The sequence below is a fragment of the Hippoglossus hippoglossus genome, chromosome 15 (genome assembly GCF_009819705.1).
Source record: "Hippoglossus hippoglossus isolate fHipHip1 chromosome 15, fHipHip1.pri, whole genome shotgun sequence".
NCBI lineage: Eukaryota > Metazoa > Chordata > Actinopteri > Pleuronectiformes > Pleuronectidae > Hippoglossus > Hippoglossus hippoglossus.
In genome coordinates this window covers 10983120-11098630 of record NC_047165.1, presented here as the reverse complement: position 1 = coordinate 11098630, position 115511 = coordinate 10983120, and the positions used below count along the sequence as shown (strand labels likewise).

General features: G+C 42.1%; 4 protein-coding genes and 2 long non-coding RNA genes across 10 annotated transcripts; 3 read left to right on the top strand and 3 right to left on the bottom strand.

Moving 5' to 3' along the window:
• Window positions 1-24367: 24367 nt before the first annotated feature.
• On the bottom strand, window positions 24368-28442 carry LOC117775455. 2 transcript variants are annotated; one of them, XR_004616266.1, is made up of 3 exons: window positions 27486-28442; window positions 24775-25545; window positions 24368-24722 (listed from the first exon to the last, which is right to left on the bottom strand). It is a non-coding gene; the product is annotated as an uncharacterized LOC117775455 (long non-coding RNA). The 2 variants fall into 2 exon arrangements; XR_004616265.1 differs by having other exon boundaries at window positions 24371-25545.
• Window positions 28443-28472: 30 nt separating this feature from the next.
• On the bottom strand, window positions 28473-44487 carry sema4ga (sema domain, immunoglobulin domain (Ig), transmembrane domain (TM) and short cytoplasmic domain, (semaphorin) 4Ga). The gene is made up of 14 exons (XM_034608588.1): window positions 44310-44487; window positions 38017-38168; window positions 36277-36339; window positions 36062-36160; window positions 35866-35959; window positions 35670-35783; window positions 34620-34774; window positions 33568-33743; window positions 32863-33007; window positions 31896-32118; window positions 30973-31088; window positions 30728-30882; window positions 30304-30362; window positions 28473-29822 (listed from the first exon to the last, which is right to left on the bottom strand). The coding sequence occupies exons 1-14, from the start codon at window positions 44437-44439 to the stop codon at window positions 28810-28812; spliced, it is 2694 nt and encodes an 897-aa protein (XP_034464479.1). The 5' UTR covers window positions 44440-44487; the 3' UTR covers window positions 28473-28809.
• On the top strand, window positions 44463-50307 carry LOC117775456. The gene is made up of 3 exons (XR_004616267.1): window positions 44463-44595; window positions 47949-47956; window positions 50162-50307. It is a non-coding gene; the product is annotated as an uncharacterized LOC117775456 (long non-coding RNA).
• A 3803-nt stretch (window positions 50308-54110) lies between these two features.
• tp53bp2a (tumor protein p53 binding protein, 2a) lies at window positions 54111-81453 on the bottom strand. Of its 3 annotated transcripts, XM_034608145.1 has the most exons (21): window positions 81295-81453; window positions 80825-80977; window positions 70279-70426; window positions 69108-69221; window positions 67881-67951; window positions 67089-67190; window positions 65771-65945; window positions 65403-65584; window positions 65126-65290; window positions 64876-64914; window positions 63248-63295; window positions 62092-62275; window positions 59233-59316; window positions 59009-59130; window positions 58502-58910; window positions 57186-58021; window positions 56290-56427; window positions 56001-56134; window positions 55716-55882; window positions 55360-55559; window positions 54111-55257 (listed from the first exon to the last, which is right to left on the bottom strand). In XM_034608145.1, the coding sequence occupies exons 2-21, from the start codon at window positions 80849-80851 to the stop codon at window positions 55216-55218; spliced, it is 3387 nt and encodes a 1128-aa protein (XP_034464036.1). In that variant the 5' UTR covers window positions 80852-80977; window positions 81295-81453; the 3' UTR covers window positions 54111-55215. The 3 variants fall into 3 exon arrangements, with proteins under 3 accessions (XP_034464036.1, XP_034464037.1, XP_034464039.1); XM_034608146.1 differs by lacking the exon at window positions 64876-64914; XM_034608148.1 differs by lacking the exons at window positions 63248-63295; window positions 64876-64914.
• Window positions 80631-94863, top strand: LOC117775213 (exportin-5). 2 transcript variants are annotated; one of them, XM_034608143.1, is made up of 34 exons: window positions 80631-80942; window positions 82876-83000; window positions 83545-83666; window positions 83751-83823; window positions 84079-84216; window positions 84463-84645; window positions 84790-84816; window positions 84910-85095; window positions 85560-85636; window positions 85719-85763; window positions 85858-85948; window positions 86124-86207; window positions 86318-86443; window positions 86824-86914; window positions 87004-87132; window positions 87321-87436; window positions 87533-87688; window positions 88429-88470; window positions 88560-88649; window positions 88760-88959; window positions 89052-89154; window positions 89694-89875; window positions 90036-90136; window positions 90235-90331; window positions 90443-90579; window positions 90764-90861; window positions 91230-91276; window positions 91410-91516; window positions 92247-92306; window positions 92408-92499; window positions 92580-92687; window positions 93195-93332; window positions 93703-93867; window positions 94138-94863. In XM_034608143.1, exons 1-34 carry the CDS (start codon window positions 80753-80755, stop codon window positions 94282-94284), a joined length of 3873 nt encoding a protein of 1290 aa, XP_034464034.1. In that variant the 5' UTR covers window positions 80631-80752; the 3' UTR covers window positions 94285-94863. The 2 variants fall into 2 exon arrangements, with proteins under 2 accessions (XP_034464034.1, XP_034464035.1); XM_034608144.1 differs by lacking the exon at window positions 82876-83000 and having other exon boundaries at window positions 80805-80942.
• A 4433-nt stretch (window positions 94864-99296) lies between these two features.
• Window positions 99297-113966, top strand: LOC117775415 (cystatin-F-like). The gene is made up of 5 exons (XM_034608527.1): window positions 99297-99576; window positions 99669-99784; window positions 106486-106554; window positions 112104-112252; window positions 113746-113966. The coding sequence occupies exons 1-4, from the start codon at window positions 99370-99372 to the stop codon at window positions 112111-112113; spliced, it is 402 nt and encodes a 133-aa protein (XP_034464418.1). The 5' UTR covers window positions 99297-99369; the 3' UTR covers window positions 112114-112252; window positions 113746-113966.
• Window positions 113967-115511: the final 1545 nt, after the last annotated feature.

Here is a 115511-nt window from a genome sequence, read left to right as displayed (position 1 = left end):
GACACTTACAGAAACAAGATTTTAAAAAAACACAGCACAAAAACACAACACAGCCTGGGTCCCTGTTGCACTCACCTTAAAACAAGATGTTCTCCACCAGCAGCCCGCACTGCAAACCCCCCCCAAATGATCCCGTCGTCTTCTGTCAGCGGAACTTTCCCCTTGAATAAAACAGCAGCTTCTGGCTTTGTAAGAAATCAACTCCTCTTTTCCTTCTTTGCTGCAGTTTTCGATCCTTTCAATGTTTCCCCCCAAACAAGCAGCTCCTCCGGGTCTCAGCAGCAGCTCCGGTACATCCGCTGCTGCCGCTGCTCAGGCGGAGTGTGCTCGCTCCTCTCACCGCCACAGACCGGTCCGCTGCTCTGCGGGGCGGGCTCTCTGACAGCTCTCCAGCAGGGGCGCCACCGCTGCTCATCCGCAACAGTGACAAGGTTTACGAGCGGGGTGCGATGGGCAGAGGGGCTCCTGGGGGGGGGGAATATTTCTAACAATTACTTTTTTAAATATTACAATTATGATTCAATTTGATTATTTATTCTTATCCATGTTGTTTGTGCCTTTTTATGTGGCTTTTTTTATTTTTGCTCCTGAGTGAAGTTTGTTTTTAACACTTTTTTACAAATAAGAGGAATAGATCAATTATGTGTTTGCACAATGCATAAGCCATATATCGATAAATATTGAACTTTTGTGTTTTGCTATTGATATCAATTATATGGGTATTGTTTTAGCCCTATGTTCTACATCCTGATATACTTTATTTTAAATCAGAGCTGTTTTTTTGTGTAACCATATTGAAAGGTGAGCGTCGCCCTTCACAGTTGCAGTCAGGTAAATTCAAAATAAGTCAGATAGGCCACTTTAAATTGTTGATAAATAAAGTATATTTGAGAATTGTTGTTCAAAGGACAATGGAAATGTTTCAATAACTATTTTGATAGAGACAATATCAAATCGGTTATTTCATGTCTCACATCCTAACTTCTTGTTGTATTCTGTTTATTTAGTTGTGTTGTTTTTCAGAATAATCTTTATGTGAATTGACTGTGCACGCACACACAGTTTGACAACAGCGGAATTTTCCTTTTAATCCAGCATTCCCCTTAAACACACTCTTATCAATATCCATGAATCCATGTCAAAGATAAATAACCTGGACTTGCCCCTTTGTCCGGAACCGCCCTAAAATCTAAGTGTTCTTTCTTGGCACATGTCTTTCCACCAAGTTGTTCAATAGTTTCTGTGTAATCCTCCCTTCTGAAAGCTGTAGCTAAGCCAGGTGGTTACAGGTGAACATCCCGCTTTGAACTCTCAGGTGGACAGATTCCCGCCCACTGCCACCTGTCCACTCACACACGCCCTGGAAACACAATATGGAGTTTTCTCCTCTCTCCACAATAGACCGCCACCTGCCTGATTCACCCGTGAAAGAGGAGCTGTGTGGATGCATGAATGACCTAATTTGTTTGAGAAACGTATGGATTGATCTCCACATGGTCATTAAGAAAAGAAAATCCCTGCCAGTCAGAATGAGCAGCTGCCACATCTGAGCAGATGTTAGACTGGAGAGTCACAATAAACAGATACATAAGATATAGACCAAAATATAGTTTGTTTATAAATAACCACTTACATTAAGTTCTGGCAATGTGTGTTCAGTGAATCAATCAGTTTACTCTAGTCAGGATGTAGCTCATAGCATGAAAAGGTCAAATAAAGCATAAAAGACTCTACTAATCTACATATGCATGTCGTTTATTGGAAGTTTAGTTTTTTCTAGCAATAAGTTATATTGTTATTTAATAAGTTATTTTGCCTGAGAGCAACACATTCGTAGAAGTGAGTATTAAAACTACAAACACAGGTCAGAAAGAAAAGACTTTGGATGCCTACTGTCTGCTGTGGTGTTTTGAAGTTCATTCTCTACAAGGCTATTACATCTTATCAGCAATTATGGGGAAGTATGATTAGTTCCAGCCCAGTATTTCTTATCTGTCGCATTTGACGAAGGTTTTTAAATTCATTCATTATGGGTTGTTTTTTTTAAATCTTAAATTTAACTTTTTGAAACCTGCAGAAGCCTTGATTTGGATGACCTTAAAACTTAATAATATAATACTAAATCACAGCGGTACTGCTTCTTTTAGAGATATTTCATGACTCGGTGTGACATTAAAGAGCTCGTTAAGGTTAATATTTCTGCAGAGCGGCATTACATTTTTATCACGTGTGTGACTTCATCTTTGTCAACAGCTCAGACATGTAGATAGGAAGCTTTATTGCGTTATGATTATGAAGTGCAGCTTTAAACGTGTTTTGTTTTACTGCGGCGTGCACGGCTTCACCTCGTGTCTCTGATGTTCGTCAGGCAGGAGCTTTGTCACTGCTGAACTCCCGCTGACCTCTCCTCCGCTGCGTACGACACACCAATTTATTTCCTGCCCCAATGCCAAGTGTGGAGCCATCACCTCCACTCCTCCTCTCCTCCTGCTCATCTGTCCCCTCAGAGTATAAACCACCACCTCCTCTTCTTCACCTTAATCCCATTCCCTGCGGAAAACATCCTCATCTGTAGTTTCACCCGCAAGCTCCCTTCATCCATCCCCAACACCAACCCCCCCGCCATCCACGTCCCATCCTTTCTCAGACCTTCTCTCCTCTAAATCGTCTCCACGGTTCATTTCAACTTCAGGCTTCGCCAGCCCACAAACGCTAATATGATTTCCAGCTGAAATGAAACGTGCAAATGTGCTGCAGCCTCTCCTCATCCCCAGTGGCGTCCTTTAGAGTTTGCTTCATTAGACTGGGATGGGTGGAGTTTTTTTTGGGGCTGCAGAAGACGACAGTATTAAAGTTGCACATATTCTGGGCCTCATGTTTGTGGATCGAATGTCACTTATTTTTCCAGCATCACCATAGCCAAGTTAGTTTGTTATCTACTTACACAGTATGCAAAGAATGTGTGTGTACGCTGTTGCTGCTGTGTGTTTGTGTGTGTGTGTGTGTGTGTGTGTGTGTGTGTGTGTGTGTGTGTGTGTGTGTGTGTGTGTGTGTGTGTGTGTGTGTGTGTACACTTTGACACTCCTCTGACTTCTAGCACCACCATGAAGTTCATATTTTCATGTTTTTGTATTTTCCTGTCTTTTTGTGAAATAGTACCCACATTCATGTTCCCCAGAGGATGAATTGTAATAATTCCATGATCCCCTGACTTTTGCTGCAGCCCCATCTTCTGGTTACACTTTGTTCTGTGGCCAAACACAAAGTTGGTGTATTTTTTATATCAGCATTATGTAACAACAGGCTTTAGATTGAGTCAGATCTTCGCCTCCCCACTTCAGCTATATGTTTATGCCTCCGTGCCCACTATGCTGCTGTAGTATCCATGTGTGCTGCAGTATGTAGTACACACATGTCTTGACAGTGGAGCACACAAGCCTCCAGCAGTTCTGTGGGAACGGCCATGGGGCTCCCAGAGGGGGGACTTGGAGAAACAGCCCATCTGATCCATCTCACACACTGTTTGGTGTAACGGCCTCGTAAAACAAGATGAAACAGATTAATGGAGAATTCCTCACGCTCATTCGCCGGGCAGAAATAATACACTGCAAGCCTTTGTTTCCAATCCGCTTTGGTCTGTCTGTCTGTGGCTGTCTGCGTTGGACGCCGAGAGCCTGGATCATATGACTCACACATGCCCTGTCCCCCCAGGGTCTTCATCCAGAACAGGACACCTGACCAAAGCCCGACCTGCAACCTCGACATGATTCAGAAACATCAAAGAGCAACCGGCAGCACCTTCCAAATTAAGCAACTCCTCAACATTTTCTTTCACTTCACTACTCTACCTCATTTGCCAAGTGGAAACATTTTAGATGTTCAATAAACAATGAAGCTCAAAGGGCGTCCAGGATGAGTCTTCCAGACAAAACAATAAAGTGGGATATGTTAAATAATCCCATTATCTTAGTTTGGGCCCTTACATTTTTTTCCTCAATTAGATCCCTTCAATCCCGGAGCTGCATGTCCGGTATTCTCTAAAGCTTTATTTCCATATTTCCATAATGGTTGAATCAGGAGAGTGCAGCGTAGCATGAAACACTTTATTCCCTCAGATTCCAGCTCTGGTTTGAGCCTGCGAGCTCATCCAATATTGAATTCTTTGTCTACAAGTAGAATGAGTGTGGCTGGGAAGCAGAGAAATGGGGCAGAAAACAGCTTCATCTCTGTTGTGATACTATTGTCTGTTCACAGCCTCTCAACTCGTCTTCGTCAAGGTTGGTCTTGTAAACCAATGTGACAGCTCAGTTTCTATCAAATTCCATGAGATTCTGTGCCGCTGCTGCACTCAGGGCCGTTGGCGGCTCAAACTCACTCAAACCACACACTGCAGATGATTAGTTTGAGCAGCTATAGTCTACACATTCTCATTAGGAGTGTGTCTGTGCAACAAAAATAGCCACATGGATAATTTATTCAGTTGCCAGCCACCACTTTGATCTTCCTTGTATTCCCGTCCTGATGCACTTTCATACATTTTAATTACTGTCCCATATGTTCATGTGTCCCCTGCTATACACTGGCACAGCAGCTGAACTCTGACCTCGATGAAACCCCTGCATACAGGAAATATATTATTATTACCCATAAAATATAAAGGTGCAATCACATCATTCTTTCAGAACCACTATATGAGCTCATGAAATTGTTCTGAGAACATGAAAAGCAGACTTTCTATGTGCATCAGTGTCTTTTAAGGAATTTTTCACTGTGTCCAGTCTCTGTAAATTCAAAAATGATCTGATGTTAATGTCGAAACAGAAAAACAAACGTTGAGTCATATTTTAGCTGCAGGCTTCAGGCAACAAATGTCTAATTTTGTCATAAAACTAAACTGAATTTTGCTGCAGACTCTTGTGTGTAAGAACATTTCCTGAAAATTACAATGTAACCGTGAAAAGAGGCATAAAATTCAATTTAAAACCAGTGGACGAAAAAAAAAACAATCTCATGAAACAGCCGGTGTTTGTGAAGATTTGTTTATTGAAGTGATGCTCACGTTGAAATTGCAATTCACAAAACAAATATCACAAAAAGTGTGAACAAAAATATATTCAGGGGAAAAGGTACTGTACTTTCCCATTATAAATTCATTCATCTGAAAAAAAAATTTCAAAATAGTTCTAAATCGACATAAATATACAAATAATCCAGGATCTCATGTTAAACCTACCTTCAAATGAAAATGGAAACTAAAAGAAAACATAAATAGAATATGTATAACAATACAAAATCTCACATGATCTGTGCACTATATATCTGTACAGACTCTCACAGCTGATTTTACAGTCTATAGCTATGTGTTAAAATAATTATTTTGTTCTATTATTCAAACTACTGGCAACAAATTTCCAACTTAACAGACATGGCTGCCGAACACGTAGACATGTAGATAGAAAATGTTCTGCAGCTATAGGAATAGAAGAAATAGAATATTCAAAAACAGCCACAGTTAACGTTCACCAATGTAGAATTATTTTATACTCTTCTTCTGCATCACTATTATCAACCCACTGCTCTCTCCCTGTGACATGTTTACTGACTCACCCAAATGAATATACTCACTCCTTGGACAGGAATTCTGGGGAACTAGCTAAAGTCAACGCACCTTTTTATACTAATTCCATATTAAAATCATCCCTCCTCTTATCTCCCTGTGATGCACTAATCCCAGCAGAGCAGAGCTCACTACCTCGACACTACTTCTCCGCCTCAACCTCTGGATTCAGGAGTCTCTTTTTTTTTAAATGGCAGAGCTGAAAACGTGATGCCGAGAGCAATCCGCCCTGGATTATTTAAACAGGCACTTCAAAGCAGAGCAATTATAATCCTTCATCACTGATATGGGGGAAAAACAGCAAGTAAATGTCACCGTAACGGGAAATGAACCGCCACAGACACATGAGCACGGGATAAGTGCTTCTAGATTTGATGTTTACATTTTTTTAATGTGACATAAAAAGGTTAAATCTTACACCCTGGTCACATACGCAAAAGTGCACAAAACCACAAATTGACACTCATATACATAGACGACATGAGCATAAGCATACACACCGAAATCCTCTGGGATGCTACAGTATGTTAAGAAAATGATGAGATACTTAGGCCACATATTCCTTGTGATTCTCTATATTTTATTTTCACAGGATCAACTGCTTTCTTTTCTCTCCGTACATTTTTGCACACACAGTCCTGAAGTTGCTGCAGCGTCTCCCACAACAGCGTCCTAATCTCAGATGCTTATGCAAGATTTATTCTCCTGCCCACTTTTCTGCATGCATTGTGTTTTCATGCACACACACACACACACACACACACACACACACACACACACACACACACACACACACACACACACACACACACACACACACACACACACACACACACACACACACACACACACACACACACATACACACACACACACACACACAGTGCGGCACTATGCAGTATAGACTCTATAGTATTATGCGCTGTCAAGGGAGCTGCAACCTCCTGTAAGTGTTTGTTCACAGATCACATACATGGCACGCTAATAAATGCCCTGACCTTTCCCTATATGGTGCATTCATAAATGCCAAGGGTGTCACAATAACTCACATACAAGTGGACGCACACATGCACACACCCACAAAATCACATGCAAACATGGCACCTGATGAAGCCACTTCATACATGACGGCTGCAGTTTGTATTTTTTATGCAAAACCAAACCACTTACTGATCTTGCTTCACGTAGTAAGTGTGCTGACCAAGATTAGACCATGCATCTGTGTGTCAATGTGTGTCAGTGTTATTAGTCAGTAGTAAGAAGCAGTGAATGAGGCTGCACGTGTCCCACGGAACTCAGTGCAGATGGTTATTTTAGTCAAGCAAACGCTGCAGGCTAGCTCACTGTCATGTGTAGATCTGGCTGCGGGGAAACGCTCCGTCCCCGCAGGTTACCGATGAGATTACTGCACGTTTGAGAAATGATGAATGCAAAAAACTAGTTATGTAACATTCAGCAAAGAGTTGGTTCTTTATTTTCACATTCTGCACCCGCTGTAATGACGCTCTGCTCATCGCCATCAGCGCTGCATGAATAATAACATTTTGTGCCTCAGTGACCTCAGTGGATTCAAAGTTTACTGACCTTTAAAATGTCTGCATCAGAATCAGATGCATTTATCAGACCTTTAACACGTTTGTTTCACTTAATACACATATTTACACTTTAAATTCATGTTCATTTACATTTTTGACCATCTACAAAGTGCGTCTTTTAAATCTGACATGTTTACAAATGTGTAACAAGTGTGTGTGTTGACAATGTTAGACATGTTGAAGGTTGGACTGTGACATGTTAGTGGTGAGTAAGTCATGGCTTCCTGCCACAACAGGCTGTCAGCGTACGTTTAATATCTAAACAAGCCAAGGACATGTCAGCGGGACAGCACGGCTGTTACACCTCTACGCCTTCACACACGGACGCACGCGACAGGATCAACACACAGAGACACCTCAGAAAAGAGCTTGTGTCTCCATGTTCATTAACAGCACACACAGTGAAACCACATCTCCAACGTCTTGCAAATATTTCTTGAATCACACAAACATGCAGACAAAGGTGTGGAAAACAGAGGCGGTTGTTAGTTTAAAACAGCAGCTGTGGAAATGTTTGGATTGGCTGAGGTGATGCAAAACAGCGCGACTGCCTCCAGACACTCAGCACATGTGACACACACACACACACACACACACACACACACACACACACACACACACACACACACACACACACACACACACACACACACACACACACACACACACACACACACACACACACACACATAGACATACATTCATCTTCAGTGTTTGCCCTTATCATACAGTCTGTGGCGGCCGTAAATGTTGCTGTTGCATGTCCCTCGAACTGTGTGAGTCATGCATGTCTTGTTGTCACTGTGTGTGTGTGTGTGTGTGTGTGTGTGTGTGTGTGTGTGTGTGTGTGTGTGTGTGTGTGTGTGTGTGTGTGTGTGTGTGTGTTGCAATGACACGGAACAGCTGTCTTTTAAATTAGGGACTGAGGCTCAATCCCATCTCCTGTTCAAGAAATGCACAACATATTCTAATCTTCCAAACTTGACCCTGACCTTTGACCTGAAATATTACGTTTTCCTCTTTCAGGATCAATAGAACTATGATAAGTCATGTTATTATTATAAACAACATCTGAACAATGAGCATCCAGTCATGATTTCCAGAGATTGTTTCACATAAAAGGGATTTTGAGGTCTATGTACTTAACATCACAGAGATCACTATTTAAATAGACAATGTTTTGATCCTTGTCAGATCTTCTTTCAGTCAAACAGTTTACTATATACAGTCATATACAGTAAACATATAATTATGCTCCTGTTACTATTGTGTTCTATTGTGAGTCTTTGCATGCAAGCAGGAAACACATGTAGACAGACAAGATGTACTGTGTTAGTGGCTCTGTGAGGCTGTTCCCAGTCACAGTTGTGGTTTGAGCTAAACGTTAACGGCAGAATGCTCACACGATCACAAAAGTACAAAGAAAGTCTGTAGGAAATTCCATGAAGACGATTCTGTCAAAAAAACATCAACCTCATGGTGTCACTAGAGGAGCAGTCAGGGGGCTCTACAGCCATCAAGACGTGCTAATATGGATCAAATACTGACCTCAGGGCCTGAGATGTGCAGGAGCAGTGGTGAAGTTAATAACTAAATTATTCATGAGACAATAAAAAAAGAGAATCAAGTGGCTGGAGAAACATCCAGGACGGGGGGGGGGGGGGGGGCAGTCAGGACTGGGACAGGCATTTGAAAATGCAGGAAAACTTAAAAAGATGAGCATAGATTATTTTGTGAGCATGTTTCAAAAACACTGTGTGATACTTTCCTTTTCTTCATAGTCCAGAGCGGGACGGCTCGCTGAGAGCTTCAGGATGGTTTTGAGCAAAGAAATTGGCAGCATCAGAGAGATGAAAGAGATGGAAGATGGAAGAGAAAAGGTCAGAAGAGGGAGGGATGACAGAGGAGGAGAGAGTACACTGCACTAATGTGGGGAGACAGGACCAGTCAAGGGAGCATCTGTTTTTAGAGCCTCTCAACCCTGCTCTCCATCCATCCTCTTCCTCCTGACCCCATCAGTCTCTCTCTCAGTCTTTCTTTTATTTTGTATGTGCCAACTGCCTCTGTTTTACCATCAAAACGCAAAGACCCGAGCTCCTCCTGAGGAGTTGAGTAACGGCGAAGGGGTAGACAGCAGGGCTGCTTATTTTTCCGCAGCCCAGGGTCAGTCATGGGGGCTCCATTTAATAGTAGAAGGCTATAAAAATATTGAAGTGTTATTATAGTGGAGGCCTGAGAAATAATTCAAAGCATGTGTGCTCGGACCATTGTTACATAACATATTAGCATTCATAAAAGGAGTGGGGCGGGGTCTGGAGGCAGGAAACAAGGATTGGAAGAAATTTGTGTGTGTGTGTGGGGGGGGGGAGGTAATCTTCAGGTCTCCTTTAATTCTCATTGGCATTTAAATGAAAGGAATCTGGAGATGATTTTAGGTCAATAAACCTCATACAACAGTCGGTCATTAATTAATCGTAAGATGTAATGTACTTGATAGTGGAATTCAGCCACTTGAACTTTGCTCTCTGTATAAATAAAACAACAATTTCCCATCTTGCCCAGTCATGCATGTCTTCCGGTGTCAGTGGAGAGTGAAAACATGCTTGTCGTGCTCCTCCCACCTCCTCCACCCCTGAACCCCACAGCAATTTTCCTCTGTTTGGCTGCGACTTGAAGGCTTCAAGTGGACGACATCATTTCACCTTTATTGTACGTCATATGCCCCGGGAGGATAAAAAGAATGTACCCAAGTTGTTATTGAGGCCCCTGGGTCGACCCCGAGGCTCAAAACAAGCACTCAAGTGCCACAGCTTCAGCCACGATCAGGAACCGGCACATGCACACATCACTCATGGAAGGACACTTCGTAGAGAAAGGGCCCTTTTTCTGAGGTGCGTCTTTGAAATAAATAAATACATAAATTCCAGTTTAGGTACAGATTCCCTGGTGATGACCTCTCTACCCCCCTCCCCCAGTGTGAGTGTGTGTAGCATGTGTAGTTTAATTTGTTATATGAACTGTATGAAGCTGAACAGAGCAGGGCATTTCTGGTTTTTAAGAATTTTTTTCTCATATCTTTTAGTAAACTTTTGTTTTTTTGTTGTCAATTTCTCTGGTATTTTTCTGAAGTATTTCTTGTATATTTCTGGACTGCCCCTCCAAGCTCAGCGAGGCAGAGAGAGCGAGCTGGAGAGGTGGAGTGAACGAACACACGATCCCTGAAAAGAGAGAAGGAAAAGATGGACTTTTCTCTCGAAATCTCTCACAGTCTCAATCCGGTGCTGCAGAACTCAGAGCTGCATTTCTATGAACCTCGGAGAATCTGACCCTCACTTCCAGGGCGGAAAAACACATGCAGCTGTAACGAGCAGAGCCGTATCTCCGAAAAGTTACTCTGGCAGGACGATTCTGAAGTTTTTTGGCACATGCATCTCAGCTTGTTTGAATATTTCTCTTCTATTCCTCCGCTAATGTTTAATAAGAGTCTTGCTAATGTGAGACCTCCCCACAGATCCTCGTGATTAAAGTTGTTATGGCTTCTTGCTTCCTCATAAAAACAGATGGATCTCTGGCACAGTGTGATGCTTGTCTCCATTAGCCAGTTCATTAGGAGCATCATGGCTTATTCGACCAGGTATTGATGATATTGCAACTGCTGCAGTGCAGATGTTACAGGAGCATGCATCACTGAGCCTGTGGTGTAGGTATCAGATTGATTCACAAACTTTTCATGCACGTGCACACGCACACACACACACACACACACACACACACACACACACACACACACACACACACACACACACACTCACAATCATCAATTGTTCCCTGCTGACTGGACACCTGGTACTTTCGTCTCTATCACCAAAGCAGCGATACACACAGATTTCTTTATTATTTGATGTTGTTGTTTTGGGACATTTGTCTGTGTAATGTTTTTTGCTGGTTTGCATGTGTGTGTGTGTGTGCGCGTGTGTGTATCTAACTGGGTCAAACCCCTCTGTTGCCTCTCAGATAGTCCATTGGGAGATAAACACAGAGAGATGAGCTTTAATCCAGGATTGGAGCTGGATCCTCTAACTCAATTAAACATCTCTATCTTACAGGACACACACCACACACACACCACACACACACACACACATTTGATATCTAACAAACATTGCCCACCCTTCACATTCAGTGACACACACAATCCTGCACCGCCTCACACACTCAGGTCGTCTCGCATACATCAGCAGAACCAATGCATCTGTGTCATCTGTGTCCTGCTCTGGTGCGTGTGTGTGATGTAACAACGCTCTGTCACAGATTGTGTGTTTATTCTGTGTGTGTCATAATCACACACTGTTGAACATGGAGCAAACTGTCTGTGATTATTTCTTATTTCTGACAAAACCATCTCAGCTGAAGGTCCATTCATCTGCTTGTTCTGTAGCTCTTGACTATATTAAATGGTCTTCATTAGCAGAGTGAGTTCCCTCAGTTGTCATGAACCTAAACATGATGGAGCCTCTTATTACTCTAGACTGTTTTTGAGGTAAATTTCCTATTGTGCAAGTTACCGAATAAGAATCAGTAGGGAACTAAATTTAAAAAGAAATATTAAACACATGTGACAGCAAAGATTATTTCGGTAAAGTTTGACAGTGTATCGATGCATAGACACCGGCAACATGTGCTTTCAATAAATGACAGGAGGAAATGATGGAAACAGGTAGGGAGTGGTGTAAATCAGGAGAAATGAGACATGCCTGCGTCCACACATGCATGAGATGAGGACACACACACACACACACACACACACACACACACACACAGACTTGTCCATTCACCCTAAGCAGGAATGACACTGAAACACAGACAAGTGTTCTTGTCATTGAAGCCTGAAATTGCCTTTCCTTCCTGCTGTTGATTGCGTTTCACGAGCTGCGACCCCATGATAGATTCAATGTGTGTGCTATTGGGTGTGTGTGTGTGTGTGTGTGTGTGTGTGTGTGTGTGTGTGTGTGTGTAGTCTTACACATCAATTTGAGAAAGATTTGAATTCTGCTGGCAAGATTGAATTTATGCATGGGGGGTACACACCATTCAATGAGAGAGCTGTCCGGTCAGTTCACAGTTTCACTTCTCCAGTGAGCAAGGTGAGGATGAGGCCTGAGGCTGCGTGATGCTGCAAATAAGGTTAAACATACTACGTCCTCACATTATTTGGTGTGGTAGGATCACTTGCTATTTGGGGGCTAATGTAAGCAAATGATTTCAGACCTAATGGCACTCAGTGTGACATGTGACTCTGCCAAGGCGCAACAGTCCCTTTAGATTTAAATGTAGATTTAAACAATTCAAATGTATGCAATATGAATATTTTTACTTTTGATAAAAAATGTAGATTATTTCTAAGTATTTTTGTTTCAGAGTGATTCATTTTCACTTTTAACAGTGAAAATACTGCAGTATTTCTCTTTTCACTAAAGTTAAAAAAAACAACAACAATACTTTCTCCACCACTGGTGTCACTGTTTTATTGTAAATTGTAAATTTGAGTTTACAATGATCTTATATTGTCTGTTGTGGATTTCACACTACATGAGGAAATTCTGAATGTGTGTGAAATCTTTTCAAACTCCAAACACAAAGCTGAGGAAAAGGTTTTTAGAAATATGAAGTCAGGTTGGCTCCCAGTGACAGTGATAGGTTTGACGTTGATATAGTGTTTAACTTTTACATTCCCTGAGGGTATTTTCTCTTTGCACAGGAAGGTCAGAGGTCATGGTCTGCAATGGAACAGCGCCTGTGGAGCTGGCAGGAGCTCAGCCTCACTCTTGTTCACTGACACATTCATCAGGGTGGACGCTCGCTTGACATGAAGGATGGATGCCAGGGTTTTCAGGTCAAGGTTGGTCTCACACTCATTATGCCAACAGGCAGCCATGTTTTATTTTGCCAGATGGGCTTGTGTTTGTCTTGTAGGATGCTACAGTGAGACAGTCAAAAGACAATCAAGGGAAATCAACAGAGGGTTATTAGCAATAATCTGGATTGTTTTCAAATGTAAATCAAATATAGTCATCAAAATATCTTAGTCAGAAAAAAAGTATATTCTGAAATAAATGATCGCAAAACTTCCTCATCAGTAGGTGTTTTCATCACCATAGCAACCAGATGTTAAGATTTGAAATAGAAGCTGATTTTGATTGACAGGGACACTCCCTCAATACCTCCATTGTTGTTGTGACAACAGGACAAATCTGATTGGACAATTTTGATAGGAGACCTCTGATTGGCTGTTGATTGCCTTAAATACTGTTAAGGTTTAAGACAGTTGCTATTGCACTCTGACCTTGGCTGAGGTAAGTCATGTCTCACGCTCTCTCTGTATTTACCCAGCATTCTAACTGATACAATTCAGGCTCATAATTTAAGTTTGAAATGAAACCACTGTATAATATGAAGTTGCTGCTGTTACCTGCTGCTGTTAAATATTGATAATGTGCTGTTTTCTGTGCTGGTTTCTGTTGCTTTTATAACAAATGTGGGAATATTGTTGCTGGCTTGTTTTGTGAATTCTGCTGCTTATCTTTGATTCCTGTGGTATTCTTGTCATTTTATGTTGCTATTTAAATGAATGAGTGATACGTGATAGCGTGATGCTAAGTAGCGTTAGGTCGCCTAGGCCAGGCAAAGCGAGGCATTGTGGAAAAAACATCTTTAGCACCAGGATATTTTCACATTTCACATCTTATTCTACCAAACGATGTGATTTTTGTAACAGTGGGGAGATTAATCTTGGTATTTAATGATAGTATTTAAGACGAAGTAAAAAAAAAACAACTGCCATCACTGCCAATCAAATTCAGATTCAAATTCATATCAAAGCATCTGGTTGCCATGGTGATTGATGAGGGAAGTTTTCCCAGTCATTTATTTCAAAAAATGCTTTTTTTTCCTAGTGAGTTTTAATTGGTTTATGGGGAGTTTGAATGTGTCTAAGGACAAGTTGACGGGAGCTTAAGCTAATGCTAGGAGCACAATACATGAGGTGTGTAGCTCCTTTAAGGAAAAAACAATTCCTCTCCATTGGGTCTAATGTTATTTCAGAGAAAACCTTTCTGGAAGGAGCATCAACTCGCATAACTCCCTCCCACGGTCCCATTTTTTTACTCTCAAAAATTCCAAATATATCGGTGTGTTCGGCAAAGTCTAGGGATTCTCACGGTGTCTTTATTTCACAGATAGGACTTCTAGTTTTTGAATTATAGTTGTTTGAGTGCTGCACTCAGAGTTTAGATTTGTCTCTTCCCAGTGGGGAGAGAACAGGTGCATTCAGTTAGTGAGCTTTCAAGAGTTTTAAACATATAATTAAATAGCATTAAATAACATTATATAATATTCAGTTATTATTCATAACATTATTATTTCAAATGTAAATCAAATATAGTCATCAAAATATCTTAGTAAGAACAAAAGTATATTCTGAAATAAATGATCGCAAAACTTCCTCATCAGTAGGTGTTTTCATCACCATAGCAACCAGATGTTAAGATTTGAAATAGAAGCTGATTTTGATTGACAGGGACACTCCCTCAATACCTCCATTGTTGTTGTGACAACAGGACGAATCTGATTGGACAATTTTGATAGGAGACCTCTGATTGGCTGTTGATTGCCTTAAATACTGTTAAAGTTTAAGACAGTTTCTATTGCACTCTGACCTTGACTGAGGTAAGTCATGTCTCACGCTCTCTCTGTATTTACCCAGCATTCTAACCGATACAATTCAGGCTCATAATTTAAGTTTGAAATGAAACCACTGTATAATATGAAGTTGCTGCTGTTACCTGCTGCTGTTAAATATTGATAATGTGCTGTTTTCTTTGCTGGTTTCTGTTGCTTTTATAACAAATGTGGGAATATTGTTGCTGGCTTGTTTTGTGTTTTCTGCTGCTTATCTTTGATTCCTGTGGTATTCTTGTCATTTTATGTTGCTATTTAAATGAATGAGTGATACGTGATAGCGTGATGCTAAGTAGCGTTAGGTCGCCTAGGCCAGGCAGAGCGAGGCATTGTGGAAAAAACATCTTTAGCACCAGGATATTTTCACATTTCACATCTTATTCTACCAAACGATGTGATTTTTGTAACAGTGGGGAGATTAATCTTGGTATTTAACAATAGTATTTAAGACAAAGTCAAAAAAAAACAACTGCCATCACTGCCAATCAAATTCAGATTCAAATTCATATCAAAGCATCTGGTTGCCATGGCGATTGATGAGGGAAGTTTTCAGTCATTTATTTCAAAAAATGCTTTTTTTTCCTGGTGAGTTTTAATTGGTTTATGGGGAGTTTGAATGTGTTTAAGGACAAGTTGACGGGAGCTTAATCTAATGCTAGGAGCACAATACATGAGGTGTGTAGCTCCTTTAAGGAAAAAACAATTCCTCTCCATTGGGTCTAATGTTATTTCAGAGAAAACCTTTCTGGAAGGAGCATCAACTCGCATAACTCACTCCCACGGTCCCATTTTTTTACTCTCACAAATCCCAAATATATCTGAACTTCACAGGTAGGACTTATAGTTTTTGAATTATAGTTGTTTGAGTTCTGCACTCAGAGTGAACGGGGAGAGAACAGGTGCATTCAGTTGAGTTTCCATGGCAACCAGATACACACACATAGCAGGAGGGGAGGGGAGTCTCTCTCTCTCTCTCTCTCTCTCTCTCTCTCTCTCTCTCTCTTACTCTCTCTCTCTCTCTCTCTCTCTCTCTCTCTCTCTCTCTCTCTCTCTCTCTCTCTCTCTCTCTCTCTGGGTGTCTCTGTATGTCTCACTCTCGCTTAAACCAGCCAGTCCCTCTCTCTCCTTCTCTCTGCGTGTCTCTCTCTGGGTCTCTCTCTGTGTCTCTCTCTCTCTCTGTGTCAATTGTTTTATATTGAATGTTTGTCAATAGATCAATTTCACCTAAATCTTACACACTATTTCATCCTGTCACCTGCAGACAAACGTCAAGATCCAGACGAGAACGGAAACTTCTTGTGAGAACGATCCTCGACGACCACAAACAAACATAAAGATAACAAACTACTGAGCAGATAAGAGATATAGAGCATCAACTGTTCCAAGAGCTTCATCAACAAATAGATCTGCTCTCTGTTGCTAACCATGCAGCAACCAGACAGTGTGTCGAGCCTCAGAGCCGAACTCCTCCGAGCCAACAGGGAGATTATGGCTCTTAAAAATGGAAACTTGTCTCTGATGGAGCAGGTGGAGCAGCAGGAACACCAGCTAAAAGACAAGGATGGTGTCATAAAGAAGGAGATCAAGAAACGGCGTGCTCGCCTCAGGGCCTACATTGACTGCATGGCCGAGCTCACTGAGTGTCAGGCCAAGGCTAGGAGTATGGAGGCAAGTATGCACCAGGAGCCACCTCAGCCTGAGACAAGCTGGAGCAGAGAGGTGGAGGTGGAGAAGGAGAAGGAGAAGGAGAAGGAGAAGGAGAAGGAGATCCAGGCTCTGAAGGAGCAGGTGGAGCAGCTGCAACATCAGTTGAATGACAAAGATGGTGTCATAAAGAAAGAGACCACGAAACGGCGTGCTTGCTTGAGGGCCTACATTGAATGCATGGCCGAGCTCACTGAGTGTCAGGCCAAGTCCAAGAGTATAGAGGCAAGTCTGCACCAGGAGCCACCTCAGCCTGAGAAAAGCTGGAGCAGAATGGTGGAGGTGGAGAAGGAGAAGGAGCAGGAGATCCAGGCTCTGAAGGAGCAGATGGAGCAGCTGGAACACCAGCTAAAAGACAAAGATGGTCTAATAAAGAAGGAGATCAAGAAACGGCGTGCTCAACTCAGGGCCTACATTGACTGCATGGCCGAGCTCACTGACTGTCAGGCCAAGTCCAAGAGTATGGAGGCAAGTCTGCAGCAGGAGTCATCTCAGCCTGAGACAAGCTGGAGCAGAGAGGTGGAGGTCGACGAGGAAAACCAGGCTCTGAAGGGGCCGGTCAACCTGCTGGAGGTCGGACAGAGGAGGCTGTTGGTTAAGCTCATTAACAAGGACCAGCTCATCACATGCGAAACCAAAAAAAGGAGAACTCCCTACATCGGCTGCCCGGGCTTGCGCACTACAAACGAAAAGGAGCATAGGAAGAGTCGGGGCTGGAGGTGAAGCAGGAGGAGACGACTCCAACTATGGGACTGAGCTGCAGAAAGGTGGAGGCCGAGATGAGCTGGAGCAGAGAGAAGAGGTGGAGAAGGAGAAAAAGGCGAATCAGTGCTCAAAGAAGAGAGCGATGATTAGACGTTTGTACTGAAACGTCTCAGCCTTTTCCCTTCACCCATTCTTACCACACCCACTCCTTCCCTCCTTGCCCCCGCCCCCCTCACCCGTTCCCCCTTTGGACAATATTATAAATATTTTAATGATGTGAATGTTGTAAATATGTAAAATCTTGTGAATAAATCTAACTAGTACAGTAACATCTACCTCTGTCTTTCTGAATATAGATACAGGATTCATGGCCCTGATCAATTAACACAGTGTTGGAGTGAAACAAATCAGTGTGATTCAATTAGTGTCCTACTATTCACAACACAGCAACAGAAACAAACAATGTTTCTTAATTTTTTTTACATTTGGTCTTATTTATATATTAATTATGACAATACTATAATAGTAATAATAATAATAAACTACATTGTCATCAGTTAGTTTTCATATTTAATTTAACTGTTTGCTGATGTTAAATGTAAAAATCACGATATTAGGCAAACATCTGTTCTGTAAATCTTTTGTGTAACAATGTCTATTTGAAGTTGTTCTCTTGTTTAGAAATGATACAAAGATTTGTAGGAACCATTTCCATGTCCTTCACGAAACTAAATACCAAAAGTCCACAGTTCTCCAAAAACACAAAAGAGAAAAACTGAAAAAACAAGGGAACACAATTCACATTCCAGAGTGATAAAGAGTCCAGAGTAAATGAGTTCACCGACATGAAACATGCATCTTTCAGAGAGTTGATGTGGGCACAGAGTCTGAGTGCCGGCCCCAGCTTCAGGTTCATGGCGCTGACCAGGTGATCCTCGGTGAGCGGAACTCTTCAACCACGACTCGACCGCCTGGAGAAAGAAGAAGAAGAAATAGAATCCTGTTCATTTTAATGAGGGCAAATATTTGACTTGATTTATTAAAGCTACAGCTAACAATCATATGCCTCAACTGATGTGATGATTTCTTAGGTAATTTATATTTTTTTCTAGAAAATAAATGAATAAACGCTTAATATTTTTTCCACAGTTCAAGTAGATTCAGATTATTTACACCCTGAGCCTCAGTTTATTGGAAAGTACTTTGTATTTCATTTGGCATGTAAATCTGAATATTAGTAGAAATTTCAATAGATTATTAAACAGCAGGTACTTACTGAAGAAGAACTAAACGTGTTCTTTGTTCCTGCCACTTTTATTTTCTTTTAGCACTGGGGAGTGAAGCCAGACACAATTTGTAAAACATGGGCAGAGCCAATTCTGACTTTTTGTTTATCCTTACACACAGTAAATAACCACCAGCCATTTTACATATCCTCAGTCCCAAAGGAGTAACGAGAGTTGATATAAGAAAACCCTTGTTACCCACCTTCCTCTTCCTCTTCATGGGAATGGGAGGATCATCTTCCTCCTCCTCCTCCTGCCCCTCCTCTTCCTCCTGAGCATTTTCAAGTTGAAACAAAGACTTTCATCACCCACTCAAGCTCTGCACCCTACATCAGACACACAGAGAGGTAATCCTGCTCCTGCAGCCCAGATGTCTTCCAGCAGGCAGACAGTCAAAGCTTTACGGGCCACTCGACTAAAAAGACCCACAGTCAGGAAACCAACGCACACTCATGATGGACAATTAGATGATTTACATCTCAGATTACATCTCATCTCAGATTGATCTTCAGATAATCTCTGCAGATGTTTGATTTCAGACTTTGTCGTGTGCGAACTGCAAACAGGGAAGATACAATAAATGTTCCCATGTATATTGTAAAGCACATTGTAACCTTAGAATTTAAATACTACTATTATCATTATTATTATTATTTTATAAAGTACATTTGTTGGTCATACAACAGTTTATACCAAGAGAGTGGAATATACTGGATAGTGACGTGAGGATTTTTCTATAAACAGACTGGTTGGGACCTCCAGTGGTGAACAGCAGAAATGCATCAGACCTTATTAAACAGAGAGAGTCACTAGGTGGCGCCACTGCTGCGAGAATGAAACGTTTGGGTGTGAGCTCATTGTCCAAAGGGTAAGGAAGTTCAAATCCCTGGAAAACACACAAGCACACACACAAAAACACGCCCACGCACATCCACGCACACACACACAAACACACACACAGTTTTGCGCATCTATCCTTATGAGGACATGTCATTGACTCTCATTCATTGTTAACAGCCTAATCCCAACCTGATCTCTAACCTTAACCATGACCAATTCATACCTAACCTTAACGTTAACCTAACCACAATTCACATCTTACCACTATCATTACCCAGGACCTCACTAGGACCAGGCTTTGGTCCCCATTAGGTCTACTGGTCCTGACAAGGTCAGTGTTTATTCTGGAAAAGGTCCTACAGATGTAACAAATGAGTACACACACACACACACACACACATACACACACATACACACACTAATTATGAAGTTACACATGATGAACTTGTAACTATAATATGCAGCTCCTCCCTGGGGCCTGTTTCACAATGAGTTCTCTCTTCTGTTTGTCTACTTTTAAAACATTAAAAGACAAACCAGACCTGACCGGCGGCCTGGAGGATGTTTACACACTATCAAAGTCCAGGAGTCAAAGATCGAACACTTTGTCTCGGCCTCTCCAGGACATTTGACTCAGTAGCTGCCGCACTGTGTTGATCCTCCTCACAGCCCCCATACACTGTAGCTACACAGCAGCAGTCTGTGTTTGTCTAAATCTGTTTAATTGTTACATAAGGAGAAGGAGAAGCACATGTAGGAGTTTCATTGTTATTGCTCACAAGGTTTCAGGTGAAACCGCAGCAAGCTTCTATCAAAACATCAGTCTGAAGCTCAGAAAACCTTGTGACATGTCAGAAAACCTGGCGTGATTGTGTGTGTCACACTACTGAGAATGTGATCAGGCTGATTTTCCAGGTGACGTGTCACCTAGGCGTGTCCGTGTCCTCGCTGGTGCCCTTGTCTCTAATTTCCTTCTCCAATTACGTCCTCTGCTCCTGCTACGTGAACAGAAAACCACAGGGTTTCATCTTTAATGCTGTGGTTCGGCCTTTGTATTGATTGTGTCGGCTGAAAACTAAATCGGAAAAAATGTGCTGCTGTTTAAGTGCAACAAAATCCAAAAGAATTTCACCAATATGCTTAAATAGCAAGTTTGGATTTAATCTCCTGTATCAAACCCAGGTTTTCTTGTGCTTTTCCAGAAAATAACTTGTAATTCTTTGCATGTTTACCTCCTGATGCCGGCGTGTCTGACTCTGACAGACTGACAGCCATGTGACTTGCCTGGAGAAACTGTGGGTTGACAGACAGTAAGCCGGTCGGCCCACGTGAAGGAATGGGAACTATGGGAGTGTGGTGTTTGTGACAGCACAGGCGCGTGGCTTTGTTGGTGTCAAACCGGTCTGAGGAGGAGGAGGAGGAAGAAGAAGAAGAGCTGCCTGTTTACATGAACCAGCAACAGTATCTGTTTGTTTTGGGGGAAGAAAAGCGCAGTGAGACACAAATTGCTTTGTCCGTGTGATGAACAGGCTTTTCCATAGTAGTGACAAACACAAAGACTTCTCAGACATTATCACAGATATGCTCTGTGCACAGAAATAACAGTGTAGTTTAGTTTTTCATTAAATCGACAGACTGGATGGATCCATGTATTTGGAAGTGAGACCACAGTGAAGTACGCTTTGTGTGTCCCTGCAGCTTTTACTCTTCTGTACTTCACAGAGGCTCCAGATCCTCTTAATCATCCCGACTGTCCAGACTCACGCATCACATCTCTGTCAGTGACATTTCCAACATCACACAGGCGGCAAAGATTCACACATCAAATGAAGAGTCCTGGGATGTTGGACGGAGGGTCGAACGTAAAATATAACATGAAACGTAGGACATCAAACCCAGGATTTTCAATTTCCTTGTTATTTTGTATAGCACCATATTGAAAGAAAAAAAAAAGGTTCTGAGATTTCAAGAAAAGGTCATATTATTTCGAGAATAAAGTTGTAATTTGATGAGAAAAAAGTAGTTATACTATAAAAATATAGAAACATTTATTTTTGTAGCAAATAAGCAACAAGGAGAACTCGTGTACTTGTAAAATTACGACTTTATTCTTGAAATATTACAACTTTATTGTCTTAATTAAGTGGCCCTGATACTCGTCGTAATTCTCGATACGAATTTTATTTAAATTCTTGGATTTAGTTCAACTTTATTCATATTTTTTTATCATGCCAGGCCTCATAATACGGTGTCTCACGTTTCACTCAAGTGCAACTAACAGACAACAGGAATGTAAAAGCAAATGAGACACAACTTAAACACAATCACATCGGAAGTGAGCGACAACAGATGTTGGTAATGGATGTCGTCATTGTGGCGTTTGCAGTTGTGTTTACTGTATAGAGATTGTGTGAGACGTCTCGTCCAATGTACTGTTACACTTCTGAAGTATCCTCGTTACAAAGCAGAGTGTTCTCAGCAGTTTGGTTCTATAATGGAAATGAGCTTTTTGTCCTTTCCCCAGTTTTAATGAGTCTTTTTCATCTGTATGAAATTTGATGCTTAATGTGACTATAATTTAATCTAAAGACACTTTAATAGGTGAGGGTTTTATTTTGGTGTTGTTTAGTAAACCCTAACAAAAGCACCTCTGCTGACATTTAAATCAAAAATTAAGAACAAATAAAAGAAAGAAAGAAGAGCGGAGATAAAACAGGAGTAAAAACAGAAGAATAGCTCCTTCCACCTCCCAACTCTTTCTACTCTGTCTCACTGAAGGTTACCTTGATATATGATTGATGTCGAGAATCTAAAATCTAATTTTTTTTTTATCCTCATGTGTCACTGAGAGTCTTTTCTACTGTCTCTGCTGATGACGTTTATCAGACGTCTGGAGATTGTATTCACAAAGAAGAAGAACTGATCAGATGAAAAGATTTTTGTCTCTGAGGTTTAAATCCAGTCCAGAAATAGAACATGTGTTTCAATCCCAGATTCAGTTATCTGACAGGATATTTCTATCTGTGTGGTGTTTTACAAAGAGAACGATCAGATAACTCACACTGAGAGTGAACAACAAAACGCCAACAGCAAGAGGCAGCTCTAAGTTTGATAATTGAACTGTACTGTATTATTTATATAGCCTATAGCTGAATGATTATTTTTCAGATATTTACATTACTTTGAAAAGACTATTTTCAATGTATGCAAGGATACAATTAACACACTGGATTGTATAAAAGAAAATTGAACCAAATGAGCTCTTTTCCTGACATGTTACCTTCATCTCACCACATCCATCTTATCCAAACCAGAATCTTATCTTCAGTGAGTGGAACATAAATCATTTCTTTGGTGAGGCTTGATGGAAACATGTCTGATATATACCTCAGAATGGGAAGAGAAACATCAATACATGGAAAAAATATACAAAATCTACTGAGAAATTGTCGATCTGTAACAGTGGTTCCCAACTGTTTTGGCTCGTTACCACCACCAATAAGACTATGGTTTTCTACCGGTTTGGTTATTGTAAGGTGCAGATCTAAATAGGTACGGACTTCACCGAGTGCCATTCTAACTTCCTTTGTTTACTTTTCAGAGGCCTGAAGATGTAAAATCATCTATTAGATGAGTTGACAACCATAAATGCTAATATGTGGTAATACGGACTATAAACAAAGTAGAGCTGAGGGGAGTGCCATTTTCTGACCTGATGATTGAGAGACATTAAAGGTTGAGGGATCCTGGTAATAATGGATCATCCTGACATTTGCATGATGTGTGTTTGCCAGATTTTATGTCAATGAATCAACAATTTCAATGTTTTTGATAAATTTCACTTAAAACCACAAATGGGAGAAATGTCTGGGGCAGGTAGAAGGGATTCAGCCTCTGGGAAACATGAATTTCTGAACAAAATGTTGTGCTAAGTTGAGCTATATCATTCTGGACCAGAGTGGTGGACCAACAGAGTAACATCATCAGCCATGACAGTAGCACAACCACAATCTTTTAACCTCACGTGTAAAAGAAGACGGTGCCGTGTCACAAATCTCTTCAGAGCGTTATTGACAATCTGCACGTTATAGGTGAATGAAATGGAAATATTCCAATCTGCTGTTCAGGAGGTAGAGCGAGCTCTTCCTGTTGACCCTGATTCAACCGAGGCAGAGTTACGTAAATAACCCCCCCCCCCCCCCCACACACACACACACACACACACACACCACGACAGTTTGTTAATCACATATCAAGCTGTACACACTGTAGGTACCTGGCACACCTACGAATCACCCTGTGGCTGTTTGTCTTTGTGCGTGTGTGTGTGCCACGTCTGTCCTATTTGTGGGTGTTCAGTTGTGCTGCAGATAATGTATTAGAGCAGAGTGAGTTACTGCCTGAGAGCTGGGTGTTTCCTCCTCGCCCAGGAACATGAGAAAAGGACATAAAGAAGATGGAAAAATCTCTGGGTCTCATGTACTAACTGTGACATTTGTGGGGGATCAGTTCAAAGGGCTCAGATTCAATTGTTCTTTTATAAAAGCTGCATCGACGGAGGTATCGTTTTCTGCCCATGACCTGTATGCTTGCGTTTTGTCTGTGACTTGGTCCTGTTGGGTCTGAACCAGCGCTCAACCTCCCGCCGGCAACATTTTCCATACCAGTCTGCACCGTGCTGCAGGAACTCGGCCGGCTTCCAGCAACAACGCCTCCTTTTTCCTGAGAGTTGGACAATATTTACCACCTGATGCACAGTTTGCTCAGCCTCCTCTTCTAAGATACCAGAGCTCTGACATGAGAGGTTTGTTTCATCGACCCGTCTTTGTGAAATGTGAGAGCAAAACTGTAAATACACACAAGCAATGATGAGAGGAGGAGGAAGAGGTGGAAGTACAAAGTTTAATTTTAAACTGGTGACTGAAGGAACCCAGTGCCATATAGTTCTTTGTGTTAGTTAAGTGAGAAGATGATTTGTTGTGTGCACAAGTGTGGTGTAACATGCAAACAGATTAAAAACTAATATGGTGACGTTACAGTGACAGGAAAACTGGAGGATACCTGTTTGAAGATAGGGTTAGTAATCCTGGAACAGCTACACAGCCATCAACCTCTCGTCAAAGCCACGCCCCCAAAACACAAACGTGCACTGTCTGACCACAGCTAGAAGACGACTTTTCCGTGACTCCCACGCTAACTTCCAACCAATAATTTGATACGGTCATGTTGATCAAAGTCCTGATGTGGCGGCCACACACACCAGAGTTTTCGCTTTTTTCCCCCCCAACACAACGTTATTTATTGTTCGGTACGGGAGGAAGATTTCATCAAATAAGAAAAAAAAGTGTTTCAGAAACAAATGACCAACACTACCTTTAACAGGTCATAGTGAATAGGTAAATGAACAGGTTATAAATAGTAAATTCTGTGTTGCTGGTACAGCCTCTGCATGCTTCGGGCTACCGTACTTCTTCTATTGTGACCCTCGTATTTAACAGATAGGTGGCGCTTAAACAACAACATCGACCATAACTTCAAAAACACACGTACAAAATTAAATTACAAATAAATACGTTAACCCTCTCTTCTGGTTTTGCAATAAAATAGGCTCACAAAGCACTTTTTGAAACATAAACCGTGGCACTTTTCGTTGACATAAGGAAGGAGGATTGTTCTTGTTTCCTCGACTTAAGCAACAAAGCCCGAGTTGAAAGAAAATTCATGCAGCAGGTGTGAGGAAAGGGTCATTATTATACTTCGGGTTTGGTCGGATAATGTTGCAAGGACGCCGTCAGCATACAAAGAAGAGCAAACGCTGCTCGCTGAGACGCCGCAGCCGACAATTATCATTCCAGTTGTGGGGAAGCCGAGCTGCGATCTCGCTGCAGAGACTCTCTCGCTGTCTGTTTTCCAGCCTTTTCTGTCTCTTCTGGTGCTGACGTGTATTTAATCTCGCTTCTCATTAGGAGAACAGCCTGTCCTGCCATCTGACGCCGGTTAGGAGATGGTGTCCCCGGGATTGAAATTAGCAGAGGTTCAAACTGACCCGCGCTCATCAGATCTGCAAACGAGAGGGAAAGAGAGGGAGGAAAAATGATTCAGTCACAGGTGTCAGCAATGTGTCTCCACTACAGAGTATTGACATATTTGGTTTTAAATGATTTGGGAGGAATATGGCGTCAAAACGTGACAAAAGCAACTCCCGCTGCTGTGTTCACTGTGATGTGGTTGGCAATGAGGTCAGAGGGCTTTAATGAAGGCTGCTAATGTGTGAGCAGCTACGTCCGCCTCCCTTCACGTCTTTGATCGGCGCCACAGACGGGAACACTTTGCTCTTCAAGCAGTTTCTTCGTGCTCTCCATGTCAGCACGTCCAGCATCTCCCAGCCTGACTTCACAGGCTTCTTAGATTCGATTAAATATGTGATTACACAGGATCAATGATCAACGATCAGTCACGTCTATTGTGGGGAAATGTTTGAATTCCTGCGCTGCATGAGCCTATAAGTGTGTGTAAATTACAGAGCCCCACCCTGAGTGTGGGGGCATGAGAAAATAATTGGGAGCTTGAGAGTGTTGCGTAGTTTAACTCTCAGGGGAAAGATCTCTTCCGCTCTCTCCTCTTCCTCCTTCAGCAGTAAGGTCAGACTTGTCATCAGACGAGCGATTAATTAATGCTGCCCTCTGAGAGGAGCGCAACAAGAGCAATGCAAATAAAGATGGAGTGTGAGATTGAACGAGATAATGCCGTATGTCTATAAAGACAAACACACGTTCTTTTCCTGTTTTCCCCAGTTAATAGGATTTTTTTGGGGAGTTTTTTTCCTTACTCTAGTTGAGGGTTAAGGACCGAGGATGTCGCACCTTCTTAAACCCCATGAGAGAGAGCTTTATTTTATTACTGCCACCATGGAGGTTATGTTTTCACCCCCTGTCCTTCATCTTGTTTCTTGGTTTGTTTGTTTGTGTGCTAACCAGATTTCCATAATACTTGTAAAATGGGACATGGGCCAAGAGAGATCCAAATACATTTTTATGTGGATTCGTACAAAAGGGGCGGATCCAGGTGGTTCTTCCCCCCCACTTTCTTAAAAATTGGGAGATAGGGCTTTTTCCCCCAATTTGCCAGGGAATATTGCATAGATCTTAATGAAAAACATTATCATTGTTCTGCAACAGAGATTATGATTTCATGACCTGCATTGTTTTGTTGGTTTATCTGTAAGACTTGAATGAATATAAGGGGACTGTTGGGCCAATTCAATCAAGCTGCACCAAACTTTACACATTCCTAGATGTCAGTTCCCTTTATTGGCTGGATTTCTTTTGCCAAAATCCAGGAATTATTCCCTGGAAAATTGCCCAAAATCTCACGATGTTAAATAAAGTGAAAACGTATTCCTTGATCTGCATGAAAATGTTTTTTTCCCTGAACCGTTCCTCATCCTTGTGGAAATCCCTTGAGTTGTTATTGTGTATTCTTACTTTCAAACAAACAAACGAACAGACGAGGGGTGAAAACACAACCTCCTTGGCAACGGTAATCGGATATTCTAAAGTTCTGCGCTGCAGGTCAGACAGTCCAGTGACCGTAGACTATGAGAAACCAGGACGAACATTTCACTATTGATTGAGGAAATAATCTGCATATTATTTCATAAGCATGAATCTCCTCTGTTTACGAGGAATGAAGCCTCACTGCTTTGTTTATCTGTCAGAGATGAAACTGATCAGTTTATGAGTCAGACCTCAGTAGATGTTTTCACTCAGGCGTCCCTGAACCGAAACTTTCCCACAAGCGATCAACAGGCAGATGAAGGATCAGTTAGAACAGCAGAGGATTAAAATCCAGTGAGAGTGAGATAACACCGCTCTCTGTATCTGTATGTATCTAAACACTGATTCAGTCACCCTGCGTTCTCACTCCATGACCCATGTCTTTGAGTGCTTGTTTGGCAAAGAGCCCGTGGAGATGTGTTGGTGAGATATAGGACATATTTACCTTGGATGCTGGTTCCTGTTCTCCAGTCAGCCATTGTGTGTTATGGCCTCATGCAGGGTGTCACTCAGCAGTGGATCCAGACTCAGCTGAGACATAGTCAATGTTTTCCTCCTAATCCACTCGTGTCCAGCCGGCGCAGCTGTGGCCTCCGCTGCTGCAGCTCCTCACACTGAGAAACGACCAATCAAAAAGCTCTGCTGCTTCCTGACGGGTGTCAAATTCCATAATTCCAAAAAGAGTCCAATAACTTTTCCAAAACGCCTTAAAACTGGTCGTTAAAGTGCATTGAAATCAATAATACTGTCATATTTTCATCAGGTTTTTTACTAACACTTGGTGAAATAATCACAATTTAATATTTCCATGGTAATCTAAATTTATGAATGTTCTGTAAATTGTATTTATATATAATAATGACTTTATAATGTTTATGTAAATGTATGTGTAATGGTCTTATTGAGCTGTACTATAATAAAGACCAGTACAAGGTTTTAACACACAATAATTTAAACCATTTATGATGGATTGAGTGAAACTCAACTGTGACTTGAATTAGGGGTCTAAAAATTTTGATGACTAAAGGTTGACCTGCAAATTATGTAATTATCCAAAAATAGTTTTAATAGCACAAATCAGTGATCGTTTGAAATTTCAAAATTATTCATAATTAATAATAAAACCATGTAATAAATTAATACATATTTTATTTGGTTAATTACTCCAAACTTTGGTTAATAGTTATATTAAATATCGATTAGTTCACCATCAGTGATTTCAGTGTTACTGTATATTATTTTAAAGTCAGTTAAAAAGTGAAAACTAAATTCCCTCTTTCACCATGTCTACTCCTCCATTATTTAAAACGTTTCAATGTCCTGTTTTAAAAATGCATAGGCCATCTGTGCACTTGTTAGTGCAAACAAACTTTGTCTAGCTGCCCTCCAGTTTGAATTGAGCCAAATCCGACCACCCCGCAGCACAAGGCTTCACATGTATTTATATTCCCACTGAGACATCAGCTCTGTAACCAGGGTCAGACTACAGGCGGACCACATGTGTCCTTGTGGGCAGTATTGAGGTGAGGTAGATCACACTTTCTGTTCACTTCATGCTCCGTCCTTCGTCTGGAACCTGGGTTGGACAATTTGGGAATTAAGTTTGAAAACAGCCCAGAGGTTTAAAAAGTCTGAATGTGGACTTGTAAGAAAAAGAAAAAAAAAGTAGATTAGACTCTTATTGCTTTAGTCCACAACAATAATGAGTCAGGCACTTCAGCACCAGGTAAAAACGCAGCAGTCCTCCCACCACAGGGGGAGATACATCACTACACAGAGCTCTCATCCGGCCTGGGCAGCAGCTGAGTGTGTTTCCTCTTCTCCAAGATCTTATTGAGCTCATCAGCAAATGAGTAGCAGTGCGGCGACCTGTTCTCAGTATCGCTTTGCCTCAGCAGCACGTAGCTGTTCCCGTTCATTCTCCTCAGCACACTGGGCAGCGTGGCCGACAGTCCGTTGGGGAAGTCGCACTCTGGAGAGGGAAGCTGCGGCGTGGGAGGGAGAGGAGGGGCAGGGGGAGGAGGCTCGTTGTTTGGTGACGAGTGAGCCTCGCCAGGGACAATCTGGAGGAAGCCTCCGTCCTGGAAGCTGCCTTTATGTTGCTTTGAAACGCCATTACAAACGCCATTGCCATTGCAGTGGCTTGAGATGGTCTTCAGCTCCATGTGGGAGGAGCTTCTCATCTGTTTCCTGTTCCTGTTGTGCCTCTTACTGTTCGGGTAGGCAGCAGAAGCGGCGGCACGTAATGAGTACTTCCCTCTGTTGCCCACTCGCAGGCAGAAGCCCACGTAGACGAGGACCACGGTGAGGACCACGCACAGGGCGCCGAGGATGGTGATGAGGGACAGGTACATGGCCTCCATGTTCCTGGGGGAGAGCAGCTTTGAGTGGGGGAGGAGAGGGGCTGGGGGTGGTGGCAAGGGCCTCTCTGAGGTTGGGGAATCAGTGGGTGGTGGCATGGTCGCAAAGAGACTGTAAGGGTCTTCAGTTGGCTCGAGAGGTGGCGGCGGGGGCAGGTTAATTTGGATGGTGACGTTGTAGGCAACTACAGCGACCTTGATATCGTTCTCAACAGCGTAGCAGGTGTACAGCCCGCTCTGGTCCTGCCGCGCCTCGATGATCAGCAGGCCGTCTGTGCCGGTTCTGAAACCCGAGTTGAGGCCGTAACCCTGCAGCTCGCTGCCGTCCAGAGTCCAGAGCGGCGTCGCCTGGTTGGAGCTGAGCTCACACTGCAGCAGCACGTCGTCGCCCACCCGCACAGAGCGGCTCCGCTCGACAACATCTGAAACACACACATTAAGTTTAAAGGAAAACTTACAACAGCCTCTGACTTATTTTATATGTTAATCCCTTTAACACCAACTAAATTAAATTGAAATGCTGTTGAAAGTTCTTGAAGCATCAACTCTAACTACAGTGTTTTTCATTCCTGCCCTTGTGTCACCTTGTACAAAGACAGAAGAACGGATGATGCTATGTTTTAATAGACTGAAACTGTGAAGTGAGAGAAGGCATTTGGCTGTCTTGAATATCAAACAGATTTCTCTCCAGAGATGGTAAAAATGTGATTAAAGAAGGGAGGAGAGGAATTTGCCAACACAGTGTGCATAATCAACTTTCAAAGCCATCGCATGACAACTATGCATCTTTCAAGTCCTTCCTAACATTCTCTATTTTTAATCTTCCTTTCATCGCCCACTGTGCCAAAAGCAAACTTTTTCTAAACGCAGTGGCACCTAATGGTAGATGAGTTTTCTGCGTACCATCTTGTGTGTTCTCACATCCCCTGCTGCCACGCTGAATGTCCTGGATTAAAGTGGATCTGCAGAGAGAGAAAACACAACCATAAGAATATTAGTTTCTTTCTGTATTTTGATCCGTGCACATCCCACATGTCTTTTATTGCTTAGATAACAGCTTTCTCCTGAGTAAGCATTGCTGTCCACGTCAATCAGTAACCTTTAAGTCCACAGCTGCATGCAATGTTTATTATCCCAGCCACTATTCCTGCTGGCGTTGTCATTGCGCAACAGTTCTGGGAGCTGACAGTGTGACAGGGTACCGTGATACTTGAGGTTACTCAAATCAAACACGCCAAAGGGCACCTGCAGCACTTTAATCATCACCTGATTGAATCTCACGCACACACACACACACACACACGCTCGCTCATCCTGCAACACCCACATGTCTGCTTGTGCCATTACGTCCACACACTGGGCTCCGTTCCAGGCACAGTGAGGATCCCTGGCAAAGATGCAGTCGTAGCAGGATGTGTATCTGTGGCAGTTAGAGAGCGGGAGCTGCACCACGCCCGACGGAGAGCCCACGTACACGCTCATCTGAGGGAGGAGGGAAGGTGTAATTATCACAGGATGGAGATTACTCCTCTGATACAGTATGTGTGTGCATGTGATGGTTAAATACACTACCTGTTTTGCAGATATCAGTAGAGCGTTAACAGGCTGTGGCTCCTCAAACAGTTGAAGCTCCTCGATAATGTGGAGTTGACCCTCGATTTCTACAGCTTTGTGTAACCATCCTTCATCTGAGGGACACATTCAAAGAGAGACACAGATGGAATTTGTTTAGGCAGCCACGCTTATTTATTTCAAATTAACTTGCAAACACCAACTGAAGATATTGACGGTAATTTACTTCTTTGTCTTGGTTACAACATTGTTGAGTGGGGACATGTAGCCAAAGTATTCAAGAACATGCAAAGATGTGAGATGTGGACTCTAAAATCTCCTTGTATAGATAATCAACCTGATAACCATGTACCATCCATTCATTATCTCTTCCACTTATCCTTTGAGGGTTGTGGGGTGAGCTGACATTGGCCAATAGGTGAGCTACACCCTGGACTTAACATAGAGACAAACAACCATTCACACTCACATTTACACCTACAGACAATTTAGAGTCTCCAATTAATCTAACCTCAATCAGCATGTCTTTGAAATGTGGGAGGAAGCCGGAGTACCCAGAGAAAACCCACGCAGACACTTAGAGAAAATGCAAACTCCACATAAAGACGACAGCCGAAACCAAGAACCTTCTTGTTGTGAGGCAACAGCGCAAGGATTGTTGGTGTCAAGGTAAATGTAGTCAGTGACACAATTGTGGGCTGCCGTTTTTGACCAGGTCTCTGTTTTTGGTTTTCATATCAGAGTGACAGTAATGAAAGACACGAAATAGGTGTAAAAGTAATCGACAGGCAGCCACAACAGCGACAACAACACTGACAAGACTCCAGAAAAAAAACTGCACTTTGACAGGAAATATACCAACACCCAACCCCTTCTAACACCTCAATGGAACAGATTAACACCTGATATGGATTCTTACACACCTGTGCCCATGTATAACACATGGTTTGTTTGTCCATCCAAGCCTTGGATCTGGTGCACAGCCATGTGCGTGTAGTGTGTGGTCCTCCTGAACAAAAGGGGACGTCTGTCTGAAGGCTGGACCTGCTGTGACATCAGTGGATGCCTCCTGACAAAGTCCAGCACATCATCGGTCAACGAGGTGGAGACGTTAATGCCCCTGGCCCTCAGAGCGTCGGTTATACACTGCAGGGGAAGAGGCCAAGGACAGGCATGATACAGGCTCCAGGAAAAGTAGACATTTTTGGCTCATTTGTAATTAAGGCTGTTAATAAAAACGGGCAGTGGAAGGGAGAGAGGATGTCATGAGGCTTAGCGAGATGGTCTGCACGGAAAATTAGGGGATCAAGAAAACGAGAGCCTGCGGAAGATTGGTCAGGGGGAAACACGATAACAATGAGCCTGTGTGAGCTCAGCGGGCGGCTCACGCTGACATGTGGGCGACTCAGCTCTATGTGCACCTGACGAAGGGAATGACTTCCCTTCCCTCTTTGTGAGATCCCAACGACTTCAGCCAGCTCCTCTAAGAGGCTTTCACACTCTCATGTTAAAACCTTTGACTGTTTCTCCTTTCCCCTTAATAGCAAAGTTAAAATTAAGTCCGACAAAATGATACTACAGTGGATAATGTCTGCTCATGCCAACGGTGCCCCGGCCCTGGCTGCCACACTAAGCCACAGTCGCCAAACACTACGGGCTGGAGTTAATAGTCATGGAAATGGGTTTCAGTGGCATTAAGCTGGCTGTGCTTTGAGCCTCATCCTTGCGGATGCTCTCATCATCTCTCCTCCATCTTTTCCTCTGCATCCTTCCTCTACATCAGTTTAATCTGTTGTGGTTTTCCGGTGTGAATTTGTTCAGCCTGAGGAGCAGTGACACATTTCTTCAGTGCTCTACCTTGTGCAGTGTTCTCTGCGTGTGTGTGTTTACCGTTCCAGGTCGTGGGTCAGGGATCTTTCCAGTGTACTCCCTCCACTTGGAGCCAGAGTCCTGGTTCTCCATGTAGGGTCCTTGGAAGGCCTCTTGGACTTCAGACAGATTGAACCGACACACCGCAGACGCCTTCACGTTTTTCCTTAAGACACACACAGACACACAAAGACAAACCGTGAGAAAGACCAGAGCACAGGCCGCCTACAATAACAGCGGTAAACCCAGTGTTGCCATAGAGACAGTAGTAGAAGTACAGTAGATCAGTGGCTCACGTTAGAAAGAGACAAATGGGAGGAACGAACAGGGGAGGGGTGGAGAGATTGTACGAAGCCGATTTAGAAGTGAGAGTTTTCAATGAGTGTTTGCTGCAGTATAAAACCCAATTTGCTGTTACCATGGTAACCACAGATATTGCTAAATCGACCAGGACTGAATCACTTCAACTTTTGAGTAATCTGCATGTTTAATTAATATTCTGTCCTCAAACTCCTGCAAATCTCCTTCACCCAACTTGTTTTTCTATCGTTTGGATTAAAAAAAGTTCTCGTGGCCTCGTCTCGCCCTTCTCTTTCATCTCGTCCCCTCTCGTCTGCCTCAATGTATCGATCGCTGCCTTTCATCTCTGTCCCGCTCATTTACATTTGCACCCTCAAAGACCCGTCGGCTGGAGAGCTCGACAACACGTATATATTCCCCACTTACCACTCCAGGCCAAAGATGCCGTAGAAGAGCGTGTCCTGCGGCGTTTGCCCAGGCATGACGAACACGCTGCGCAGCATGTTGAAGTGGAAGTCGTACTCGGGCAGAGAACACACGAGCCTGGCCTTGAGGAAGGACGTCCAGCGCTTCTGGAGAGTTAGACGTCCTCCCCGGTCCCCCTGAGGGAAGAGAGGTGGAGGAGAGAGGAGGAACAAAGGAGGAGGAAGGAAGAGAAAGGGTCACATTAAGTCAAATAAAATAAAAACAAACTGAACACTCTGCTCGAGGGGGAACACAGGGGGAAGTGAAGATCCTGAAAAGCAGAAAAACGGCAGGGGTAAGCAATAACTGTACGTTCAATTCAGCTGACTAATCCACAGGCTTATATACGAGCGAGTGTTTGTCCTCGGTGGGTTGAAAGCGCACACTGTGAAGCAAAATTCTTTCATTCTCACAAACACACACAGACACACTTGAACACATCTCAACACCCGCCGACAAACCAGAAAAATGCTCTGACAGGTAAACGATGGAAAAGCTTGACTTGAAGCCACAAATATTTTGGAGACCTTGCATTGTCTTGGCCTTTGAATATTCAGCCAAAGGCAAATTAAAAATACCACACGTGCCGACCCAAGGCATTTCGATAAAGACTTTTCAAAACATTCAGGGAGAGACTTTATATTAAGATGCCACAGGAGAAAACAACAACAGGTTTATTACAGTGTACAGGTGGCTCTCGCTGCTCTTCGCTCCTTCCTGGGCTGCAGAAAATGTAAACCATCCACTTTTTAGGCAGCAGCGGATGCTGAATACTCCGTCTTTCCCACTGCAGTCACCCATCCCTCTCACTCTGAGGCACAGTAGCTCCACTACCCATTCATCAGCTGCACAGTCAGCTCCCAAGGCCTTGTTACCAATGCATTCTCCATCGAGCCTCTCATCTATTATAGTACCCTCTCCTATCATCAACTACTTGCATTTTCCTGAGGATGCATAGCTTCACTCCCTGTTGCAAAATATCTCGCTGCATCTCTTTTTAAAACTGCTCTCACCTTGCAAACCCGAGCCACTCGTGCCACCCTGCTGTGGCTGTAGGTGGTCGTCTGCTCCTGGCTCCTCTCGGTGAAGAAGAAGTAGATCTTGTCATCGTCGCCGGTGCTGCTGATCAAACTCTCCTTCACAAGTGCAGAGCCGACAAAGTCTGCCTCTGTATGAGGGAGAAAATGATGCAATGACTCACACAGCGATACTCTAATTATCCAATTATAGAGTTTACATCCACAGAGACTCGTTAAGGTCATTTACGTAAGCTGCTTGCATGAACTTTTCATGAACCAAAACAGTCAAAAAAGTGAAGATAATGCAAGTGTAGAAACCATCTTTCATTGCAGTTTGCTTCCTATACTATGACTGGAAACGTGTACGAGTTCATAGTTTGCACAGATGGTGAAAAGTTGTTTACATGCTTCAGTAATCTGCAACACATCATGTTTTTCGAGTTTCTGCCACCCAGCATCATATTAATGAGACTGTCAGAAGCTACAGGATGCTAGCATCTCTGTGAGTCTCTACAGTGACAGACTGGGAGAGAGAAACAGGATTATCTATGCATGTAAAACTAAGCTGCTCTGCTTTAAGAGTAAGTGGAGCAATCAGATGCAGGTTTAACGAAAAGTAAAATAACACATTATAGAAAAGGCTCGCAGGAGAAACTCTGGAGAAAGTCCAGAACAACTGACTCGAACATTTGTGTCCGGAGTTCATTGCATGTCTGAAAGCAGCTTCTGTGTCTGCATGGGTTTTCTCCAGGTACTCCTGCTTCCTCACATAATCCAAAGACATGCAAAGTGGTTAATTAACAGGTGAGAGCGTGTCTCCTGCCTAACTCACAGCTGGCTCCAGCCCCCTCTTGGGGGGGTATAGATAATAGATGGATGATCCACTGAAGCTGCTCAGGCTACTTCAGCAGAGAACTGTAGATTCTTGTTGATGTGGAGGCTTAACCTGGTTTAAGCTGATTGATGGACAGATGCTTTACCACTTGGACCACCCTGCCATCAAACATCTCTACGAGCTTTCATCATTCGAGAGGCTTAACTTACCATTCAGCCAGCGTGTGGGGGCGTCCTCCGTCTTCAGCGTGGGAGGCGGAGAGTTGCGGCGAATATCTGGAGAGCTCCTGAACTCGTACTGGGATGCTGTGTACATCTGCTGGTCTGGAGGTAAAATCAATTTATTGGATCATGTATTTGTCGGGTGAAACTCTGGAAATGGTCGCTAACTGTTGAAGGGCTTCACCTATGATGAGGGCGGTGTAGCCTGTTGTCGGGTCATACGGACATTTGTCTCTTCCGTCCTCAGGCTGAGATGACATCACAAACCTCTTCTCATCCTACACAGGACAAAACAAACGGGGAAGGAGGAAGAGATGTAGTGAGCTTCGAGGCTATAAGAAGAAATTCAATATCGATCAATGTGTTGTGCATGCACATACTATATATGCACAGAGTGGTCTGAAGGCGTGAGTCCCACACATGTAGAGGTGAGTCGAGTTGAACCTCTGGAGGAAGCGGATGTGATTGTAACACTCGGTCTGGAAGAGAAATCGAAAACCAGAGAAAAAATGATATTACAATGAGGAGAGTGAATATCAAACCAAACAGAAATAAAGATGAAACGAAAGAGAAAGAGGGAAAAACTAAATGAAACCTTGTTGTCTTTTCCCTTGAGAAGACACTGGCGTTTCTGCTCGGGGGAGGCCTCCCACTCGATCTAGAACATACCACATAGCATAAAGTCACACAGGGGTTTCATACCACTGATTTGCATGAGTTTTAGCAAAACACCACAGATCTGACAGCAGATAAATAGAGAATAATGTCTTTTTTTTGCTTTAATAATTCATCTATCAGGCAAGGAAGTTTAATTTATGAAGCATATTTGATACACTGAGGTAGATTCAAGGTCCTGTACAGGGACACTAAAAACAACACAGACAAATGAAAAGAAATCTATTTAAAACCAGTTTAACACAACTTTCAAACAAAATAAGAGATTAGAAAGAGTAAAGGAGGTAGAAGAGGAAAAAGAAATAAAACTGTTAAAATCTGTATAAAAATAGAAATAAGTGGAAGGAGTACAATAATACAAATAAAATTGACAGAAATGTGTAAGATAATAAAAAAACAATTGTTAGGAATTTCAAATTTTTACTGTGTTGCATGCTTTTTACTCTTATGTAACAAAAAAAGTTGACTTTAGTTGACATTTTTAATTCCTGCAGCATATGGAGTACTTGTGAAGGAGTTTTATGCACATACGCACACGCACACACACACACACACGTTATGACAAACACCGCCTCGTATTTACAGAATTAGCATAACAGCTTAATGTCAGACTGTCAGCAGGTAACAAACACTGCAGCGTGACAGGTGGAAAAAAGGCTTTTCAGCTTCGATGGCTACTTAAGGGAACTTCCTGTAAACATGCGATGGTTTGAGGACAACACTGCTGATAATACACTTGAGGGAAATGGAAATAGACGAACCGAGATCATAATTTAAAAGTTATATCCCTAAAGATTTTACTTCTAGTTGATTTGGTAACAACTGTCGTTACTGATGAGAACATTTCATCTTATCCCAGAGTTTCAGTTTGAAATGAGGCATTTATTGATCATTGGAGGCAGGAAACACACTTTCTGAACCAATGACCATGAATTTTTATGTTCGTCTCAAAATAACAACTGTTGTGCTCTTCTCGAATATACTATGACACATGCACATTAATACTTGGTTTTCTCTGAATACTTACCCACCACAGAAGACACAAAATACCGCACAGATATAATTTAATAGCAATTGGTGAATACATTTCAGCTATAAATACTATGAATAATTGGATTTCACATGAAGAGGAGATGGAGAAGATGGAAAAGATTCCAGTTTTTCCAAAGATCCCACAAAAGATACAGAAATGCGTAAAGAAATCATGAATTAAACATTGTGATTCATGTTTTTAAGTTGTAACTTAAATAAAGTAAGTATTGCCAATGTTGGGTTGTTGTAAATAGTATGCTAATTACTGCATTAACTAGAAGCTATTTCTGTTTCGACTTTTTCAATAGCTGAATGATATTAATATGAACTCTGAATCTGTTTAAAGGAAATACAGTAGTCTGTTTTTCTTCTATTTTTCTCATTAATATGTATGTTTATGCAGCAAAATACTCCTGTGGTGTAACTGTGAGCTATTGTGTTAAAAATAATGTTACTCACACAGACAAACACAAGGGGTCCAAGGGGAATAAATATTGTTGCCACAAAATTTAAACTTGTTGCCTCAAAAAGTTCCTGCATTGTGGGATGCAAATTAATCCGTGTCAGAGTCGAAGATACGACGGCTGAGGTGCACGACACGCAGCGGCACGGAAACAAACAAACTCACAGTGAGAGCAGAGCTGGCTGAGATGTCAGAGGCGTTGAGACTGAATACAACCCCCCGGGCGCCGACGTAGAGACGCTCACTGTCAGCCTCCAGCAGCATGGTGCTGTAGTTAACGGTAGAGGAGGAGTGGAAGCGCCTGCAGCCCTGGAGACCTGAGGAGGAGAGGAGAGGAGAGGAGAGGAGAGGAGAGCAGGAGAGCAAAGATTAGTAAAGATGACCTTTTGTATCCCTCTGTCTGCTTCCACAACATCTGTTTATGCAAAACAGCTCCGAATGTCCTTCAAACTAATTCATCATCAACCTCCACACGCACCACAAACACTGTTAAGTGGCTGAATCAGCGACACTGAAATGGAGGATTGGTGAAATTTGAGAGAGGACACTCAAATTCAGTGGAAGCAAAAACAATCACGACACCTCAGTTAAACCCTCTTTTGCTGTTACACTTCCTGAGATCATTTCAGTCACCTGTGTGATTATTGGACAATATGAGTGGTTGAAGAGGCCTGATTCCAGGCATGTCTCAGCACACTACGTTATTGATTATGGTCTGTCTCTATGGAAACAACAAGGTTAAGAGAAAACACCTTTCAGGGAAAAAACACATTAGTCTTTGTTACAAATAATCCAGGAATGAACTAGTTTGTCTGGTATAGCACCACACAACAAATAAACGCAGCTCCTGTTGTCATCTCAATTCTTATGTGATCATTTCAACAAAAGAATTATTACAGATTCACAGACATCAGTGTCTAATAACACCTCTGTTTCTTTAGAAAGCCGCTGAATGTGCAGAAAGTTATAAGCACCAGGAGGTGGCACATTAAAACCAGAACACTTCAGGCTTTTTCAACCAAACCCGACAGTACGAGTATGACAGTATGAGAATAAAGGGAGAAGTATGAATCTGTTAATCTTCTGAGTTGGATTTATCACTGTGTGATTGCCAAACATCAGTGCAAATTGGTGAGATGGCCTTACTCTCTGATTTGAGTGGTTGTCTTTAAAAAAAAAACTGAGATTTCTTTGGCGCAGCTGGGAAAATGTCTTTCTTAAAATCGACTGTGCTGCAGCTGCACAGAAAGTATTTTTAAGCGACTTCACAGAAAGAAAAATACACAGTACAAGAAATGTGAAAACACTATTCCTTGTAAGTAGCTGCTTTTTGTCAGCTGCAGTGTTTTAGACATTTTCTTTAAGGCCGTTTGTGCTCGTTTTTAGTGCTGAATTGATTAGTTAATAATTGATTAGATCAGTTAATTAATCTTCATGTAGTTTGATGACAAATTAATTAATACACAGTTCCCTGCCGCTAGCACAGCTAAAAATGGAACAAATATGTTGGTTCCTGATTTTCTACTTTTCTCTGTTATATAGACCACAAAGAAGATAATGAAAACGGTCCAATCACAACATGAGATTTCAGAGATCCACTTCAACCCAACGTGGGTTCAATGGTCCTGTGCTTTTTTTGTATATTTCCCCCGTCCACTTTTTTCCATCTATTTGACAACACAAGATACTAATGAGGATCAGTCATACAAACACTCAGCAACACACACACGCACACATACACTTGAAAAACACATCATAAAGTCACTAGCTGAAGTCATGACGTAGTGCAGTTATGTAAGGTTTAAACATACAATCTATTAGGACTCCACTTTGCTGAGGTAAATATGACATCACCGTCTCGTCTTACACACACACACACACACACACACACACACACACACACACACACACACACACACACACACACACACACACACACACACACACACACACACACACACACACACACACACACACACACAAGACAACCTTTAGACCAGTTATGATAATAGTAGTTAAGATAATCAGTTTTATTTGCAGCACTTTTCCCAGCGAAGTCATAAAGTGCTTCACAGAAGGATATATATATATATATATATATATATATATATATATATATATATATATATATATACACACACTGTACATAGATCTGGAACATTTAAGACCAAAGACCACTGCAAGATTAACAGTTTCTCTTATTTTACTATTTATAGGTAAGTGTAAAAAATATTTTTTTTCTATTAAAACTACTACCGATGTAGAGATGCAGAGTTAAGACAAATCAGGAATGGGCTTTACATTTTTTCTGGAGCTGTATTTTTTAAAAAGGGATTTAAAGGCAGAAACAGTTAGATGTCTAATCTCAGATTGTTAATCATTTCAGAGATTGGAGGCTCATACTGGAAAAGTAAGATGGCCTTTAGTCAAGCTCCGGGGATTTTATAACCACAACAATAACTGCATTGTTGTAAGAAAACACTGTGGCTAAAAATAACAGCAATGTCATAATTTGATGTCTTAAATATCGGCCATGACGAATGCTGAGCAGGTTTAACATCATCTGGGGTGGAGCTCTGACGGCAATTAGGCCGTACAAACTTGAAAGCGAAAGACTTTCCACGTCTACTGATGAGCGCAGGAGCTGAGCGCAGCCAAACTGACGAGTGTCAAAGTTCCCCAGCTCAACCATTTCACCCTGAAGACTGCATGGTTATCAAGTGAGCTGTTATTAAGATTCCTATCAGCTGCTGCACAACACAATCCACTCTGCTCACTTCAGGAGCAGCAGTTCTCATCCCGGACTGCTCCTGCAGCTGATCAGGTGTCTACTGTTCCTCCCTTGTGCTCAGCAGCAGGAAGAAGAGTATTACCTGTGTGAGATTTTCAGAACAATAACCTTTCCTACGTGACTTGAGTGTTTCATTGTGGGTGAAGGCAAAGCGTTACAGCAGAGACAATACCCAGTTTCCTCTGCGTAATCTGAGTATTAGGACGACACAATACCCTTTGTGTGTGTGTGTGTGTGTGTGTGTGTGTGTGTGTGTGTGTGTGTGTGTGTGTGTGTGTGGGGGCCTGGCAGTCAGAGTGAGGTAACACAAAACAACCTGCGTAGGTTACTGACACAGCAGAGGGAGGTTTATCTGGGCTTTATTAACAATATGTTATGATCCCACTGCACATTTTAGCCTCAGCTTACAAGGCTGTGCGTCAAAAGGTGCTTTGATCAATTCTACAGCAAAAGAAAAACAGAGAGAGGAAGAACAAGTGGAAGGACCTCAGCTCATCAGCATAGTACAGTGTTCAGGGACACATAGACTCTCTCTCTCTCTCTCTCTCTCTCTCTCTCTCTCTCTCTCTCTCTCTCTCTCTCTCTCTCTCTCTCTCTCTCTCTCTCTCTCTCTCACTCTCTCTCTCCCTCTCTCTCTCACTCTCTCTCTCTCTCTCTCCCTCTCCCTCTCTCTCTCCCTATCTCCCTCTCTCTCTCTCCAGCCGTTGGACTGTGACATGACAGCCTTATATACAAATTTACACTCGAGCGCCAGGCCTGTGTTCAGGACGACGGTATAAACAAAGTTAAATCCACCGACTGTGACTGATGTGTGTGGCAGATTTTCAAAATACTTCACGAGCAAATGAAAAGGAGTAACCAGTTCTCTGTTTAAAAACAAACAAATTATACTCTATCCGTTTTGCCGGCTTTTAGCCAGAATTCATCAAATTGAATAATTGAATAATTTTTTTTACGTTGTGTCAAGTGGAAAAAGGGAAATTGTAATCAGGAGAAAGTACAGGTGTGTGTTTCACTGTGTTCCGGTGTGTGCATGTACAGTATCAATTCTCCACCCAGATCTGGAGGCTTTTAGGTTGCTAAGAAACACAGCGATTAAAGGGATTACTGGTAAGTTTGCAGATCGAAAGATGTGCAAACGTTAAAAAAACTAAACAAAGACGAGAGGTAAAGGCAAGTGGAGGGAAATAAGCTGTGCAAATGTCAAAAGTATGAACTAATGGACAAAAAATAAGCATGAGGGATAAAGAGTCCAAATTGAAGCACTGTGGAAGAGAGAGAGAGGAGTGGATGAGAGAGTGATGGGGTGGCAGACGAGGAGAAGAGTGTAGGAGGACCGGTGGGCTGCAGGCTCCAGCACAAACTGGTGATGAACAGAAACTGAGCTAAAGGTACAGAGGAAGGAGATGAGTAATGAGTGCAAGTAGGTGATGCGTGGTGAGAAAGACGACTGGAGGAGAGGAGCGGAGAGATTTTTTCCATGGGTAGTTTGCGTAAGAAAATTTGGTCGCGAGTCAAACTGGAGACGAGAAAATGACACACACACACACACACACACACACACACACACACACACACACACACACACACACACACACACACACACACACACACACACACACACACACACACACACACACACACACACACACACACACACACACACACACAGCAAAATACTGTATAGGACCATCTTGCGCCATACTATGACAGTTGTCATGGTTACGCTGCTTCTCAACTACTTACAGTGGTGTCAGTCTCCCTGGCTGCTCCTTAGGGATCCAAGCGTAAGCACTTTACTCATCTGCCTCAGTCTCTGTCACCCTAGGCTACATTCCATCACTCACACAGGGTAAATGAATAATAATAATGATTAAAAAAACTTGTGGTTTTGGGGCAGGTGTGAGAATTTCCCTGAGGCAAGAAAATGTATGAGCAAGTCAATGTGCACACAAATAAGACGAGGAGAAAGAGAAGAGAAAAGAGCTGTGTCAGGAGAGAGAAGGGGAGTGAGGGATGAAGAGAATAAGGATATGAAAGAAAACTAGATAAAGAAAGAGGCAGAAAACAGCTTCTGTGGTGTAGCAGAAAAACAAAGCATGTGAGGAGTTTCTTTTTTTTCTATTTTTAAAAAACCTGACAGGTTATTTTGCTAAATTATAGTTGGTTTGAAAGTGAATCCCTGCATCGGTATTCTTTTAGTTTTGATCCATCTTACTTCTTGAGCCATAGCTGGGACGGAGGTAGAGAGGGTCGTCCACTAACCAGAATGTCAGTGGTTCGATCCCCGTCCCCGTCCCTACCTCAACTTTGACAAGCCCAAACTACTTTCCCTTCTTGGGAAGGGCTCTCCCACCCAGGACCTTACTATCACCATCAACAACTCTGTGGTATCCCCCACCCAGACCGCAAGGAACCTGGGTGTGACACTCAACAGTCAACTCTCCCTTACTGCCAACATTGCTGCAACAACCCGCTCGTGTAGATACTGTACATGTTGCACAACATCAGGAGAATAGGTCCCCTTCTCACTCAGAAGACGGCACAGGTTCTGGTCCAGGTTCTGGTCATCTCACGCCTAGACTACTGCAAGTCCCTCCTCGCTGGTCTACTTGCTACTGCCATCCGACCTCTGCAGCTCATCCAGAAGGCAGCAGCTCGACTGGTCTTCAACCAACCTCTCACACTACACCGCTCATCCGCTCCCTTCACTGTAGCAGTAGCTGCCAGCATCCGCTTCAAGACACTAGTACTTGCGTACCGAGTTGCGAATGGATCGGGCCCAGTCTACATCCAGGACATGGTTAAACCGCACACTCCAGCCAATTGGCTTGCTGCTCCCTCACTGCGAGCTAGCCACTCACCCAAATGGTGGAACGAGCTCCCCAATGGCATCAGAAAGTTTACAAGACACATCTCTTCCGACTACACCTTGGTTAAGAAGATGATGTCTAATAAACCTCGTCAACTCTGGTGTTAATATTTGAAAAATGATAATAATTACATTTAGTTGCACCTATATGTTGCACTTGTAGTTTGGCTTTTTTTAAGCTAATTGTACTTACATGGTTCTTGCTGTTCTGGGTTTGTATCCGCGTGGTTGAATGCACTTATTGTAAGTTGCTTCGGATAAAAGCGTCACTTAAATTATATGTAATGTAATGATGCTCTGCTTGTGCTCAAACTGTGCACTGGCACTCACATTTTCTGTAGGACAGAAATCCTCTCTCCAGCTTCAGCTCTTCTCCTGGAAACAAAATGTCTGCGCTCTGATACCTCCTCTGCTCTTTGACTTTTTTGTTATGCTCTTAGATTGTGCAACAAGTCTGTCAAAATTCCCCAACCATTACAATGCCAGGGGTAGTTATGACAAATGATATCGTGTAATGAGAAGAGCTGGAGCGCAGGAAATCTATGCACCAGTAGGGTATATTTGAGTGTGAGTGTAGGGCTTTGAGTGAAAGCATTTCAAAATCTGAACATGAAATCAATAAGTCCTGCTCTCAAACTGAACAAGCACGATCTTGAATAAACCCCACAGAAAAAAAGCTGTATGGTTACAGTCCATTTTCAGTTCAATGTTTAAGAGAATAGAATTTGACCGTTCGACAGGAATGCGTTGCATCAGAAACCAATCACCTGCGTGGTTTTGTCGTTGTTTGCTTACCGCTGTTTAGAATAGTGATGCGTGGAGTCACATCCAGGTCCAGGGGTGTTTTGAACGGGTAGCCGGCCGTCGCACACACACAGCAGCTCAGTAGCAGGAGCCACAGCGCAGGGGATCGAGCTCCCGGCATCTCTGCTGAGCGTCTCGAGGGGCAAACACTCTCCGACCAGGGTTTATAAACATGCAAAGGCACTCACACAAACATAATCCAACCTGTCACTCACACACGTGGGCAGATACACAGGCGGCCTCCTTCAAAGTGCAGGAGGAAGGACTGAAGAAACCTGTAAAAAGATAAAAACACACAACAACTGTGTTAGCACGTAGGTGTACACTAGAAGTAAACACAAAATCCTGCAGATGTGGTGAAAACGTGACACCTTTAAAAAGTCAGAGGAGAAGTTGAAAAAGAAGCAGCGAAGTCGAACGTCAGAGTTCAAACACAGAGAATAAGCTGACGTGCAGGAATTCACAAGGATGACGACAGAGATGTGAAAGAGACCCAAAGTGCATTCGCTCAATAAAATATATCGGGTGCTTTCGCAGATCAATGGCGCTCTGCGAAACGGAGCCGTCCCTCGGGCTATTTAAAGTCTCGCAGCCTGTGTGGTGTGTGAGCCGCAGCCTGGCCAGTCCAAACACATGACTGGAAATATCATTAACCAAACAGTGTCAGTCAAACACAGCAACGTGCTGATACCACAAGCAAACACTTGAGGATTAAACGGCAATGTGGAGCGATTCGGATCGATAAGGTGTGAGAGCGTTTGAAACAGCAGACGTACCTCAGACATGTGAAATCCAAAAGGGGGGAGACTGAAGTATGATAATATCTGGTAGTGTGTGTGTGTGTGTGCGCGTGTGTTGAGAATGTCAATGTTGTTACTGCAGAACAAGACGCTCTTTTGGAGGAGTGAAGGGAGAGATGGTGTAAGGAGGAAAGAGACGTGCGTGTGCATGTGTATCAGCAGTGCAAATAGCCATCTAATCCAATTTTGTGTGGGGGAATGGGGACAGCTCTCTTTTTCTTACTCTCTTTTTGTCTCCCATTTAAACACACACACACACACACAGACACACACAATTCCTGGATCTAAAGCTAAACAGTCACACTCTTTAGCACTTTCCATTAAACAAAGCATGAGCCTCCAGCACCCTGAAGAGCTGAAAGTCCTCGGAGCTTGCTCGTTCCTTCAGTCACTAACACACACACACACACACACACACACACACACACACACACACACACACACACACACACACACACACACACACACACACACACACACACACACACACACACACACACACACACACACACACACACACACACACACACACACACACAATGCTGTTTACATAGAAGCATGGATGCAACAAAAAAAAATACAGGAAAGCAGAGCCATTAGCACAAGTGTTTGTGACTGCGCTGTTATAGAAAGTCCCAGCAGAGCCTCAGGGCTGACACCATGACAACGGACGGCTTGAGAGCTGCACCATGTTTCGGTCAAACACAGCCGCATGCAGGTGGATAAGAGACACTCTGCTCGCTGTGATTTTAACAGTAGGAAGTAACAGTGAGACTCACAGGCTCACAACAGGCACTGTAACATGATATCATAACTGTTTACCAAGCGCTGGTTCTATGTGAGACTTTCATCGACCACTAATATTATAGAAAGTTCCATGAATGTAGATTTTATATTCCGGATCATCCTGCAGGTTCTTCCTGTTCCAGCTGATTTCTCTATCAAACTAAATCAGCACAACAACGTGAAACTTATAGATTTATGTTATACTGAACTTTCATTCCTATTTATTTCTTAATTAAATGCACAGCGATGCAGTTGCAGGTAAGAACTGTTTTGAAAATAAATCTGCATTTGGCCAACTACCACAAAGCACTATAAGCACAGGTTATGTTGTCAGGATGTAAAATCACAAAGACGATTAGAACAAAACGTTCACGTGAATTTTCATGAATGAATTGATTGAGAAAAATAGGATTTCCTTGATTTCAAGGATGGTTTCTGTGATTTAAAGTAGTTCTCTTCACACTGTATCTTCAAATTTCCATTTTTCTGGTAACTTTGGTTTTAATTTGTAATTTAATGTAAAGCAAGTGAAATGTCATGATTGACAGCTGAGACTGACCTGTAAATAGTCAAGCACATGTATCGACAGGACCTCACTACCGCCGCTCTCTATTTTAGCAAGGAAGTGGAGATACGTCGTCCATATAGTCTTTATAGTATATAGTATAGGATTCTTATGTGTAGGACTTTCTCTGAATACAAGGAGTATTTCAAAGTTTTTGAAACAGTCTCTTATAGCAGCTTCATTGCCTTGACAGGGTTAGGGTCAAGGAAATTTGACTTTGAGAAGTAAAATTTAAATTAAAGCCAACAACATCTTCACTGCGATGGATTTAATGTCTCTGCAAATACATATTTCTACAACCCTGAAAGTGAGCCTGCATTATTGAGATCCTTAAATGCAGCCATTTGGTAAATATTACTTTTATCCCCCTTCTTTTCCAGGATGGTAGCAGAGGTGCACCGGATTGGCACTTAATAATTCAATAACTTCCCTAAAATGGGCTGTCAGGGTCTAAATCTGTCGACTGCAGTGGTCCTGGTGTGGTCATATAATCCTGTGAGGAAGAGGAATCTATTCAGGTGTAAATGTTTTACACAAAGAGAAAAAGAGTATGAGCATAAAATGCTGTGCGGACGTCCAGCTGCACAGAGCAGCGAGCAGTAATTGTGACATCTCCAATTCTCTGTCATCTATAAACCATGACTCCAGAGTTTGCTCTGAATACCCATGACCCCCCCTAAATGCAGAGGCTTTCAATTGTTAATTGGCCATTGAGCACATGAGTCAAAACTTGAGAAAACACAGAACAGAGAGACGTTGAAAAATAAAACGAGGCGCACCCAGAGGAAATCAGAGTGACGCCACCACTCACGATCCAACCTCTCTAATCTCTCTTCCCCCTGATTTCGCTGCCCAGCTCTCGGTCCCATGACATCTATTCACGGAAATGGATTTTATCAGGCAATTATAAAGTGTCTATGAACCTGCCTGAATGGAGGAGATTGGAGCAGGGTGGGGACAGCTCCATCAACAGACAACTCTATATCACGGGACTCAAAACTCTTTTTTGACTTGGATGTGTGTGTGTGTTTAACAAAAGATTACAATCAAAGGCTTTGAGTTGTGCGTCAACTGAGAGAGAGGACTGCCTTTAAAACGCAGACCCACAAAGGAACCAACTGAACTGAACTCTATTTGTTCCCAGTACTGTACGGCACTTTGTACAGTCACTTGAATGCAGCACTAAACCGACTGTTCACACTGGGCTCATTCTGACCAAAGCTAAAAAGAGACAAAACTGATCAGCGCATTCAATTTTGTTTACGATCTTTCATACGAGTGCATTGGCTTCGCAGCTTATTTGTGAAGATATTTGTAGAGTTTAAGTTTTTAGACCCGCAAAATTCATGATCAATGACATTTAGGAAAACAATAAGTTTACAGACATTTCAGGCATTCAGTGAAAAAATTGACAAAGAAAATCTCTCAAGGCAAGTATTAGAGTAAATAACCCAATATCCAACATTTGCCTGAAAGGAGGATTCACAGTCTTTCTTTCGAATGTCTTTGCAATGAGGAGAATGTTCTTAAGAGCAGTAGAGGAATCTCCTCCGGGACAGATAGACATGCTGTAGGTGTTGCTTGAACAAACTAAATGACAGTAGAAATTGAATTTGCTGTATTGTTAAAAGTAGAAGAATATGGAACAAATGTTATTTGTTCACACCATAGACTGGACATTAAGATGAACAACACAACTCCACCTCCTCCCGCTGTCCAGACATGAAGCTAAAATCTTCCAGATACGAACTCAGCCATCTTGCTCATTTGGACCCAGAGCAGTAGCGATCAGGAATGAAGATGAAGCGAGGTCCGGCTAATCGCAGGCTCAGCTTTCAATTATGATGTTTCACAATATTTTTATAGCATCAAATAAACCAATTGTTACTTAATCGCTATGATAAGAACTAGATCAAACGAGAGGAAGCATCTTTGAGCAAAATGTATTTATCGTGTATTTTGACTTTTCAGTTTGATGTCCCATCTGCTAACATGGAGGAGGCAGGGTTTACGGCCTATACATTAAGGGGAGCTGTCAGGACATCTATCTTTTTATAGTCTATAGTTCACACCTACAGTATTTTTGCAGTGCAGACATAGCCAGGAGAAAAAATGTGAGTCTTGTGATTGATATACAGACCTAACTCAGAGCTTCCGTTTTTTAAATTCTGATTTATTATGGGCTGTGCTGAATCCCAAAGAGAGGCTGCTGCAGAATAATGATTTATAAGGAAAAATATAAAAGCAACAGTTAATTCATTTTGAAGGAACATGACATATGAATTGACAAAACCAAATTGTTTCTTAAGGGAAGGGTTGATAACCAGTAAACCCTTTGAATGATGAGTTAGAAGAGAAGACAACAGGAAGAGAAAGTCAATGACTATCTGCATAACAATAAAATACCGTGTGTTCAATGGCCACATATTTGCATATCTAAGTGTTTCTCTTCCACTATCCACACCACAGCTTCATGCATTTTTAAAGAAAACACAGACAGATGAGTGGGTTCAGTTGGTTTGCACAGGTTTATCTCTATGATTGGATGATCACTAATGATTAGATCACAGGTACAAAGAGCATCAGCGTGGACAGGAGGAGGCTGATTACACGTCTTCAGCAGATCAATCATGCTCTCCAAGCATCATGCGTGTGTTTACGGCTCATTCACTATAATCACAGCTGCTCGGCTGGATGCCTTCCACATGAGTTTCAGGCTGAAGCTTCATGTTTGCATGTTGCACAGCTTGAACACAGTCCCCGTTGATGCCTGACAGACCAGTGCAGCCCCAGAGGAAGTGTAACTCAGCAAAGCAGGAGATGGGTCACTGGCTGGTTTTGATTCAGTGGATAACCATTAAACATAGTGCTAAAATTATACTGAGATAAAAATGTTCTTATCATTTCTAGAGTGATAATTATTACGATAAATGTCACATTACTGTCTCTGCTAAGTTTGAAGATTGAAGGTTGTGGGTTTAAACTCTTTTTCATGAGAAAAGAATGAAAAACACTTGAACATTTTTGTGTTATACGTCCTCACAGTGCTTACACAATGCACAACCAATATATTGATGTATGTTGTGTTTTATTCCTTATAATCACAATATAAATCTTATCAATAGCAATATTTTGATATATATTGGACTTTTGTTTATAAATAAAAAAAGTCCAACCTATAGATACATAATCAAATGAGTGTAAAATTAGGGCTGAGCAATAAAACTACACTATTTTATTCAATACTAATAGGCTACAACAAAATTTCAATATATATCAAAATCTCATCAATCGCAATACAACACAAGTTTAACATATATTGATATGTTGCTATTGATGACAACTATATTACGATAATTAGTTTTATTGTCTACCCCTAAGATATTTACTCTGGTTTGATGTGTTACATCTGCTTGATGAAATATCTTACAACGTATTTTAGACATTTTGATATTATGGGCTACACGTATTAAAAGTCTATATATGTACATTGAAAACATTGTTATAGTTTTAAAATAGAACTCATCGACACACACTTACACACACACACACACACACACGCACGCGCACACATCAGTGAGGAACACTGCAGACAAACCGTGAAGAAGAACATGGAGCAGAAAGTGGTTTGAACGTGTTTCTCCCGTGTTGGAGGTGAGCAGCGGTGGTTTCGTGTTCTCACCTGAATCCAGATCCAGTTCCTCCCGAGACAAAGACACGTACGTTTCCTGCAGCTCCGGAGGATCCAACTGGACTTGAAGCGCCCCCACGCACACACACATACACACATACACACACACACGCACACGCACTTTGAAACACACAACCACCCACAGAGAGTGACACACACAGCAGCGGACACTCAGTGACTCCGAGTCCGAGCTCCTCCACTCTCAGCGCCGCCGCCGCCGCCGTCACAGGTGGTGCGCACCCGCCCTCCCTCCTCGTTTCCCCCGTCTTCACTCCTCCTCCTCTTCCTCCTCCTCTTCAGTTTTCTAGACGCAGTTCGCTCCTTCTTCGCTTATTTCGCCACGAGACGCTTCCTCGGTGCTTGAGCCTGTTCCTGCAAAACACAGGTGAACAAACACAACCTGTTCACTGCAGCAGGCTGAGCGCCCTGCGACACCCAGCGGCCGCGGCGGGAGTTACACCTCGCCAGGTGCCTACAGGGATGGTTCACCGGAAAATCAAATTCACTCATTATCTAGTCACCAATATGCTGATGGGGGGGGGGGGGGGGGGGGGGGGGGGGGGGGGGGGGGGGTGGGGGTGGGGGGGGGGGGGGGGGGGGGGGGGGGGGGGGGGGGGGGGGGGGGGGGGGGGGGGGGGGGGGGGGGGGGGGGGGGGGGGGGGGGGGGGGGTGGGGAGGGTGGGGGGGGGGGTTTGTTTTGAGTCCACAAAACACCTTCTGGATTTCAGGGGCAAACAGTGTTGCAGGCAAATCCATTACATTGAAGTAATGGTGACCACTTGTTCAACCGTGAAAAACCAACAGAAAAAAACATGAAATGCTCCGTACTGCTCCTGTGGTGTCGTGTGCCCTGGCATCAAATTTGACTCAAAAAAGGTCATTTTGTTTCAGCGTAAATGTAAATTACATTTTAGACATGACGTTTATAGTTTTTTTTCATTTTTTCGTGAACTATCCCTTTAATCCAATGAAGAGTGTAAAATGTCCTGGCAATTCACTAGATCTGGATTTTTTTTTTTACAAATTGCACACACTCATAAATATCAGTTCCTAAACATGCCTGTTTTGTTTCATCAAGATCCTTTATTCTCTGGTCAATCAAAGAAAATGTCAAAAAATTGCCTATTTCGTAATGTTCAAGAAAGTGAAAAAAAAAAGGTCCTGGATCCGCCCACTGATCTGATCCACAGTCAATTTGATGGGTTCTTTCGCGGACAACAGAAACAAGCTGAAACAACACTGATGTTATTATGTGATAAATGAATATGGTAAACTCAAATGTTTGCCTGTTTACACATCCAGCAGATGTGGAGCAGGATTAGCACCTCATTCATATTTGGGCTCCTGGCCACCTGGTGAATGTGCATCCAATATTCACTGTGTTTATTGGTTTTCCCTCCACATTTGAAGCATCCGAACTTTTCACATCAAAGTTGATAGCTAACTTTTCTGATGCTGGACATGTAGTGGCTTTATCCAAGGGTTTCCATTCTGCCTTTGAAATAAGAACACGGACTATGGCAGCTTTAAGTTTTTCACATTAAATAGTCAAAACTAATCTACCAAATAAAAAAATAGAAATTTATCACAGTTAAAGTTTGGGTGTAAACAACTAAAGGTATTATTTATTAACATTAAAATATTGTGATCTAGTATGAGGATTGTGGTTTGATCAGATTTGATTGAGTGTCCTGATATTTTATATATATAACGTCATAGATTTTACAGAATTTCAAACATCAAAGCTCTTTAATGTAAAATAAACATTTCCAACCACATACTTTCCTCAGTTGAATAATTAATTCAGTACAAGTGTAAAGGTCACCATCGATTGATATATGCTGACTGCAGGTTTACAGAAGACGGTGGATGTGCAACATTTACTGAAGATAAAGCTTTTACTGATGGTTTTTCCTCATTAAAACTCTTTGCTGTTGCTTGTAGAAGAGTCCACATTACTCTCCATGCAGACATAATTGCCCCTACAGCTCCTCATCTGTTTTCCCCACCCTCCTCTTCTTCCTCCTTTCCAGACCCTCAGGTAAAAATATTACATTCTGCATTTCTGGATTGGGTGAGATTCATGCGAGGCTGATCTCATATCCCTGTGAGTGTGGAGGTTCTGTGCACAGGAGTTCAACACTTATGAAGGTGCCTGTGAGGGAAGCTGGCTCCATCACTCTCCCTGTGTTCCTATCGCCAGATATACACAAACCAATGAAAAAAACAAGCCCAGAGGGTCTATATATGGATTAGAGTCATTATTTTGTACAGGCGACTCTGAAAACATAGATCAGATATATATATCTGTGCTCATACACCCCGATGGTCTTCACACTGCTCATAAAACACACAAAGGGCTCCTGCTATTGTGCAGCAGAGATCAATGGGGCCCTGATTTCGTAGGGATGGCAGTTTGTGTCATTCTCACGTACGGCTGCTCCTCCCTTTTGTACAGAACTTTTATTCATTATGAATGAAATGCATCAATTATGAATGCAGTGGGCAGTGGTGATGGTTGAATTCAGCGTTTAATCTCAACTCCTTATTACAATTCAGCAGAGGGCGAGTGCAGCATGTGCCTCGAACATTCAGCTCCATTAACCCTGCAGAGCTCACCAAGGGACACAGCAGAGGAACTTCACTGGAGGCAATGGAGGAGGGAGCATCGCTGGCACTGGTTACGATGGCAACAGTGGCACCCGATACAGGGGTGGAGCGGTTCATTCATATATGGTTATATACACAGTGTGAGTTACATCACACGATGCAGCACTTTTTGTTTTTCCCCCGTTGGGTCTCATAGCCAATAATAATAACAATGAAGGATCCAGGCCTGTTTCACTCCACCTGCTTTCTGCTCCACAGATCTGCAGAGAGACACAGAACACAGCATGACACAGGACTGTACATGTAGATGTGAATCTATATGTAAACACAGGGTTTGTCACTTGAGGAATCTTTTGCAACACAGGAAGTGATCATGGTGAACACATTCATTCATATGGATAAAAATCTGACAGTCCTCCACCTTGGTCCAACCTGTCATATCCCAATTCTTTATAGTATCATCTCCATGACATTTCATACAGATATTCCTGGTCTCCAGGGGATGAATTCTACTGATTTCGGGTGGATCTGATATATTTTCCTGCAGTGCCGCCCTGTGGTTGACATTAGGATTTGCCTTTTATGACCAAATAACCCTGTTATCATTAGCATGTAGTTTGTGTTTCATGTTAATTAGCAATTTGTAAATATTGAACCCACAGCCCCACAGCATGGCTGTACATTCTTCACCAATTATTTCTTAGATTACTGCCTCATAAGTATCTTTATTTCAGTTTTTTATTTATATATCTATAAAATTACAAATACCTGTCTCCTATTTGTCCTCATCACAGCAGACATTAGGTGTTTCTGACAACACTAATGAAGCCACTAATAATTTCATCATTTACACTTGTGCTTTTCCCCAGTTCTGTCAGTGGTGACATGTATCAGTACATCTATATAAAGGGCATTCACAAAATGTTTTCAACACTTTAACATGTCCTCCTTGTGCCTTTGATATGACTTTTTTTTTTGGAGTGAAATATGTAGTCAATACCATGACGTAGAGTATTTCCACCTCTACAATAATTGAGACTCAGGTTCACTTATTAAACTAATTTATCCTTAAATATTAGATCAAGATATCAATGTATTGCTTTTCTGCAGCACTGTACTAAAAATATGATCAGGTATAATTTCCCATATTTGTTTTATAAATACTTATTCATTAAACAATATTCTGCTATTTTAATCACCTTCTCTCTAAGTGGTGAAAGTGTCAACGTCTGTCCAGCAGAGGGCAGCAAATATTACTGTTAAAGTTACTGACAATGATTAGAAATATAAAATTGGAATTGAGTCATTATTTGCAGTAGGGAACAAGAAGACGATACAAACTTAGTACAAATTATTTTATTGTAAATGTTTGAAATACTACAGTACATTTGAGGTTATAATTATGACAAAAGGGCTAAAGAAAAACATAACAAAAATAAATACATCTGAGTTGACAGAGATATGTGATAAGGTGAGTTTTGGGAATGTAATTTTTTGCTTTTAAGAGATGACTTGACTTGTTTGACTGTTGTGACTTTACAATATAATGAGTCATCTCTTACTGATCACTACAAAAAGTCAAGGTTCTTGGTATTAGGCTTGCCTCATTACATGACTGTATTGTAAAATTCATACTTATTGAAATCCATTTTCATAACAATATCATTCCTACAGCAACATTTCACTAGTTTGTGTGACAGAAGTACATGTATACACAGTATCTTGTGGTATCTTGTGGCATCTTAAACACGTGTCACTGCAGGAGACTGGATTTCTGGGCATCATCGACCACAGCGTGAACAGCAAAAGATCAATCAAAAGCTTCACCGTCTGTCTTTCCCACCAATCCTTTCATATTTCATCGATTTAGGCAGAACAGTGGTGGTCACAGCTGAAACTTTTCACCTCCAGTGCAGATATACAGAGGCACGGTTACTCAGGGTAGACGACGAGAAACAAGCTCCCTAAGATTGTCACGGTATCAGCAATTCAAAAGAATCATCCACTCGTTCACCACATGCAACGTAGAGCTCCAAGTTTGTTAGAAAATAAAGAACAGTTCAAAAGTGTAAAAATCACTTTCTAGAAATAAAAATACTGCTCGTTCCTTTTACATCCCAAGTTTTGAGTTTCTGTCACTTTAGAAATAGTAGCTGAGTAGTTCAGATGCTAAGTACAAAAACAGCAGGGTCAAGGAAAAACAATGCCATTAGTGTCTTGAGTACAAAGTACACAGTAAGAGGGAGAGAGAGAGAGAATCCTTCTATTGTAGAAACAGAAAAGTGCCAGAAAGAGCTCAGAGTTGATCCTTCATATGGTTTGGTCTGTCGTTGTCTCTTCATTTCAGCAGAGTCTGTCTCTTTTCCAGTCTGTTAAAGCGTGTGGGTTTGTTCGTGTGTGTGCACGCGCACGCTGGCTGACTGGAATGTCCAGGGTCTTTGTGTTTTAAGCCAGGGTCCTCTGTCTAGGCTTTATTCTGGGATAGAGCTGTGAGGGATGGCAAGGAGACAATGTCAATATTATAATTGCAGAAAAACAAGTCTGTGTAAAATACACACATTCAATATTAATGCAACTTCACCGACTCACCCCGAGGAGGTTGCGGGGAATGTAACCCTCGGTGTCGGCCATGCGTGCCCACCACCATTCCATCTCGTCCTCGTCTTCTCTGCGGATGATGGTCATGCAGTCTCCCTCGCCGAACGTCAGTTCATCAGGGTTTTCACTGGTGTAGTCCCACAGACCGTAGACCACACCCCTGTTCATGATGCCCATCTTCTCCTGCACACCTGAGGGTAGACATGAAAAAAAATTCATGTCATTATTTATTTCCTTTATTTATAAGCAAATTATCTAAACAGTAAACTTATTGATCCATGTTATATGCATATGATCACTATAACGCTACATGCGGTTTCTACTGTAATAAAGCTGCTTTCACTGACCATAGAGGAACTGCGAGCACTGGGTGTAGCCCTCCTCCATCTCTTCACATTTATCAGCTGCCGTCTGCATGTCGCTGTAAGTCATAGCGAACACTGCAGCGCCGGACTCCACCAGGAACTTGCACACTTGTACGTTGTTGCAGGATGCAGCACAGTGAAGAGGTGTCCTGTGTTAGAGAAAAAACATCAAGATAATGTATAGGTGTCTAATGACAGTTCAGACTTGCTTGAGGCTCAGATCGAATAATCCATAATCAATCATGGCAGCAGTGAACTTGAACTCACCAGCCATCACTGTCAGCAGCATTGACGTTGACTCCAAACTGAACCAGAAACTTGACAATCTCTGTGTGTCCGGCACAGACAGCGTTATGTAGAGCTGTGATGCCTTCATCGTTGGGCAGACTGGGATCCTCAACCTACGATTAAGAAATTACAAGATGGTCTCAATAAAAGTAAGTAAATACTGAAATACTACTAGACTACTTTTAGACATTTCAATCCAAACATCTATGTTACCATAGTAGCTTAATAATACAGCAGAAATAGATGCAATAAAAAATTTGTTTCTTACTTCATAGATGATTCTCTGGACCAGGTCAAACTCTCCCTCCAGAGATGAGTCCAGCAGCAGAGCCAGTGGGTTGAACTTCACTCTCATGCTGTGATCGATGCGTTCAGAGCCAAGCTTGCGCAAGTTGGTCCTCTTCCCCTAAACACACAGTCATAAACATGAATCAGACGAATGATCTCAAACAGCCATTACAACAAAAAGAGAGATGAGAATCTAAAGAAGTGAGGATGTTTAGAGTCTCATCCTGCTGAGGTAAAAAGCGTCTACGCTCTGTTGAATTCAATCTGGACTGAGAGAACAGGGACTTGTTTTTCCAGCTCCCAGCGCAATGCTAATCCAGTTTGTCTGCACAAGCTGTAAGACACAGGTTCATTTCTGTAAAACCTTGATTATGCAACCTGATGAGGAACAATCGCCCTCCAGTGAAAGTGGGTGAATGGGTCTTAAAAGGGAACAAGGGGGGGCAATATAAACAAAATCCACAAAAAATTCCTGCAACAACATTGTTGATTCAGTCCCTAAACCGCCCTCTTTCCCTCTCTCCCTCTGAAATCTCATTGGTTTGCCCTTTTGGGTAAAAAAACACTTAAGTAGTTACACTGAGAGCTTAACAACAAGAATATAAACTGGTGTTTATTTACAACACAGATTGCACCAAAGTAAATGCGAGAAAGTAGGGTGGATATCCGCTTAGTGTAAGCAGACTGAGGCCCATTTTCTCCAGAAACAATAGCAGTGATTGATGAGGATCATTTCATTATATAACATCAGGCCAGGTCACTGAACATTTACTGTAACTCATGACCTGCCCCCATCACAAACATGTGGGGGTTTAAAGGACCCGTAATATAAAAACAAACAACTGTGTTTCAGATGTGTATGATGGGGATACATACCGGTGGTAGTGTGACTTGGCCCGTGACCTCTGGTGCCTTCATGTTAAAGGTGTCCTCTCCCAAACTGTCCTGCTCTCCTCCGCTGGGGTACGGTGGAGGTGGGTAGGGAGGGAACTCCTCAAGGAAGCCCTCTGGAGGCGGAGGAGGCAGGTTGGGGATTATGTCCTCCAAGCCAGCAAGGGGTGGTGGTAGGAAAATGGCATCATCTGGCCTGGGGGCCGGGTGGGATGGAGGAGGAGGGGGGATAATGTCTTCACTCTCTGGGATAGCTGAAGGCGTTTTGGTTTTTTCGGCAGGGACAGGAAGGGAAGATTGCGGCTGTCCTCCCTCCAGAGCAGGTCCTGTCTCTGAAGGGTGGTTCTCTGCACCCATGAGAAGGTTTGGAACATGTGGCCCCACAGATCCCTCTGCCACCTGCTCTGCTTCACCAGCGTAAGTGGGGGTGGTTGGTGTGGTCGCAATGGTCTCCATAGCTGCCAGTGTGGTCTTCTGATACAGGAGTTTCTGAATGTTGGGCCCTGCAGGACCTTCCGGTTCAGTGATGGAGCTGCGTTTCTTCAGGGGCCTCGGGGCGTTGTAGAGTTTCTTTCTCAGGGCTTCCAAGTCACCCTCGCTCTGATGTCTGTAGGGGTTAGAAATAAAGGGAAGCAGCTTGGTGGGGCTGAGGGGCCGGGGGGTGCGCTCCGTTTCTGGTTGGGGGCCCTCAGATGAGATGGGACCCACATTGTTGGCTCCATTGTGGTCAACTTCAAACTCTGGGGCAGGGGAGCGGCGGTCCAGGTACGGGTTCTCTGGATATAAGGGGCCTCCAATGGGGATCACTGGTTTACCGTACACTACAAATAAAGATAGCAAACAAGTTTCAAGACTTTAGTTTCAGCATAGATATGATGTTGTGTTAATTGATGTCACATGTGGTGTGATGTCATTGAACAAATCCCTACCAAATTAATAAATTACTGTATAAACTACATGGCCCAATGTCACTGCTCCTGCATTTTTAACTTTACCTTACAGTCGATGTATGGGGAGTCACAAAAATACCAATTCATTTTACCCATGTTTATATCATGATTATCACCTTCAGGTTAATTCTATCACTCTATCTTCAGATTTTAGTTTGTTGTGACACAGGATCTTAATAAATGTAAGGTCAAATCAAGCAGTTACTTAACACACAAAGTACAAAGAGAAAGGACAGCCTTTGACAATTGAGACAACTATCCAATGAAGAAATACTACATTTATCTGGGTCACCTTAATAACACTCAAATACTAAATTTAAGTTTAGTTTAGTTACAACTCGATAGTCTTACCACTGGTGAATCCGTTGTTGCGGTTCTGAGACCTGTTGAGAACACCCTGCAAACTGGGCTGGAAGGGCTTGGCTGAGCCAGGTTGCTGTGTGTACATGGAGTATATGGAGCTGGCCGCTAAGGTCTGGGGCTTAGTCAGGCTGGTATCTTTGGAGGAGGGCAGCTCTGGGGTGAAGGGCCGTACGGTGGCTGCAGGTGGAACGTCCTGCTTGGTGGGCAGGGGGAGTGTCTGGCTCTGTGAGGGTGTCATAGGGGTGCGGTTCTGGGCAGCCTGGGGCTGCTGGCTGTGGGGCTTGGCTTTAGGGAAAGTGCCTGTGTTGAGGCCTGGTTTGCTGTAGGGCATAACCCCCGGGCCTTTCGGTTTGGTGGGGACGGGAGGAGGCACCTTGACCGGAGCCTTGGGGGCAGACTAGAGAGATGACAGGAGAGGAAGGTAGCAAATTAAATGACAGGGTATATACTCCATGGTAATAAAAAAGGAGATAGGTGTTTTCTGTTCCCTCTTACATGAGCATCCCTGACCAGGTCATCACTGCTCTGGTTTTTGCGGAGGGAGGTGGTGGGAACTTCTGTTGACTCGAACATGGAAAGTGGACGTACCTTCCTGTCTCTCTTCAGTTCCGTCTCATCTATCCACAGACCACATGTAGAGGCAGTAATTAGTTTGGGCTCATTTTCAGATACAGATTCTATAAAAAGACTGTGCTGTTTGCATATGTGTTTTCTCTTACCTTGTTCTGCGTTTGCGTGGGAGTGAGAGGACATTCGTGGCAGTGTCGAAGAAGGACCATGACCGTTGGTGTTAGAGTCTGGACCTGAAAAGAGGAGAAAAAGAAGCAGGGAGTTTAATTTTAATTTATTATTAGCATGAGGGATTTTATGTAGAAATAACACAAAACTCCAATACACATAGTGGAAACTAGCTTCATTATAAATTATCAATCCAGACAGAGAAAACATTCACATTGTTGTGCTTTGCAAAGTCACACAAAGAAGAAAAATCCTGGATTTGTGAAAAAGAACGGCAGGTGTTTTTGGGGGGGTTTTGCCTCCTTTTTTTACTCATCATTTGTTTTCTCGGTTGGCTGACTAAGACCCAGCCAATGGCCATGCTTGTCCACAAACATCCACAGTCAGATGAGCCACAAAAATGAGCCTGTTAACAACTAGCAAGATTAGCATCACAGCAAAACATGATGATTTCCAGTACAATGCTTTCAGAATATTGTCAAATGCTTCCTCTTAAGAGGTGTTGTATATAGACAAGGACATACACACACATTTTGCGAAGGAGACCTGATTGAGTTGGTCAGAATCCACGCAGAATGTCAGTTCAACTAAAGGTTATGTGTTTGTTCCAACTGACCCATTTAGAGCAGCAGAAAAAGAGCTGGGGAGACATCTCAATAAAGGCTTCAACAAACAACAGCAAAACAAGCAAAAAGACCAAAGATCCAGCAAAGAAGTCATGAAAACATCTAATCTATTGATCTTTTTTACGTGAGGATAACTCACGAAAAACAATCACATATAAACAAAGCCGCTGAGAAGCGCACACACACACACACACACACACACACACACACACACACACACACACTGACTACACACACACACAGAGACTACACACACACACACAGACTACACGCACACACACACACACACCACACACACAACACGTGTACCTTTTCTCTTAGCCCGCAGCTCTTTCAAAGGCTTAAGCAAGAACATGGCTTCTGAGGAAGATGCATTTGAAAGACAAAAAAAATAAAGCCTTAGATCTCCAGATTTCCGTTGGCTGTAGACATGCTATTTGCCAGGCCCAATGAGGGGCCCCCCTTAGGGGCCATGCAGAGACCAGCACAGCCTTCAGGAGCCTGTCTCATACTATGCAATGTTCCTGCTGTAGAGGAACTAGGAATAGGTGTACGCTGAGAGCGGCTTCCTCAGCATCCCCGCCCATCCCTCTCCCTCTCCCTCTCTCGCTTCATACTGCACATCAACTCAGCATGCAGAAATAATTGTGTGCAACATCATGACAGACTTGGAAAAAACTTGTTACTTTTACTTCCTGTTCAGAGGATTGCTTTAAATAGGAAAACGTAGGACTCACAAGGAGATGAGCGAGGGAACAAGGGGGGGAATCCCCTCTCCTATTTTTTCATAATGACTAACTTGATGTTGGATCATCCATTTTTAATAAGATGAAGTGCACTGACGGCCCACCAGCCACTGGGGGACTGATTTAAGGCTAAGAGAGTGAGTCAGCGATGAAGAGCGTGAGAAAGAATTACGACATAAAGGATGGCAAAAAAAAATAGAACATCCTTTAAGGGGATATGTTGCTCTCATCCATCATTAGTTTGTCCACACTACCTTCCCCTCTATTATACTGCACACATGCAACTGCAGTCTGTGGGGTGATGTACAACAATTCTTTTAATAAGTCTGCCACAGTAGAGAAATTTGTAACCTTTTGCCAACAATTAAGATCCATTCAATCTATAATTTTTTTAGGCCTTTTATTAATAACATTGAATTCAAGACATTTAAGGACCCTTGGCTGCTCTGGAATAGGAGCAAGCAGCAAAGAGCGAATGCTGATAGCTGATGGACTAGGGGCACACACCACTGCAATAACAACACTGGTTCAAAAACCTCACTGCAAAACACATCAAAAATTCAGAAAATGTCAGGAGAGCGGAAGAAAGAATGAGATGTTCAGGCTCAGTAACACCTGGGTCACAACACACCATCCAGGAGGTCGCTAGCTACCTTCTGAGCTCAGAGTGACATCACAACCAGCAGGTGTCCCAGACTCCTCTGCTCCTGCTGGAGGGACGGCAGTCTTGTCACATTATATTTAAAAAAAATAGACCATGCACCATGATGACAGACACAAAGAAACACAGAGAGCAGCTGTTGAGGAGTCCTAATAGTTGAAGACTCTACTATTGGTTTCCCTAAAGGTGCTATATATACACAGTACATTTTCTATACCACCAAACATGGTTTCTTGCTGGGAGCTAGTGGTGGTGATAGTCACCTGCCAAGAGCTTCAGCTATTATTGCGTTAACAAGATAATGTTATAATACCTTCTCTTCAAGGCAGACCGGACTCAACAGTGACCCACTATCTGAATGTGTTGAGATGGGCTAGCCGGGCTGGGGTAAGCTGATTAGCATGCTTGCTTTACTTCAGTAGAAGTAAAGAAGTAATAGAAATAGAGGCCACTACTAGACACAGCTCTTGGTAGGTTTGATGCTGATCTCAAGTTTTTGCTGTAGTTACACATCTGTTAATGCTCACCCTGGAAATGTAGCAATAGCAAAAACTTACACATAGCACCTTTATATTTGATCTCAAAATATAATCTATAATATAAACTCTGCTGCCGACTAAGCAGTTGCAAACTCAGCAATTGCCAAATGCAGCAGATTCATTTATATGTAAAATGACAGAAGAGACAATGTTGATGCCTGCTGCCACCTGGACCCCAGCAGGGATCTGAGTCACGGTCAGGAGGGAAAGAAATGAGTTAAGAGGTGAGCTAAGAGCTTCAGACAGTCTGTTGTCTCTGGTTACTGACCTGCACCGGCCTTGCTCTGTGGTTCGTGGGCTGGTAGGGTGGCAGTGCCGTCAGGGTAGGCTGGCTTTACAAGCAGGTCATGTCTCACTGGGCCCCGGGGCATGGTGGATGATTGGATGTATGGGCCGACCGCTGCCACTCGAGATGGACCTGTCTGCTGTCCGGCCAGGCTATCAGAGGGCTGCTGTACAGTGAAAAGAGGGGCGAGAAAAAACAGACAAGGCTGTTAGAGCAACAAAGGTCAGCGAGACAGAGAAAGACGGACAGAGACATATTAACATGAGAAAATGATAACCAAAACGTTACATAATGTTAAGGTAATGACACAGAAAACATGTGACATTGAGATGAGTGTAATGGATTTTTAACATTCTTAGATCCTTCTTACAAGAGAGGTAAATCTGTAAACTTAAGCTAAGGGTGAAATCAGTAAACAGATTTTTTTGTGGCGAGCACTGAAGATTCTACTTCATTTTCTGACCTGTGGGTGGTGCTAGTGGAACGGTCATGGCAGTGAGACAGACCGTGTTTGAGGTGTACAACTGGAGACTAGTCCTGCTGGTGGGGTTTTAATGATTACAAGTGGGGGAAATTAGGATTCATTCTCTAAGGATCATGATGTCTGTGAATGCAACAGTGCGAGTGGCAAACTTCTAAACCGTGACATTTTGCTCTGAACCAAAATGTTGTAATGACAGACGAACATAGCCATCCTCTCCGAGCCCTGCCTTTAAAACGATCCCACTGGTATTTAGGTTTCTTAGCAATCATTATGTTTAGTTACTATGAATAACTATATTCAATATAACTTTATACAGCTACTGAGGAGAGAGTTAAATCATACAGCTCAATTTGAATTATAGAAATGTATCATAAGATGCAACTGACAAAAGAAATTGAATCCCTTTATCTTTTCAAAACCCAACAAACAGACACATCTTTCACTTCAAACTTGGGTAAAGTACTTTCACTATCTAATAAAGCTTAACCTCTGAACAAAAACATTTCTCACAGCTGATGACATTATGGCAAAGTGTCCCTTCAAAAAGAGATGAACGTGGCTCAATCAAAAACAAATCTGATGGAATCTGAAGTAATACTTGAGAGATCAGAGAGAAAAGAGACATGTGTTTAGCTCCAATACTAGTTTAATTACCTGAAGATGAGTGTCTTTTGAAGCCCTCTCTTTACCAGGGTAGCCATTCTTGAGAAAACAAAAGCACAAACATGCAACAGCAGTTCAAAATACCAAATAATCCCCTTTTCTGTTACCAATCTAATATTTACATTTTCTAAATGTTTTCTGAACTAAAAGGGCTAGGATGGTGCAGTAGGACTCTAATCTGACTGCTCCCTCAGCATCTCTCAGTATGGTTTGAAGTGGCTGTTTGGTGATGTAAGTCGGACGCTGGCTATTTGTTTGGAGGAGAGAGCGGCTTGGACCAAGTGCGTCTTTGTGCTGATGTGAAAAAGGCCCGCTCATTATGATTCCAGGCAGGTAGTGGGTAAATCACCTCCTCACTAGAGCCTTTTCAGGCCTTCATCTCAAAACACATGCACAAACACACAGTTGTTTACTTTCTCTGTTCTCTTCCGACTTTATTTATTTATTTATTTATTTATTTATTTATATATATATATATGTCTAGCGAAGATCAAAAAACATATAAGGTCTCTGTAAACTAGGATCAGGGAGCGGATTATATATTTATCAAAACAATCTCCATTATAACATTTATTATTTATGTTCTAACTTATAGACCACTTTGGATCTTGTCCTCCTTATTTACTTATTACATAATGCATGCTGCCTGCTACAATGGTATTTTTGTATTTACAACACAAACAGCTTTGACTTTGTTTTACAGTGTTAAGAACCAACATTCAATGATGAAAAAAGATCTTTGCAGTTAATTGGTTGAATGTTAATTTGGTTGAAAGAAAGAAAGTTAATATTGAAGGACGATGAATCACCGTAATTGTCTTTGAGAGGAAATCGAGCTGATTTCCTGAACAATCAAGTTACATTAGACAACTGCACAGAAGACAGAGTCAAATGACTAATGTGAAGTTAGAAGTTGAAAACATAAAATCATCTACCATCCAATCCGGTGGAACATGATTATGTTTTTCTTTTTTTAGCAACCCTCACTTCCTTGCTATTCCTATGAAAAGCTTTCAACCTCAAGCAGTGAACATGTTAATTTCTCTCCCTTGCAGTCTGTTCCATAGATGATTTACAGTCTCATGGCAACCTGTGTTCAAAACAACTCCTGGAGAAGGGGAGAGAGGAGCATGAAGACCCCTGATAGAGATCAGAGCCAAAATCCTAACATCCATTAGGGCGAGTACAAAGATTATGCATCCTTCTGATTTCTGGTATGTGTTGAATCCTTCCAGGTATTTAGAGTTTTAATTAACATGGTTGTTTGTGTATGATAGACTTTGATAGTTATTCGCCTTTTCCTGTTTTTATCAAGAGTGCAGCCAGAGCAGATAGCATCTCTACTGACATTCCTGCTCGTCTGCAGTGTCAGCATGCACTCATCGCTCCTCAGGAGTTGTTTATGCCAAAATGGGACTGAAAACACAGCTGGGTGAAGAAGTGCGAGTGTAACATCAGATGCAACTCTGTGACATGATCACAATAATGATCAAGCCCCACCAGCTATCGCCAACAGAGGGATCAAAAAGTGGGAAAAAGACTGAAAGGTGTCAACTCCTTCAAATGAGGAGGTCACAAGAATTTCCCACACAGAAGAAAATAATTTTGAGGAGCCTTACGTTGGCATGGGTGAGCTGTGAATGTCGGGGCATCTGAGGCTTTCCGAGGTAAAGAAAGACACAAAAAGCCTCCATCATAAGGCCACTAGGTGGAGCACTGATCAAAACCATTTCATTCACTTATAACAGGTATGAATATCACTGTCCTGACAAACTATAAGAGAGTCACGCTGACAATTAAAGGAAAACTTTCACAGTTTATGTGAATATTTTAAATTTAAATATTTTGTTGGGGTTTAATAATACTTACAGGCAAGTTCTCTTTCTGCTGCAGTGCTGCCTTCTTCTTCCACAGCCGATCTCGGAGCTCATTGATCCGTTTGTCCATGGCAACCACCTCCAGGTTGCGCTTGTTCAGGTTCTCTCTCTGCTGCTGCAACTTAGAGTTCTGATCCTGGTTTAGCTTGTTCCTCAGCTGACCAGAGAAAACAAGAAGGCAGCACAAAGAGAACAGATTGTTTCAACGTGTGTGCACAATTAGAACAAATATTGTTGAATTTTATTTATTAAATCTTATTTCTGCTCACTTGTAGCTCCTTGTAGAGTCGGTCTAGTTCGGCGACGGAGCTCTGGTTGTCATGGAAGTTTTCCATTTTGCCATTTTTCAGCAAATCTAGCTGACGGCTGAGCTCGTCAACCTTTGATGCAGCCATCACTAGTTCTCTCTGCTTCTGTTGGAACAGGTTGTTCATCTGTTCTATCTCCTCAACTGGAGAGGAGCAGGACATAGAGGGAAGAAAAAACGGTATGAGATGATAACGGAGGAAAGGAGGATGTAAGGAGAAACTCAGGATATCAATAACACAAATATTTTTTCTCTTATATCTTAAAATAAAAATCTTCCTCTCATATAATAATCCGTGCAGGGATCCATTTGTGGATTCACAAAACTCACCCAGTTTGCCGTTGCTGAGGCGTTTCTGCTCCACCTGGCCCTTGAGTGCCCGGACCTTCTTGAGCCGAGTCTCTTGGTTCTCAATGTTCTCTCGGAGGCGCTGGAGCTTCTCCTGCTCAGAGGCCTGCTGCTGCTGACGCTGCTCCTGCTGCTTCAAGTAGCGCAGCCGCTGCTCCTGCAGACAAAAGAGAGGAAGCATGGAGCAAAGGTCACCCACAAATAAAATCAAACACACATGCATAGTCATGGCTGAGTATGCTTTCCACAGTAGTGACTGTTCTCAAGCAAGATATTAGATATTATGGTAATGTTTAGCGGCTGGAAAAACAAGAGCCCTTGGTTGTTTTTAAAATAATTTCTTCCTGTTTCTATTAAGCAGAAATGCTTTAAATATCAAACTGCTGAGTTAAATAAGAAAACTGTGTGTTGAGTTAAACAGTGTTAAACTTTCAAAATAAGTCTTGTTAATGAGTCTTGCACAGTGTGCACAGCAAATAACCTGCCAGAGTTCTCCGAAAGAGGTTCCCAGATGTACACAATACAGTCTCTATCTGGAACTATTCAGGGCATGTGTGCTAAAGGTAATGGCTCTTTGTTCAGTTGACTTGCGTGCAGGTGTATATGACTGCTTGAGGTTACATTCCCTGGCTTGTTATATTATCCTCAGGCATGCAAAGTACTTGGATCTGAATTCTCAAGTGGTTCTAGGACACGGGTTGCAGCCCATGGTTGCAGCCTGAAGGGCAAATTTAAGGAGGAAACAAGAGAAAGACACAAGTGGCGTTCTTTAGTCATCTTGATACAGTGCATAAACCTGTATCAGCAGAGTTGAAACATTTCAAGGTATCAAAGTGTGCGTAGGAGGAAAATATGGTCACTTAATTTTTTTGTATTCTGTCACATATCTTTCCTGCTGTCACCAAAAGGTTCCAGCCAAGATAAGAAAGATCTTCAAATACCAGATGGGTCTGGCACAGTGAGAATTCAAAGCATGCAGCTGATTCAGGCTTTTTGAATTATAAACACTTCACTTGAAGCCATCCACAACTCAGCTCACCCGTCTGTCACAACCTCCAAATGCCGTCTCTATTACAACCCATCCTCATTTCCTTGAGTGCACTAGACTTGTTTAGCACCTTTGTTTCGTTTACCATCTCCCCGCTTTCTCCCAATAACCTTCGCTTTAATCTTGCTGCACCATGTGGGTCTCTCCTCCTGCCGATTTTACTTTCATCTCCACCACTTAAACCCTTCTCCCTCTGTTTCCATCCATCTCTCTAACCACCCGCTTTCATCTTGCACTTCCTCTTTTATGCACCTTGGAAGCGAGGAGCTGTTGTTTAGCCTCTATCTGCTGCTGCTGCCTGGATGCCATCTCTTGAAGCTCGACCAGCGTCATGTCCATGCGGGGTGTCGCCACCTGGACAAAAAGGGGACAAAGGATGTCAGAACATATACAAATACAGCTTATTCGTTGTTTTGTTACTTGTGTAGAGGGAAATGAAATAAAATAAATTACATGTCTAGTTCAAATAACAAATGTAATGTAATTCAGAGAAGGTCAGAAAATCATAAGCAGCTTCAAACCATCAGGAGGACCAACATTACTGTTTTGTGTTTTTATGAGTTTTAGAGCAGTAATAAAGATAGTTTTTTAACTGAAGGTTTTACACTTACGGTCTGGTGACATTATCAGCTTGATAATCATTATAATAGTAATGTCCTTGTTATAATGTGCTGATTATAATGGTAATATGATCATTAGCATTTTTACAGTACAGTGTGTTTATGAATTGAATTAATTAATACTTGTAGGCAAATCATCAAGTTAGCTTTTTGTACAAACCAGGTCACAGAGTTTGTTTGGTGACAATGCATCAAAACATCTTTGACCTACAAAAAAAGGGCTTTCAATTTTTTCCTATAATAATAATAAAAAATAAAAAATAAAATAATAAAAAAGTAATTGAAATCAGATGTACGAACAAGTATTTCATTTATGCCGAACTGGGTCAGGTAGAATATTTCTTACGTTTATATCTAATCTCCTTTATTGACCAAACAATACAGTATATTGCACATTTTCTAAAAACAAGATACAGAAACCTACCCCGTTCTCCATCCTCCTTTCTTGAGGACCCTTCACTCCATTCCTCTTCGGCTCTGAGCCTCTTGAGCCTCCTGAGTAAGAAAAAAATGCAAGACTCCATCAGACATAACTATCTATTGTAGAGCTTCATCAAATGTGACCTCAGACTAAGGAACAGCAAACTACTGGCCTTTACAGACAGTTTTGAAAAATGACTGGTGAATGGCTTTTTTCTCTGGACTGCAGATGAGGGCGTAGATCTCAGTTCCTCTGGGAAAAAACTGGGATCAGTGCACTTTGTGACTTGCCGTAATCTCAGGATTTAACGTAATACATAACCGTCTGTGGGTGGGTCCCATAACTGTGTGTAATGTGCTTGTCTGTGTAGATGAATGCACTTATATCCGACCACGCTGCTGGCATTTGAAAGCTGGGGGTGGGGTGGAGGCGTCTGATCCAGATCCCATCTTTAAAGCCTTGGCCAATGACCAAAGCCATTTAGCTTGCATAATAGTTTTAGATGACCCTTGACATACAGTATGCATCTTAAACACGTGCACTGGTTGACTGTTGACGATAGTAAGGTTAAATATGTGACAAAGTGTGAGATTACTTAGCTAGCTCAATTCAGGACGACTGTATTCCAATGAATTACAATGAAAAACATAGTCTACCCATCCTTAATTGAAATACAGTAACAGAAAATGTGATTCAGAGCTGTGGTGCGAACGACTAAGAAGAGCTAAGCTAACAGTGTGGGAAAACAAGAGCAGGCTAAGATAACAGGAAGGGAAAACAGCCATCTAATCCCTGGGCCAGACTCAAGCTGTGAGGGGTAAAAGGGCTTAGTTACGCAACTGTGGGGCTGAGAGGATAGCACAAGACCAAAATGCTAGAGTTTTCTGTGTTCCTAAGAAAACTGAAAAGCAACAGGCTTATGACGATGTGGGAAACCCTGTGTTCGGCTTGGTCTTCAAGCTAAATAAGGCTTGTTGAAGGATTTTGGGCCTGCCAATATTAAACCCTTTGCTGGATGAAGACAGTAAAATAATTCCAGAGTGTTGTTGTGTGTATGTTGTGTAGTCTACAGGAATCTCTGGTGTTTACTAGGTTGGTGTCAAATGTCTTTTTTTGTCCAAGCCATGACCCTTTTGTGAGTGAGTGAGGCGACTACAGAAAAAAAAAACATTTGCTTCATTATCTGCTGTATGCCTTATTGGGGTGTGTATAATGGGAATGGACACTTACCTGATTCCCTGCTGGGGGCTCGGTTATGACGCAGAAAGAAGCGCACCTCTGTTCTGTGCTGTCCCCATCGCTGGAGAACATCCAGCATCCTCTCTCCGTCGCCTACGGCTCGCTCTGTAGGAGTGAGGTGAAAAGATAACCATAAAACTAATATTTAAAATTCGAAATTGTATTAACTTAGGTAAATATAAATATAATATGAAAATAAAGTTAAAACACGTGACAATACTAGTGTAAGGTTTTCTTTGTGAATCCTGTCCAACCACTAGCTGGCCTACATTTGACAGGAACTTCAATTCATCAGCACCATCTATATATATTTGATCTTTCTGAGCAGAGACCAAAGAAAATAACTGTGATGTGTGATGTAAATTATTCTGTCTGGAGCTGAGCCAAAGGACTCATCATCCATTCATCGGTCTTTTTCTTTCCAACTCATTTGAGTACGCAAATGGACTGACACATCAATGTCAAGTAGAGGTCAAAGAAACCATCCTGATGTAATCATATTAGTGCAGAAAACATTTATCATAACACACAGATTATTAAAAGCTTTTAATCTAAATTTTATGTAATATCACTGCTTTGTTTTCAAAGAGAATCAGTAGGGGTCTGCAGTAAGAAATGGCTGAAAAATGTGACGATCTTGTCAGCCGTGTCCACTTGTGAAAGTACTCAAACACAATAACTGGCACTTTATCCCATCTTATTGCAGCGTCACCATGGAAACAGCTATAAAGCCCGACTCCTTGAGTTGGGATTCTGATTACTTCCTGACTCTTAAAGATGGGTAAATGGGGCAGGCATGAAATCACACACTCCCTTCCCACTGAAGAAATGTGGGAGATGTCTGGGTGCTCGTGTTTGTTACAGGGATTATGGGCTACGCTTCATTTGCATTGTAGATCCAAAGAGATAAGCCCCTCAAAAAAAAAAAGAAAAAGCACCAAGCAGTTGACCACACGGCTCATCACCATATATAGTCTACTTCAGAAAAGCAATTTGCCTTCAATTAAAGGAAGGACACAAACAAGTGTCTGCGCACCGACTCCCGTCCCTTGGGATACAGCCATGTTCCACAAACAAAACAGTGTGTGACTGAGAATCTCATGTTCTGCATGTTGTGTACATGGATTAACGCAGCAGTGGGTAAACTGGCACCAGCGCTCACCGGATCCACGCCACATCTCGGACAGGTGGCAGTCCGCCTCACCGGGCTCCTTGCACAACTCCACCACGTCCCGGCATAGCGTCTCCGGGGTGACGGGAACCTCAGTAAAATGCTGGTCATTGTTACTGAGGTATACAGTTAGGAACATCTGGAGACAACAGGTGGGAGAAGGAGAGGAAGAGAGAGAATGATTAGATAGAGAAATTAAATGGTGGCACAAGATGGAGAATCCTGGTGATGTCGAAAGAAGCAGAGTGAACACATCATTCTCTGTGATCGGTGTCAGGTTTCTAATTTGTCTGTGTTCGTGTGTGTGTGTGTTTCACTGATTGCAGTATCCATTTCCCAACCCTCCTTCCTAAGAGGCCAGCTTCCCAGAATTCCGTTTTACTCCATGCCATCTAACTGCTAACTAGTGCTGTCACCACGGTGAGAGATCCCTCAGACACACACAATACAGAACACACAATACAACCACACACACACAAACACTTGATACCCCTGCCAAGCACTCTGGAGGAAAAAACCACTAAGGACCCTGGAGGAGCTGGATTTGTACGTCAGTGTGTGACTGACGGGTGAGAGGGACTAATCTAATCCAAAAAGAAATGGAGTATCTCAGTGAAGCTGTCACTGATAGAAGAGGAATGTGAAAGCCTTCAGGTACGGCAGAAACAAAAATAAACAATGAAACTAGGCAGACAATTATGCTGTCTTCAAATCATTCCAAATGCTGTCATTCCTGTCAAACTCCATACTGAAACTATGACAGCTGCTGTATTGTTTACAGGGTTTCTGCAGGTTTAACCAGTTCATTTTAAGACATTTTTAAGACCTTAATAACTGTATCGTTGAGAAAAGTGACATTACAAACTATGGATGCTGCAAAAACATTGCTCTGAAAAGCAATTTTAAAGTATAATGAAAGCAGCATAAATTAACTTAAAACCTACCTAAAACATTTAAGACCTAGTACGTAATAAGGCCTAAAATTCAGATCACTAAATCTTGGACTTTGTTAAACTAATACCTTCCCAGTCAATTTAAAAATACACAACTGGGGGTGAAATGTCAAAATCAGTATAAAACCTGCACACACACCGATAGTGGACATGAAAGTGAAAAACCTGTGTTGTAAACAGATGTATCTTATGAGGCTTTTATGGCTAGAATACACTCATATCTAATCTGATCACAGGATAGGAGTGACTGCTTTGATAAAGCTATAATAAAACTGATCCCTCAGAAAGTATAATTGAGCAATATCATCTCCTCAAACTCCAGGTTATACTGTCAGGTTTTTTCTATTCTCGCTGCTGTGAACACCCGTGCCTTTAGGGGCCATGGTGGGAACATCAGGTCAGCGGGGTTACGAGCACAAAGGGCTCGGGGGTGAGCGTGTGGAGCAGCTGCAGCCAGGGCGCAGGAACAAAAGTATTCGAGTTGCTTTTGAACTATGTGAGCAAAAGTGCAACAGCCTTAAGATAAGAGGCTTTATTCTCCCTTTTCTTCTTCAAATGAGCTTTATTGAGGGAGTGGGCAGGTGACATGTTTCCTCTGAAAATCTCCTTGGCGACACACACACAGCCAGAGAAGCTTTGTTTGTTTTGTTGGTTTTTTTCCACGGTGATGACGTGAAGGTGGAAGCGAGGGGCAGCGGTCTGACTCAGAGGACCTGACTCAACTGGTTCGTTTCATAAGGATGCAAATAAAAAAGATCCTCATCAATTGGGGCGAATCCGCAGTGAGTCAACCTTGTCAGTACGGAAAGCTGTAAACAGACATTGCCCCTGAGGTCCTTAATGGCCATAGAAGACGAAAAAGCTCTGTGAAGGAAGACCACCACCAGAGAACAAAGATAGAATTAGCACTGCTCATTTCCTGTCTAATCTGAGTCATTTTATTATTTGTGGTTATAAAACTGGAATCGGTTAACATAATAAATAAAACTGTCAGAGCCGCTAATTAATCGGAAACCTCAACTGGCATCAATTTCATGTAGTCTGCATTTAGCAAAGGGTTCCAAAAAAAACCCATTCAGAGATCAGTACAGCTGACATCATCACAAACTTCCCAGCAGAGCAGGACATTCAAATGACCCTGTTAATATTTGGAGAGTGAAAGAGAGACAACAGAGCAATGGGGGTGGGTGAGGGTGAGAAAGGAGAGTGAGAAGACACTGATGGGAGGGGAAAGGAGTATTAGAGGGGGGGAGTGGCAATGCCTATATTCTCCTCAGCACTAAAGTTAATGATCCAGGCCCAGCACCAACACCCAATCCAACCCTCAATCGAGATGAGTTAGCACTTCGCTGCTGACCTTCATCCACCTAACGTCTGCGGTCACTGCTTATGAGCTAGGACACTGAACACATGTTCTACATACACAATTCATTAAGCTAATCAGGTCACTCTTCATACATCTATGCATATTAATATTGATTTGGGATCATCAAAAGATGCTAAATAGATTCAGGAAATAGTGAATATTTAGGTTAATCACTTCTCATATAGAGGGATATTTCTGTTTCTCATGATACACAATATTGTTTGAATAGACAAAGGAGAAGGTGACATTGAACAGGACAGGTCCATGTCAGAACAGTGAGATGGCTTCATGTGTGAAGACTCATTTTTGCTAAGTGTATATGGTGGTATATGTTTTTTTCCAACAGTGCATCATGTTTGAAGTCACGAACGCACCAAAAACTGAGCTCTCTCTTCGCTGTCATGCAAAATTAGCGCATTCACCTGGGCGTCACATTCCCATCACTGCCGATCAGAGCCGGACCTGATTAAAACCTGTGTCTACTGCAGTCATTTAACCCGGGAATGAATATCTTTTACATCTTTGTTAAGAGGTACATTATCTCAACCTTCCCCAACTTCGCTGTGTTTGTTTTGGTCAGAAACTCACGCCTCTGCGCTGCCCTCTAGTTGATGTATTACTTAACAACTATGCCAACATAAAGGAAGCATGTGGGCAGTGACTATTACATCATTTGAAACAGATCTGTTTTCGTAAAAAGACAGCATAAATGAGCCTATATTCTTCGTGCAACAACAGATAATGTCATACACATTCTAAATACAGTTCTCCAGGGATCATAATATCTGATTAACTCCATAATGCCCAGCCTGACGATAGAGTGTCTGCCAGCTTGATAAAGACGAAAACTACGGCTTTAAGTGGTCTACCCAGACAGACGGGTGAGAAGAGTGCCCATACTCCCTGTTTCTACTCAGCCAGACGACTTGAGAGTTCATTAAATATTCATAGATACAACAGTGAGTAAAATTAAACAGCTTGACAACAGTTCGATAGGTCTATTTCAACACAGACAGCTAACCAGAAAGTACCACTTTACCTTAAACCACCAGGAAGTTGAGCTGTACCATTTTTGGATTGTATATGACAGTGTTTGATGAAAAAAATGTGCTCCACTTGCCTCCTGTCTATCAGAGGGGATGTCAGAAGCAACTGCTGAATTGCACTTCCTTCATACCTCAGACAGGGCAAAGCGATCGCCCTGGGGATGGGAGATGGGGACGTGCTGCCTCTGCTGCTCTATTAAAGTGATAGATTTCTATTTCCATCACAGCAGCGGCTAAGTCAGTGCTGTCTCCCAGGGTTTGGGGACTCGTGTGACGTCTCAGAACTGCAAACTGACAATTATAGACAGAAGCAAAGAAATGTGGCTGTTAACGCTGCAGCCGGCCCTGTGGATATTCTCAAAGCAGAGCTGCTATAAGGCTAGGTCATTGGGGCTATATCTCGGGGATTAAGTTAATCTGATATATATAAATATCGGCTTTTAACAGACTACTGGCTCAGTATTACAATAGTAAGCTTGAATTCAATCGCTTGCAGTATAGAGCAACAGTATAGAGATTCCACTGTTCACTGCTAAATTTAATCTGTAAAAGTAAGGACATTAATGACAGAGGAAGTACAAAAACAGTCTTGGGGGTCAGTGTTTTATGCCCACAACCCTCTTTTCTGGACACAAAAAGGCTGTAACATCAATACACCAGAAAAAAGACACTGTAATAAGAACAAATCTAAGAGGAGCAGAGGGACTGCTGCTGGCAGCACTTATGTGACCAGCCCTGCTGAAAGAGACAGGGAAAATCAAAGAGATATAATATCAGCTGTTCGGTTATTGTATGGAACCTGGAGTCTTTATCAATGTCTCTGTCCTATTTGTGGTTAATACGCTTCTGGGCTATTCTGTGAGATACTGTACACTGAAGATAAGCTCACCACCCATTAGATTCTAAATTGGCTCTTTGCTGAGTAACTTGGATCTCTCCTCTCGTCCGAAACGAGAGGGGCCCTGAAGCAGGGGAACAGGCTTTACCAGCCTTTCCAGTTGTTTAGACAGAGGCCTTGAGTTTAAAGATCAACACTGTACCCGAAGCCAATTAGAGTAAGGAATGTTGCGTTGGTGTGTGTGGCACTCACACTGATCGTTACGATAATGTACATGTGCACTGATGTAATAGAGCGATCAGTAGTGCACGCGAACAGAGCAGGATGTTGTTTTCTTCATGCAAATGCATTAAAGTTCAAGGAATATTTTAAACAAAGTTAGAAGACCAGTCCCTTTATAATTGTATTCTAACAGAAAATCAATTCATGTCCCACCTTGAAAACACCCTCTCTCCATGTGAGGGTCAATTCTATTGCATTTGTCTCTCAAGACCTTAGTGTCCAAATGTAATTGGATGTACATTGAGTTAAGAGTGATTAAAAGTGTCCAGCACTGCAGTTTCCCCATGTCCAAGAATAGACAAATCACAGGGGATTGTGCTGTAATGGAATTACTCCGCAATATCAGGATAACTAGCAAATTAAAGGCGAAGCCCGTCACAGAGAATTCACATCCAAATAACTAAACACACCCACAGTTACATCGCAGATCATTCATAATCCAGTTTGGTATTTTGAAAACAAAAAATTCAAAATAAAAGCTGAAATTTGCGAGTGTGGCTGATTTAACAGCAAGTTATTTTTCACAATGGCCTTGAAATATGCTGGTGACCTGAGTGTGTACCCTGCCTCTCCCCCAATGTCAGCTGGGATTGGCTCCAGTCTCCTCTGCGACCCTTATAGGATAAGTGGTATTGATAGTGGATGGATTGATAAAAGGTCATTGAAGAGTCCAACATTAAAATTGAGTCATCTATTTTTGGATCATCTAATTGAGTATCTAAATGTAAATTTACTATACTCATATACTTAAGTTGGAACCATAAAATGTTTACTACAAATTCAATTGTTGTCAGACCAATTCATTTTCTGTTGATTCACTGATAAAGTTACTGTTCCAAAGCTATTTCAATAAGACTGGGTCAACAATTGCAGTACTTGATACAAATGAGGCTGAAAAAGGGGAAAGAAAAGAGGTTCTTTGTCCCACGTGGTATAAATATATATTCAGCTTCTCATTGAAATAGTCTGTCTAATCTGAGAAACTGAATTTACATGCATAATACACTGTGGTTGCTATGGTCCCGGATAGACCTGATTACAGCTTCCTGCTAATAAACAGCGAAGATTAAACAAGTTGAGTCAGTATTAATTAAAAACATGAATAGCAAAAACAATTATGCTGATGAGTTTAGCAGGTAAGACTTGGTGATGTTACAGGGAAGTATATTGTAAACATGTTACATTATTTCAGTGAGTGTTGAATTCAAAATTAGGTGGAGACAGATTCCACCCATTATACAAACATCTTTAGTATGCACCAAAGATAAAAGAGAAAAAATTCTAAAAGTGTCTTAATAAAAGAATAAATTAGCTATTTTTCTGTATTTTAAAACTGATTCTATACCTGCCCCAGGGGATTACGGTCCAAATTAGAACAAATAGTGTCATACAGGCTTAATAGAATAACTGGGATTGACTGCAACAGATACACAACATGGTAAAACACCCACACACATGGAACAACTGGGACAGTGTTGTGAGATAGGGTGACAGGGGCTACATCTTGGACCCCTCCAGAGGGGTCTCACCTTAGGGCTGCTGGGCTGTCTGTCCACACACATTTCCAATTAGAGATTATTGCTGTGGTAAGCGAATGATTCAACTAGCTCTGGTTGAGGGAGTCACCTCTGAAAGTGATTACGACAGGTTTTTAAGAAACTGCAGCAACATCTTCCTCTCTCTCTCTCTCTCTCTCTCTGTGTGTTTGTGTGTCTTCAAGAGTTTTGACACAGTTCCAGCGTAGCAGTCTCTCCAAAAGACGAGGCAGCAGAAAGCTCCTCGATGGCTTTACGCATTATTCCTCGTCTCTCATTTACTTTCCTAACGCTGCATTAGAGGGTGCAGGAGGAAAGGTCAGGGGGAACGAACAGCAGAACGCAGAGGGAATCAGAATGCACACTCCCCTCATTCATCTGCAACATTCAGAAAAACAAGCAGCTTTTACAACACACTGAAGCTGCAGCTATAGCTGTGACTCTTAGATCAGGACAAGCTCTTCTCTCCGTCTGCATTGCAGTACTTAGCCTATCACTGTATAATCCGCACTCTTGCAATACTCTTTCCATTCCTGGGCTACGTGATGAGACAGTTCCTACTTCGTGCTTATCTGAGAGATAAGGGAATGGGAGTCAAAATCATGCAGAAGGGAGAGGATGTATCATTTTTTCCGAGCTCTGGATGGGTGGATGAAGTCTTCCATAGAAACAACAAGGCCTAATTTGGACAGACTTAAAAAACCTAAATATAAATGACTGAGAGCTGCAGCATTCACAGAATTGTGAAACCACCTGGCCTCTTGGGAAGGAATTTACTGTATGCAAAATGATTTATTTATCAATGATGAAACCAACAGCCGAGAGGGAGCGCTTCAAAATGTGCAGGCACACTAATTGGCTTCCTAAAGAAAGGCACTGAATGATGTCTTTGTGGCGTTTAATCTGTCATATGCAAAACAGCCTGTGGTGAAGCAGGGGAGTGAATGACTGGAGGAGGTAAGGTTCTGCTGCAGGAACTTTTTTTTTTTTTTGAGTACTCATGAACATAAACAACATTTGGACCAGCAGAACAAGAGTCTAAATTTAGTTCCTGGGTGATAGTTTCTGTCTCCACAAAAGTCCCTGAACAGGGGTATTACTCACACAGCAGTGAGCACCGGGCGCCACGAAACTACGAAACAGAGATTGGTGGCAAAGGAATATTTCGTTCAACACATAATACGTTTTTAGAGGTAGAGCTATATTGTCTTTGGGGGAAAAAATCATAACGTCATCAAGAAGGACTGACAATAAGCCAAGAGGACTATAAGAAATTACAAGAGTGCATCAATATGGAAGTTCAGTCATTCAGCTAAAATAACATAAATGTCAACACAGTATATCACTGAATGTGTGCAACTCTGTCTGATCATTTCTGTAACTTTCCCAAAATGAATATACAACATTTACACCCTTTTGACGTCATGATTGACAAATGGAATGGAGGTGAGAGAAGCTGGGGTTATAACTTTGCCCTCTAGCTCACCACTTTTAGTTGTTTCTGTCACTTTTGATATAAACAATGGATTCAACTGTATCGATGATGTCTACCGAGATAGACCGTCTGAAAATGTGCCTCATTATTCCCCTATTTAGATTTAATTGTGCCACTTCTCGCTCTATGAGAGCAGTCTTTTCATTCTACCTTCTAGTTTGGCTGATGTTCGTAACAACTACAAACACGTTTCTGCAGTTGCACAACACATCTACTGGTACTACAAACTAGTTCTGACAGATCATAAACTATAAACCGCTGAGTTTGTGGGACTATTTATTAATTCCTACAGAGCCACACATTCCATACAGTGCTGATTCCCTGACAACACTGATCATTTATTACTGGATCGATCTTTTAACCCCAATATCCTGTGTGGAAATGGATCTTTCTTTAATTGCACCGACTTCAATGTGTTATTCTGCTTTTCACAACCGAGTCGCCCAGTTTCCCTGAGTGGGTAAGCTGATACCTGCTCAGGTGACTGTGCTGTTCTTCCTTTCAGAGACCAGGCTAATGTTATGCTGGTATTGTGGCATTAGTGCACTGCACAGTCAAACAGGCAATGTATTCAAGAGCATTATTCACAGACTCTGCTTAGCTTCATCATGAGATTTTCATTATTACCTCAGCAAAACTTTCCTTAATCTACCCTTTGATGAATAAATCAACTTTGTGTACAAACATTTTTAAGTACTTAGTTATACAGTGGTATTACAAAGTTAAACAACATAAATACTTGGAATGAAAATATTTTTACATTCCTCCAGTAATTCTACATCCCTCATCTCAGCTAACAACATCCTTTCAACTCTTTTTCTTCAGACAAAAGTCAATGTATTGCCATTGCACGTCCTTGGCCATCACCAATGTGACGGTCTGTTTACGTAACCGCCACATACTCTCCCACAGAGTAAACACAAAGGCAATGGTGGCCGCAGATAAAGCCTTCTTCGGTTTCTGTTGACACACAGCAAAAGTAGGCTTCCCAGAGCATCACCTAAGTTTCCCACCATCTTAACACTGCCACAAAGTCTAGCAACTGTGAGACACAGCATAAGTGTAACAAAATAATGCAGGCCGGGCTGGCCCACGAAGATTTATCTGCTGGAAAATCTAAACAACTAGCGACTCGATTGATGGGAGAGGAATGAGGAAATGATGTGGGACTTGTGTCTGCAACATTTGAAATACAAGCTTGTGCAGAAAGGTTCTCACTGGTGCCAACACATTTTTCTTCCCTGTTATTCCCTGGTTATTGTTATAGTCTACTTAATATAATTCATATTTACAAAACTGACATCAAAATAAAACATGGGTTTTAACATTAGATTATTCAAACCCGACATATGGCATCGATAAGAGTCTGCAGGACAGAGACTGTTTGAAGCGGCGACATCAGTAAGTCATGGGTAAATGAGTTTGAACATGCTATGGTTGCATAAAGGGTGAGCATCCCTTATCAGGACGCTGCCACAGCACAGACACACACAATGTGCTTTCCACAACATGCTGTATAAGAGTCCCTGCTCGTCATTGTGTTCAGAAAACAGTGACCCCCTATTTACCATCCCCAGCCAGCAATTACGACATGACATTCTCACTACCCCCCCGAGCCCCTGGCCTGTACAAGCAGGGTCACGGGCTATGAGAGTAATTTATAAGACAATACCTCACATCAGACGTGGCCAGATAGAGGCCATTTTGTGTTTATCAGGCAAACACCAGAAGCTGTGTTTCAGCCAAAGGTAACCACAGACATATATATTGTCAGGTTGGTGTAAAGAGGGGGCAATCACCAAGATCTCATGAGCCATGTAAAGACAATAGACCTTGTATGAAAACTTGTCAGGGTGACAATTTATACTGGTGTCTATGAGTGCCGACCTTGGTTTTAACAAATGACTATGTAACGGTCGCCAGGCATCAGACAGGAGTCATCCAAACATTAATCTGTCTCCATTGCTTAGATGATTAATGAACAAGATGCGTCAGGGGAGGCACAAGTCTGAGCCAAAAAGGACAACATCCGTGTAGCCCGAGCAAACTCATTAATTAACATTGATTTGAACCAGGTATAAAATTTGTAATAATGAATGTCCATTCCTCTATGAACTAAATATCCTGGAAACACATGCTGGAATGGAACTAGTTTGAAAAGATTAGTTGCTTAAGCCGGTCAACAGAAACTATTTTGAGAAAAACGATTAACTATAAGTCAGTGAACATTGCTTCTTTGTGAGGCTGTGTTATGATTTTCTCACGTAAAATGAATCCTGGACCTAAAAACGTAAGCTCATTCACTTCTTCGTACGTTGCTGCTTCACCATCAAGCATGCAAACTCACAACAATTGGTATTATTGATAATAAAAAAACAATCCATATTACTCTATATGTTGGGAAGATTATTTCACTACAGTGAGCCCATGCACGCAGACCACTTCCCCCTCTGCACATATCAGAAACGTACTGAAAGACAGAGACTATTGCACTGCAGCAAAAGCAATGGACTGATGATGAGGATGATGAGGATGATGGGGATGATGGTGGTGACATGGCAGGAGTCCAGCAGGACTTGGCAGGTGCCCTCTGCTTGCTGTGTGTTCCAAGCAGGGAGGAAACATGTATACTAACAAAAGCGTATAAATTAATAAATGCAGTTAAGATAAAAGTAATGGTGAATGATCACTGTCCCAAAACTGAGTGTACAAATACAACAAAAAGGCATCTGAGCGATGGAGACTTGTGTTTACATACGTGGGATAATAATGCAAATAAATGATGTCACCTACAGTGTAACAAACACACACACAGCTGCTGGTGAACTTCACAACACGAGCCTGTGTTGCCATAGCAATGACACCAAAGTACCATCCGCATCAACTTGCCACGTCAATTTAAATGTCCAGGTGACTCCCGGTGGGAACACGGCGAGGCTAGCACGGTGCTATGATGTGGAGGAAGCTAAACCGTGGGACAGCGTTAAAACTTGTAGCCATGGGAAATAAAACACAAACTCACCGGCATCATTTTAGCTTCGTGCCGCATTTAGCTGACCCAACGCGGCATGAACCCCCGTCTCCCACTGGCAGTTTCGACGAAAGCGACGGGACTGGCGATCACTTTAATCCCGCGACGGGTAGGGCTACTTTCTCCTGCCTGGGGGGTCGCGTCCTGCATTCAAAAAACACACACAACACAACGTTACTTCATCCACTCAGCCCCGGAACAAACACAAAACCAAGCAGAACACACACACATGTTGTTACGTGTTTCCCGGGGACCTGTTGCAACAAGGCCTTCGCGACCGAAGTTTCCGTCGTAGTTCAGTGTGTGTGTGTGTGTGTGTGCATCGCTTCAGAACTTTGTAACGGCTCGTCGCGAGCGCGGAACACGACGGAAAACCCTCATGTTTTTAAATCAAACTACGGACAAAACTACAAGTGAACACCTGAGGGAGTTTTTCAAATATTTTCCAGCTTCTTACTCACCGGAGGAAGCGATGGTGATCAGCCCGAAACCCCGATGAGTGACAGCGCAGCTCGGCGGATCGCAGCCTATCCCGGAGTGACGTCTCGAGAGGAAACTCGTTCCCACTTTGGAATTCAAGCCCCGCCTCCTCCAGGAGCGGAACCCCACCCCCTCCTCCTCGTCTAGTCCGGTGTAAACATCAAACTTTGTTATAGTTTATAGTTTCACTTTAAAGATGTTAAACCTGATTTCTTCTCATGAAGAGTTTGATTTCCAACAATGTCCGCAGCAACAGATGCTACCGACAGGAAAACAAGGCATGATTGGACGCGAGAGGTCTCCCTCTGCTCCTTTTTCTAAAGTTGAAAACTGTAGTTGAAGTGGGCGGAGGTAATACGAGCAGCTTTATCACGTGACCGATTGTATTTTTTTGAGCTGACAAGTAATGACCCAGTGGAGTAAAGTTCACTTTGCTTCAGCAAAAGTACTAATACCACACTGTGATCAAAGTCCTACATTCAAAGGGTATAATAGAGTGAAACGGATATAGAATAGTTAAGGTCTGTGCATGAAGGCCACAGAAATGAATAAGTAAAGAGTAAAATTGTTCAAAAATAAACTCAGGATTTCCCCCAGCTCCATCCCCAGGTCCCTTACAACTACTGTATCCACACAAATAAAGACACAGAAGAAAGAACAGAATGAAGGAAATAGAGAAAGAAGAAAACAAATATTTAAGAAAGAAATTAAATCTGAGGAAGACCTGGACTATTTGCATTTTTTACGTTAGGGATATGGAAGGAAAAAACAATAAATTAACTTTTTTTTAAACCCTGAGAAAGTTTTGTGAGATCCTCTTTTAGTGCGTTCACACGCTTATTCTCATGCACACTTGCGTTCCAGTGGTGTTTCTTTATTTTGAAAGGGATTTTTGGCTGCTCTGACTTTCCAAACTGACCATGAGGAGAATCATCTCTTTCAAGTGATGTAGAAACAACAACACCAAAAAACTGCCCTCATTCTGAGATTAGAATAAATTTGACATCAGCCTTCTGATTCTTCCAGGCTGTAATGATCGAAGTTCAGAAAAGATATCTGCTTATAATTGAAATAATAATAATTGATAATTGAATTTATGATAAGTCAATTGATGAATGAGAAAAAAAATATCAATAATCAAGGAAAAGATATTAAAATTAACCATTAAATTGTAAAATAACATCATTTAAGGAAAGGTAGTTGACTGACAATGTAACATCAGTGTCACAAGCTTTTGAAAGATACAAAATAATTCAAATGAAATAGAGCTTGATAAAAAATAGGGTTTTATAAGAAATGTAATTAGTCCTTTATGTAAATTCACATGGGAAAAATGTTGCATAGGTTTTCAGGAGTGATTTCTCTGTCGGCCTATAGACGATCTTCAAAAAAAAAAAAAAAAACGCGCTTCAACTTCAACTCCCAGAATTCCCCATCGACGGCGAGCGGACAGGCTCAAACCCTCGACAAGCGGTAGCACATTTATCGCACGTTGGTGAACGCGGCTCGCTGCACTTGCTGGTGTTTTTGCATAAGGGAGCTGTTCGCCTTCTTCTCCGCAGAGTGTCAGACTCGACCTGAAGTCATGGCCGACCCGGTGGCTGCCGTGTGCGAGCAGCTCGTCAAAGCTGTGAACGTGATGATGGACGCGGAAACGAGTCAAATATACCGACTGGAGGCCCTGAAGGTAGCATCTCTGTGGGCTGCTAGCATCGCTCCTAGCTAGCCTAGCTTGTCATTCATGTGGCAGCTGTTGTGCTGCGAGTTGTGCAATAAAAAGTGTTTTCATGTGGCAACGTCATCACTCTCACGGGCTGATTGTGTCCACTACCGTTCGCTACATTAGCAGAGATGATGGCCAGATGCTGTGAGAGGTGGAGGGTAACTCCACAGTCATCACCTCACCACCACCCTACTGTCGATCCACCTCCATTCATTCATTCACAGACACGCTGACAGGCTCTAACACTGAATGTCGGTGTGGGTTTTACTGACGGAGCTAATTGTACATGGCCAGGTAACACTGCGTTGCTAATGGCAACGTCGCGACTAGTTTGAATGGCTATATAGCAGGTTAGCTTTATTTAATTCACGTGTTATTCTGAACGTCTTGGAGACAGATGTTGCTGTAGCCTCCAGATGCTGACGTGTAACACGTAGACGGCATTTGGTTGATTTAAACATCATTTAAAACATGTCGTCTGTAACACAATCTTTGTTTTTACCTGCAGTTTTACGAGGAGTTTAAAGAGACCAACTCCTTCTGTGTCCCATGTGGCTTACAACTAGCCGACAAAGCCCACCCAGCTGTAGTGAGACACTTTGGTTTGCAAATCCTGGAGCATGTCATCAAGTGAGTGTAACTTACCAGTACAAGTACAAACATAATCAAATGCCAAAAGATGCACATCTGACAGAAATTCTGCTTCCCCTGCAGGTTCCGATGGAACAACATGCAGCAACAAGAGAAAGTCCAGCTGAAGGAGTGCGCCATGCAACTCTTATCAAATGTAAGTACAATAGTAATAGGCTGCTAACACCCTGATGAAGGCATAAGCCGATACGCCCATTGGAAAAAGAAAGGCCTGTTGCTTTGAGTGCCTGGACCTGGATTCTTCATGCCATTCTATTTTGACATGTGGTTTGAGGGACACCAGTAGCGCTCCTGCCTCCTCTCTCCTTCACGTGATCATTTGTCTTGGGGCTCAAATAAAATGTCAAGGTTGCAGACAGTTCTCTCTGATGCATGTTTTGTGTCTCATCAGGGTACTCATTCTATCCTGGAGGAGGAGAGCCATATCAAAGATGTCCTGTCCCGAATCACCGTGGAAATGATAAAGAGAGAATGGCCTCAACACTGGCCAGACATGCTGAAAGAGATGGAGGCTCTCACTAGCCAAGGGGTAGGTTACCTATGTGGTGCACTTTGCATGTAATTTGAGTATAATTATACAATAACTCCCATGCATTAAAAGAACAGCCTTTATCATATCATCTTAGCAACTATTACTTTTTTATTACTCGGTGCAAAAGAGGTTTGTGGCGTTTCGGAGCAAACTGTCAACAAAAGACCCAGCTCTTGAATTCTGCTGTTGTGGACTGAAGCTGAACTTTAATTTAAAACAAAAATTCATCTGCACCTTCCACAGGAGGCCCAGACCGAGCTGGTGATGTTGATCCTGCTGAGGCTGGCAGAGGATGTGATCACCTTCCAAGCATTGCCCGCACAGCGACGCAGAGACATCCAGCAGACGCTCACCCAAAACATGGAAAACATCTTCAGTTTTATGATGGCCATTTTGCAACTCAACGTGGAGGACTATCGTAGACTGGTCAGTGCGGTGTCAACCTTTTATTTTGTAGTAATAAGTAGCTGATTCATTTGAGACAATTGAGACAATTTTATTTATACATGTAAACTTTAACAGTGTATTTTTTATTTTACCTATTTGTGTTTTGTTTTTGTTTTAATCCAGAAAGGACTACCTGGACATGAACTGAAAGTAAGTGAACAGCATCATCTGCATATTTGCTTTAAAATGACCCTCTTATGAAATTATTTATTGATTTAATTCCTGTAATTTTTCCACGCACAGGCCAGAGCTCACTGTCGAGTCGCTGTGGCTACGCTGAACACACTTGCAGGCTACATTGACTGGGTGTCGCTGGTGTACATCACCTCTGGAAACTGCCATCTACTGGAGATGTTGTGTTTGCTGCTGAGTGAGCCGGAGCTGCAGCTCGAGGCAGCAGAGTGTCTGCTCATCGCAATCAGCCGGAAGGTGAGGCACAGGGAAAAGTTAAGATATGATGATTAAAATATAACTGTAAAGAGATCAAGTTTTTCTTTCTGTTTTAGATAGTCACTAGATGCGTTCTTTAAAACATTGTACCAGACTTTAATGACATTCTTTTATAAAGTTAGTCTGTGAGTCATTGAAAGAAATGGTGCAGAACCAGAGCTGCAGTGCTGCCATGTGGCTCTTTAAAACGCTCGACTTTGGACCCATAACTCCTGAACCGAGAAGTGTGGACTCTTTTTCTCTGGGTTCTTTGACAAATATACCAACTTGGCAATTTTTGCTTTCTCAATTCTTACAAACTTTATCGAGACATCAATGTAGTAGAAACATTGAATAATAACAAAACCTCTGGGATAAAAACCTCAAAGATACACATTCTTGTATCCATGGCTTATTGGATAATAATAAAACAGTGTATAACCAAATGTGTCATTCTGCCACAGGGCAAGCTGGAGGATAGGAAACCATTCATGCTGCTGTTTGATGATGTGGCCATACACTACATCCTCTCTGCAGCTCAGTGAGTACAGCTGCTTCTCTCCATCATCCATTAAACCTAAAATGTAACTATTACTGAATGCTATGGGTTTGTCTGGTGACAGGTCTGCAGATGGACTGGCGATATGTAAGAAATCCCCCGAATCACAGTAAGTAATGTGAAGTATTTGCTTATGGTAGAGCACAGATGCAAATTAAACGTCTAGCTGTGACTTATAGTCCTGTGTGCATGTGTACGTGTAGAGCAGTGGAGGTGGTGGAGCGGCGCTACATCTTTCTGAAGAGGCTGTGTCAGGTGCTGTGCGCTCTCGGAGGCCAGCTCTGCCCATTAGTGGTGAGTTTATCCTAATTTGTTTCCACAATAATTCCTTTTGTTCACATCGTCTTTTCATCTCTGCCTTTTTTTTTTATACACACACGTTGTGTAGAATCACAGAAGCATCCTTTTACTTTACTTGTTTAGACCTGTTTATGATTGATCATTGGCAAATACCCTGTTGTCTCCACAGGGTTCAGATGTAGAGGTTGAAATACCTACAAATCTCAGCAAGTACATGGAAGCTCTTTTATCCTTCACTACACATTCCAGTCAGGTGAGATGACAACTGTTCTAAACCCCATTGTTACAGACTGTATTTGAGGAAATGGAATATTTATCAGCTGTGTTTGATCTCTTCACTTATGAACCCCTCCTCCTCTGCAGTTTTTGAAATCGTCCACTCTGGCTACTTGGGGAGCTTTGTTCAGACATGAGACGATATCAAAGGATGCGGTTGTTAAGGAGATGGCCGTCAAATACCTCAAAGCATCTATGACCAACCTTGTCAAGGTGGGTGAGAAGTCCTTTTTACACAGACTGTTCAAGGGAGGAATGTTGTGCTTATTTTTTGCCTCAGCATTCTATATGAAATGTGCGAAGACGGAATGCAGGGCATTGTTGTTCTGATTTTAAACCGATGGACAGGTGGGTCAGCAGGAAAGCAGGCGTTATATCAGGGCTGTTGTGGTGAGGATGGAGCTGAACTGTGAGGCAAAGCTTTTGATATACCAGTCAATCTACGTTCCAACCCTCACCTATGGTCACAAGCTCTGTCTAGTGCCAGAAAGAACACTGTTGCGAATACAAGCGGCCCAAAACAGTTTTTTCAGTAAGAAGAGCCCCACAGGTTGTTAATAAAGTTTTTGTCTTTCCTCCTTTTCTCCCTCCAGGCTGGGTTTCCATCGAGAGACAATAGTCCAAGTTGTGAGTACTCCCGTGTGGACTTTGACAGTGACGAGGACTTCAACTCTTTCTTTAATTGTAAGTATTGTAGTGTGACTGCTGTTCCGATCAATACATTTAGGATTTTTGTCTCAATGTTTTTTATGCCGTGTTTTTGTGCTTCACAGCTTTTCGAGCGCAGCAGGGAGAGGTGGTTAGGTGCGCATCTCGTGTTGTTCCCCTGGAGGCCTTTCAGATAGCAGCGGAATGGTTACAGTATCAGATTGCCAGCCCTATTGATATTGGGGATACCACATGTAAGTTTGTGTTCTGATCAAAGAAATCCTAGAAGTGATAACTCTGTGATTATGTATCTTAGCTGTTAGTGGTATGTAAGATAGATGGGGTTACTTTACCTTTTTTTCATTAGACAACTTAACTTTGCAGTATAGACAGTAAATGAATTGTGTATGCAGCGAATTAAGTTTTCTTCTCACCTCACTAGCTAAGTCTGCAGAAGGCCTGTGCTCCCTCCTGTCTCCATCTGTGGTTCAGTGGGATGCGATGACTGTCTTCATGGAGTGCATGGTCACACAGATCTTCAAAAGTCTGGAAGAGGAGGTAACGGTGGCATCTACCAGCATTGGGGGGGGGGGAAACAATGAAAAAAGATAATGTGGATTATTTTGACCCCTCTTTCTGCCTCTCACTTTGTAGAAGCTGCCAATAGATCAGAGCATGAAGCTGCTGCAGGCCGTGCTGGACTATGAAACCAAAGACCCGCTCATTTTGTCCTGTGTGCTCACCAACGTCTCGGCCCTCTTCCCGTTTGTCCTGCACAGACCACACTTCCTGCCACAGGTCCTCTACAAGGTCAGTTGAGTCATCATTGGTCGCTGTATATTATGTGTGTGTGTCTACTATACATGTGTTGTCATTGTACCTACAAGTGTTTAAAAATGCATATTATATAGTTCACTTATTATAATTACTCCTTAACCCTGACATAAGCAGGTATACACAGTTTCTGAAAAGTGGGTAAACCTGCTAAAAAGGCGATTGACTCATTTCCCAGTAGAGGAGTTTGCCTTTTGTTTTTTCCCCTGGTGAGTCATGTTCTACAGCCCAAACATGCTGACAGGAAACACAACAGAAGAAAGCACCATGGAGACCAGTGACAATGTTACAGTGGTTAGACTTTAACATCTTTTACTTCAGTCCCTCTTTCAAACAACTACAACGACTGCAGGATTTTCGCTTTCTTGCCCGGGTTGCATCATGCACGGTACGAAGAATAAAATCGCTGTTGCACGTTGTTCCCAAGATGTAAAAAATAATTAGTACACAAACCTTCATGGCTTTTCACGAACCAATGCAGTGAAGTTTAATGCCCATCATGACGTCATTCTGGAAAAGGTGCAGCGTGGGCAAGTTCACTGGGGTTTCAAGTTTCCATCACTGCCAATCGGAGCTAAAGCCGATAAAACCCCTGTGTCTACTGCAGAGTCATCTGACCTGGGATTGTATCCATTCACATTACAGACAAAGGCTAGATGTTAGTGTGTGTTAGCGGTTGGAAGACATTTAATTTCCCTCTTCTCTTGTCCCCACAGCTGTTTAAAGCCATCACATTTGAGGTCGGTCAGGACACTAAGGTGAGTCGTCCTAACAGAGAAAAAAATCGTCATCATTCTTCATGTCAAAGACCCCAAAAATATATATATTCACCAACTGACATCCTCAGGCACCTCGGACCAGAGCTGTGAAGAATGTGAGGAGGCACGCCTGTTCTTCTATCATCAAAATTTGCCGGGATTACCCACAGTTCATCCTGGTAAATGCCCTTGTATCTCACAAAATATGCACCTGAAGTATGCAGTGCTAGTGAATGAGCATGATTTTAAATCTTTCTCCTCAATGATGATTTTTTTTTTCCCTCTCCAGCCTTGTTTTGACATGTTTTACAATCACGTGAAGAAGCTGTTCTCCAGCGACTCCGCGCTGACTCACCTGGAGAAATCGTCACTGATGGAATCGATGGTGCTGATCAGCAACCAGTTCAAAGACTTTGCGAAGCAGAAGGCTTTTCTCGACGAGCTGATGGCGTCAGTGGTCGCAGAATGGACGTCAGATGAGATGAAACAGTGCGTGTGATTTCTCTCTAATTTCGCTCAAATTGTACGTGAAGCATTTTCATGTCATGAGAAATAGCTGAATGTTATCCTTTGTGTTTCAGTGTGCTGTCTGACCCTGCTGTGTTCCTGACATTTGTTGGAGCTGATCAGACGGTGGCTGAGCAAAGTGCAGATGCAGACACATCGGGTCTTAATAGGGGGCGGGTAAGTGTATTAGTGTACACTGTGTTGGTGTGTGGGCTCTGAGGGTGACAGGTTTTTATTCCAACAGTGAATTTTGGTCACTGGGTTATTTTCAGATGTTGTAGACAAATTGAAATCATAGTAAACTTACTTATGTTATTACTTTAAGTTTAATGCTACTTTTTTTTGCTCTTCAATGCAAAGGCTGAAAAAATCACCCCTTAAGTACAAAACACTGCGGTTTCAAATAAATAGGACACAACGTAAACAGAGTTTCTACAATTTGAAATGTATTTAACATGCACATAACTGTTATCGACTGTCTGACCAAATATCAATCAGTCCTGTGAAGTCCTACAGAATAACTTGTTAGACAGAATATGTCAGTCACAGATTTTTTTTCAACTCCCAAAAGCTCACGTTTTTAAATTCACAGCCACTGAGAGACGGCTTTAAGTTTAGGTGCAGCAGTGCTTTGAGCTTAACGCTAACTGTGTGCATGCTAATACGGTGCATATATGTTGGTGTATGTTTACCGTGCCTTTTTGTTCTTCCTCTAGCTGAGCTTCTGTTTGTATGCCATGCTGGGGGTGGTGAAACGGGCGCGTTGGCCTGCAGACCTGGAGGAAGCCAAGGCTGGTGGCTTCGTCGTGGGTTACAACCCCGCTGGGGCCCCCATCTACAGGAACCCCTGCACTGCACAGTTTCAGCTCTTGCTGCCCAACCTGTTGGCTCTTATCAGGTATCCCATTATATAACCAGATCAGATCATTTACACACATTATGGGCATGGTATGTTGTAGTGTAATGACTTTGGTTTCATATTTTGACTTGTCTCTGGGTTATTGGTGCCAAACAATTATCAATGTGTTTAACATACTCTTATTTCATCCACATTACAGGACTCACAACAGTCTGTTCATGCCAGAGAACATGGCTCGTCTGAGTGAGACCTTCTCTCGGGTCCACGATGTGATGGATGCAGAGAAAAATGTGGTCCTGGGTAGGAGGAGACTTCTGTACACGTTTTTGGATACATTAAGCCATCAACTGAAAACAAACTGTTGATAAACCTTCTCAATTTGTGCTTTCTCTCTCCAGGTCTCTCTCAGCCTCCTCTGGATATTTACGACTCTCCGGTGTACAGAAGCAATCTGGAGCGCATGCAGGGATTTTTATCCACAGTCTACGACAACTGGTGAGATTTGTTGTTATAGTTTTTTGTAGTTCTTATTTTAGTATTATTTATACCACACATGCCGTGGCAGATTTAATTCTACTTCCTCTTCTGCTCTCTGTACCTCTGCAGCTTCCATATCCTGGGAAATGTAGGTCTGTCCCTGCAACAGGAGTTCTACACCATTGATAGGTTGGCTGAAGAAATAGCCGGCTCTGCTTTCGTTTCCCTCGACCACGTGCCCGACCACAGACTTCGACCCATGATTCATATCCTTATTTGCTTTTGCGCCATTTCATTTACCTTTTTTATCACCACGCTTAAGCCAGTAGTTTGTTGATATATATCTATGTACAATATCTTTTTATAGACTCATTCCAGCTGATATTACTCTACATAAACAAATCTGAGTTATTGCTCCATGTCAACATTCAATTTCCTTAACAAGTGCACGGGTGTTTGTGAGGCAGTTGACGCTATCATGTCCTCAGGAGTACTACAACAGCCTACTCTGCCCCCTGCTGGGCCCTCTGTTTGCCTACATGCAGCAGGTCAGGATCTCTCCACACTCTACACACCATGGGGCTACAACCAAACTAATACCTTTTAGTTTTGCATTAATGCATTACTGTTGCTATGTTTACATTTGCTGTCCACACTACTCTGGAGTATCCAAGTGACGAAAACAAAAAGGTTGGAAACGCTGCTGGCCCTGTTTTTAGTTGGAAAACTCCGGGGCTGCGTGGTAGTACACACAGCGATACTTACTGATACAGAGCTAAAAGAAAGTAGATACTTGTAGCTTTAAAATGCAGTTTAAAATGTGTTAGTGTGGATGTAGCCTTAGATTCACTGCATTCACGTAGCCACAGCATTTTGTTTTGACAATGCTCATCCTTATTTCTGCTTCATATTGCAGAGACTCAACAGTAAGTGGCAGGTCATCAACCAGAGGACTTCTGTAAAGTAAGTAATGGGAGAGTGTTTGTGTTGCACCTCTGGAGCCTGTGGTTAACATTGACTAATTCATTCTTTGATGGCACATCATGTCCTAGTTATAAAATGGTTATGTGGACTGATGACCTGTTTGTGTTTTTAGTGGCGAGGAGGAGGAGGAGGTGGTGTGTCAGGAGAGCCAGGTGACCCAGGAGATGTTGGAGGAACAGCTGGTGCGGCTGCTCACCAGAGAGCTGCTGGATCTTCTCTGTAAGTTTTCATCATCTCTTGTAGCAAAACAAAATTTCCATACACGTGGTTATTGTTGTGTTACAAAGAATTTATACAGTCTGCTAAAACATCAGATAAATTCACACTGGATTTAAAGATCATTTATTACCTTACAATTATTTGTATCTAATATTTCCCCAAATATAAAGAAATGAGTTTGAAAGTGAAAGCTGGGTTATCTGTGTGCCAGCCACTTAGTAATTGCAAGTCATTTTAATTCAATCATGTTAAAGTTGTTGTACTACAGCAATATGAAGTCCCTGGCTATACTCAATGTAAAGCTCAGGGCTTATTCCTTCATACTGCTAATGTACTTTAGTTTCTGCCAGCTACACAAACTAAAACTGGTTTCAGTTGAGGAAAGTGCAAACATCAGCCCTAATTCCTAAATAAGGCTAAAACTCACACCTTGCAGTTTATGCCGAAAGCATATAGGGGGAGTTCTTGACATCATGTTTACTCTAAAATCAACAACTCATGAAATTGTTAAAATGTTTTTGTATCGTAAACTGGATTTAAATTCACTTCATTGTCAGATTTCTCTGAAATGAATCACAAGGTGGCGCAGAGTGTGGTTTTTGATGGTGTGTTCTCTGTGGTACTAAAAAATATGAAGTGTTGGATTTTCAGGACTCGTACACAACTGCCTGATCAGCTTTTACTGAGTTGAGTATTTATGGGGCCATAATACTTTCTCCTTCTCCCGTAGCCGTGAGCTGCATTTCCAGAAAAGTGCCTGAATCAGCAGCAAATAAGGAGGAAATAGAAGGTGAGAGTGAAATGGAATGAAGTTCGAATCAATGGATGGATTATATCAGTTTTTTACTCTCAGGACCATCTCATCAATTTGTTTGAATTGTTCGTACCTAGAGGAAGACATGATGACGGAGTCGGTGCAGATGGGGTGTCCCCAGCCCACAGAGGAGCTGACTGAGCTGGGGAAATGTCTTATGAAGCACGAGGTCAGCCTTCAGTGTTATCACATAACATTTACAGTCCCACATTGAATACTGTATGTAAACTATTCCTTTTCTTTGCCCAGAACATCTACATGTCCCTGTTGACCCTGGCCTTCACCTCACTGTCATGGAAGGACACCACCAACTGCCACCGCACTGCCTCCATGGTCTGCTGGACACTTCTGCGGCAGGTAGCCAATACTCTCACTCTTCCCTTTTTAAACATATTTGTTATTAGCCTCAAATCCCATGAAAAGATCATAGTCAATAGTTTGTTATTCTGTATGTCTATGTTCACCATGATAGAGGAGCCTCCAAAGTATTTTAAAGCTACTATCTGTGGATTGGATATCACTTTGTGGAGTTAAAAATAATTTGGAAACAAGGGCTTTAAAGAAACATCTTTTAGTTGCCAGAGGGACTCTATAGCGCCTCCTGGAGATCAGAGGCTCAAAGTGACTGAAGAGATGATAGGAGCTATCTTCCAGGATGCTCCTTGCTTTCTTCCTCGCTCTCTCAGTAAAGAGTTGGGTTAGACTATTTTGCTTTGCCATTGACACAATCCTAAACAGTCATTTTTTTCAGCTTTAAATTTGTTTTAATTTAAATGTAAATGTGATTTGAAAAGTTTCTCTAAAAGTATCTTAAATTCTAAAATTAATCTTAAACGTTTCCTCCCTTGTTCACTGTGTCTTTAGGTCGTAGGAGGTAATCTTCTACCTGAGGCAGTCACATGGTTTTATACCAGTGTTCTTAGAGGCCTTCAGGTTCATGGGCAGCATGAAGTCTGCAACTCGACCCTCTCTCAGCTGGCAATGCTCATCTATGAAAACCTGGTGAGGATAACAGCAGTCATTTCTTTTCTTCTTTCCATTTCTACTTTTTATCTCTACTTTTTGTTTGGTCTAATTTACTTCTAAGAGTTACACTCTGACTCTGTGATACTCCAGGTCACCTAGGGGTGCAATTAACAATCATCCAATGAGTATGTCAATCAATTTGCCTTGAATTTTATTTACCATTGTTTTGTCTATTAACTGTCATAAAATAGTAAAACAAATGCTCAAGATAATGTCTTCAAATTGTACTTCATAGTCCTGGGGTTAAGCAGTTCTTCCATATGTGGATATTTCTAGTTTCATGGGTATAATATGTTCACTTTCTGTTCATTTCTGAGAAACTGTTGGTCTGCCCCTTTCTCTTCAGCGACCTCGCTACATGGAGCTGAGAACCGTAATGACCCAGATCCCAAACATCAATTTGGAGTCTCTGGACCAGTATGATCACAGGCTCGTGGACCCCAACGCCCAGAAGGCTGGAGAGAAAAAGAGGAAAGACCAGTTCAGGAAGCTCATCGCAGGAACTGTTGGGGTAATGTCACCTTTAACCACTAGAGGACAGTGCTTCTCCGTGATATCACACTGGAGACAGACATCAGAAGTGACCAGAGAGACAGGCCATAAGAGTGCAAGTCATTACTCGGCACAGTGATTCTGGCGGTGTTGTAAATCTTACATGCAGCAGCTCAACAGGAGCTGTACAGTCTAATGAGTCTAATGAAATTCTTGCTGGTGGATCTCGAATAGCTCTGTTTAACCTCCCCTCTTTCTCTCTCTCTCTCTCTCTCTCCCCTGCCAACAGAAAGCTCTGTGCCAGCAGTTCAGGAAGGAGGTTCATATCCGGAATCTTCCATCGCTCTTTAAAAAGCCAAAGCCCGACAAGGATATACAGAACAGTGAGGCATTAGGCCTGGCAGCTCTCTTCTCCCCGGAGAATATCTCCCTGTAGGAACACGTAATGGTTTGAATGGACTACATGCTGACTGAAGATGGAGTTGTGTGTACAAACCAGGGGTTCCCCTCACCATCCTCCAGCTGGGGCAGCGTGGGGCAACCGACCATATCTGTCAACACTCATGTTTGTCAACTGCTCGTCTTTTATTTTTGCCCTCATTGTGCCACAACACAATATATTTCCATTGGTCGTTTGTTCAGGCAAGACTAACACAGATAATCCCTTTAAAATGTCCTTGCTCACTTCTGCTCCATTCCCTTTAACAAACCTTACAGAAGGTTGTAGGAAATATTTTGGATTACAAAAAGATATGTTTCTGTTAAATATATCCAATATTTGCTCCTCTGCAGACTCTCTGCTGAGCCACAAACTTACCTTGAAATGGGTAAAACTCTGGATTCTGTCTTTTGACTTTTTACCTTTTTCTTTTTAAGGAGCTATATTTGCCCATTACCTAGCATCACACACACACTAAGCACGTTATAGAAACCTTCATTTCCGAGGTTAGTGTTGGCAGATATGAAGTGTGACCATGCTGCTGCCGTCAAGACTTAAGAGTCAAAAAGAAAAGAAAAAAATATGGGATAAACCCGGGTTCACATTTGTTTATTTACGGTAAATATCCTTTGACTGGACAAGCTTGAATGCTGTTTGATTCTGAAGGCGAGTGGTATCTCAGATGTAACGCTACCTAAGATGGGGTGAAGATATATAAAAAACAAAAGAAAGCAGCTGGATTGTGTTTTCATGAATGATGATTATACTTTTAATTATGAACAACCGTTTTCTGGGTTACAGATATTGTAGAGTATTTGAACAAAGCATTGATTTTGATCTTCATGAGCACAACTAACACGACCCTAGTACTGTTTGAACTGCTCCTTTAATGCAGAGGACATATCATACTATAAATAATACACTCACATTTTTGCCAAAACACTCATATTAGACTTGTTAATTGTGTCTGAGAAACAAAACCTATTCAAGGACGGATTCATCAACTAATGAGTAGCATAGTCCAAGTATCTCTGTTGTTCTCTAGCTGTTCAGTTGCTGTTTCTCGTGTATTCTGTTCCCTGTGTTCCTACTGGTATTATCCACCATGAAAACAATTGACCCAGCACTACATTCCATTCACGGAATTGTTTTTAAGCCTGTATTTTTGCTCTTATGGAGCCGTCATGCTAGAGAGTTGTGTTTAAAATATGTTTTGTGTCAAAATAAATGGGAGTTATTTTGGCTTGGAGTGAGTCCCCCTTTAGGTGCATATAGATGTATTTTTGCTTGTTTGCTCTAAACACATTCACATACTTCTCACCAAGAAACCAGAACATTACTGGAGTTTCATTTTTTTCAGTGAATTGATTTCTTTGTGGTGATTCTTCCCATGTGGTCATTTTTTTAAATGCTTCAACACTAAAATGAACAATGTAAATTCATTGTGCATTGTAAAATGTATAATGAATGAAAATAGGCTTTTTAAGGTGTTGTGCGATTTATATTAACTTTTTTAAATAAAATAATTTCAATTTGTCTAAAATCCATCTTTTGATTTTAAATTTAGAATAAAGAAAAACAAAGGATTACAAATTGCATTACACTGATTATTTTTGCCTTTTTTTTTTAAAAGAATAAAGAGTTTTGTGAAATTACACAGTTGTAAATATGAATTTAGGTAAAATGCTGAAAAGAAAAAATACCGCACCATATGGAAAATTGCTCCTGTAAATAATACTTATATAATATGGCAGTGAATCTTCACACTGACAATGTTTCAAGTCAGGGTTAAGTTTTTGAAAATGTATTAAACATTTTAATAAAAATGAGTGTAAAGATACAGAAAGATCTGCATCTGTGTGTCACTCATTCATTTAATTCAGTGTTTCAAAGAATAAACAAATGAATGAGTGCAATGAACAAATTTTCACCCAAATATGCAAGACTACATTCTATCTTTTTATAAAATATTTGTTCGTTTACATCATAATAATAAGGTGGTTAACAAAAGTTAGCAAGTTGTCTTTTATTCCTTCCTATGGTGTCTCAAATCTCCCCATGAGGTTACACAATATCCCCAATAAAGATGTACACTAAAATAGATTAACACATCATTAAATTAGATGTTTATTATAACATATATTACATATATATGTTGTAATATCCCCACATTGTAGTAACTTGTTCTATTGTATATTTGAGGTTATCAGGTATTAGTGATGCACATTTTAATAATGATTCATATGTGTCTCCTTAGTTTACTGGTCTCTACAGTGAAACTTACCTGGAGGATATCGATATAGGATTTCATTAATTTAAATTTAAATTTATCATCAGGTGAATTCGGCCCTTTTTCGTAAAAGCAGTTTGTCTTGAGCAGCTCGTTGAAAGTCACTTCGGACTCCAAGCCGGTAGGAGGCGGTAGAGCACTCTTCGCTGTGTGCCGGTGGCAGCACAGGGATGAGCGGTGAAGACGCTTAAAGAAGAACAACAGTGTCATGGCTTCTGAGGATCTGCAGGCGCCACGTTATGAGTTTGTTAATGAGAAAATATGAAACGAGTGTTTGTAGTTTTAATGATCACAGTGAACAGGAAGTTCAAACCTTCTACAAGTTTCTATGTCCGTTTGAAAACACAGCGGAGAGAGAGAGAGAGAGAGAGAGAGAGAGAATGCGCACAACAGACACGTGTGTAGTACAGTATGGTACAGTACAGTACAATGCAGTATCGTAAATTACAGTGTAGTACAGTATGCTACAGTACAGTACAATAAAGTACAGTACATTGCAGTATAGTGAATGACAGTCTAGTACAGTACATTACAGTGCAGTGTAATACAGTACAGTACATTATAGTACAGTGCAGTACTGTAGTTCATTGTGCACTTGTACGAGCATTTACCCAAAATAATTACGTATTTTACTTGCACTATTCAGGAGTTTTTCTGTTTTATATTATTTATATTATTATTATAAACTCATACTCCATTACATTTTAGAGGAAAAAATGTCTCACTCCACTAAAGAGTATGTGACCTATTTCACAAATTAAACGGACCAATTTGTACAGTATGGTGCGGTTTTATTGATTAAGCTACTCATTTGTTAGATTAGCTTGACCTAAACAAGCTACAACAAGGCAATGCTGCTTACACCAATAACATTGATCTAGTTCTGCATATGAGTATTTTTGCTTTAATTACCTTGAGTAAATTTTGCTTGCCTTAGTAAAATTATGAATATACTTTTCTCTGTAACTGAGTATTTTTAGTATTTCTACTCTGCTACTAAAGTAAATGAGGATCTTTCCAAAACTACCCAAGCTCTGTCAGCTACATTTTAGAATGGATTCACATCTTTATGTCTGGGGTAGTTGTTCTGAAAATGTAAACAGGTCCTCCTGCAGGATTTCTTCATATTTGCAGCATATTGAGTAGACAAGACGTTTCATTTGATAATTGAGAGATTAATCAAAAGGTTAATCTGTAAAGAAAATAATTGTTCCTCCTGTTTGTGGCTCCGGATTCTGGATCATTAATGCCAGAGGATGATCTGTCTGTAATGATGGGGGACTCTCCAAATTTAAATACAAAATACAAACTTTATATTCACTAATCTTTCCTTCAGGCCGTCTAAGGTCTATAACACATTTAACACTATGTTGCTCCTTAAGGCAGACAGAAAGAAAAAGAAAAAGGACTTTAAATTAGTTTTCAACATTACAGTGGAGGTTTTCCACTGATCTTTAGTCTTTAATATCAAATATCTACAAATGGTTCAAAATAAAGTGCTAATATAAAACAAAATAACTGATTGTATAATTTGATTGCATATGAATGGATTTGTTGTTTCCCCATGAATCTTTGCAGAACCGCCAGGTTGCATGGAGAGTCAATCACGTCCTGCCTCAGATGTCACTCTGGACACATGGCTTTATGTTGTTGTTTGTCTTATTCAGAAAGGAATTGTTTCCTAAATGGCTGTTTTACAGCATTAAGTAGATCTTCCTCCTGGATCTCTGTACTTTGCTTTATTCATTTGACTCTCTGCCTTCACACGCTTTCAGGCCTGCTGCAGAGAAACACACTGCATGACACTGCCACAGTGATATTGCCTGATCAGCTTGTAAAGTTGCTGCAGGCCTTAAGGTAGCCAGCTACACAAGTGTCTATCTCTCCTGCTCAAGGCAGATTTACAACAGTGCTATTTGATGTATGTATTTCAAGGGATATTCACTTCCCTGGAAATTATTCCCACAGCTGATACTTTCACGAGTCCCTGTCATGTAACAGTAGAATCTTCATTTGAGAATACACACTCGAGCCGTACAGATAGAGGAATTAAAATCTTCTCATACACACATGTGACCTCCATTCAGGTTAATTATGTGACATCCAAAAACAATCGGCTACACTGGTGATTATTTGAATTTATAAAGAGTGGATGGCTGTGAATTTATTTATATTTTTGCTGTTAAATCTTAATATTACAGATTTTATTTTTATATTTCAATTTAAGTTAAGTGAGGAGTTTTGTGTCTGTTTACTTGTATGGAACAATAACAATAAATTCACTTTGTCAATATTGGAAAACAAAAGTTGACAAAACTGCTTTTGAATAGTTTTATGTATTATCAGTAACTCTTTATAAATAATTAATGATTCAAAATGGGTGGGGACACATCGTTGCTTGAGCTTTTACCCTGTACGATGATTATTGTGTGTAGCTTTTGTATGGTCACCGTGGTGTTGACTGAACCGCTACTTTATGCTTCTTAAAATAACAAAACATATATATATTTAAGTCTCACACTTTTCTTTCTTTTTAAGTTAATTAAGACACACGAGCTCGTTTCCCAGCAGCAGCCTGGCTCCTGCTCAGCAACGCGGTTGCCGGGCAACGCGGAAGTTTTCAGGTGGAGATTCCCTGATACTTGAATCAGCACATGGGAAACAGGTGCGTGTCTGCTCGGTGTATTTGAACCGGGCGTTGAACGTGGATCCTGTCACTCAGAGAGAAACAACCGGGACTCTCCACCTCCTTCTCCTCCTTCACTCGAAGAAGCAACTCGCTGCGTTTTGAGATGTTCGCCTTGTTTTGTATCGTTGTTTTCGCTTCTTCCGGTCGCGTCCTCCCCGCCGCCGGACGACTCATGCCCGGTCAGCCTCACGCGGTGCCGACGAACGGGACCAAGGTTTTGGCGGCGGCGCGGTTCGCCGTGTTCGAGTTCAACAGAGTCAACGCTGAGGAACAGTTTGAAATCGTGAACATCACATCGGCCAAAATTCAGGTAAGACCTCAGCCCGTTAGCATCAAGCTAATCATACAATTTTAAAACCCTTAAATAAAAGCAGTTTAACTCGTCGTGCTTGTGCCCTGCAGGTGGTCGCGGGTATAAACTACATCCTGGAAGTGCAGCTGGGAAGCAGAACGTGCAGGAGAAACGGCACTCGGACCCTCTGGGAACCATGTGATCTGTCCTCCAAGGCAAGTTCAACGTTTCAGCAGGTGCACAACACAAGGAACTCGCACAAGTCTCCTACAGTTGTGCATGTTCTCTGTCCCAGTGCTTTTTTATCATGTGGAGTAATTAAAGGATTTGCCCCTTTTTTTTTTTATTGCAGAGACTTCAGTGCAAGTTTGTCGTCACAGAAATCCCGTGGAAAGCTACCTGTGAACTCACTACGAAGAAGTGTCGCTCGCCTGCATGATGCCTGATGTCCTGAAGTGTTGCCAAGTAAACGGTTGTTATGAGCTGTGTCTGATTGTGTTGTTCATCTCAAATTTCAGGCGCCGTGCCTCTCCTTACACCCTGAATTTATAATGGCATGTTCACAAACCACTGATTTCCATTGGCTCCCAGCTCTGCCACTTGTTCTAACACTGAGTTGAATAAGTTCAGTGACCTGCACGCACTCTGCTTTGTTTAGGGCGAAAAATGGCATAATTATTCCAGTGAGTGACCAGGGCAGCTTTACTGTGCCTCATCTCTCAGTGTGTGTCCTGGCAGCTGTAAGGCTCCGGTTGCGTGTCAAGCTCGGTCAGACACATGGCCGCTAAACGGAGACGAGGCTATACACCTCAACTCTGCCACCGCGGTCTCCAGAAGGGCTCTTGTATGGAGGATTACAGGCATTTTCAGATTACTGCTCAGCAAGACCAAACGGTCTGCGGCTCTGACCCCCTTTCGAACAGGGAGAAATAAACAGCTCACTGATGTGCCAATAAAGGCACACGGGGGGGAAAATGTCAAATATTGTACGGGGATGTGTCTGTTTGGGGAAAGAGTGTGAGTGGATGGGTGCTTCTCTAACTTGGCCACATTCTGACGTACCTCCTTTTTGAGAGAGAATGAAAACCTGGATTAGTGACTGATAAAATGTGTCCTTCAATATCATCATAATAAGGGATATTCATGAAGGGGCGTGTGCATGGGCAAAAGTGGCTGTGTGTTTGCCTTTTGATTACAGTAAACAGAGTGGATAAGTGCCACACATGTACACACACACCCTCTCACACCGCCCATAATGTCCTTAATCATGGATGTCTTAATCAAACCAGGCAAAACATAAAGAATTGGCTGGCACTGTGGATTAGGTTAGGAATGTGGGGGAAGGGGGATGCTCCTTAATGTGGGATGACTGACTGCGGAGCCAGGAGTATGCCCTGTCCATCTGCCATGCTACTCACCCACCCACCCACTGACACACTAACAGGTGCGTGCGCGCAGATACACGTGTCTTTTTAATTTTTGTTGTGCACGCGCTTCAAATACTCCACCCTGCACTCTGGCCCTACCCCTGTCCTCACTTAGCCTGGGCAGCAGATGGTGAGGGGTAAGGCTTGAAGCCCCCCCCCTCTCCACTCCAAGCCACCAACCCACCATCAACCCCTATTTTTTTATTTCCCCCCCCTCGAACACCACCCCACCCGTCTTTGTGTTGTTGAAGAGCCTGAGTGTTGAAAGGCGAAACCCCAGCTTGTCTCCCCCCCCCCCCCTCCAACAAATCCTTGGCTGGCTGCCATTGGCGGGACTCAGTCAGGTGTCCTAATGCTTCAGTTAGGGGAGGAAACGCTGGTTAATCTGCCCATCGCGTGCCACCGGCCATGGCCTGGCCTCTTTGTGTCTGGCACCCCTCTGATCGGTCCCTCCACCCCTTCATCTGTCTTCCCCCCTTCTCGTCCAACCCAGTTTCTCTACTCCAAGACGGTGTCATCCTTTCTTAAAGATCAACCCCTCTTCCTTTCGGGACGTGCATTAACTACGTTCTTTACTGGACAAATCCAATAGTTTTGACAGTTGCACTACATCATGTCACTTATTTGTCCTGTCAGACCAATTTTTTTTAGTTTTAGTAAGTGCTGACTCATCACAGGTATACGGTACACTAGCAATGCACTATACGGGAAACATGTTGCAAGTGACTATTACACTGTTCCTTCTTTATAACTTCTCTGCTGCTTCACACCTATTGTTTGGCTTTTCAATATAAACCCTGAGTTAAGATGTAGAACTCCAACCATTATTGCACTTTATAGCTTGTGTTCTTCATGCTCACTGGCCTCTTTTTCAATAATGTAGGACAAGTATTTAAAAGTAGCTTCTAATGGAATACTTGAACTGCAACCAAAATTGCTGCTAAATGAATCAAAGTACGAACACACCAATGTACTTTAAGATTTCTCTGAAATCCACAATTAAAAATGTTAAATATCTTATTATTGAACTCTAGTTTTCTGAATCTTTTCTATTGTCCATAATACACCATCACATAGACTTTTAGCCATCTCATTATGCAGAGGCAGCATCACCTCCAGCAAGGTGCACCGCTCTGATTACGATAAATGATGCTTGGATGCTGCTCGGAGCAGGTTGATATGGTACGGTTGCGTAACCATAGGGGTCATTACCATTTGACCCCTGCTGACCTTGTTTTTGATTGACCCCTTCGCTTGGTCAATGCTTCGGAGCACATGCAGGAGTATAAGGTCAGAGTTCAAAGTATCCTCAGCTGTGCTGTCATGGAAACGGCTGCTTTTCCCCTCTCGTGGTCAGTTTCAATCTAAGGACAGTGGGTCATTGAGGTTCAGTTGTGGTTTTTGTGTTACAATTTGGGGAGGTTTGGTATTTACTCATTTTTAAAACACCAATGATTTTTTAATTTTTTTTAGCTATAGTGAAATTTAAGATACTGATAATATTTCTGAAATATTGAAATACAGATGTACGTGATACGTTCCTGTTGTACTGATGCTGCCTGGTTGGTTTGCAAATAATGTGGCTGCAAATTTACCCTGGAGCCCTATTTCTTTTTTTTGAACTGCTGGTTACATTTTACTGAGTCGTTCTTTGTGTTTCACCTGCTCCTTCTACATTTGACATGTCTTCTTGGGGTTTCCATCACGTGTGTTCTGTACAGGAAAGCACACATGCCCTTCTTCAGTGTTGTGACCGAAGCCTCAGCGTCCGCCATGGTGGTCAGTCGAAACACACCCGTGGCTTATTTTTTCGCACTTCCTGTTTGTAGCCGTTGGGAAGGGTTTCCTTGCAATCAGTGCTGCGACGAGGGGGAAGGGGGGGGCAAAATCAATACTTTGAATGTAACGTGCAGCCAATGGAATAGGAGAATGATTTATGTAGGAATGGCTTCTCCCCGGATCAGATGGGATTTGTTTGGTGGCCAGATGAGTGGACGGGAGGAGGGGTGGTGGCACAGCGACCCAGAGCAAGCAGAACTATAAAAGGTGGAGGAAAAAAAAAAAAGTGTGGTTTGCTGCTGTTTGATCGTGGCACTGCTCCGCTCCTCTTTTCCCGCTGCCCCTCTCCTCCTCTCTTTTCCTCTCTCAAACACACCATGCTCTCTGACTGTCCCGCTTAATCTCGGGACTGTAGTATTACCAGACTAAAGACCGATGGGATACATGCTCCCACACGCACACCAGGACTTTAGCAGGTTGTGGACCACCAGCCCGAAACGGCATATGTCCCTCTCCTCTCCAGATTAATGAGAGCATGTTAATATTACCGTACAGTAAGGGAGGAGGGGACGGGGCAAAGGGTTAGGGAGGGGTGGGAGGGTAGAGGGAGAGTGTAAGAGCCTCGCAGACGCACCAAGATTCAGAGGGAAGCACGAGGCGACAGGAACAAGAGGGAAGGAGGGAAAGGAGCAAGTCCTGGAAAGAGACAGAAAGATGGAAGTGTGGAGGCGGGAAAGAGCGAGAGAAGCAAGGACATAACAACCATAGAAAAAATGTGTTTGCTTTATTGCAGTGGCCCCACCTACCCCTCCATCCTGTTAAGGAGGCACAGTCCTAAGGAGGAGGGGTAGGATCCCCTCCCTCAGCCACTGACACACACACTCCCTCCCTGGCTCACACACACACACTGTGCACTGTGAGGGAGCAGTCGCTGAAGAGCTCTGGATAGACCATGCAAGGTTCTGCAGGTGTCCCACCCTTCTCTCCTCACACTGATGCTTCAGAAGGTACTATATCAATTTGTTTCTCTCCTTCCTGCTGTTTTCCCTCCTTATTCTTCTTCAGTTTTCTTTTGGGTTTTGCGCTTTCTCCTTCATCGCTTGGAAGATTTCCTCTCATGTGTCCGTGAGCCTCTGCTGCTAATGTGTGTTTGTGTGACACTGAATGCATGCTTGTATGGTTGTTTACCAGCTCTACTGTAGTCACAGCTCAGACAACTTTAGCAGAGTGGATTCTATTGGCTGCATGTGTTTGAGCCTGATTTTTATTTTATGATCCTGTAATACCCTTTTCAAAACTACTTTAATAGGGGTCAGGGCTTCGGCTGCTTGTTGCATTATTTAATCTTACATTTTATTATGTTTATTGGCGCTCAATTCTAAAGGTTAGAGGGAGACAAAGCGCATTATGTATGCCCTGTGTACACCCTCCATATGCGTATTCATGATGTTTGGGTCAAGCTTCCAGGCAAATCAAGTCGTAGAAATGCACAGCAGCATGTTTGCCGTAAAAGAGTATGTGCTTTTATTTACGGATAACAGAGTTGGAGATAAGCAAATGGAGAAAATTGGGATTTGTATTTAGTCCTTAATATTTTTCTCACTGCCCAGTATCGTTTGAACAGTAGCACAATTACAAAAACTGATCAGTAGAGTTGTGGGGAGGCTGCATATTTTAGCTTTTCATAAAAAGTAGTTTTGTGTGTCACAACACTATTTAAAGGCTAAACAACATGCTTTATTATCGAAATTGGAGAGTTGACAGCAAAAATGGCTCGTAATCCAGTGTGTGCACGTGTGTGTGAGGGAGAAAGAGACCACATGTCTTGTATGTAGTGTGCTGTATTGGCGAACACCCAATACACCCCTCCTCTGCTCGTACTAGAGTTGGAGGTACAGTGTAAAGAGGCACTCCTCTAATATATTACTAATGATATAGTCATTTTATTTCTATGTGCAAAAGAATCGTATAAGTTCTCTTTTATTATAATTGTACATTTTACATATATTCCAAGTTATTTGAAATATCCGTTCAGTGTGATTATATTGGGATGACTAAGCTTAAATGCGGTTATTTTGCTGAGGTTTGGTTTGAGAATTTCGTAAATAAATGAGATTTGACAAATTTGTGCTGCTTTTGTGTTTTTGAACAATGATCTTCTGCGAATGAGCATATCTTCCACCACGTTTTCAGGATAGGCCCCACTCATCAGCGTTATTCAACTTTAGTCCATGTTATTACGTCCCTGTTTGGAAAATTAAGTTTATCACCATTTGTTTAAACAGTCCTGATGAATAAGCTCTAAATCCATCCTGGAAATGTGTTTCCTCCACAATATCCCTTTCTCCTGCTCATCCTTTACATTAAAGCACTGTTCTCTTCCCCCCTTTTTATTTAGGCCTGTATTGACCTGTTAATAGTATTATCCACAGAGCGTGTGGCAGGGCCAGGGTCACATCCCTCTAGGGTTTGGATGGTCATCCACGCGGCCGCAGTTCGGCCAGCGAGCGACCAATAGGACCTGAGCTGTGGTCATCCCTCAATCTAGCCCCTTTCACAGCAGAGGTCACGCGAGTCAAAGGGTAATAAGTTTAACCCCTCGAGGAGCGAGGAGTCAGAGGTCACCAACCAGGCTATAGGGAGAAGGTTTGCATCATCAATCAGTGGCACTCCTGGTTATATCTGCGCATATCGATGACACAAACTCGTTTCTGCCAATCTCATTTGCATGGCTTGCCAAACACAAAGGGCAGCAATTATAGTCGTACAAATGTGAATGAAAGTAGATTGTGGAGGGGCTGCTAGTGTCAGTTTTATAAGCTCATACAAGATTTTCTAATCTCCTCCATTTTACAGGCCTTTAAATAAGATCCAGGTTAATGTCGTCCACTTGAACAAATGATAACACTGCAGTCCGTTTTCCTCAAAATTAAGAAAATATATTCTTCACAGGAATCATGTGTTCTGATATATTTTTTATTTCTATTAGTGTCTTAAGACAATAGATAACATCTTTTAATATTCAACATTAATGAACCAATTTTTTCAACACATTGGCTGTTAATCATGATTATAGCTAGTCAATAAAACCCTGCATCGAACAGAAAGGACTGAAAACAAGAGCTTCGTCTATATTTTGGTCTCTTTTCCTGTCAGAAACAACATTAACAACCGTTTTACGATGGCTTAATGTGAATGATTAATTAGAAAGGGTGTGGCCTCTTTTTTTTTTCCCCGTGGATTTCTACAATTTGCTCTTGTGCATTGCCACAGCCTCACAGGTATCCTCTTAATAATTATACAGTCTTCAAAGTGGATTTTATTAAAACAATGATCCACGATGTTAGGTGGGCATTCTCCTAAATTCTGCTGCAGACGAGCGAGTGTATCCCTCCTTGTAAATCTGAAATGGTGCTGTGCTGATGTTTCCTCTTCCTGGCTGATGTTAGCGATGTGTCAGCATTAAGCTAGGCCTGCCTGCTCGGCTGCTGGGGCCGTGGTGGCGACCAGCCCAGCCCAGCCTGGCCAAAAGCCAGACCAGACATGTCTTGGCATCAGGCGACAGAGACGCGACGGGATCAAGGATTGGGGGACATAAGTTCATACTGTATTCAGCATTGATTATCCATGTTCTCCACAAAGTATAAAAAATCTATGTTCTGCACGATTTCTTAGTGATTAAAGATTTTATTCTTGTTTTTTTTCTGTTTTGATTTAACAGTGTAAAGATGACGGGAGCAAGAATGCACAAGATCACGGGAGGCACGAGGACATGCGGCAAAGGTCCCAGGTTGGTCTACACAACAAAATGCCACAGTTAATGTGGTTATGGTCCTTCGTCAAAGGAGCGACCAAGATGGGCCTGATGTGCTCCTCTTCCTCATTACATATTGTGGCGCATACATTGAGTTCAGCAAGGATACATGCATGCCTTTAGGTTTGTGAATAAGAGAGATGTACATGTTGCTCAGTCAGCTATTGCACAGACAGAGACCATCAATCACAAATGCACGGTGAGCCGCATTGCTCTTTCGCTGGTCCCTCAAGTCCTTTTTCTGGGCTGGAATTACACAGCACTTTACCTGCGGCACTGCATTATTTTTTTATTTTTTTAGCCTTAACCCTGCACCATAACTCAAGCAACACATTTGTGTGGAGCCACGGCTTTTAAAACCATGACAAGAGGTTAAATTTCATGGTGTACCTGAGCCTGATAAAAATACACACAAACAATTTCCCTTTTTATATTGGGTTCCTATCCTCAAGTAGCAATATCTGCACATATCTGCATGTTTGTGGTGTAAAAATAAGACATTAACTGAAGAGCAAAACAATGAACAGGCTGTTTCTTGCATTAACAACCCTGCTCAGTCCATACACTTCGTACAACACGTGTGAGTGAAGGTCCGGCACACACCGCCGTTAACCTCACAGAGATGTTTCTCCGTCTCTGCTTGGCGTCTGGTTTCCCTGCATGCACCTGATGTCGGCTGTTTAAGAGCTCTGCGTGATCCTGACCCCTACAACAACTCCCCATTTATTTTGTCCTTATGTTTGATCATCAATCAGCTTGTTCTTCCGGTGCCTTGTGTTTTTCGTCTTTTACCGCTGATATAACTATTTTTGCTCTGCTGTATCTTCATTTGCTGTTTAGAATTATTTAAAGAACTATAGTGTGTGTCATGGGATGTGATCACATTATCTATAGCTGTATGGCATGGGCAGCAGCCAGGTGTTTCTGATAGATGAGTGTAAAGACCTTGGCTTTTGGATAAGACATGAGGCAGCGTACGCCGAGGGCTCTTTGCATTTTGCAACACCGATGAGAGTGTGCGTGTGATAAGCAGCAGGTGGACTTGTTACTGTTGTGATAAGAGCAAATGATCGATCATGTGGTCAAGGTCTTGTCTTTCAGACATAGTTTGATCAGCTGAAAGGTTCACTTCACATTTATCTCCTGAACTGCGACAGTCGCTGACTACTCGCTTCATGACTCTGTCGTCCTCAAACTGTTCAAATAGGTTTAATATATTAAATCTTTATTCTCTTGTCTTCTCAAAATGTGTCCAATAGAATGACAAGTTTATAAAAGGAATTTTGTGTTTAGCTGTACCTAAAGTATTTTTTTCAGAAATAAAGCTGCCCTCTGACAGCGTTTTAATGAAGTAATGTGGAGCCCATGTTTTTGAGAAATGCTCTTTGTAAAGGTCATGTATTACTGCTTGCAATGCTGTGATAGAGCCAATATAACAGCCAATAACTGACCCTGGCAATTGCACACTAATGAGACTGTTTGGTCAAGGGCTTTATCCTCAGGATTAAAAATATGCCTTTAAATAAAAGTAACCAAAATAGTAATTAGTCTCATCAATGGAACTGTGAATCTATGAACTTAGGTAACAACAGAGCCAAGAGCCCATAACTGAATAGTTATTAAAGAATGCGGACAGATAAATAGATAAGCAAACTCTGAAAGTCTGCATCCACATAACCTGACTGTGAACACCATCATAGACCTGCACTACACGCAGCAGTTAACCTTCACAGTGGTACAGTGTGTTATCATACTGTTAGAACAGTGTGTTTTCTTCACCTCAGAGAAGAGCAAAGACAGCTCTTCATTATCCTGTTTTAATGATCCATTCTTAAACATGACGACAATTTAAAAAGCAACTTGGACACGCAGTGAAATCTCTCAAGTGTCCGATTATACAATGCAAGTTGAATTTAATGTTACATCATGACTGTTTTTATTGTTTTAAAAGTAAACATACTAAAGAAATTTATAAATTGGGAACATGTGGAGGAGCAGTGATGCTTCGTGTTTAAGTTCTTATATAAGAATGGGTGACTGTGTATGTCGGTAGAGAAGTAGATGAGGCCTCATTCGGAGCTGGTGTCGTTCGTTAAATCAAGGTGATGAACACAGACCTTGAAATGAACAGAGACCTATAACCGAACGCTCCCTGGGAAAAGGCCATTCCTCCAATCGGCTTCGATCGACTCCCCCGCTCATTTACATGAGACATAAATTCACATTTAAATGGTTGAAAATTGCTCGGGTGGCTGATACACTGGAGCATATGAAATTATAATTGTAGTCAGCCGTGTGGGTGATGTGTGGAGGAATTATGCGTCCAATAACCGAGATGGGGTGTAAATATGGTCAGGACAGTCAGTAGTGTGATGTGCCACCGGCCTGTTTCATCAGGGACTGCAGTGCAGGGGCTAAATGGCAGCCAGGCCCACAATGAAAGACTGACGAATAGAAGTAAAGGGTTGTGTGTGTGTGTATATAATAAGAAGCATCTTTTCTAAATGGAGTGTGAGCAGATCATTTTTGTACAGGTAGGATTAGTGGGGCTGAATATTTACGTAACCATGTGATCTATAAAATTTCACAGCAGCCGTTCAAAAACTATTTAGTTTAGTGATATAAAAGACAAAAAGAAGCAAATCTTTACATTGTAGATGCTGGAACAAGAATATTTGATATTTTTTGTTCAACACAATCTAGTTTGAATTTTATGTTGATCAATCGACCAATTGCTGCAGCTCTATTAATCACTGTGTATAAATGCACGCACACAAACCACATTGAGATAAACTAATTACAAGATAAATCACTGAAACGCTGGAACTTTAGTTTTATGAAATACACATTCTACCTGTTTTTATGTGCATCATGTTTTCCTAGGCATGAATAGCGGTACCAGGGCCGGGTGATATAACGATATCGTTTAGCTGTTTATCAAGTAGTGTCTCATTCTCTGCTGATAAAGAGTTTAAAATACACTCAGTAGCAAAAATCTGTCTTTACACCTAAAATACATAACATGACAATTATCGTGATAATTATCAATATCAACTGATGTAAACATTTTTATCTCAATATAATTTTTGGCCATGTCGTACAACAGCGGAAACCCCTCTCTCACTTGTCCTGTAGCAGGTTGATGTCTTGCACTCCAGAGACCCTGTTGTTCTTCGTCCCTCTGTCCCTCTGTCCCTCCCTTCCTTGGCGCAGTTTTTTTTTTCTTTCACCTCTACAGTAGGGCTCCCCTAACGGAAAGGCTGAGACAAATACACATGTCACATCAGCTCATGGAGATCCCAATTGTTTTTAGTCAACGTGCACCTCAGAGGTCTTAGGGTTGCCTGCGCTTCTCAGCACTGCTTTGTGTTCACAAGTGCAAACCCACATCATTTCACACGACTCCCGCACACCACACTCCACATACGCTCACATGTAAGGACTCATATATTGTACATCTCCATTTCTCTTCACACAGTCGTCACACACCGCGCTGTTTTCTATCTGAATATCACTCAGTCCAAATCCGAACAATCAACAAACAGTACAATATGGCTCACCAGGAGGCGCCTCACAGACCTGTTTCATAATTTGCCCTGCTCTGTCCATTGTATCGGCCCCCTTTGATAAATTTACCTCCAACTGATACAATGCGTCAGTCTTTTTGTTAGGGGAAGACAATTGCTTGTACATTGACGGTCCGGGGCCTTAATGAAATGCTGAAGCACACACATTGGCTGCGGGGCACAAAGGTCGCTTCTTGCTCTTAACGCTGGCTGACAGCTAACGGAGCAGACAACATGGTCAAAGGATTGAGACTAAAGTTTAAATGGTGATATCATTATTTTATTGTTCATTGCTGCATGTGGGGGTCATTGAAGCGTAAAATGAATTTGTTCAAAACGGCGTTCAGAAGGGCCATTGATGAGTCACAGTGAGAGACTAACTGAAGAAAACAATGACTCGTCATTGTCGGAGAAGAAACGTGCAGCAGGATCTTGACCTTCCCAGCGTATAGGACTCAACTCCCATGTGATCTACAGACCTAAATTAAAAAAGAATTCAATATGGGAGCGGAGTAGCAATATTTGCAAAATGAGAACTTTTAGAAAAGTAAATATTTTTCCTTCATTTGAAAGGACTTGTTGTAATCTTACTAAAGTAGTGTCTCTATTCAGGGGTCACTGTTATAGGCTCAGACTGACCCTCTCTTTCTTCTCTTACTTCCCTCTCAGTGCTCTGGCTGTTTTACACTTTATTTTACACCACACAAAGGTTAATATTATCCCCATGACCCAGGCTACACCTATTAAACAAAGCAACTTTAATGAAAGTCTGCAAAAAAATCAGTTTTCCTGATAACCCATAATGCACGTTTCCTTTTGAAAACCAAATCATGCGGATTACAAGCACAGCTATTGTTTGCAAAGCATTTAACCCGGACAGCTTTAAAATGTTCGACTGAAAAGTTTGTCCTTCCCTGAAGATGGCTCAGTATTATGAAATGTAGGGATTTGATACCAGAGGAGTAGACTTGTTTATATTTTCCCTATTTTTTTTAAAAGCAGTATTGAATGATTTCTATGCTGAAGTGTTGGGGGACAGGTTGGGGGGGCCTCATGATGTTGGGACAGATGGCATTTAGCTCTAGCTGTGCCGAGCTCAGTGGGACCCGAAGCTTAAGAGGTTAGGCCTGTCAAAACCACTCTGTTCATTCACTGCCTAACAAAGTGTGGACTGTCAGCCTGTTCCGTTTAATAAACTTAAGATTTTTCTTTTGTCAACGTCCGAGCAACACTTTACAACTCGATGACCTGAATATCCCAACGTGCACGCAGGCACCTCTGGCAAAAGATTTTCCAAATTTGTGGACATGTGTCTAATCTGGACACTTAAATTGTAATAGCTTAGTTATATTAATTAAACAGGGTTCGAAGGACTTTTTCAGCAAGATGTAGGCATGACCATGGTGAATGTGGACATTTTAAATGTGATATAATGTCTCTAAAAAAACTGAATTAAAAAGCTCTTGAATATTTTGATTCACCAGTTTATCTCATCTCAGCAAAGAATACGTATTTTATATAGTTCAGTTTTATTATACTTCAAAGTACATGTATAGACAGGAAAGGATGAGAGAGAGGGGCATGACCTCAAATAAATGTACTAGCGTGAAACTTAACCACAGTCGTTGCGGTTATGAGGCACTAGGGCACCGGGACGCCCCGTATTCTGAACTTCTGTCGCCCACTTTGAAGTCAAGTTCACAAAGAATGTGATCTCATTCAACGTATCCTCCTCCACCACAAGAGGGAGACATACTGTAACATGCTGAGTGATTCTCCACCACACTGTACACGGCCCTCACAGGACCACACGGCTGAACTGTACACGCCTGAAGCTCGGCAGAGACCCGAGTTTGTCGGAGCATCTTGAACTTGTCATTAGATCAAACAGAATCGTTGAGCAAATTTTGTCATCTCATCCTCCTCTTTCTCTCTCCCCCATCTCTCAATTTGTTTCAGTGCTTGTTGAGGGTCAAAGGGGACAGGCTGGTGAGTGTTGACCTGAGTGAGAGCCCGCGGTGACCTCTGACCTCTAACTGGGTGTGCTGGCTGACCCTGGAGGATACAGCCCAACAATGGGAGGCACGTGCCTTGGCCTTGTCACCATGGTAACGCAGGACCTTTTTGAAACGGTGCGGTGTGGGGGTCAAAGCTTGGTCTTTATCCTGATCTGTGTTAACCATCTGCTGCCAATTGACTCTTGTAGATATAACGTGTGTGTGTGTGTGTGTGTGTGTGTGTGTGTGTGTGTGTGTGTGTGTGTGTGTGTGTGTGTGTGTGTGTGTGTGTGTGTGTGTGTGTGTGTGTGTGTGGAACTGTGGGCTGACTGGGTAATCTCTGCAGGCAACTGTGATGGTGCTTTTTATTCTCACAATCACCTGGAGAGATTCTGCAGTTTGTCTAATTATGCATCAGAAAAAACGCCATGCACCCAGAATCTAATCTCTTGAGTCTATTTCACAAACCAGACAAGCTATGAAGTGTTCATTGATATTTTTCTTCCTTCCTGGGACACGTGCTGAGACCATATTGTTTACTGAAGGTTGGCTCAAAAACCGTCCGCCTACCTGAAACAGTGATCAAAGAGGATTTCACACTCGGGGCTTAAGGTAATGATCATTGCACAAGAGACGAACTGTTTCCCTGTCACAGTTTTGCTTTATCTTTCTTTGCCCGACTGTTACAAGTCAAAACAGTGAGTGATTGGTTAAAAGAAGAAGGGGGGAAGATTATTGAATTACAGTCCTGAATAAGGGCCAACAGGTGCTGTCCACCTGGAAGAAAGCGTGTTTCACACTTTATACTTAGCCTCTTTGATGCTGTGCAAGCTGCACACTCATGACAGATAACCACCACCACCCTGATCCTCCACCCACCAGCCAGCAAACGACTGGATATATACAAAATATAAAGCTCAAGATTCAGTGTAATGTCATATTTGTCTCGAGGTTGTTTTTACCTAATAGCACTACCATTCCTCCTGTCTTCTCCCCTCACATGCCCCTCCTCCACCTCTGATTTTCCTATCTCATCCCCTTCTCCTTGTGTTCTGCTGTGTTTTGGTGAAATCTCAGCTGGCAACTGTGAGTCGTTCACTAGCTGCTCTCACAATGGCCTCTGGGATTATGCTAAACACAGCGCCTCGGCTGCTCTCCCCATCGACTGGCGTCAGCGACGCCCTTTGGAGCACACAGGAAAGAGATGGAGGGCTCTCAATGAAGATGTCACTGCAATTACACAAGTGCATTTCACAGACACCCTCGCTGTCTGCTCTTCCTCCTCTCGCATCCCCCTTCCCCACTTTTTAAAAATTTCTTTTCGACAGTCTTTTGAAGTGCAGCCTCATCTCTTGCAGCTCTTTCATAATGCATGTCCATTTTGAATTTGCATGAATTCACTTTCCAGATGCTTCTGCTGCCATCTCGGCTTACAATGATGTGTGCTGTACAGTATTGGCTATTATATTATGGTAGAATGAAAGGAATAATAACGGCTTGTTTCTGTGAGTTTGTGTTTCTGTATCATTCCTCTCATCATTAGGAGATATTGCAGAAGGACCCACATGTTTTTGTAAACTATCCAGCTTTCACTGCCCCTCCAGTGACACCGGGGTGAAGCAGAGCTTTCTGATGTGGATGATACTGCATCAGGAACTGATTGGCCGATGCTCAATAGCCAACAGAACCTGATGCATTGCCTTCAGCATCGAAAGAAACATCGCTGAGTACCGGCTCGGACAAATATACTTCAGTAATGAACTATGTCAAGTTTATCATTTATATTTTTGCTCTTATAACTGACATGTACTTTACACACCCCAGAATGAGAGAGAGAGAGAGAGAGAGAGAGAGAGAGAGAGAGAGAGAGAGAGAGAGAGAGAGAGAGAGAGAGAGAGAGAGAGAGAGAGAGAGAGAGAGAGAGAGAGAGAGAGAGAGAGAGAGAGAGAGAGAGAGAGAGAGAGAGAGAGAGAGAGAGAGAGAGAGAGAGAGAGAGAGAGAGAGAGAGAGCAAGCAAACAGGGGAGTTATGTAATTACAATCGTCGATGTGAAACTCAAAGCAGCACTTGTGTAAAGCTAAGGTCAAATCTATCACTCATTTAAATACATGTTCATATCTAGTGTCTTCTGTTCCCTCTTGTTCTCTTTAAGTCCAAAAGAGACACCTGGGTCATTTGAGGTCACTCTTTTGCACAAATCAGAATTTGTGCATGTAGTTTATCACTTGGAGCTATAGTTTGTAACCTCAAAGTGAGAGGGACCATCTGCTTTGACTACAACAACATTGCTGTGGAGACTTTCTCACACCTAAAGATGCACCCGGGCGGACACACCCACTTCAGTCTCGCCTTGATTTGCAGGAACTTTGATTTCAGTGAGGAATAAGAGCGAGGGGAATGTTCATAAAGATCATAAGATAAAATCTTATATAAACATCTTTGATTAACACACTGCTGTATCTGAATGCCTCTGCTTTTTTTGTTAACTAACTTGCCAAGTAAAATAAAGTTTTAGTTGTCAGTCAAACATTTTGTGCAATTATTTTGTGGGTCATCCATGTATGTACACTTATTAACATACATATTTTATTGGTAATTCCAGCGTTAAATTCTGTATTGGTTCATTGGGCCCACATTGATAACAGTGCAGGACCAGAACTCGGATGTAATTGACCTGGTAAACACCTTGACTACCAGTTAAATGCTGACTTTAATGATTAAACACTATTTGATTCTTTGAAGAGAAGAATTTACTTTTTACCAGGAAAACATTTTTGACTTTACACCTACCGGATAAGGCACCACGCAAGAATCTCTCTGCAATCCTCTGTCATCCACACCCTGTGAGGAAGGTCAGCATTTAAAGGAGGTGGTGCCAAGTCCATCTCCATCCACTCATATCAGCAAGCTGTTGGCACATGTACATGAGTGTACACACACACAAGCACAATCCCTTGCTGTCTCTCCACCCATGGGAAATCCAGGAGGCCGTGCCAACTCCAGCAGATGTTCCTGAAGCGCAGGCATCTTGTAAACACCATGAAATGTAGAGGCTAATGTAGTGGTTGCTGACAGAGGTCTTAACACATGATTCGATTTTACCACCTGCTGCACACATAATCTATGCTACATGTACACAAAGTACACAAGTATCTCACAGCTCCAAGGAGTTGAAGGCTACAAGACCAGAAGTTATGGAGTCATATTTGTGAATATAAATAGATTGAGAGCATATAGAAATCCAGTACAAACTAATAGATGTTATAGGTGCAGATTTCTAGCCATAAAACTGTTGAAATCGTACAAAATTAAGTGCAATAATAAGGTGGCCCTGAAGTGTAAATCAGGAAAACACAACAAACCACGAAAA

Bases quoted from the DNA above. Each gene is read 5' to 3' on its own strand.
- sema4ga (XM_034608588.1), bottom strand. From the start codon at position 44,439: ATGCCGGGAGCTCGATCCCCTGCGCTGTGGCTCCTGCTACTGAGCTGC. The intron at 38,169-44,309 runs GTAAGCAAACAA...TCTCCTCCTCAG, and splicing joins CATCACTATTCTAAACAGCG to GTCTCCAGGGCTGCAGGCGC. The intron at 29,823-30,303 runs GTACGCAGAAAA...TGTGTGTTTCAG, and splicing joins ATGTGAGAACACACAAGATG to ATGTTGTCGAGCGGAGCCGC.
- LOC117775213 (XM_034608143.1), top strand. From the start codon at position 80,753: ATGATGTGGAGGAAGCTAAACCGTGGGACAGCGTTAAAACTTGTAGCC. The intron at 84,217-84,462 runs GTAGGTTACCTA...CACCTTCCACAG, and splicing joins AGGCTCTCACTAGCCAAGGG to GAGGCCCAGACCGAGCTGGT. The intron at 84,646-84,789 runs GTCAGTGCGGTG...GTTTTAATCCAG, and splicing joins TGGAGGACTATCGTAGACTG to AAAGGACTACCTGGACATGA.
- tp53bp2a (XM_034608145.1), bottom strand. From the start codon at position 80,851: ATGCGGCACGAAGCTAAAATGATGCCG. The intron at 63,296-64,875 runs GTAAGGCTCCTC...TGTTTTCTCAAG, and splicing joins CACAGCTCACCCATGCCAAC to AATGGCTACCCTGGTAAAGA. The intron at 58,911-59,008 runs GTAAGAGGGAAC...TCATCTCTCTAG, and splicing joins ACCTGGTCAGGGATGCTCAT to TCTGCCCCCAAGGCTCCGGT.
- LOC117775415 (XM_034608527.1), top strand. From the start codon at position 99,370: ATGTTCGCCTTGTTTTGTATCGTTGTTTTCGCTTCTTCCGGTCGCGTC. The intron at 99,577-99,668 runs GTAAGACCTCAG...TGTGCCCTGCAG, and splicing joins TCACATCGGCCAAAATTCAG to GTGGTCGCGGGTATAAACTA. The intron at 99,785-106,485 runs GTTTCAGCAGGT...TTGATTTAACAG, and splicing joins TCCTCCAAGGCAAGTTCAAC to TGTAAAGATGACGGGAGCAA.